The sequence below is a fragment of the Anopheles moucheti genome, chromosome 3 (assembly GCF_943734755.1).
Source record: "Anopheles moucheti chromosome 3, idAnoMoucSN_F20_07, whole genome shotgun sequence".
Lineage (NCBI taxonomy): Eukaryota > Metazoa > Arthropoda > Insecta > Diptera > Culicidae > Anopheles > Anopheles moucheti.
The window spans coordinates 89,085,634-89,229,812 of record NC_069141.1 but is presented as its reverse complement, the minus strand read 5'-3'; the positions used below and the strand labels follow the sequence as shown (position 1 = coordinate 89,229,812).

The 144,179-nt window shown below is 45.4% G+C and overlaps 3 protein-coding genes across 3 annotated transcripts; 1 reads left to right on the top strand and 2 right to left on the bottom strand.

Moving 5' to 3' along the window:
* Positions 1-1,430: 1,430 nt before the first annotated feature.
* LOC128304211 (glucose transporter type 1-like) lies at positions 1,431-48,906 on the bottom strand. The gene is given in 13 exon segments (XM_053041373.1): positions 1,431-7,336; positions 17,820-17,923; positions 26,608-26,747; positions 26,896-27,099; positions 41,821-41,943; positions 43,021-43,110; positions 43,408-43,595; positions 43,671-43,949; positions 44,044-44,168; positions 45,250-45,506; positions 45,904-46,041; positions 46,127-46,292; positions 48,815-48,906. Coding segments are annotated over 13 exon segments (5,154 nt in total). The 5' UTR covers positions 48,841-48,906; the 3' UTR covers positions 1,431-4,022.
* A 13,023-nt stretch (positions 48,907-61,929) lies between these two features.
* LOC128303110 (uncharacterized) lies at positions 61,930-65,143 on the bottom strand. The gene is made up of 2 exons (XM_053039966.1): positions 65,008-65,143; positions 61,930-62,132 (listed from the first exon to the last, which is right to left on the bottom strand). Exons 1-2 carry the CDS (start codon positions 65,141-65,143, stop codon positions 61,930-61,932), a joined length of 339 nt encoding a protein of 112 aa, XP_052895926.1.
* Positions 65,144-104,630: 39,487 nt separating this feature from the next.
* LOC128303680 (uncharacterized) lies at positions 104,631-143,485 on the top strand. The gene is made up of 6 exons (XM_053040724.1): positions 104,631-105,302; positions 117,235-117,272; positions 118,814-118,907; positions 122,285-122,536; positions 123,188-123,998; positions 143,293-143,485. Exons 1-6 carry the CDS (start codon positions 104,631-104,633, stop codon positions 143,400-143,402), a joined length of 1,977 nt encoding a protein of 658 aa, XP_052896684.1. The 3' UTR covers positions 143,403-143,485.
* Positions 143,486-144,179: the final 694 nt, after the last annotated feature.

Sequence of the window (144,179 nt, the reverse complement as noted above, 5' to 3'; positions counted from 1 at the left end):
TTCTTAATACAACTTTCATCCCTTCATCCTTCATTGTTCTCTTGTTTCATTCCTTTCTTCCTTTGTTTTATCTATGTACATTTAGAATTATCAACATGTCATTGCCATTTAAGCACATGTTGTCATTTCTCTGTTAATAATTAATATGCCATTTTCATTTTTTGCTTCTTTCTCTGTCTCTGCTTCCATACTTCGTTCGTCGTTTTGACTATTTTTACGCTGTGCACCTTCGTAAAAACTTATAAATTTTACATACGTTCTTAACATATTTGTTTTGTTCAATATTGTTTGCGATATTATTACTAATGTTAGCTGATTTTTTCTTCATTTTCCATTTCTCCTTTCGCTACCACACCACTTTCTATCCCTCTATCTCTCTCTTTCTTTTTCCCGAACCTTTTTATCGACAGCTGCGGTAAGCTGAACGATATGTTATACCATCTTACTGACACTCGTATTGTTCGAACTCGTTTTGGTTGTGTGTACGATTTTTTAAAGTGAGTTATTTGTGTATGTGTTTAATATTTGTTTCGTTTTGTATTTTTCTCTGTTTAGATGATACTCATTTTAACATGTTTTTTATGCGCAGAATTGTTTTGTTTATCTAAAACATTTCATTCTTAGTTGCTGTTTACAAATATATCGGGGTTGTCTCGTTAATTGAAAATTATTTTAAAAATATTAGCAAACAAAACATTAACAAACAGTACTAATAGTTAATTATGGTACTCAAGAGAAGAGAATAGATAGTTTAAAAGAGGCAACTTTTTTCTTCAAAACGCTTCTGGCAGTGATTTGAAAGCATTTCCGTGCGTCACACGATTCGTGTAATGGTGTGAACTTTGAATAGATTGATTCATTCCTTGTTTCGAAGGCGTACAAGTTGTAAGGCATTGATGAAAATGTGTCTGACTAACATAAAGCAATACGTGTGCAGTGGAATTTGAGAGACATATATACAAATAATCAAAACGAAACATGTAAACAAACGGTAAAACTTTGATAGCATTATTTTTAGTCATCTCTTATTATTGCTATTGATTTGAAGAATATTCATCCTGTTTTGCTGTTGTTTCTATTCGAATTTGCTAATACTTTGTTGTTGTTGCTTCTTGTTCTCTTGGTTGATTTATATTTACTTTCTCTACTGTTTCACTCTTCTCCATCAATGTAGTGAGTTTTTGATTTACAAATCCGTTTTTCCTTTCGTTTTGTTTGCTCACGTCTTTTATGCACTTTCTTTATTATTCTATTTCAAAAAGTTTAATAAGTGTTTTTTTTTGTTGTTTGCTTTTGAAACGATTGTATTTTTATGCTTTTTTATGTTTTTATTTCATTTCTTTGTGTCGCTTTCTTTTCGCTTTTTAACGGCTCTTATGGTTCCTATCGCATAAACGTTCCAGTTTACTGTTTATGTAAGTTTTTCTTAAAAACCATTTTGTTTTTGGCAGTGCATCAAAATTACTCTAACTGTTATTTTATTTCAATCCCGCCTAACCGTTCAGCAAACTGTGCCTCCTTCCGTTTTTGTTTAATTTATAATTTTTGCGTGCGGGTTGTGTAGGCTTATTGAGTTACGATTATTTCCTATAAGTGTTAGCCGGGGTTTCTTTTCTGATAGTAGCGTTTTTGGTATCCTTTCCTAGAACTGAAAGGGTATTTCTCGCACACCACCTTGTAGAGGCCAACGTTTACCGCAGACGTCATGTGCGAATTATTCCTCAGGCTACTACTAGTTACTATGCCTTATGCGGTGATAGTTATACAGTGGATTATGTTCTACTACATTGTACATGTCGCTTCGACACGCTCTACTACTTGTTTGCTGCTTCATTTATACATCTACAGACGACGGCGCTTATAGTTAAGGCTTAAACCATGTTAGTGAGTTAGATATACTTTATATATTAAAGTTAAACTCTAGCAGTATATTTTTTCACTAGTTTCTATATGTATATATGTATATACGTGTAGCTGTTTACTTTTTTTTATTAAACCGTAGTGTTACGTTGATGTTTTCTGTTTGTTGTCCAATTGCTAAGACGTAAGTACAGAAAAATCATTATCTACATGTTTTGACGCTTAAAATATGTTCCTTTTGTTTTGTTTTAATGTTGGTTTTCTTTTTTGTTTTGTTTGTTTATTTGGTTGCTTACCTATGTTCAAGTCCTTTTCAGTCCTTTGAACGTTTTTTTGTTGTGGTTTTGTTTTGCTAGAGCGTAATGTATTCCATACACTCACACATTAGCGCTCGTTTATACAGGTGAACGATTTTGAAATTAGTTTAATGGCAGGATGGCCAATGGCAAAATGGTTCAACAAAATTCGTTACTCCATAAACTCTGGTGGCGCAAATTTGTAATGTGAACTCTGGTGAACAGTTGGATGTCCTTCAATGAATTCAACTAACGGTGAGGAAGTGAAAGCACCTTACAAAAAGGGGGAATAATAACACATCATAACGATATCAACATCTAACAATTCCTTGCGCTTTAACAAGCCTTAAAAGATGACTAAAAATAACGCAATGCTTCCGCACCGATCCGATCGGTCATGCACCTTGAACGATTTAATTTCATTACATTATATCTAACCTTACCGATTATCTAACTGCAGACTGCTGGCTACGTTCCGTAAGAACCGTAAGAATTATACCGCTCGCTTATTTGTTTCAATAAGTTGCAGATAATGTGTTGGATGCTCTGCTCCATGCGTGTGCCAGTTGTTTTTTAAAGACCCGGATCTGATGTTCTGACGCTAGAAGTAAAATGTACACGGTTGTGCAAAAGACGTTTCGATCGGGAACTCCTTCCCGGGATGTTTGTTTGAGGTGGCGAATTGGAGTTGCGCGTTTAAATTCCTCATCGGCGAGGCGTGTTTCAGATTAGGTTTAGAACACCTGATCACTTCCCAAGTATAGTTAAAGAATACGACGGATTCGCTCAATTCATGTATGCCCTAGGGCCTCGGTGAAGAGTTCATAACTAACTGTTGGGTACACGAACGAGCATCTATTGCGAGCTGCAAAAACATTCACCAATCAAAAAGTTCTATTGTCATGCAAATTGCATACTTTCAAGCGCGCTGACAGAAAACGCCCACTAGTATGCAATGTGCACTGCAAACTTGATCGTTCCACCTTTCCGCGATGGTTAATGATAGCTGTCGTCGTCTAACGTTGGATTTCGAGTGCACCTTTCCTACAAAAAGGTTCGAATTCGAATTCGAATTGCTTTTACTACGTTTTCAGCTGCTCCTGCGATGTGATCAATTCAATACGTACCGGGTTGTTTAGAAATAGTTACAAATGTTGGTTGCGCTCGTTTCCTAGTTGCTCGTGGTAATGTTTGTGCAGAGTTTGTGTGACAAAGCTACCTCATGTGTCTTTTTAATGGGGGATGAATACCGATGTATACGCACTGTTCCCGTATTAATGAAACTGTTTGTAGGTGTTATTATCTAGCATGGTTATCCGTTCGTCTTTCTTGTTTTCATCCGAACGCTACCGCTTCACACTTAACTCCGAATCGCTATTATAATATTAAACGATATCAGCTGTTGTATCGTGTATCCTAACCTAACTTTCTCTCTCTTTCCCTCCTACGGTTTTGTCTTGCTCATGCACTCTCTCTCTCTCTCTTTCTCTCTCTGTCACACACGCACGCATACAAAATCACACAGAACTTTCATCTCAAACACGCGTAATTATTTCCACAATATACTATAATCGTTACGACTTTATACGTGCTGAAATAGTGGGCTTAGTTCTATCGCACATCTTCTGCTGCTGCGCTTGTGTGTAAGTGTAAGTGTATGTAACTCTCTAGCTTTCTTATTATACTAAAGCTTATTAGGTAAAACTTAACTGCTAGCGCTTCGCTGCCATAACCTCGAAATAACGCTTCGTTCCTTCGTTCAATGCTGCCCCTTTTGGATGATACGATGAACTAATGCACTGTCTCTTTAGATTGAATTCATGCGCCTCTAGGTCCATGTTGTCTCCTTGACACCACCTTGACTTCTTACTTCCGCCGTCGGAATCGATTATTGCTCTGGTGTTCCTTCTGGCGAATGTAATCGGCACACTTCCTTGCCCGGGTGCGTACCACCCGCACCAAACCGTTTATGCGCAGCGTGGTGCCTACATTGCGGCGCCAACCGCCCCGACGCAACACAACACCACCGGACCCACCCGCATTGCATTCGGCGAACTCGTTGTCTGCTTCATTCGTCGCATTCGCGTAGTACTGGGCCTGGCAACCGTAGTACTCGTAACACTGCGGACAGCTCGGTTGTGGCTGAGGCGATGGGGTCTGCGGTTGGGCCTGATGGAACTCGCAGTTCTGCTGTTGTTGTTCCTGCTCGCGGACCAGATTCGAGAACGCCTGGAAGTAGAGTTGGTTCTGCGCGGTTAGGTTGTAGTGGTAGGATTTGTTGTAGAACTGGGTGGCGGCAGCGGCTGCCGCTGTTGCTGCACTGGCGGCTGCCGTTTCACCGCCGCCGGTAATGCTGAACGCTGGAGCGGTTGGATCGCCCGGCTGTGGAGTGTGTGGATCGCGCCGTGTGTCGCTGAAGCCTAGCGACACGGTAGATAGTGTACGTCCGCCTAACGTGGATCGATCGAGTGTACTGCTCGGGTAGTTGTTGGATTGGTTGTTGAATCCACCCGAGGCCGACGGTGCAGCGGATGGTGGCCGCCCGGAGCGTTGTAGGCTGGAGGTTGCCGAGCGCGAGATCGTACTGGCCGGTGCAGTGTGGAGACGCGACCGCTGTGAGGATCCTCGCGACACGGTGGAGGTGTTGAGCAGCTTGTCGTGCTCGGACGTTTGGTGCTGTTGCTGCTGCTGGTTAATGTTGCGATAGAGCGTGGAACCATAGTTCCCGGCGAAGATCGACGATGTCGACGAGAACGACGGTGACGATGGCGGTAGGTTCTGGCTGAGATTGACCGAATTACGATTCAGGTTGGTCTGCTTCTCGAACCGCTTCAAATCCGGCGAGATGATACTGTACACGGTGGTCGTCGTCGCCGACATCGGTATGGTCGCCCCACAGGCACTGGTCATCGAGGCGCTCGTGGTGGTCGTACCGGCCAGCGTGGAGGTGAAGATATTGCGCTGCTTCAACTCGAGCTGCTTCGTCCCCACGCCGGCAACTGTCGTCGAAGGCATGATCGTGTTGTTCAATCGCTCCTCACTCTTGCACAGACTGCCGCAGGACGACGTTCGCTTCGTGCCCGTGTTGTTGTCCGTGTCGTTGCTCTTGATCAGATAATCACAGTTATCCACCCGACAGACGTCGTAGCTACTGTGGTCTAAAAAATGGTTCGTACAGCAGTTCTCCACGATCTCGCTCTCATGATGGAAGATGATCGCGTTCCCTTCGTCGCCGTTCTCAGCTCGCCAGATTGAAACCGTCTTGAAGTCGGATGCCGATGCCGACGGTGAGGACTTCTTGAGCAGTTCCTCGATCTTACAGCTGGACGAGGATGTCTGAATGCCCGCTCCGGGCGTGTGGCTTGGTTCGCCCACCGGCAACGGTTCCGGCCGTCGACGCCGGATACGGTTCGGGCTGTACTCATTGTCGCTCGCCGTCTCACTGACGTCCGCGCCACCGGATTCGGTACCGCTACGACCTCGTGTGCTACTTCCAGCATCCACTAGCGACGATACGGAACTGATGCGCGACTTGTTGGACTTGCTCTCGTCCAAGTTCGCCAGGAAACTCCACTTGATCTTCGAGGGCGACTGGAAGATCTCCGGGATATTGATGTCCAGATCGTCGAACTCGTAGTTTGCGGTACCGATCTCCGACAGCTGTCCGATATTCTCGATTGTGATCTTCGAAGGCGTTAGGACGAGCTGACTGCCGGCGCTCTTCGGCGCACCATGGACCTGTTGCAGTTGACGCTGAGTCGTGGAGGTGGTCGTACTGGTGGTGGTCGTCGTCGAGCCACCCGGTTGATCACTAGACGTAGAGCCCACGGTTGAGAGCAGCGACTCATTCAGACTTGCGATGTCCTGCTGGCTATCGTTGTCGTTGATGAGACCCTCGCCTATCGGGGCACCCGGGCCTGACAGTGGCAGTGGCTGTAAACGCTGTCTCTGCTCTTCTCGATCCAGCTGGTGCTGAATGGCAGTCTGAGCCTGGATCTGGCGAATGTTTTCGCCACTAATCGAGCAGTAAGAGTTCTCACTCTCATCCGCCGTGTAGTAACTGCACTGGAACCGTGCCGGATTGATGTTGAAGTTCGAGATGGTCGCATTGGAACCACCGCTGTCGGGTAGCGTCCGTCGACTTAGCGCGGTAGGTGATTGCGGACCATGCGAAACGGTGCCGTAGGGACCGGCCGTTGATCCCACCGGGACTGGCTGTGAGTGATGGGAGTGATGGGAGCAACAGCTACCACCACTGAGCGGTGTCGTTACGCGGCGTGATCGGGGTGTGCTTCGTGCGCTTCGATGCGAACTCGACACGGAAGGACGTCTCGAAAGGTTGCGCTGGAGGGAGGACATCTGCTGTGGTGTGTACTGCTGCTGTTGCTGCGGCGGAGGCTGATCGACCACGAAGTACTGTTGGATCTCATCGTCGTCATCCGTCGTGGTGAGATTGCCCCGGCTGCAGTGACAGTTCTCTGCGTACATCGTCGATGCGCTGTCACCGGCGTGCCGCTCGTCCTCGGTACAGATGGTCGCCGTCGTTCCGGCCACCTCTTCCTCCTCCTCCTCCTCTTCCTCCTCCTGCTGTCTTCGTCGCACTATCTCTGTTTCCTCCTCACCGCCTGTGTCCTCCTGGTGATGGTGATGGTGCTCGGACGACTGATGCTGCCGGTGGTGCGTGCACCGGGGCGACTGCTGTGACGCCGAGTGGCGCCGATGGCTGTGGCCACGGTGCGCATGGTGCGCATGATGGTGGTGGTGGTGATGGTGATGGTGGCCACCACTCGATGCGGCACCGGCAGCACCCCCGTAGCTGCTACTGCCGGTCGTTTCGCTCCGGAGACTGATGCGACTGTGGCTGAGGCCGCCGTGACGCTCCGCAACGGATCGTCGACCGGTGCCGGCCAGCGTGTGCAGGCTAACCGTGCTGCCGAGCGGGCAGCGGTGGTCGCAGCCCAACATCGGCGAACTCGGGTCGCCACCACCGTCGCTCAGCGTCGCGTCCCCGGGTGGAACCGACGGGTCGAACGAGCTATTAGGAGTCAAGGCGGTGCTCTTCAGTCAAGGCCCTGTGTTCTGGCAGACAGGTACTTGCTGCTGATGACGGTGAAGGGGCGCACAGGTGGCAGTTCGATTTTGAGTATTTCTTGCGCCTTCGGAACAACGCTCGGATGCGGCTGAGGTGTAAGAGAACAAAAAGCAGGTCAGTCGAACGGTTAAACAAGGGTGCGCCCGGAAGGTCCGGCAACATCGGCGAGCGGGAAGCGAAATGGCCGGCAGGATAAAGGAGCATGGTTCCGATGGAATGACGGAGAAGGGAGGGAGTCCGGTAGGGGATTTATCATACGATATGAGAATGGATGACAATATCTTGTAGCTAGTTTGGAAGAACATTACGCATTCGCACTATGAAAATCGGTAGCTGAACGTAAAATCGCAGCTAGATCGTCTCATACAACAAGTAGAGAACAATGAAAACAGAGGCTAAATAGAAATGCATTCCTTAAAGAGCAGCAGAATATAGAAGTTAAAAGTAGAAAAATCGAAGAGAAGTTGTTAAAAAACGGGCATGCAATGTAACATCATCCTACTGATGAGCGAATAATGACGAATGTATGAAATAGAGAAAGAGCTAACAGGAATATTAAATAAGTCTTCACATTGTTCCCAACTGCTACGATCATGCATGTTGCAAGCTTTAATAAGTAGTTCCTGTTCGATGGTTTGATTACTTATGTTTATGTGACTGGGTTCGAAGAAGTTTTAAGGAGCTATGAACAAAGTGATATGCAGAAAAGATATTTATGTTACGCGAATTCCACAGCTTATGGCGCATTCATAAGCTATGACAGTAAAGTATGCAAGTATGGTACGAATTGTTTACTGTTAGTTTGTTTATAGCCGTAAGGATTTATTTAGTAAGGATAGCAATTATTCTGTTTGTCGGCACAACAACCTCAAGGGGTCTAGGCCTGCCATTTCTGGCCTTCTTTGATTTTTTATTTACCCGTTACCAGATAGTCAGTCCTACGTACGGAGGATTGGTCCGGGTGAGATTTTGGACTGGATCTGTCGTGTGAAGACCGGTGCCGATACAAATTCACCACCGGGCCGCCGCATAGCAATTAGCTATTCCACTTAACATTATTGTTGTTTTGCTATAACATTGTAACTTAAGACACATTTTTGTATTGCGTTTTTCTTATGTACTTACTATCCCTGAATATTGCATCTTTGTATTTGATTTTTCTTCCAGTTTGTCAGTCATATTTCCTGTCTATGTGCTATTTCTATTCATCACTTCATTCTGGTTTTGCATCTTTTCCAATCACATTGTCTTAGTCTCGAAAGTTAACTTCTCATTAAAATTTATATATTTTCCTCTATCAGCAGCAACCAGCGGCAGCGTGGCTGTGTGCCACGAGTTGAGATTGAATTTTATCATATTTAGCACGCCACACCAAACACATCCCCGAGCACCGGCGATGGAGGGAAAATTTTTCCGCGTGTTTCCAAATTTCCATCATTCATTTTTGCTCGCACGCTCACTTCGAGCGGCCTCGTGGCTCGAGTGTATTATGCTGCAGCCAATTTATTATGCATGAAACATTACGACCGCTCTCGTTCTATTTCGCCGTTGGCCCTCCCCCTCACGTGTGGCCTTCCGTCCTTGACCTCAGCTCGGCACATACAGTGTCGCCCTGGTTATCTTTCCCACCACACCAGCGGACGAGGATTGGGGCGTAAAATTATGCCTACCACACCCACCAACGCACACATCCCACCGTATCTTCCACCCGGCACAGGGATAATGTAAATGTGTATGAATAAATTGCACATAAATTTTAGCACAAAATATATGTATGTATCGATAGCGCTCGGGGACACTTTTGACGGCGGGGCAACGATTAGCCTGTGGCCATCGATCGGGCAATGGTGGGGGCCGGGTGCCGCCACACGCTGAGAGCATAAAATACATTGAACTTAATAAAAAACAACGGTGGATCAACGCGTGATGCTGAGCCTAACGAGATTCAGCAATGAAGGAAGTCACTCATATGCGAACATTTCGGCCATTTATCTCCCGGGGTAATGTAGCACTTTGAAATTTAAAATCATCCCAATTTACATTCTATCGAAGTGATTACCGATACGGCCCGCAGACGAGTAAATCGGATCGTTATTTAAACGGAGAGCCACGAGCCTGTTGCATATGGTGGTTTAATATCTACTTTATCGGCCTGTTATAGTACAGGATCTCTGCAAACTTTTAAATGAAACCAAAGGGCTCGTTGCCCTGGTAACCGCCTTGCAATTATAAGTATGCAATTATATAAACAAAAGGCTAATAATATGCTAAGTGATCCATTTAGCAACTCGTTTAAGATTATTGACTCTGTGGTGATTCTGTTGGAAATTTAGCTCCAAATCAGTACTACATACAACAATTATCTTGTACTGCTCAACACAACTATTAGCTTGTCAGTTGAATCGAAAAAGAGCACCTAAAAAGTCACGGGTAACATTAATTTACATTTTCTACCTACTGGGAAATATCCATTCTGAAGAGCTCCTCGCTTGAGTTTCCCCATAATGACCGTTTGGACCACGAGGAAGAGATTGGAGGCTTTAATTTTATCGGTGCTCGATTTATCGGCAGCGGAATCGGTTTTTGATTATTTAATTTGAAGTGATTAGATCGTATCGCTTTACTGCGTCCCCTCTGTGGAAACGCAGAGCGCGTCCTTATGCCTTATCGTACCTAATTCGGAATGCCTAATTACGTTTCTTCGGAGGATTATGCTTTCCGGATAAGGTTGCCGTAGCTCGAGTCGTTCTGCCCTTGTAGCGTTGGTTTATGTGATTGTTTTTAGATTCTTATTAGATTACAATGCCACCGTAAAGGTTGACAGTGGCGAGTGGTTCAATCTGATTCTCTAACCCTGGTGTGGTGTTGGGTAGTGTTGGGGGCAAGGTTTCAATTTCAACATCTCGAGGAAAACCGAACAAAAATCCTCTAGTGCTCGAGACAACAAGACACACACGCTGCTGGGTATAGCCTCCAGGAGTCGTAATTTGTTTTTTTAGGAGGAGCGCTGTCAAACGGACAAAGCGGCATGTTATTCTCAAGTACACGACACACGAGGGGACAACTTGCCGCCAGTACGGTACACCTGAGGAACGGTTCTTGGTTCTTTGGTGTGATGCAATCACCGTCGAAATGCGATGCCCAGCGTTAACGTTTCGCGTATACAAACTTTAACAACAACCTCGCCAAGGATGGTATCGTGGCATTCGCTGTTCGGTTTGCTTTAAGAGATCGTCATGCTACCTGCTTGGGGGACCGAAAATAATCGTCACGCTGCATACCGTTTAAAGGAGCAGAGGACACGCACAAATAGTAACACAGGAGGTACACAGAGCCATACGCACATTCATAAACACACATACACGAACCTCTACGGAAACGGTTCTCAAGTGAAGAAATTCTGCAGGGCAGCCTGGTCAGTTACACACAGCAGCCCCGGAGAGTCAGTAACGAGCAAATGATATCGATTGGTTACTCTAAAGCAAAATACCTGAACAATGGTCGGGGACCGCGAACAATAAATGGCATGCAGAGAACGAAACGGTGGAACACTGCGTGTACGAGATAGCCTTAGACCCCGGTGGTGTGCCCTGAATCGTACGGAATGAAATAAAAACCGCCGAGGCCAGTATCCAAAGTCTAGCTCGCTTGTGGTGGATAGGAAGAGTACGGCAACGGAAACGTGTCACACTAGGGACCTGAAGGAAAGCAAGAAAAGAAAGAGATAGAAAGTAAGAAAGAAAACCCGTGGTGTGCGAGTGAAAGAAAGAGAGGAAGAGAGAGAAAGAGAAAAGAAACGATTTAGTAGGGCGCGGTTGACGAAATTAATGTTGCCTATACAGACGAAAAAGGGACCTTCAGAAATTCGATAGAATTGTGTGCAAGAATGATTTCTGATCGCGATATCCTGAGTAATTCTTTTGCACACTTGCATAAGTAGCCATTGGATACTGAGAGTGGCTGTCAAAGTCAAAGAGATCTTTTGCGGGTTTATATCAGGGGATCGGTAACTCTCTATCGGAGCTTCAGCCATCGAATGCCACAAAACCATCGCTTGTGGAGTGAGAAAGTGGAGTGTCTAACAGCTCAGTGTACTGGAAATAAGTATACTCAGAAAGCTGTACCTGTACACACGATCCGTCCATGTGCGGAGTGACGCCGGAAGCTGTCCCGTACCGGTATTCCTGCCGAGGTTGGGCCAGCCTGATAGCCGTACGCGGCGTTCCCGTGTGCGGCCGCCGCTGTCGTCGTTCCACGGCCACTTTGTCGGTTCGTGCGCCGCAGTGGCATCGGTGAGCAGTTGGTGCTGATGGCGACCGTTTGGCCAACCGTACCGGCCGTCGTGGTGCCGTAGTTCATCGGCACACCGCCGTAACCGGCCGAGGGTACCGCGTAGCCGAGCCCGACACCGACGTACTTGGACGTCGGGCCGAGCAGGTTACTATGGTCGCTCAGCGGGTACGGACCCATCTCGCCGTCCATCGTCTTGGAGGATGGATCGAGCAGGTTGTGATCACTCAGCGGATACGGGCCCATCTCGCCATCCAGTGTCGCCGACCCAAACACTATCGTTTCACACCGAGCGATGAGGGGATGAATGATGGATGCGCGTTCGTTCCGAACGATCAGGGAAACGTGGTTGAGTAAGATCGGAAGAAAGGTGGCGGTTTCGATGGCTTGTGCGATCGATGTACAGTACTGGTGTTGTCGCACAGTGAGCGAGCGTGGGTAGAAAGATAAGCGGGGACTACTCAACGGGGGCCCTGCATCGGACGTCTGCTGTCCATGAGGCAAGCACAAACTCACTCGCGTGATTTGAGCGTTTGGTGAGTAGCTCCAACAGTAGTCGAGCAGTTTTACGAACCGTCAGTGGTTTTAGTAATGAAGGTGGTGAGGGTGTTTTTTATTCCACCCGCTAGTGAGGTAACGCTTTTGGAACAACTAGATCAGCATTGAGAGAGGCCGCCGGTGTCGCGGTGGTGCGGTCAGAAGGCTACAAGCAGCTTTATCTGTACGGTGACTGGTGCTGGCTCAGCTTTACGCTAGGATCTATTATGCGGACCAAACCCCGTTGGAACGCGGTATGAGTCGTGAGATAAATGTGAAGTGAGGTTAAGTGACGAGCAGTTACGAGAGCGCTAAGCACTAAGGAAGGTGGAAGTGACCCAATGACGGCAGTGAGAGCTGGTGCAAATGGTGTCGAGGTGAGCAGATGGGGTTCGGCTAGATCGTCTCTATCTTTTCGTAGAGGATCCACGTTTCCGCGCCAAAGGTTCAGGCTGGTACTAGTAGTGAGTGACTTAATGATGTTAATGCTACTATAAATTTCGCTAAACGCTACGCACGCTTAAAAGCCAAGCCAAGTTGGGGAATGTGTTTTTGATTCGATTATAAACTAAGGGCACGCTTAACCTCCATTCTCTCGAAAAAGCGTAAAGCTGTATCCTACTGTATCCTATCGTTACACCTGGGTAGCGGATGTGTGCTTATCTCGTTGGGTCGTTTCAGCATTGTTCAGGACCGGGGGGGGGGAAGCTATTCGGGTCTCTTTTTTCCAACTTTTGCACAAAAAAAAGTGTTTAATGTTCCTCCGTATCCCTCCCGAGTTACAGAGTCCCGTGTATAGGAACACCGGCTTCCATTACGAGTTCTCGCAGATGGTACTCCAAACTTCTAAAGCGCTTTGGAAGAGGAAACCTTTCAACACTGCTTCGTCCTACACACACCAAACTGCGAATAAACTGCACCACCACCCACATTCAGTAGTTAGTGCTCTGCCTTTTTGTGTGTGTGTGCGAGTTGGAAAAACGAGAAGAGTGACGATTTCAAACGACACCGAGAACAAGCTACATTAATGACCCGTGAACGTGCATAACGTGTGCGGACCTCGACGCTAGCGGGTGTTTGGTGGTGTTTTTTTGGTATACACCTGCCCTGTGCCGGCTTTCGTTGCATATGGGGGTGGCTTTTTTGGTCACACTCCGCGAAAAGATGAATGATTATTACTACACAAACAGTGTTCCGCCAGTCTGCCGGCGCGACACATGGGGAGGAATAAAAACCTGCTGCCTCGTCCTAGCATTCATCTACGTTAATGATCCTCCCGGCGTGTGGCGATGTGTGCTCACCATACTGCAAAAGCGTGAGTTTAAAGTGCTCCTATAGCGAAGCCTGTTTTTTGTTGGTGATGGCACCAGCACATGCTGTCGGGGACGTGTGTTTATGGGATGGGTTTTGTTACTTAAGAGTTTAAATTTTGTCACGCGGATTTGATTTAGCGAAATTGTTTTACGCTACCTAACGTATTATTTTATAAGCTTATACGAGCATGAGAAGGGATAATTTTTAAAGCAGATTGCATATCTTTAGGCGATATTGTGCGTTTTTATTACTACCAGTATACAATTGACTTCAGACACGATTATTCCGAAATAGTATATATGGTTGTTTGAGGAATTATTTATTTTAATCCTCTTAAAAAGAAATGTTTTTTATTATTATCACTGTCAAGAAATCAAGATTGTCTAAAAGTATGCTGCATGTTATCTGTTTCTGTTCTTCAGATTTTGGAGCTCAGGGCTCTGAAACATGCTGGTCTCTTAATCATGTTTTCAGTTATAGTCTGCAAATTAGCTAAGTCGCGTGCCTTAAACAATTGCACTCTAAACTCCACGTCCTAACAGTAAACCATGGCAGTCGTATTATTGGCCCTTGGAAATGGTAACTAACTCCCTGGGACTTTGACTATTCGTGTGTGACATTAGTAGAGGTACGCATTTTGACTGGTGTAGGATATTTGGAAATATTCACAAGGCGAGCGGGACTTGAGGACATGACTAGACTAGACTGAAGTTAAAATACAATAGCGGAATAATATTTTACAAATAAAGAAAGCGTCTACCACATCTAATGCAAATATAGCTGAAAGCGTGCAACCAACAATCAACTGTGCGGGATAAAGCTCCATTAAAGGTTCCAAGAACGTCTACAACAAACAAACACACGCAACGAAACAACAAACATTCCTTGAAAGCCAACTTGCCAAAACCAATTGAGGAAAAGGATGTGTGCGCCTTGAAGGCAAAACACGATTTGTGGACAAGATGGGACGAGAATTCCGATGCAACTAATGCGGACGGGCACCCGACTGAACGATACGAACAGTGCCAGAGCTCACAAATAATATGTCATCCTTCTTCACGCTTATGGGCGAGGTTGTGCATTATGCCTTTCGTGCTATCTTTGAGGTGTGAGATTTTCCCGCAACTTGGCCACTACCCCTGCACTACCGCTGCTATGGAGTCCGTCGAAAATCCCGTCCTCTATGAAGACATCCACGTTCCCGGGCTTGATGCCTCGGCCGTGGTGTGCCGTGGCGTGATTTAATGCGGAGGAAAGTATGCCACAGCTCAAACCGCACACACAAGATAGACCGCGACGCGTCCCAGACACACACACACAGACACTCATGCACACAAGCTCACCCAACGGTATCTTTGCCTTCCCGCTCGATGATAAATGATGAAAATGTTGCGACTGCAAATGACAACCCGTTGAAGCTGTCATACTCGATTTTTGGTGTGTATGGGGGAGGAAGAGAGCCAGGGGGAGGGGGGGGGATGCAAAGGATGCAAGGAGGAATTGCCCTCCCTGGGTTCGCCAAACCCAACTCGGTTGAGATCTGAGCATTTTGCACACCGTCGCATCGTTCCAGTGTGTTTGCGTTTTTCATTTCACGCGCCCTGCAATGCGTCGCGAAGGACGATCACGTCCTATCCGTTTGTTCGGGGTGGTTTTTCCATGCTGCTGGAATGGAATGGATGGATCGGTGCGCAAACGGGGGAACGGGCGAACGAAGAGGTTGAGCCGCGGTAAAGTGTTGATTTAAATCTTCCACTTACGAACATGAAAGTCATGTTTTTCCTACGGTCGACACAAACCGTTTCGGGTGCGGCAAAGATAAGTGTTCAGGTGTTTGAGTTTCAGGAGCTTTTTGCGGGTAGAGAGCGGGAGGTGGTGTGAGTGTGTGTGATGCGGGTGATATCAGAGAGAAAAGAGCGCGAACGAGAGGAACAAAAGTTGAAGTTGGCGCTTGGTGTACGTTTAAGTACACGATTTAACACGTTGTATTTACAGACATTTGGGCAAAGAAGGCAAGAGCACCAGAAGACAGGACGATGAGGCAATGGGGTACTGGGAAGGAAAAATTTTTCGAGGACGAAAAGTGTTTTTTATCCCTCCTCGAACAGATTAAAATAGGCAAAGAGAAGGGATTGAGAGGTGAAAAAAATCGTATTCACACATATATAAAATACACACGTTCTCCACGCACACAGCAACTGGGGGGAAAAAAGGAACGGGCGACAAAACAACCCCAGAAGATGCCTTTCTTTGTAACATTTTCGTACGAATGTGTGAGCATACGTGTGTGTCTGTGTGTACATGGGTAAATGTGCTTTGTATTGTTGAATGCTGCTTAAAAGTTTGCAAAAAAAAGAACCCCATTTCCCATTCATTGGTGGAAGCTCAGTGTTTGTTCAACCGCAACGCAAATACGTGGCGGAAATGTAAGAAAAACTTTGCTTTTTCTCCTTCCCAATGGGAAACAGTGGCTTGACAAACAGTTTTCTGGCATTCATATGCTGTAGCATTTCGAAGTTATGCTTTTTTTAATCAATAAACATCAAAGCAATACGGAAAATGTGAAACAAAATGATACAAGAAAGCTCTAAAAACCCTAAAAAGTCCTTGCGAGATTTTTGTTGTACTACAAAGTTAATCAAAAGTTTCTAATAACAAGTTTTTGCACTGCAATTTGCATACTGTTAGGGGTTTTCCCGTGTTAAGTTATCGCTTTAGTAGAGTTGTTTGTGAGATTAATTTCAAAAGGTCTGTATGTAACGCCTGAAGATATGCAAATCGAGAAACAAGAGTGTCTTGTTTACGACTGTGTCCCATGTATTATCCTAAACAAATACAGGATAAAGAATAAGGAATAGTATTCAGGATGTAAACCTACGGCAAAAGGGGTTCTCCCAAACTCCCATTATGTACATTAACCAACAAGGAAGTGTTAACACTCTTTCGTGTGTTGCATCGTACAGTGAGGTGACTCACTCACTCAACACCAAAACAACTTCAAAAGTACACACAATGTGCTGTGTTATGTTCCAACTCTGTGATGGAGAAAGTTAACGAGTTCTGTAACATAATCGACACACAATGTTATACATGTGAGTGTTTTTTTCTTCCACCAAAGAAACAGTCTCAATGTGCGCGTGAAAATGGGTTTTGGGGCACGGACATGAAGCATATTTTTGGAATGTTTCTTGTTTAATTATGACAAGAGAATTTGATGTTTCTCTGAAAGACAAACTAATTGGAAAAGGAATTTAATCAGGATTGGGAATTTTGTAGACCGCTTCACTTGAATCGACGATAGAAACATTCCAGAATCTTCCAAGAAAAAAAAACACCATATTGTTGTCGGCTGTTAAGCCATGCATTCGGCATGGGAATTTTCCGAACGGCGTGAAAGATCAACGGTTTTGCCGTATTGCTGGTGGGATGAGATTAAGTTGAGTTGTTTTTACGAAATGAAGCTTTAATGGAGCATCTCGAGTGGGCGGATGGATAGAGGGCGTGGCGACTGCGGTGAGGTGAAAATTGAGAAGAAAATTTATGGCTTTCGTATCGCTGAACAACAGATAGCACGCACACATACACCTCGAGTGAAACCACAAACGGTGAAACGTCAACGTTCGTCTTTGATAAGCGCGAGGAGAAATAAAAAAGGGAAAAAGCATGGCCCAGGAGATGTGAACAATATGGCCGGGGTTGTTTTTTTCCGCTGATCCGATGCCGCGCGCGTGAGTGATGGTAACGATGGGCCAAACGTTGTGCGCACAAGTGAGCCGTGTAATGATGTGTTCCGGGACAGAGATACGCGAGACAGACACGTTTGTGGACAGCAGGCAAGGCAAAATTCGATACCGGCGCTGGAAATATGGTAGGGAAAATGGGAAAAAACGTGCGCCCCGGTGAGGAAAAGCCGTGTGGGTATGTTTTGGAAAATTGGCCAACATGCGGCACACACAGGGGGTGGACAGTGCGTGAGTGAAGGGAGAAAGAGCGACAGAGAAACAAATACAAAATAATGGCTGATTGCAGACAAGGTAAGCGTAGCGAGAGAAGATTGATAGATAGGTTTTTTTAGAGAGTTTAGGCTGATGAGTGGGGGAGACAGATGTGGAGCTTTGTCTATGCGTGCGTATGCGTTCAGGAAAAGAGCTTTCCGAAGGTGCGTGAAAGAAGAATGATCCAGGAAGGCAAAGCTAATAGTGGCACGTAGTAAATGCATGACTCTCCATCCATTCGTTCTACCGTCCCTTTTTCCCTTGACACAAACAGACCCACACACACATATACCTAATAAGCACACACATACATACATACATACATAAACACGCGTAATAAAGCTCCAGTGAGTAACAAAATGGAAACAAGAAAACACGACACGGAAAATGCCAACAAAACTGAAACAAATGGAGGGAAGAAAAAAGATGGCTTACGTGAATCGTGCTGGGTCTTTTCCTCGGAGATCATCAGCGCGGCGTGTTCGATGCCCGAGTTCATACTTTGCGGCTCCAGATTATTTACGCAGTTTAGCATACTCCTGAAATTCGCACACTCTACGATTATGTAATAAGTGAATATTATCAGATTACCGATAGCGTGATGGAAACGAGTGTGAATTTTTAACAGTTTTTTTCTTTTGTTGTTTTTTGTTTTGTTGTTTTTTATCTTTTCCATGTTTTTTTTCTGATTATTCCTTTTTGTTTTGAAGAGTGTTTTAATAATTTGGTTTCGCATTTTCCCCAATAGCGGGATTTGTTTTTGTTTCGTACTTTCCCTTTCGTTCAGCAGAGAAATTAATGGACGTTTCATTAAATCCTTTCTCTTTCTTTTCTTTTCATACGAACCGTTTGCTTGGATTGGAATACCAACAGTTTATCAAAACTTTTGCTCGGTCACTATTGACAATTGGCAGTAAAAGCAATTCTGTGCGTAAGAAGCTGCTACAAAAGTTGCTTTTTTAATTGTACAAAATGGTGGTGTGTTTGTAGTAAAAATGGCATTCTATGTGTATGATTTTTGTTTGTGGTGCAAACCGCATTACAAGCAGGCCGCGAGAGGCAGGTGTAAATGGAAATTATTTGCTGGCACTTTGGCTACAGTAGGTTCCAAAACTAAACACACACAGATGGCACAAAAAGTTGCTATAGCAAAGAAAGGCAATGCAAATCTGATGTGGATCAGCTTCAGATTTGAATGACTTCTAGCAAAGGATACATGTGATCATTAAGCTAAATACTAACTTTTATATTAACAGAAAAACCATGCATGCTCAAATTTGTTCCCTACTGTACGTCAGCAAAACAAGATCCACACAGGGTGAATGGCAAACTAGGCGTAGCGAGCAAATTACCAAGCACACGGTAATAATGCTGTGATTGTGATACCTGTGTGCTGGCGCAATAATTTAAGGTGATGACGTGCGACCGTAGTAACGCAAATCCTCATTGAATGGATCTAAGGCCCTTTGATACGTAGATTTGCTTGAGGGGCTATTTTGTCTTCCTATTTAATGTGCCATTTCGTGCCGTACGGCGGTGGATCATGATGAAAAATGGATCATTTGCGTGTGGACTTGCGGGCTGTTCCCTACGGAAAAGTGGAATGTGCGTGTGCGGTTGTGTGTGAGTGTGTGATGAGTGTATTGATCCTCTTTCCGATGGGAGCAGTCGATCGTTAAAGGGAAACGCATAAACGCACTTGCTCTATGGAAGAGTGAGCCTGGCAAGGTAAAAGAGGTAAGACAAGGTGATTGAGTAAACGACCTTTTACTATTGTGAAGTGGTGGATAACACAACACAGCGCTCGTGTGTATGGTACTATGGGATAAGAGTTCCCTTTATGACAAGGATAAATCGCAGGAAACGAGACGCAGTTTCAGCAGCGACATTTGGGAACACATTTTCCACCTCCGTTACCATCATTGGTTGTCATATTTTAAACGAACTTGGAAAGAAAAAAAGAAGAATTTTTAAACGGAAAGTAGGCTGGGGCCGTGTATGAAAAGCGCCCTGGAATCGAACACCCCCTGTCCTCAACAGTTTTGGTTTGGGCTTATTGGAAAAGTTTGCCGGATGGTGCGCCAATGTGCGCATAAAGAAAAACACAACAACTTTATCTAGCCATTTCCGAAAGCTCGTTTTCTCTCTCTCTCTCTCTCTCTCTCTCTCTCTCCCTCTCTTTACCGCTCGGTTATAAGACGGTAGCGGACTATTATTTATGAAATTATCTCGCAGCGAGCAGACGGGCTGGAATGCATGATAATGTTGCCACCGTCCACTGCCCCAAACACCACCCTTAATGTGCGTCCAGGTGGATCGATGGATGAAAAGTCCGCCGATGGTGGAAAAAAAACAGGTAGACGAGCGCTAAATTACACGGAAATTGAACTTTAGCTATCGGTTTAGCCGTCGTTATTATCTGCTTTTTTACTGTCGTTGTTTTGTTCCAATGCTGTAAAGCCAAAGGATGCACGAAGGATGTAGTAGCAGGAGGCTTTCGGCTGCCAGGCTGCCGGCATGCTGTTGAGTGAAAGTTTGTGCTGAAAGTTGTGTTTGGGCGTTTGCATTCAGTGGAGGTACTTTTAGAAAGAATTTCCATTTCCCTTAAGCGTGTGTCCTCCCCTAGTGGGAAACTGTACGGAAGTGACTTGGAAGAATGTTTTGTCGCGTTGTTTGGATTCTTATTTCGCGTGCCCGGTGCAACCACCCAACGCAAAGGGCATTGTTTATTTTAGCTTCCAGCTTCCCGGGGTTGGAAGAATAAGGAATAAGGTGGAAAGAATAAAACAACGGAATCAAACCGAAAAGAAATAAACACGAAATAAACGCACAGCGGCGTACGTATCTCATCGCGGATAACTAATAACGAAAGTTTTCAGCATAACTTACATCCGCGCATTAAGTGAAGCGGGGTTCCGATTTTGGAATCGATTTACCATCTTTTGCACGGCTGAGCCGGTACTTTCATTTAATTTATTATTATTGGACAGGCCTGATAGGTAACTAACGAGAAGGCTCTTTCAGATAGTTTTAGAATGAAATCGATTGCGATTTTTGTTTAAGCATCTTCAATATATTTAATTGAGCGATTTTCGTCAAACATTAATTCGTATTGCAACTTAATTTTACTTATGCAAAAGTACGATTTGCAGATGAAAAATACTTATCATTACATGGGTTGCATACCATCAGCCTTCGCGTTATAAAATGCCTGATAGTATGCAATTCGGTTAAAATTTATTTATTTTCAAATCCTAGATATTTTGCTGAAACCCATTTTCTTTTAATCTTTTGATCTTAAATTACACGCACAAACGAAAACATAACGGAACAACATATAATAAACATAAATTATATAAGTAAAATACTCACGTTAAAACAGACAAGCAAACAAATACCAACTTAACTGAAGTACAAACTAAAACCGCCCTAAGGAGAGACGGGGGGGATCTACTTTTTCGGGTCATCGGTTCCGCCATCTCGTTTGCCGGCAGGGGACACATTGGTTGCTGGGTGCTGCAGCTGAAGTGAATCGGAGCTGATTGAGTTGTGCTCGGTTTGGGGATCGCTTTCGCTGTAAAATAATAAACCAACGTAAAATAGGATCGTTTACGTTTCCAAAAACGAGCATTAGAGCGGGTGGTCGTGCGGGGGTTAATCGAGTGTTTCTTCTTCTTTTAATGTGAATGGATTAAATGGAATGGATTTTGTTGGAAGTTTGCTGTACACGCCGGGTGGGACTTGATCCAAAGATTAAGAGGTACCTTTTTTAATGGAAAGAAGCATCCAGTGGCATCTATCTCAAGTACGATCCGAAATTAATTCCATCCAGCTGGAACGAATCGAGCTGGCCACTGGCAGCGGCCCCGGGGGAGTTTTGCGTTCGTCAATTATTCTCCCTCTATCCCTATTGACAGTGATTTTCCGCTTAAAATGACAGAATTGCTTTGAATCGAAGTGCAAGTATCGCTATCGAAAAAGGCGACACACCGAGTGGATGGTACACCTTTCAGTGGATTTTTCCGCTGGTCGTAAAGAGGCTAGCAATTTAATTATCACAAAGCAAAATCATGCTTCCCCGAAGAGGAACGCCTAAAAATGGTAGGAAAAAGAGTTGAGCAGCAAACCGGGCCAAATATCCGATTTTTTGTAAGGACAAGACGGGGTCATGTTGTGGGGGCGGAAGCTTTCTGACTGTCGGGAGGGAGACAACAAAGAAGCCTAGAGGCGCTTTTCTGCTTGCTTCGGTTTTTTGAATGAATACTGCGCATCGAGTTAAGAAGATTGGATTATTCATTAGAGCGAAAGCCCTGACATCATCATTGCCGTCCGGGCCGGCCATATCTCTCACTCGCCGTAGTTCGGCCCAAATGGTGGGACGAAATATTATTTATCTGTCTTCCACCTTGCCCGTGTAAGGCGCAAGTCCCCTGCCAGCCAGCAAGGCGGAAGCGATGGTTCACCGATGCCCTAATCACACGGACTGAGGCTTGGCCCGCAAAAGGAAGATGACAAACCGCTCGACGAAAAGTTTGTCATCATCACGCGGACGGACCCGAACTGGTCGCCGGTCGATCTTGCGACACTCGGTTCGCCTTATCACAAGCCGTAAGGCTTTTCGGTCCATTAAAGGATGATTAATTGATTTAGGAGTAATTAGAAACGCCGGATTTCCGTCGACAAAGTCAAAAAGCGGCGGCAATGGGTTACCACCCCGGGGGTAGAGAGAGTGAGCGAGTGAACATAAAAAAACGGACGCAACACAGAAACAGGCGACCCATTCCCAAATGAATTTGAGGCCTTTTTAGGAAAACGGTGCTGTAGGGCTTTTTCTTGGAAGAGTGCGCGCAAAAGAAATGGAAGCAGCGGCGACTTTTTGAAAAGCAGGTCGTACGAGAAGGACCTTCCCATTTGCCGGCCGCAATTCAGAAGCCAGAGGATATCAATGTTGATCTGAAATTGTTGCGATTAAAGGCGATGGAGACTTGCAAAAGTCAAGGTCCCGGTTGGGCGAGCGATGGGAAAAGCTGTTACTGACCAATGGCTGGAAATGTTGAGCAGATTTTACGATTTCAAACAATCAATGACCGTTGTCGCATTACGGTTGAGTGCTTTGCCACTGCTTCGCCGCGGCCGGATTTATTGATGTTTGAGGCAGTACTCGCCCGATGCTGTTAAAAGCGGGGTCGAATATTCTTTCCGCTTAAATCACCCTGTTCGTAACCGAGTTTTGCTTCCAATTCAGGATTTTGCGAATAATCTAATCCCGACTGCCGCTGTGAAATCGGATTGAATAATTCATAATGTTTGCCTAGCGCGCGGCCATTCCAATTAATGGGCAGCTTTCGTCATGTTTTTTGCCGCCTTATGCTACGCTACCACATGGTAACATCGGAAACAGCCACCATCGTCGTTGAGTTGTTTGAGCACGCGGGACACGACAATGTTAATAGCTGCTAATGCTGCTTCACCGCACTGCTTCCGTTTGCCGGCTGTATCGAAACCGAAGATCGGTACAATTTAATTTTCCTACAATCTTCTTTTCCTATCGTGAAGTTGTTATGATGTTAGCTTTGTGTGCACGTTCGATAAGTAGCGCAAGCATTGGTTGTGCAATTTGTTTACGATAGGGCACCCTTACATGGGACCGTGAAGCTGATGATGAAAGTGTTTGGGAAGCTCGTCAAAAAGAAAAAGCTGTCAAATGACCAGGGCAGGGCACGGCGAGAGCTCTTAGTAGTGCTTGGAAGCTAAAGCAATAATATTGGAGCAAGACAAAACAAATTAAAAAAAAACGCATCAGCACAGCCTTGTACAGTCAGTCTTGAATGACGTTTGCTTGAAACAAACATGTGCTATTTTTGTTATTATTTAGCTGTTAGGCACTATGGACGACAATTTCCTTGAAAATAATTCAATATTGATTATATTTAAAGTTTTTACTTCTTTTGAAGAAATACCACTGGGTGTTACCACGTTTAAAATTGTGCATATTATAGTACAAAGTTAGTATTCTCCTTGTAAGTTCGGGAAATGATATTTATTACATTAGCATCTGCATACTTTTAGGTATTGGAAAATTTTACTCTACAAAAGGCTTTGTTCGTAATTTAAAAATAATTATCTGACAACTATCTACAATTCAAGGATGACTGTACAAACTGAAGCTAATAGTGGAGCAGTTGCTTGTTTTGCTGTCAAAAATTCTATCTTAAACAATGCAAGTAAGGTTTGTGCTTTGCAAAGCTTTAGCGTGTCTGTTTTTTTCCAAGCAATACATTTAAGTTCCATCCATCCAAACGGTTTGAAAGCATCCGAATGCCATCCGAATAATGTACACTCGCCAACGGGGAAACTGTTACAAATTCATACACGTCCTGGCACTGGATTGTGGATGGGTATGAGTGAAGTGAGATGTGTCTTTCTGCTGTTCGGTGCTGTTTGCTCCACCCTCCATTCGCACTCGGACTGACTGGGTAATCTTGCCACCGCCGAGAAGAATGTTGCCGAGGAGCGATAATAATAATCTGATAATATTGCGCTATCGGAGCATATAAACGCACGCTCACACACACATACACACATGTCGCACGTACGCAAACACGTGCCATCACTCTCCTGTTCCTGATGTCGCATTTCAACCGAGTGTTGGGGGACATTTTGTTTTTGGCTTCTCCCTCACGATCGTTTAATTCGTTTCAACCGTATTTTAACCGCTGGTGTTGCATTTTTCCGTGATTTATTTGTGGTGCGCTGGTGCGTATACAACACACACACACATACACATACGGGTGGTTGGTTTGAGTGTGCGTGTTGGTGCGTTTACTTGTTGCCCAATGGGAGGCAGGACCGCCCGGTGGTTGGTGAATGTGAAACGAAACAACAGTCGTGTTGTTGAGTGGTGCTTTTTTGTGGAAAGCGTTGGGCTTTTCCCGACCACAACAACTCTTCAGTGAGTGCGGGTGGGGGAGGGGTTTGCCCTGAGAGTGTCACGTTACCCGGTGCTCATTACAGATGCGTCAGAAGACAAAAAATTAAACACAGACAGGTGAATTAACTGGTTCGGGAGGTTGAGAACACTCGGAAACGCGCCGTGAAAGCGAAATGGATCGACCAACTATGAAGTTCTCTTGCAAAGATTGGTCTGAATTTAATTACCAACATAAACGGAAAGGGAGACGACGATGGTTGGTTCTGCTTTTTTCCGCAAGGAAGTGTAATTATTGCAATCGATCGATGCGATGGTTCCGCTAATTGACCGGTTTTGGAAGGGAATTTACAATTAAAAATAAACCAATAAAAGAAAACGAACGTAGTAGGCCATCCTCCGCAGAGGAGGTGCGATCCTTCGGGGGTGAGTATGGATTGCGCGATACAGATATAAGTTATGTGCGTGTAAGATGGATGAGCGAAGTTTTCATGAGACGAAAGGAACAAGTTTGGCAAATTTTCTCATCCGCTGTGTAATTGGATGCATAGTCTAATTAGATGTTGACCGACTTGAACAGGCTCCACATTTGGGAGTTCACTTAGTCTTTGTAGTGTGCATCTTTGTAGTAGTACTCACGAGTTTGAAAAAGGTAGTGCAGCTGCAGAAACCCGAGAAACAAAAACAAAACTTTACCAATTCATGCAATAGAAACAAAAATAAAGCAACCAAAAAGACGATAAGACCTTGTTACGCTCGCTTATTCTACGACTTTTAAAAGCGATAACGAGAGCACAGAGTACAACAAGGGATAGAAAATGTGAAACAAAAGAAAACTTTAAATGAAACCGGAAAGCAGACAGCTGTGCATCGTACGTGGATGTTTTAGGCGTGATCTGCTTTCAACGCAATGGAAACATTGACAAAACGCAACCCTAAGCTTAGCACAAACGAAGCAAAACAATGGGACCGAACCCTATGCGTGACGTTACTCTAAGTAGGTGTTGGGAGAGCAGGTGTCGAAAAGCGCGATCGAAAACGGTCAAAACAAAACGAAAGAGCTCCAGTGCTGGAGCTGCGCTCGTATTCTCGGATGAACAGTATCAGGAAGAAAGGGAATTCTGGAGCTTTTGTGTGTGTGTATGATAGTGGGGGCCATAACGGTTGTTGTTGAGCGTTATTTTTGTTTTACATTCAACAGCGAGCGAGCGAATTCTCATTGCTTGTACTGCGCAAACTGCACTTACCCGTAGAGTCTACTATCGCGAAGGTTTCTATAAATTAGGGAGGGGAAAAGTAAAGTTGTTGATATTCTGCTTCTGTGAGTTGGGTGGGGGGGGGGGTTTTGGTGTGTACGGGATGTGAGAAATAGGTTTTTACATTTGTGTGTAATTAAAGTCGACGTTGGATCGATTGTAAATTGAGAAGAAAAGAAAAGGTAGTATTAAAATTCATTATTTGTTACCAACGCTACACTCATGAAAGATGAACAGAACTGGAACCGAAATGGAGAATGAAGTATAAACAAAGAGAATTAAAAGAAAAGATAACTTTGCTGTTCTCCCCTTTCTTTTCCCCAAAGGCGTTTTTGTACTCAAACGAACATTACATCGTTCGTCGTTCGTCCGATTTGCCCCGAGCAAAGATGATTAAAACTTTTTCGTCGATATTTTTGCCAGCATCCGGATGTTTAATTATAGCGAATATGGATGCATAACCAATCAACCATAATCAGCCTTAACGGCGTCTTCACACGGAGCACTGGAGGGAACGAACATGGAATGATGCTTCGCTCAACCTCCCAGGGAGAATATTATTGGTACTTTATCAATACCACCCGGATGGAATAGTAAGATCCGGATAGAATAGTAAAAAATATCGAGCTGGGAAAATTTATTTCCGAGTGCAATTCGTGCGCTGCGGTAAGAAGTTATGCACCAGTTTTAAGTTTCGCTCGAGTAATTGTGGAGTAAATCCTTTTCTGGAACTTTCTCCACCCGAAGGACCACAATTTGAATGCCATTTAAAGGAACTTATTTTAGAAAATTTGTGTTGTTGCTGGTTCGCATAATTTTGTTGGTGCGCATAACGCTTATGTCGCCCCCGTGTATGCGTAATCCATCATCGGGCTGATGTACTCATGGTACTACCGTTGACATTGTTGTTACTGTTGTTAGTAAATGTAGATGTGTGTGTTAATGTGTTGAAGTTGTTGTGTAGAAAGCGGCAGTAGAAAGTAAAGTGAACGAGAGAAACAGGGTGGTTGGGGTCGCATGCAAAATGAAATGGTCTTACCTTCCGTTTCCGTGCCTAAACAGAGCTAAAATTTCTTCGAACGTTTTGTTTTTGGTCTCAGGAACCTTTTTATATGTAAATATCCAAAATATTGCTAAAAATACACTAAACGGTAGGAATGTATAATTTTCCAAGGCAGTCTGTTTGGGGAAAAGAGAAAAATAAAAGTATAAGAAGTGTATATAAGTATATTAATGTTGCAAGCATTTGTGACAGTTTTTCTTAAATATCTTTTAAAGTTATGTATAATTGTAGAGTGCGTAATGTATAGAAAGCGAGATAGCATACCTTTAAACTTGGGAAACCAATTCCAACAACGAAGTTCGCCATCCAGTTCACGAGTACCGCGATCGCCATCGCGCTCGGCCGCGGTCCTTGGGAGAACAGCTCGGCAGTTATCATCCACGGTATCGAACCCGGTCCGACGGCGAAAAACACGACGAAGGCCAGCGTTGACACTACCGACAGGTAGGACATCCAGTCGATCATTTCCTGCACATAACCAAAAAACTCCTAAACTATGCGTGTAACAACTTTGGGTTCCCGTATTTAAAAGGCTTTTTGATGGGGGTGTGGAAGTGATGTTTTGTTGGTGTCCGTTACAGTCGTTCGGTTGCGTCAGTGGAAGGAAGAAAGGACGCTAGAATCATTTCCGGCATTTATGGGAAATGGAACGGGATAAGGAATGAATTTGTTTCTTATGTAGAGAGAGAGATAGAGAGAGAGAGAGAAAGTGTGTCGAATAGTTGTTCTATTGCTGGACGAAAGAGTGATCATTGGTTGGAAGACATTTGCGGACATCGTAACGACCTATCCAAACATCGGTAAGAAAAACCCTTTTACAAATTTCACACATGAGCAGAAGAGCGTTAGCCACCTGTCACCTAGAACAATTCTGGACAAATTGATTGACAAGGAGAGGATCACTGAAAACAGAACGAAACAATATCGAAAGCGAGGCTCAACAAGATCAAGAACCAAACACCAGAATAAGGAAATAGAAGACAAAACTATACATCGAAAAACAGTCGAGCAGGAGCAAATTACGCTCGGTCACCTCTTGGGGCAGTCACCGAGTTGGTATTGGGCAGCTCTGGTGAGGTAGGCTGCTCTCTTCAGACTAGTAGCGTAGTATTAATAAGATTAATTAGAAGTAATAATAATAGTAGTTGTACTTGGTGGTCTAGCGAGTACATAAGTGAGATAAAGAGTGGCTGTGTACGTTACCGATACCAAGCCCCCATCGTTTTGTTAACAGTACGCTCAATAACGTTTAATGGGTGATGCACCAACAATACCACAAACTAAAGTCGCACTAAAACTCGACGGAAGATGAACGCAAGAAACACAAGACAAACAGAAACAAACGTAACACGGGTGCGGGTCATCGAGTAGTTCCTTTTTGCCTTGCACTTTCGATAAGTGTTTGTGTGTGTCGCGCGCGCAACGAGTAGCGATGCATTGCCGCACGCTACCCAAGTGCTGCTTTTTTCTTGGGTTGGGTTAAATGATTTTTAAGTAAAAGTATACGAGATAGTAGTTAATAAAAATGTGAAAGTAATAAAATGGCGGTTAGGGGTAGTAAGAGGCATTTAACGTGTTTAACTCATCGCGATCAGCTATGGCTTGACTTTAATAACTGGGTGAAGTAAACGGGTGTCTCACAATTGTCTCGCGGCACGTCCAAAAGCCCGGAGCAAATGGAGCACCCTGTATATTGCGTATATTGGAGTGTGTTTTTGATCGTGTATCTGTACGAGTGTGTCGAGAGTGTTGCGCAACTTTGATGATGCACACACACACAGTGAGTGTTTGGTATGGCTAGAAACCATCCCGGGCGAGGGATGCACTAAGAGGACTGGGAGGATCGCGCAAAGGTGAAGGTACACACGTGAGGATAAATTGTTGATCCTTAATAGCGGGGTATGTTTATTCGTGTTTTGTGGGATGGCTTTGAAGCCACGCTTCGCAATAGCATGACGGAATATGAATTGTGATAGGCAGTTGTGATATGTGTGTGCGCCATCCCGGGCGGACGGCTATTATGAGTGACAGGCGGCTGTCGGTTTTTGTTGTTGCTATGCTGTGATGTGTTGTACTGTCAAAAGCTGAGTTCAAGTAGGCGAGATGAAGGTTTCTTTAGACGCGAAAGACAGGATTATTATGCGAAGAGCAACATTAGATCATTAATGAAAAGCTATCATCATTGAAATACTTTTGTGTTATATTATTATTCATATTACCAATATTAATATTGTTACAATATTATATTATTATTGTATTAAAATATTATTCATATTACCAAAACACACCCGCTCTTCATAGTAATGTATCACTGTAACAGAAGTGAATAATTCAATTTCAAGAGACGGATCTGACCTACAAAAAAGGGCAAAATGTAATATCGAACAATGTTGCGAAAAATAATTGATTAATTACATACAGCATGGAATTGCAATCGTGACCCAATTCGTTGAACTTTCGTTTGCACATTTTACAGCGAAAGGATGCATGCATCTCCGGTATATCCGGTTGCAAATTGGTGTTCATTAATGCTGCACTAAAGTCGGAACCGAATCCCGGCACAATCGACGCATCGATGGAGGGATGGAGCACCATAATTGATGCTTTCTGGCGCCATTTTACACCAAATTGTATTTCCGAATCGATCGGTCAGACCGACAGCAAATCAGCGGCAGGCAGTTTGTTTGTTGTTCAGCCTCCACAACCGGCGTGCGGTTAATTCGAGCGTATTGATTGTTCACAATTTACACAATTGTAGTAATGAAGGGTCCCGAGGTCCTGAAGCTATTCGAATTTTACACTCCGCCCGCGGGGCTTGCGGGGGAAGGAGCGTGAATAACGAAGAAAAAAAAAAAACGGGCAACAAGATCAAACGTCAATAATGAAGTTAATTTGAGGGCACGCAAAATCAATAACACGTGACCGGGCCGCGGTTTTGGGATCGGGATCGAGCGAGAGCCTAGGTGGTATCGAATTACCGAGATTGCACCGAAGGTTTTGATTATTGGTGGAATGACCGGAATTCAATTATTGGCGAGTTCGTAAGCAGCATGTGCCGGACCAGAGCGGGGCCGAAAGGTCGAATAAATAAAGTAATCATAACCGTTATGAATGTTATGAAATAAAAACCATCATCAGTACGGGGTAGGAAACTGAAACTCACGAAAGTAAAAAAAGGGGTTGAAAAAGAATAACTTTCACAATACTCTCCTGCTGGGCAGTTCATTTGGATGGAATCGAATATTAGAGAACTTTTAATGAAAAGTTATAACTGTTTTGTAAACAATTATTTAAACGCAAATTCAAACAAATAGTTGAAAATTAATGTTGTTTCGTAAAAGAAAACAAGAAAATAAAAAAAAATAATAATAAAGAAATGTATTACTGTCCAATTGAATCACATTTCTTAGCTTCTGTTGAGTAATGTTTGTTGTTATAAGAAAAAAACTTTACTGCTCATTTGGAGGTTGTATTGATTTAACAGACAAAAACACTTTCGAGCATGTTTGGCACAGCTCGGTACATCTCTTCAGCAAACGCTTTACATCGTTAAATGATACAAAATTGCATGTCGGTGCGCTAAAGTGTGTCTGTTTGTCCTGTGTTTGTGTTCGGTGTCGACGGTTCACGCGGCGTGTACATTGGCGTGCTCTTTACAAGCGTTCACAAAACATCCTTCGCTCGGTGAGTGGCCGTGTTTGAATGTTTCGCACGCGGGTGTGTATGTGTGTGTGTGTGTGTTTATCAAGTGAGATCATGTGGTGAGCGTGAGAGTGAGGTGATCGTATTATGCATTGCTGCCGGCGTGTAATTGGTGGCCATTTCCCGCCCATCTCGGGATGGTAGTAATTGCTGAGTGTACTTTCCGTTGGTGGAAATGATGCGATGAGAAGGAATGCTGAAGGAGCTCAATCGAGTAAGGGAAGCGGTGGTGTTGGTAGCCGGTGGGTGAGGTGGATTTCCGCAGGACAGGACTTTTGGGTGACTGTCTTTTCGTATTGATCTGTATTTGTTATTTTTGTATTTTGTGAGTATTTTTTTGTGGGACGGGGTTAAAAGCCTTTAAAAATCGAGAAGTACTCCCGTACGTCCTACAAGCTACAGGGGCAAGACGGTTAAATGAACGAACCATTTCTTTTACGATTTTTTTTTGTATTTGTCCTTTCGTGGCCATCGCAACGGCTTATTTTCTATATTAATATGAAACGACAGTGCCTTCTCATTCAGCGGTGGAATGAAAAGGACACAGAGCTAAAGGCCACATGGAGGTTGCCTGGTTGTTCACTTTATGATGGAGGCGCATGGTGTTTACGACGTGAAGCTTTGTCAACTGGCAACTGTTTCGCTTTCCACTTTTTTGTGCCCTAGCTACGGAACCTTTGGTTGCGCCAATGGCAGTGATATAAATTTTCCAAGGGCCTTTTTTCATGCTAAAGTTGAAAAAAAAACAAGGAGATAACATCCGATATGGAATGCTGCGTGGGGCGGTTTGGCATGTGTTCATGTAGGGGTTACACTTTCGCTCGGTTTCCCCACTGCAAAAAAGGAGTGAAAACAATAAGCCGGAAGAGATAGAAACGGATACGCAGAAGCGCAAACACACGAAATAAATGGCCCAGGTAGCCATCCGGTCACCTGGTCACTAGGGGGAAAAACGGTTTACTGTTCTGCATTGCACGTTCGCTGCGTTTGATACGTGCCTGGGATGCAAAATTGGGTGTGCCCGGGTTTTTACAAACCCAGAAACTTCACCTTTTATGCTGATAGAGTAGCAACGATAGTGCGCTGGTGGTGCGGTTGGACAGGTAATATGACAAAAAGATTGTCCAAATAAATAAACCCTGGATGCTGTGCACGATCTGCACCGTGTGGATAGTGGGCCAGCGCAGTATATGCTTATGCTCGGGGAAATCTCATAAAATATTAAACTAGAAATTCTTGCACGATACGATTTGATTAAGGGGTGTTTATTTAAATCTGTGAACCATCCTATCCGCCTGCTTACAGTCAAGGCCCTGTTCTGCTATAGCGAAGGGATTTCAGCTACGTCTTTGGTATCCGTTGGAAAGGGTCGGTATTTATTTCCTTAGTCTAGGTTTGCCTAGTGCAGCATATTGTTGACCGATGATCCTTTAGCCCACCAAGAAAAAAAAGAACTCAAAATGAACTCAAGTGATTGCAAATTGGTTCTTGTTGGTTCTTATCTCACCGGAAAAATAATAACTCTTTCAGAAGAATGGTAACACTATGCTAGGTATTTGAAAATTTAATCTCAATTTTGATACATTGCACCAGCTTCATGATTGCACAAAATAATCAAGCAAAATCAGCAGAATTATTCAAATTGCTTAGATAGCAATGTTTCAGATGCCGTTCTTGCCCAATTTTATACATAATCAGAAATTCTTTGATTAAAACCCAACAACCAAGGAAGCAATAAACATTCCTTCAGCCAGAAAAGAACCTTACACATGCGAGCAAATTTTCTTCTTCTCGTGTGTAGGCAGAATTTTCTCCCATGGGGTCACAAGACACATTTTCGTTGTCTTAATTTTCATAAAACATTTCTCGCAAGAACGCCTAATACGCTACCGCTTCCACACACAAAAAGTGGTTGCGTGATAAAATTATAAAAGTAATATTTCCTGCTTATTTTGAAAGCTGAGACGGCTGCTGCACGGGGATGAGTGAACCGCTTCCCGGTGGAGGTGCAGACTCTAGAGTGAGAGAGAAAAAACAGTCACCTGACGAAATCAGGCGACATATCGTACGGCCCCAGTAGAATAACCTACTCAATTCCCCAAAGTAACTGTTTACCGCGTTGTCTGTTCAACCGTGAAGACTTTATGCTTAGGTTGATGCCTATCTTTCATGCGATGCTTTTCATGTTTGTGCGGTAGTGCTCTCGTACAGTAACCGAGAAAAAGAAAGAAATGAATTCAACTACACACAGTTTTATTCAAAGCAGCCACAATCCGGTGCAGCGGTAGGTGTGGGTGGTTCCACAGGAAATATGTTTATTTTCTGCTTTGCGAAAGCGAACAGTGTGGCAAAAGCAGAACCGAAAATAATAATAACGACCCGAAAAACGGTTATCGTGCTTTTACCACCTTTTTTGTACTATTTTTCTCGCTGTGTTTGGCAACCTCCATCATGCTGCCACACCTCACATCTTGTCTTTACACCCTCCACATTAGGGTGAGTACCAGGTACCAACCGGAAAGGTACGAACGACCATGCGTCTCCATGACCGGAGCTTTTTTCTAAGTAAACGACCATGCGCCTCCATCGGGAAGCTCAACATCTTGGCATAGGTTTCACTTTGTCCCTTTCTTATACCTCCACATGTGTTCTGTGACAATCACAGGGTTTCGCAAACACACTCACACAAATACACACACACACACACCATGAATGTGTGAGTTGTATGTGTGTATGTGACAATATTTTTCTTTTCCTTCACTTCACACTCTAAGTGCTTGCAACGCTAGGAAACGTTCTTCACGTGGAAATTTCTTCTTTTTTTCAACACGTTGTTATTGTTATTGCTGATAAGTCTATATGGTAGCCAGAAAGCAAACATGTACAGCACGCACTGCCCCAGCACATGGAGAGGGGGGGATGAAAGGAGCTAAAGTGCGCGTGGGGTCTGTGGCGGCTACCGTCCTATTATTCAACTCTATCGAGAAAGACTCGTTAATTCCACATTCACCGGGCCGAACGATGCTTTTGGATTGCTCTTGGAATATATTCAATCTCCTTGCGCCCTGCATGCATACATGAAGAAGCCATACTTTATGTTTCCACCTACCCCTCCAATTGGGTGGCGTTCACCGAGTGGATGGTGGATTGTTATTTTATATGGCAGAATCTTCAACATGCTCTCTTCTTTTTCTTCGTTCATCGCTGGGATGTAGTAAATCTCTTCCCGTGTTGGTCGTGTGTGAGCCTACTCAACCGAAGACCGAAGAGCAAAAGCAATCGGTTGCAACGGTTTTGCTAAATTTAACGAGCGACGCGGGCGCGGAAAAAAAGCAAGAAAAAACACATCGAAAGACGAATCCCGATAGGCGAAAGCTATCAGTTGGGAAGTGTGTTTGAAAGTGACACACTCTTAACCTTTCCACTTGCCATGCGAAAGCATCCGAAGGGGGCCAGGTGAATTTACACGCCGCACCGGTCGGAGGGACTATCGTTCTCCTTTCCGGTCGGTTGACTTTTTTCGTGCAACAAACGAACCAGGAAGGTTCCAGAGCAGCGAGCACAAGGGAACGAAGTGAAACTTGAGATGTTTGTGAATGGTTTCGTGTGCTGGCGAATGTTTGCATAGGCGCCGTCAGGAGCCGCATCTGACGTCAATACACGCGGCGACCCCGTGGTCGATCGGTTTGGTTCGCGCAAATGATTCGTTTATTTAACAAATAATTTAATGTACAAATATTTACTGCAAAAAATCGGGACGGTTGGGAACATGTTGCTCAGGAGGAGGTGGAAAGTATCGGTTTTTTTCTTCTTTTGCTCGGTTAGGACATGCGGCAGGTACTTAGTGCAAAGGGCAAAGTGCAAAGCAGTAGATTGAATCAGATTTAATAAACGTAAGCAAGAGAGGTATTAGGGTACACCAAGAAATTCAACAACTACTGGTAGTAAGCAAAGCATTCTTTAAATCTACGATACAACAAAGTAAGCAATAAAATAATTAGATTAAAATGGAAAACTACAAAGCGATTGTAACATAATGAAACTAAACCGTCTTCACGCCACCACTTCGATGCATCATCTGAACGTAAAGTGAGTTGACTGCCGAAGGCCTTACACAATGGCTAAAAATGTACTACTAACATCTATACATTTAAGTATATTATAAACAAATGCAACGGAAAATAGTTAATTTCCTTCACGCTCTTGTTCGGTTGTCCCTTCCCATTTCAATTAATATCCATCATCATACTTCTTCCATCTTCTTTCAACAATTGTAGGAATTTGAAAATCCCGACGGCATTCCGGTCGACTGCATCTCCACCAATGGCATTAACCGCAAGCGCTGAAGAAATGCTCGAATTGCTGCGATTGCAAATGGCCTTCGGGAAAAATGGAATCCACAAAAATGCCTAAAACGTCCTGTTCTTAAGGATTGCAGCATTTGCTACTTCCATCGGTTTCATGCCGATAGGAAAGCTCCCGCCCCACAAAACGATGCCAACCAGTGTGGAACGGAAAGTCTCAAACATAACTTTTCCCGGTGCTCTGGGGCATCGGGAGAAGGAGTTCCACGAGCAGTTCATCCCATCCCCTTAGCGTGGGGGGATGAGACGGAAAACGTAAGGATCCGTAACGAAATTGAAAGCGACACGAGCGATGAAAGCGAACCAAAACTATTTCCCATTGTGCTCCGTTCAAATGGATAATTCTTTTGTGCGGTGCACGGGCGGCAACATCCTTTCGGCAAACACGCTGCAGCAGCAGAAGCCTCCTGAACGTCGTCGTTAGCAAGGAGGGAAGGACTTCTACTTACAAACTATACCCCCGTTTGCATCGAGCCGTTTCAGTCTTACTTCCGCGTTTTGTGCAGCGTCTTACAGCAGAAGCTTGATCATCTTTAGCCCACTGGGGCGGCGGGTGGTGCATTACATTCCTTGCGAACTCACAGCACTCGGTGGAGCTGGAATGGCTTCTTCCAGCTACAGCACACTCCTCCGAAATGCTCCATCAGCTCTCCGGCACACACACATACACACCGGTGTAACGTCAGTCCATTACGATAATCGTTCCGAGCAGTTCAGTGCTTTAATGGGGTAATAATAATTCGCCTTCGTTCTTACAATTTCATCCCGTCTCGATGCACTCCAACGCTCGTGGGATGCATACCGTCGGGTGCGCCAGGAAAACCAAAAAGCAGTGTCGTGTTTCTGCTGTCATAGTTCGTGGAAATCCATCACCTTCACGCGCCCACTCCCACACGCGCTGCCTGGTCGAAATAGTCGAAACTTTTCCTCGAGGAAAATCAGCTAAGACAATGGAACGGTAAGGTTTTGCGCATTGTTTAGCCGTTGTTTTCCTCCGTGCTCGAGAGATGCCCGGTTCCGTTGAAGTTGGCGATGGAGAATAGGAACCGAGGAAAACAAACAAACAAACAAACACACACACACACACAATAGGCCATCTTGCAGGATTTCTGCTTTCGTCGCGTAATTAAAGCTCCATCGAAGTTGGTTGGAGAAAGCGAAAAAAAAAAGTCAAACAACAGAACGAATCACCATCGGATGACGAGCGACTTTATATTGGAGAGAGTTCTCGTCCGTAGCGAAGCAGTGCTTCCAAAGCTGCATCTCGTTTACGTGCGCCTCCCGCCCGGCTGGAATGCATCCTTCTTCAAGACGCGCGGAGAAACTAATCCTTGAACCTCCAACGGAAAAGTTTTCGGAAAACTACATGAAAAGTTGTTCCAATCCCGAGTGGGAGGGTAGTGGAGTTTGTTTCGTGTTGGCGATGAGAAATTGAATACCCCCAATATACCTGGAGCGTCCTGTCCTGATCGGACCAAATCATTGGGTATTGTTCGTGGCAGCTCACGAACGAACCGCTAGTTGTTCATAGAAGCGGGGTGCTTTTGTTTGAAATTGTTTATTGACTGGTTGATGTAATTACATCATCATTACAATGCGAGCAGAAGTCGCTACTAGACATTCGCTAGCAAAAGTTATGTATGGTTTTGCTTTTAGAGTTTCATCTCGCGCTCGGGGTATTGGTAGAATACCAAAACAAAAAACAGGGTATAACAGGTAAAATAACAACAATTGAACTTCTCACAAAAAAATGTAATCCAAAAGAGGGAGAAAGAAAAAAAACCGATAACAAACAAGACTGATCCTTCGCGGAAAGGATTCGAGAAACGGAAATTTACTTGACCCGTGTGGAAGGATTAGGCAGTTGCATGATTTTGAGCGTTACAAAAACACGAAATTCCGGGAGGCACCATTATTGGCGTGCAAAATCTAACACGCATAATGGTGGTTACGCGCAGTGAAAAAAAGGGCCACTGCAAACAAATACTGAAGGATCGATGGGATCGAGTAAGGATGCCCCCGATTATGATGAAGCAGCAGAGCAAAAAGAAAACATTGGTACACAATTTTAGGTCGGCTATGAAAGGCTTGAAAAGGTAACAATTCTATGTAATTGGAAAAAATGTGTTTTCGGAAGGATTGACGAACGGAATTCGTCAGAAAATTGGTGTTGGTGTTTGGATCTTTTGCGACAAAAAAAATCTTAGTTGAATGTTTCGAATACCATGTTCAAAGGGCATCAACATCGGAAGCAAACAGGGAGACAAATTAGTTCAAACTAATTGAAAACAGTTCTTTAACTCCGATTACTTAACTAACATAATTATGATCGAGAGGTAACTCTCCTTCCTATCGTTTGTTCCACTGTTTTTCGTGAACAACTTCCATAAGGCGCAGCGCGTTATGTACGCGCGCGCGTGTGTGTGTGTGTATATAGTTAATAAATATACACTGAAGCGTTGCGTACCAAAGGTCGGGGAAAAAAGCGCAAACGGAAACGTTAAGTATTCGTGGCAATCGCTAGAAGAAAAGGGGAAACATTGACCTTGGAAGTAGAAGCTTCCCCTAGCACTTCCGTGTGACGCTGGAAAAAGGCAAAAGGGGCCGCCAGAACGCAACAAACATATCTCCAAACAACACTTAGACTTTCCTTTTGTCCGCTTTTCCGGTGGGTGGAGAAAAATCAAAACATTAGCAAGTGGGCGAATCGCCCTCGGCCCGAAAAAAGGGAACCACCATGCACGATGATATGAACACTGGACGGCGAACAAAAAAGGGGAAGAAGAAACAGGAGTCAAGTGGGGTGGTAAAGTACCCACCTCGGGCTGGGGGGAGCTGGCAGAATGGCAGCAATTGGCTACACGCAGTTATGCTTCCCTTAACCGGAAGGTTTCCAACCGCGTCTCCTTCAAGACAACTGAACCGTGGCCATTGAAACTTTCCCAATGTGTGTGTGTGTGAGTGTGTTTTTGGTTCGGCGCCGCCTGTAGTTAACGCTAATGGATGTCATTAACACGAAAAATAGCACCGTCCGAAGTTGGCCCGGAACTCCCGTGTAGAGAAAGCAGGGGCCCCAGTCCCCATGCCGCCGGATGTTCCCAAAACACCTGCCAGCTTTTCCGTACGACGTGCGAGCGGGAAACGTAATTTGCTTCCTGCTACTCACTCGGACATCCTCGCACGCTCACAGGTGGGACTCCTTACGCTCGGTTTACACGCCAACTGCCGATGGTGGTCATCGGAATTGCGCTTTTCGAGCTGTGCGAGCATCGCCGAGCAGGTGGAATTTAGCACAAGGAGGGAAGCAAATACACACACAGTCACACATATCCAACTAAATTACATTCACTTCATTATGGCAAATATTTGTGGCACCGGATGGAGGTCAATGTGCAAAACAGAAAGAAAAGAAAAAAAACATCCCCGGTGTAACGGTTGGTTGCGTTGAGGTTTTCCACTTTCGTGTGTGTGTGTGTAAATGTATCTTTTTTAAATGGAAAACGAATTTTCCACCAGTGAGTGAGATTGGATTTTTTTCCACCTCTAATACGTTTGGCTTGGTAGCTGTAGCTGACAGGATGAATTTTCCACCGATAAGACAGGTCGTCTCGCTCTGTTTTTCAACTGCCAGCCGGGCAAGTTTGTTGGCAATCTGGAAAACTGAGCTCCCTCCTCAATCTCGTACACCCCTCCCCATGGCACCGAATGGGGACATTCGGCAAAAGGGCACAGTAATAATGTCCTAGCGTGTGTGTTTTTCCTGCCTAATCGGTTTCCAAGCTACCGGGGAGGGCAAGTTTTTGTTTCGCACCATGGTGATTAGTTTTGGCTTTCCTATCGCCTCCTTGACCGTTCGTTATCCTTACAGAATGTTCAAACCGAGGACTACGATAAAAACAAACACGCACACACACACTCATGCTTATTGCCAAACAATGGTTACAGGCACAAATTACACAATGGCGAGTGGGTAGTTTTTCATTTTATACCGGACACTGCTCTCGTCGGCGAGTAGTCCTTGAGGTCGGGCGTGATTCGTTTTTAATCGAGCCATGCCCACCTCTTGCGCCAAATACGTCGACCAACAATAATGATAACTTGTATCTCTCCAACCCGGGAAGGTGTTGGACGACATGCGAACCCATGTTAAGTCGACCGGAAAAACATGCAACAGGAACTACACAACTGGAGAGTGGTTCGGACCCACAGCCCTCATGGGACACAGTATGTGAGTTTGTGCCTATTACTTCCGTTGTTCGGTTTCGGCTTTGACTGTGAATGTTTTTCATGCACGAACTTCCAAAACCGCCTGTGCGTGGGTGAGTTAGCTTCGTTTCGTGCGGAGTAATGACAGCAACAAGGGTTTAGTGTTGTCACAGACACCAACAAGAAAAAAAAGGACAGACGAATGCAACCTCACAGCAAGTTCGGTGCAAGTTCTTTAATTAAAGTCTAATGAAAAACGTGACCACATGTGCAACACTTGCACTCGGTCCTGCTACTACGAGTAAGTTGAACAAATTGTCCATAAGGAATGAATGTGCTGCTGTATTGCTCTAGGGTTTGTGGATATTAAAAGGTATGGACAATGTGAAGGAGAAACTTTTTTTCTGTCTCTCCATGCGACACAAAACGCACTGGCTTGTTCGAGAAGGTGGCGAAACCTTTTGGTCACAATCAGTGCTGCAGTCGGACGTACTGGCGCGTTACCAGTGTGTGCCAGTGACGCAATATATTGGGATCCATGTTTTTTTCGTTGTTGGAAAGTTATTCCGGGTTGTGAAACTTTGTCCAGAGAATACCACCGGTAAAGTGTTGCGGTAAAGCCAGCATGGTGTGCGGTTTAATTTGTGTGTTTTTTTTTTGGAAATTGTTTTTGCCATGCCATGCCATCCAATCTTTCCTCTTCTTTGTATGTGTGGAAAATTGAAAGGGAATAGTTTCATGAAATATTTCATACTAAGAACTGGACTAGACACTTTGGACAATCGATACCGAGCATTGTAAAATGAACTCTTTGTAAAATGAACTCTCTTGACAAGTGAATAAACAGTATCAAACAGAACGGCGCCCGAGACACACAGTCCTTTTGAGTGAAGTAGAAAATATACAAACTTCGGTATCACAGCCAGTACTTACGTGAGAATATCTCTCACATTTTGAAGCCAAATCAGTGGTCACGTTTAGAGCGCCTTCCTCCCTCCGATGCTTTCGAAAGAAAGATCTTAGTTTTCTGCACCGCTCTTCGACGCTGATCCTTTCCAGGATACATGCCTCGATCGCCTCGATGCCATCGTCGAGTTCCTCCAACTTCGCCACCGCGGCGAAGTAATCTGCCTTGTGCTTATCCAGGTCTTCTAAGGCCTCCGGGATTTGATCGGCGTCATCTCCGGCGAATTGGGCTTGAAAGCGTTCGAGGGCACTAATATTGTCCACTGCAATCCTCCTCTTCAACTGAACGGCTTTAATTTTTTTGTCCATGGCACAGTTAGTTTACACACTCACGAAACGAACAAGCGAAGCCGATAAAAAAAAACGAAACAAACGAAGCGACGCTAGCAACAAAATTTGGGCGCAAATTTTGTATTGTAATGGCGCACTATCGTTGGCCGTTGCCCCTGATGCAGGGCTATGCGCGATGGCGGTAGAACGACGCGAACGATTGGTCTGCTAAATGCTCTTGATGCAGAGCGTTAGACCGAGCTCCTGATGCAGAGCGATGGAAGAGAAAAAAACTCCGTGAATCACGAATCCGGTTCGAAGGACCAAAATGTGAGAGATATTCTCACGTAAGTACTGGCTGTGATACCGAAGTTTGTATATTTTCTACTTCACTCAAAAGGACTGTGTGTCTCGGGCGCCGTTCTGTTTGATACTGTTTATTCACTTGTCAAGAGAGTTCATTTTACAAAGAGTTCATTTTACAATGCTCGGTATCGATTGTCCAAAGTGTCTAGTCCAGTTCTTAGTATGAAATATTTCATGAAACTATTCCCTTTCAATTTTCCACAGTATGGAATATTAGAAATCGTTGCATTTAGTTCTGAAGGTAACGTTGAGTACATAAAAAGTATTTCAGAATAACAACTAACCTAGCTTACGGCGGAACCTCATTAGAACTAAACAAATGTAATGATAAAAACGACCTCCTTATAAAACAACATCTATACAGAGGAAACAAACTTTGCATGCAATGATCTCAAGAAAGAGTAAACATATCGAAAGCATTCCAAAGCTTAAAATAATGTTTTCAAAACAGGAAAAAAACAATGCGCATGCAACAAACAAAAGTAGACAAAAAAGGGGGAAGAGAAAATATTTCAACTCAACACATAACGGCTGTCAAATAATTACTACAAACACCCAAAACCAACGAAAATATCGCCCAGCGCGGGGGAAAGAACTCATGAACGGAATGTGTATCAAGTAAACAAACAAACAACCGAAATTGGAGTAAATCGCACGTACGAAATCAACACAGAGAGAAGGAGACAAAGAGAGAAAGGGATCACTAGCAAGAAGAAAACAATATCAAAAGAACGGGTAATTATAAAACAATCAATCAATCCAAACAATCAAGAGCAAGAGAGCGAGATAATATTGGATAGAACAACAACAAGAAGAATGGGACAACAAACATGTGGATAAAAAGAGTCCATAGCAATAAGAACGTAAAACGTAAACGGGAACGGATTATCGCATTCGCAGTTTGTGATTGAGGGGTTAAATAACAGGAAGCGCGTGCCCGTGTTTCCAATGTTTGGTTTTATGTTCAATTTCCAAAGTAAAAAAAAAAACCCGTACCGAATAAAAAAAACACAAAGGAAATACGGGCAGCACGCTTTTCTATTTAAATCCTATAAAATATTTAAACGTTTAGTGGTGAATGGTTGCATAAGCATGTTTTGTTTTGTTTTCCTTGCTGTGAAATACCATTGTGCAAATATTCATCACTAAACGTTTTATTTCAGCCATATTTTTTATTATAAGCGAGAGGTGCTTTGAAGTGAGCACTTGGGGTACTTGGAGCCCTTACTTTCATGTACATCGCTTCAAAACAACCTCCCCATTTGTTGGCTGGTGGTTTTTGATAATGGAAGTAATTGTGACGTGTTGTACTTGCCTTTATTAAAAACGATATTGTTATGAATATTGAGAATATAAACATTCCACCTAATCCATACAAATGCAGCGTTCGTCGACCGGTTCTATCCATTAGCGGTATTGATACGAGTGTCATCACAACCTGCCGGAGCAAAAAGAGGAAAAAAACACCCGAATTATAAGAGAATGCATTTAGTCATATGTATGTGTGTGTGTGTGATGTCGGGGAAGAGTTAAATAAAGTACAGCTTTTTGATGCATGTTTGCGTCGCCAAAAGCTTTTCCGAAGTGCCGCGTTTTCTCGCTGCCTTTTTGCACCACCCAAAACCCCGCTTTTGAGGTCAATTTGAACGAGCCTCGAACAAGTACGAGAGGGGTTGGAACTGTTTGAACATGGCAGCTGGTCATGGGCGTGAGTGTTACGGTGTTGCGGACTTGGTTAGCCACCGTCATCCGATGGCCTTGTTTCCGTCCGTGTCAGTGGTTGTGGTTTATTGTTTTCATTCGGTTCGACGCGTTTTTTGTTTGGTTCTCTCTAGTTTTATTGGACGCATTTTCACAACCATACTTCGTGGCTGATTATTTATGCCCGGCTCGGTGTGTACCAAGCACGAGTGCAAAACAAAGAAAGAAGGCGAAAAAACCTCCAATTCTAATATCGATATTGATGCATGGGAATACGAGCCCACACATCCACAACAGGGGAATACACACAACACGAGCAGTAAAAGTGCAAAAATAGAACCTCTATTGATAAATGTTGAGTTTAAATTGAAATATGTTCGACCAGCTTTCGAGGTTATGTAAGGGCGAGCGCATCAATTTCGGCAAAAGGGTCCGGCGTTTCATTTATGGGATGCAAACACCGGAAGACCGGGGTCAATGTTGAATGTTGTTCGGGTAATTGGTAGCTAGTGGTCATGTGGGATGAATACACCATTTTTATGTTGTTGGCTTATGGCACAAAAAAAGCATCTAATCCAGTGCTTTACTAAGCGGGCAACTTTTATTGCCATATCCGCCAAAAACGAACCCAAACCACCATTGCCAATACCGGGATCAATAAAACAGGCTAATGGATCGCGTAGGGTGTGCATGTGTGTGTGTGTGGTGGCAAAAACGACGGAGTTCCGGTTTATCGGAGTGACATTTAAGCATTGCACGAAGGATTATGTGTGGTAGCGACGGTGTGTTAAGCCGTTGTTTTGCAACCATTTACCATTATTGCACCGATTCCTATTGTGGCGAATTTAGCACTTTCTTCCGTGAGACCCGAACTCATGAACAGTGACGTTGAGTAATAGAATACCTGAAAGAGAGAAAAAAAGGAAAAGAATTAAACGATGGATGTTATTGGACGGAAGAAGAAACTTTAAAACATTTATTTAAAGAGTATTTGCAGTAGAATCTACTTCAAAGACAATAATGTGTAACGCATTGCATACTATTAGGCGCTTTTCCATGCAAATCCTCTTTTGTAACTATATCAAATACGGCTAAAAGCATGCAATGCGTATAACAATCCAGGAAAAAAAGATCTCCTTTAAGAAGTGAATGTTGTCTCAGTGCTGTAAAACTGTGCCCATTCCATGTACGCAATACTTACGGCATTAATTCCACTAAACTGCTGACTAAGCTGCATCACAATTCCGATTATCAGCGGTGCCCGGAGCGTCGGCGAGCAGATGAGCTCTATCGTCGATATGCTGCTCTCGGATTGCTGGGCCCGTTCTTCGGCCCGCATCTCTTCGATGTCCTCCTCCACCTGGTTCGAAGCCCTGAGCCGGCGCAGAGCTGCAGTTAGGGAGGGGAGTCGCATCTTGTTACAAAAACCTGTCCCCTCTCTAGCGTATGTCAGGTTAACCTTACCTTTCCGTGCTTCTTCCTCCCATTGCTTGGTAATTAGTAAATATCTAGGTGATTCTGGGCAGATCGGTAGTAGTAGTAATTGCAATACAGCTGGACAGATGGCTAGCCCTAACAGCACGGGCCAGCCATCATTAGTTCCTAAAATTTGTTCTATACCCAGTACTTGCGATAATAGTAATCCTACGGTCACAGCCAATTGGTTAACGGTACCTAAACCACCTCTTAAATTTAATGGAGCAATTTCAGATATATACATTGGTACTAACGATGTGTTTAAACCTGCAACGAGAGAAGGCGGGACGGTTTAACGGTGAGCAGTGAGCCAAAGCAGGGGTAACTGACGCATCCAGTCAAGAGTTCCGCTGACACTTACCACAATTGACACCAATTATAAATCTTCCGAGGAATAGCATTTCATAGGAATGACTCATCTTCGTGAATCCCATTAGGCATGCACCGGATATTCCCAGCACGTTGTTTAGCAGGAGGCCACCCTTTCTGCGAATCCGATAGCGAGGGAGAGAAAGAAAGGAAGGCGCATTAGAGGAAGGGGGTATGGTATACCGTTGCATGATTTTGAACCTAAGCGAGAGCACTTAAGACGCCATCAGCTCAGTCTGGTGTGATAATGCTGCACTGTCTGTACAGGAACGTAACCCGGAAGTGCATAATTAATGCAAGCGGCTGTTTGATTTTCAGCTTCAAATCCACGTCAAAATCAGGCGCGCCCATGAGCAAATGTTTATCCTTATCTCGCGGTACCACTTTAAGGCTACCAATCTGATAGAAGGCAACTGAGTAAGACAGCTTAACGGTGCGGATTATCGGAAGCAACCCGAGTGCCCTTTAATTTCGCAGTTCCAGTGACCCGTTAAAGACCCATTAAAGGTTGTGCAAACAGCGCGCACATTATCGGCCCGAGGGCTTTGTTTGGTTCACGTGCTGCATTTGCATTTGCCCTGCACTGCACGTCAGCATCATCGTTGGGACGTGTCCTTCGCTCCCGATAAACAAACAAACAAACAAACGCAATTGGGCACGGTTCATCGATCGAAGATCGTCCATCACGCAATGTGGAACCGAGTGGTGGTTTGGTTGAGATAAGATTCATAAAATAGCTCAATTTATGAGTGTATACGGAGCAACCGGATAGCTATCTGGCCATCTGGACATTGGGGATAGGTTTTGCATGATCAGCAAAATGTGCCGGCGACTGCCGGCAGTAGAGAAGAACTAGGGTGTGGATGCGGCGCAGCGCATAAAATACAACATGGAAAATGGAAATGAAAGCTAAACCATGCATCCTCCCGACTGGCTCGGGCACAATCGCTGGTGGTGGAGTTGGTTTTGATAAGACAATTCAATTATGAATTATTCACAAGATGCTAATCAATCAGCTATAGCACAGTGAGGAGGATAAGGCTGAAGTTCAGTGACGACTCACTCCCCTTCGCGCCACATTCGCAAACACGCGAACAGGCATACTGAGGCCCAGTAATAGGATGGAATAATTGGGTCAACTCGAAAACCATGACCGGCAGAACCGTTAGCCATTTCGGGGGGCGTCTTTGGATCGTACCTGCCGAACCGGTTGGCCATCCAGCCACCGCTGAAACCGCCGAGCATGCCGCCGATCGCAAAGATGGACACGGCGACCGAGTACAGCTGCTGGATGAACTCCTCGCTGATGTCCTCACCGTACCGGTCCTTGTACACATCCTTCATGAAGTTCTCGATGTTCACCTCCGGCGCATTGATGACGCCGGTATTGTAGCCGAACTGGAGCATACCCAGCACGGCCGCAAAGATGGCGTACGTCAGGAAGAACGTCAAACCCTGTGTAACAAAAAGATAAAAAAAGTTGAATGTTATTTCAACTGAACTAACTAACAAAACTACTTCGATGTACGATTAGAATAAGTTTAAGATTTTGCAGCGCCTGAAGGCGTGCAAACATATTTACATTTAAAATAATGATTGTACACTTTCAGGCGTTAAAAATGCAAAAATGCTATAAAAACCACTTAAACACTAGAAAATAAAAACAAATAGATAAACCTAAAGGTATTGTAATTATAAATCATTTTTATATAAATATAAAATATAAACAAAACAAGAAGAAAGCACAAATCAAAACAAAATAAAAACACAAACAGAAGAAACGAAACATCTTTATTCATCAGAAACTGAACATAAATAGGTTTTGTTTTTGACACTGTTGGTTAACACTAACTTGCTCCAGCAATCGTAGCTTTCGCCGATGCGTATGTTCCTCCAGCCGATCAACGTATTCTCTCAGCTCTTCGATCTCTTCCTTCACCTGTTGTACTGTATCTAGTTCGTGTTTTATTGCTACCATATCACGTTTCACCTGCGAACGAGACAAGACGTAGCGCCGTGATGAGTTATCGCAATTGCAGTGGGTACGAGCGTACCGATCCTCATCGCATACTTACCTCGGAAACTTCCGTCTGGCAGCTCTCCACCGATTTGGTGAGCTCCTGAAGTTGGGTCCGTATCTCGCAGAGGGCGACCGTCGTCTCGAGATGACGGTCACCCCGCTGCAGATCGTCTAACTTTGCCGACAGATTCATACTCATCACGCTGACTTGCTTCTGCAGTCTGGCAGGAGTGCGCAGGAATGAAATGCGGGCGGGGGCGGAGAAAAATGCACATATTAGTATTTATTTCCTTTGCTTGTAAACCCCGGACAACATCCGGGCAATAGCTTCCGGTGTGAGGCGGAATATCAGGCGAAAGGGATAGAGAGAACGATAGAGAAGTATGGTGGCGTGACGGACAGAAGGCAGAACTAGATGGGTAGAGCAGCGATTTTCATTCAAACCGTGAGCGAGTGAAATGTGTGGGGACGTGTGCGAAAATGACGAGCCGGTTATGAAAAGTCATGAGCTTTCTTTTTCGCATTATTGTTATCTATCGTTACCGTACGCAGAGTGCGCACAGGGAACGACTCCGTAAAGCACACGGTGGCGCATATGAAATGGAGGTGGAAATGGCTCACAAACGGTGGTGGTGGTGGTGGTGGTGAAAATGAAGCGTATTTATGGAAAAGGCCATCAAACTATACGATGTGAAAAGTTTCCTTTTTATTCCGAAACGAAAGCTATGAATGTTGAGAAGTAGTTTGGTGAACATGAATATGAAAACTTAAAGTTTTGCCGTTGAAGAAGGAAGATGTTAATGTGAGTGATGAGTGATGAGAAGTGTGTATACCATGATGCAATGTAATGGGGGTTTGTAATAAAGAAGAAAAAAGAAAGAACCGAAATTAAGTAACGAAAGTTTCTGAAGCTGTACTTCTGCTATAGGCAAGGAAAGGAGAAACAAATATTGAAGAGTACAAAGTCAAACTTAGCTAGAAGGAGTCAACAATCACACGATACAAGAGTTCATTTCTATATGAATGTGATAATGTGTAGCATTCGAAGCATAAATTCTTTTGTCAAACTTCACGTCTTTTGTGAGTTTTGAATCATTCCCTGCTTTGAATTCCCTATTGCCCAATTTCCCGTCAGCTTTGAGGCGGTCTTTCAAACGTCGGTCGTAGTTGGGCGCAGTAGTAGCGGGAGGAGTAGTGAAAATTTATCATTTTATCCAACAATTTGTCGGTTGGTGGTGCAGTTTTAGTGTGTATTTTGTGAGCAAGATGCAGTAGCAGCAGCAGCAGCAACAGTAGCAGCAGTGACGGTGAAGAATTGTAGAATAAATGCAGCGCCGAATAATTCCGTTCTTTTAAAAACGCGTTTTACAAATGTTTACGATTGACGTACTCCAACACCGATGTGGGTAGTAATTATTCCAAGGTTAAATTATTAGCACAATTGCAGGGTACCGGGTGGGTGTGGTTCGAAAATTTACACGAAACAAATTTTCCAACAGAGCCGTGGAATGATGTTTTGATGCTGCGCTACTGATTGAACAACGGAAATCTCCTCCTTTGCTTCATCTTCCTTTATGTACAGTAACGAAACTTTGTTTTAATTGAAGGCGAAACAAGTCAAAACAATACTATTTGATACACAAACGAAGACGTTATGCAACTATATGGAAGGGAAAAAGCTCTACCGTAACCGAAATGAGTCTGCAAATAATACGCTACGCTGTGAAAACAAATCAATAAAATAATATTTACAAGGCATAAATACCAAAGAGTGTGTATGGGGAGAGTTGACCGGGTATGTATGTGTATGTGTGTGTGCAAAATGGGATGGCTAAGATAGATTAGTGAAAAGTGGTGAAGGACAAGAATCCCACTCGTACTGTGGTGATTTATGCATTCTTTCCTTCGCAAGATGCCTAAAGCTTCGGTTGCTGCTGTTCCATGTGGTCGAAGCATGCCGTAGCACCAAAGAAAAACAAAACGAATGTAAAATCCATTCATTTCTACTCTAATAGCACAGAAACACAGAATAACTTATCTACAGAAAACGGTACTAAAGCAATACGATTTATCGAAAGAATAGATACAGCCGCAATAAGAGAGGCAATGAAAGCAATCCCCCCCCCCTCCCCCCACTCGGTGCTCGACTCGGTTGTCATCCCTTAGAGCTCCAGGTCGGAAAAAAAATGATCGTAGCTACCCATGACGTGACCGACGTTACTGGGAGTGAAGTCACACACTACAGTACAATACAACCAATATGTCGCTTTCGCAAGGAACTTAAACCGCGCCATTGGAACGAGACTTTGTTTGCCGTGAGCAATGCAATATAAACAATCGAATAAAGCAAATAGTAAAACGATAGAAAGAAAAACCAAACAACCATGGACAACCGAGTGGTGTGTCAGTGTGTGTGTCGTGTTTATGGAGTGGTGCTGGTCGGGTGCAGCAGTATGACGGATGGATTTATGATCGTAACTTTTTGGATAGATGAATTGCTCCATTTTCGAACCACAACCACAACACGAGCAAGGATATTCGGACGAGGGACGATCGGTTTTGGAAACGAAGTAAGTAAAAAGAAGGAATTATTGGGCAAGAAGTGTATCGTGCGGCTTTGCATATCTGTCTACGCGGCGCGGTCGGGGCCTTGTATCGTCTCTATTGTTTTGTGTTGGAATTGGGAGGTAAACACCGAGACTCGTTCGCTCGGAAGAAGAGTTGTTGATCGCCGTTTACTTACCCGTAAGAAATATCCCCGTACGACATTTTGAATTTTGCGAATTCTTTGTGCGTTCCTCGATTTGGCTAGAGTACTATGTTTGGTTATCTTCGCTTCTCCGTTCGAATCGCGTTGGTTCAAGTTCGGGGGGAAATTTTGGGTTTTTCTATTGCACGTGTTCCGATCTTGTCTATCGATCTGCTGTGTTTCAATGTTTGCTACTGCTGCATCTGCTCACTGCCTCAACCGTCTTTCGTATCCTTTTATGGGTTTCGATTTCTGATTAAATCATATTTACAGCACCACAAAGGTACAATAATTTCTCGGGGGCAATTTTGTCAGACTTGTTGCTGTTGTAGTAATAAATCAAATTCCTTCGATTGCTTACGAATAGTCAATCTTAATTTCGATAAGCGATGTTATGATGTAAAGGAACTTTAATTTGTATCTTCCGCATTCGATTCCTGCATTCACACCAAAAACCCTTCGTGGCACGATCGTTTCCTTTTCTTTCTTTTTTTGACTGTGTCTTGCCTACTTCGGTTCAATTCATGACGTTCTGCGAAAAAAGGCCTTTTTTCAAACCTACTTCCGGGAGCATTTCACCATTTCTATCTCACAGAGATGACGAGTTGCGCATGAAGGTGTGTGTTTGTGTGTTCAATTTGGTTTCAATGAACGTTATTTGGTCGAACCCTTGGAATGGAATGCGAGAATAAGCAAATGCTGATGGTTGGTTATATTGATTCGTTTGTTTGCTCTAATCCCATGAGTGATTATGCACCCGGCAATGTCGAATGATCACCGTGTACTGTGCGGTATTTATATTAGCAAAGGTTATGTCCCTTTCTGTGCGGTCGTTTCGTGTCTTTTGCTACGTCTGGTTAGCATATCGTGTTAGTTCGCATGATTCACAACTATTGCTTGGTAAGCTTCGCGCGCTGAAGCAGCAAATATGGGCTTCCCGTAGTATCGCTGCTTAACTTTGCACACGCAAGAAGCCTTTCGCAAGTGCTACGAAGAAGAAAGAGAAAAGAACGAAAACGTAGAGATGGGCTGAATGAGAGAATGAGGTATCTTTAGTGATTTAAAAGACCAAATAATAACTGCATATTGTCTGAGTGATTCTATCACAAATGTAAAGAGTTCCAGGTTTTCATCTGCTTCAATATTTGTTTTGTGAGTAAAAAATGTTGCGCTGTTCAGTTCTAAATTTAATTTTTATCCCAAAACGCTTCAAAGTATGCAATTCGCATAGCAAAAAGCTAATAACGTACACAAAACACCACTCATCACGCAAACCTTTATCAAGGTGAATGATTTATGGTTGAACGGTTTTAAACAAACTGAAATCAACGTAAGATATTCAATCGAGAACCCGGTTATAATTCGAAACAATCGCTACATTAAAAGATGCTAAACAATTCAATCAAATCTGGTTTGCATTTGCCAGAACAACTCAATTCAATTTCCACCCGATGGTACGGGTTTTCGGGCGAAGTTTTCCTCGAAACCTCAATCAATCGAGAAGCCATGGGTTCGAGAATCGGAACCACCTCCACTGCCTCGTTCACCGAACAGCGCTGACCGGTTTTGATTTTTCGGAAAACAAAATCAATAGACTGCAAGGACAGACAGCACACACACAGAGTGCGGTAAGGCATCCGGGTCTCGGAACGCCGGGGTAATGGAAGGAAAAACTTTCTAGGCTTCCACCAAACCAAAGCCATCAATCGGGTGAATTATTGGCTTTAGGGAGTTTCAATTTTGTAACCCAACGGGCGGTTGTGTTGTGCCATTGGTAAACACAAAAGTTGTCCGGCGGTTTTGGCCACCACCGAATGAAAAATGTTTGCGGGCAAAGATCGGAGCCATTTATCTTTGCCAATGGTTTCGGTACGCTTTGCTCCACGTGTTTGCAAATGATAAGTTGCAATCAATCTACAAATTTCGGCTAAAGTAAACTTCGGGTAGCTGTATTGCAGAGATCATGGTAGAGCGCTAGACAAATATCGCAGTGGATGGACGCGCGTAACTTCTTACGCAAATGGAAACAATTCCCACAACTTTACAAAAGAAAACGTCATTGTTGTCATCCTTCGGAAGGTCTCAGAGCTCATCAACAACTCAACCCCATCCCGGGGTAAGCGGTGCTAATCAAAAGTTTTGTTAATAATTTTCCCAGCAATTTCCCTCTGACGCCCTATCCAGAGAACAGAAAGCCATCCCCTCGGAAAGGGAATGCAAAAAGTTGAACGTAGCAAATGAGCCATGCATGGAAACGCGTTGGAAGGATGGGATTATTCGCTCTCCACACCCTTGAGAGCACGCGTTGACAAGGGCGATAACGTAAGTCTTTGTCCAAGGCGTGAAAGTGTGTCCCCTTTTTCCACAAACACAGCGTGTGAGTCGAGCATCAAGTCGTTCCCCTGCCATATTCCACCTCAAACCCAAGACCGCTCTACGAAAGATTTGGCAAATCAAGACGAATCTTGCACTGGTTTTGGAAAAGTGTGAAGGGAATAAAAATTCAAACCTTCAGCCGCGGCTTCTGACAATAAAAGCTTATCATGAAAGTTTAATATAATCCTCGTCGCCTTCTCAGCCATGCCCGGGCAGGGAGCCCCAACTCCGCAAAATGATGCGCCTGTTGTGAGCGGATCTTGATAGGTCAAATGTAAATGATGAACCAGACGACAGAAGATGCACTGGACGGATGGGTGGCGGGAAGGTAAATCCGTTGATGAACCTTCGCCCTTCCCCGAAAAGGGTATCCAACCTGCCATTTGGCTGGAAGAAGCCTGAGCCGGCGAGAGTGGGGAAATACAAAAGTTTCCACATTTCCAACCCCAGAACAACTAACCTTACTCAAACAACCATTTCAAACTTATCATGCCCCATTCGGCGTGGTTATGGAGTTGGCTGGTTCTTTTGCAGGCGGTGTATAACTGTCTCTTGCACACACTGCACGTGTATGTGGGCTGTGTTCTTCTACCGGGGGCTCTACTCAGCAGGATGCCCCTTTCGAAGGGCAATACTCTGCGGGAAACGCTTCCAATTTCCACATCAATTCTTTACTTTGCTAGCAGCAGCGTCTCAGCGTCCGCGTGTGTTTATAAATGAATATTTGTCAATTTCTATTCATACGATAATCCATACGGCTTAGGACTAAAGGCAATTCGGGGAGCAGCAAGGAGGACAAAAAAGAACGATGGAGCAAGTTGATATGTTTTGGAAAGAAACCTTTCTGCGCGGGGAAGAAGAATTTAAACAGTTTTGCGGTACACACGCTCAAATACTGTCTGGTTACCATCATCCACTTAACATGCAAGTCATCAAATTGTCCCGACTTATCTGCTCCGATCTATTTCTTTTGACGAGAATGTTTTTTTCCACGGGTTTGCGGTAAATTGCTTTCCATAAGAAAAACACAATTATTTACCAGGCTGCATTGAAGCCGATTTTAAATACACGAAAATGTGTTAAACGTGTTCCACTTTAGCTAGAATTTGTATTTTTCGTCGATTATCAACGGTTTATGCAGCAAGTTCGGACGAACAAAAAGAACGCCCCAACATCTGTCTCCAGCTGGGACGCGGGATGATGCTGATGACGATCATAAATTGATATCATTCAACACCAGCGCTCGGTGCGCGAAATGGTGTCTTGGATCGATGCCAGGCGCTGGCAGCAAAAAAGACATATCGAGAAAGGCGAACCATTAATCAAGGAACGAATCCGTGGCGCGTCTTTCCAAGTGCCAAGGCGATTGTGTGCCGGCGACGATGGCGGTCCCATCATATCGGGAAACGATGGGCAAAATGAACATTTTCCCTTTTATCACGACGGCGATCTTTGGGTGAAATAATTTATCATGCCTCTTGAGAGCGGTGACGCCTCTTTGAAGGTTGATGGATGGAATGGTGGAGAGACGGCACAAGACACAGGGGAGGGACGACAAGATTACCCCAGGGAAGTGGAAATGTGGGCGAGATTTATCTCAATAAAAATTTGCAATTAAAACAATTAAAAGATGATTTGAAATTTCCACTACCACAGTTCAATTTTGCATAAGAAGATATATTACAGTTACTTTCAAGTTGGGATAATATTATTTAGAAGTACATTGGGAAAACTTATCTCATTATAGCTTGCTGCATAACCTTTCGGTGGTTGCCTTTGGAAAAGTACAACAACGCAGTAATATCAAATTCCAAGATCTGCTTCACTCCGAAGGTGTTGATGATCTCTCGTAAAATGAGATTATAATATGTATTGCTTCTGGGCGATTTTTCATTAGATTTGATGGCAATATTGACACAAGTTTACAGCAAAAATTAGCAAATATATTGCATCTAACCTTCTAAACATTGCGAGAGTGACAATACACATTCAGCCCCAGCACTCCATCCAAAACCAATCTGTTAGAAGGATCGTAAAGGCGAGCCAGGCAAGCGTATAAAAGCAACGGTCATCATCACTTTGCAAGCACCGAAACTCAAAACACAACACAAAGGGACGAAACATTCATTACTTTCCAACATGCTGTGAACATCCGAGATAGTCTAGGTCTGCAAATACATTTCGGCTTGAGAGCGAAAGAGCAAACCAAAAAATAAAAAAAAGATAGTTGTGCCACACAGTTTCACCGACTGTTACGAACACTGCTGGGACGCCTCACAGTGCGCCGAACGGTGCCGAAAATGGAAGCACACCCTACCGAGTGTTGCGAAAAATGCACTTTCATATTCATCTGTCATCAAATCAGCACACTGCACAGCGGAGCGAACGCCGTGGACTGGATGGCAGTGGAGTGGAGCCAGCTAGAACAACAACAAAAAATGGGGTGTTGAAAAATACAAATGAAGCTGGCAGAGCGCCCCAGACCCATTTATGTCCGATGGCAAAAGGCGTCGGAACTGCGGTCCCAAAAGCGGGTGTCCGAAAATGCTTTCAATGTGACACGGCTCGTAGGGTTCGGGCACGGCAGGCAGCGGGACACACCCACACCGGACAAACAAACAAACGAGAGCAAAGCAGGAACAAATGGTGAAATGATGGATGGCGTGCTTTCCCAACTGTTCGGCTCTCGTAACAAGAAGCCGTAAGAAGCAATGCACCCGCCGGAAAGACTTGCAGCAAGAAGAAGCAGAAGCTTTTTAGGGTTTGCTTGGTTCATTGATGAAATGGAGGCAAATTTTGCCACCACTCTCGGGGTGCAGAACGAAGATGCAAACACGCAACCCCCCCGGCCAATGCTGCGCTCAGCATGAGATGAATCCCGCTCCCGTCCACGTAGAAAGCAACGTTGGTTTGTTGTAAAGCAAGATAAATGAAGCACGATTCATTGTGCTCACGTGCTGCAGATGATGAAAGCGAAGAATGAGCGAAATAGTGAATCGGGAAGGAAAGCTCTCCTTGTTTCCCTCCTCGGTGTCACTCTGTACGATTTCTCCGCTAAAATGGTTTGTCACACTGGCAAACAAACATAAAAATCCGGAACCACAATTCCCATCACGGCTAACAGGACTCGCAGGAGTGGATACGCCCGGGACGAAGAAATTCGTTTCCGACGACAAATATGCACCACGTGCGGTGAGTGAAATGGAATCTTTCAAACTGTCAGAGTAAAGTTTGTCCAACGTGCCGCACGAAATGTTGTTTCTTCAACAAGCTTATAAGGTTTTTGGTATAAATTGTGTCCGGAGTACTCTTTAAACGTCTTATAAACGTCTTTTAAACTTTCACAGTAGAGTAAACATGTAAATGAGCTAGTAATATACACCACACTTGGTGCATTTGGTAGCGGTTCCGGTCTTCACACGAACGGACCAGTCCAAAATCCCCCTTACGCGGAGCTGATTATCCAGCTACGGGTAAATAAATTCCAAAGAAAGCCAGAAATGGCAGGCCTAGGCCTCATGAGGTTGTTGAGCCACTCAAAATGCTGCAAACGAGAAATCAAATGGCCGCATTCCTGACAGTGTGCAATCGTTCGCCTAAATTCGCCTAAAGTTATGCAACACGTTGACAAAATTGCTTAGTAATGCGAAAATAAATCGCTACACTATATCCTATATTGAATTTAAAATGGTCTAACGCAAAACGCCCGGCACAAGAAGTACAGAAAAATCTCTTTTCAATCAGCAATCATAATTAACAAACATCAAAGTTAAACATGTCCAGCTGGAAACATGTTCCGGAACCGTCAACAACCGAGACAGATTGCCTTCCAGGAGCTAGATATGAGCGGCAGCCTGTGATGTGGAACATTTCCCACCACTGACCTGCTATCGATAGATTGATTGCATTTCTCCCGGTTGTCCCATTTGCTGCCAGAAGGGGCTCAGAAATATTTGCTTTAATTTTAGCATTGCTTGCCCCCCCGGCACTACACAACGTGTGCCCGCCAAGGTCCATCTGCAAGTCTAGAGACCGGACCTCTGGTACCAGTTTGAGGTCAATTCAATTACATTTGCATTTAGATAACGGGAACCAATATATGGGAAGGAAAATGGAGTTCCGAACCGAACCCGGCACGTACTGATGTTGAAGGATTTTTTGTAACTTTCCCATCCCCCCACCCGTTCGTTTTACTTCTTATTTTCCGTTTGTTGCACGTTAGATGCAACGTGTGCATAAAAATAGTGCATCATTCGTTTGCCAATGCTGCACCGTCCGGCTGCTAGCGAGCTCCGAACAGTTTAACCGAAAATTAAATTATCAAAGTCCATCTTGCTGCTGTCGGTGGTGTGTGTGTGTGGAGTTCCAGTTTGCTGACCACTGACCGCCCAAGCCTTCCGATACTTCCCGGATGACTTCTTGTGACATCACGCGGTACATGAACAGCATGGGGTGCTGACCCGGACCGAGGCTACGGTTTAGAAGCTGGACACCGGTGTTTACCAACTGCAAGGGGAAATGTGCGGACCTGGGTGTGGTCATCCCATCCCGATGGACTGCCGTGTTTCGGTACTATATTCCATCCCGTGTTTGATCCCGTGTGCCATGTTGACCGTACAGATTTTCCCATAATGTTCCAAAAATTTTCCCAGTTCCGCATCGTGTTCTCTGCTGGTTCTCCATCCAGTGTATGGTTGCGGTTTGGCTGCAGCTCTACGGGATATTTGGGTCCGAGCTTGGCAGGACGTCTGTCCGCACAAGGTAGTGCTGGCCATGCGGCAACTCTCGGATCCCGACCCGTTGTTTAGCTGCAGCATCTCGGTTTTACAGAGACAACCTGCAGGCTGTGAGATGCGGGAAAAAATCCAATATCCTTTCATTAGCCTGATGTCCGCCCGGTCATGAGGCAGTGGCTGGGTTTGCAAAGGACCCAATGTTTCGTGTGCAAAGTTTGATAGGCCGCGTCGCTCATCGGCATGAGCAGATGGATTAAAAACTATCGGCCAAACTAACGGACGCATCCCGTAACGAGAAAGATCCATTAAAACCAACCGAACTGATATCATTCGATCAAACGAACCACATGTGAGCTTCGAATCACGGTTGAGTTGGGGCGTGTGTTTCATGGAGGTGTTTTTTAGCTTCTTCTTTCGCTTCACCGTAAGCATACGCAAGAGGCTGGCTTAATCGACCATGATCTCAGTATCACATGGCAGGACCACTTAAAATTGACTCCCCAAACGAATCGTCCCCTCAGCTGCTCAGTACGTTTCAGGACGAGGTGATGAACCGAACTCAAATTCGGCTCATTTCCTGCAAATATCCTGTGCGAGATGACGCACGGCACCATTGGTATGCCTCTTGGTATACGTATCGAGTAAAAAGACGTTTATTGGGCTACTAGACTAGTTTTTAGCAGACTTTGCACACTCCATCGAGCTCGCTGTTTACGAGTTGTGAACTTTTACTGACGTAACCCAATGCCTGCTAGGATTGTGCAACGAGTGACGTTGGTTGGCCACCATGGCCAACCAAAAAAAAAAAGGGATCACTCCATCACACGGAATCAGTTTATTTCCCTTGTTAATTCTGGAGACCGCATTCGGGGGAAAAGGGATTCTGGGATTCTGGCGAAATTTTAACTGACACTGGGCATGATTGAGTTGCCGTCGTCCGTAGGGGTTTACTTGCGAAACACCACCGCAGAGATCGTTGGAAGGTGTCCAACATTGTGGTTTCGAATCGGGCTCATCGTGCGCTTTGTTGCTCTGCGTTAATACATCCAGACAATTTGTTTGCCTCTATGAGCGTGTGTGTGCCTGTTTGCTTGCCTGGCAAGAAATTGTTTCTACGAAAGTGTTTGAGTTTGAGTCCGAATTTGCAACGTACAAAATTTGTGCCGAAACACCACCCCGAGACACAACACAAAGGCTGCGTTTTAAATTATCGTTAATGAAATTGTGTGGGTTTGTGGGTAAATGTGGGACATTGTTTAACTTTGGAATGGTTTGTGTAGCTTGGGAAGATAATTTCCAAATGAGATATCAACACTCGTCGTCGGGGCGCGTTCGGTGAGCTTTCATTAGGGAATTAGAACACTGCACACCGCTGCGCTGTACAATCTTCGTCCCGTCTTCGGGACATCTCCCGAAAGCGATCTCCCGATGGAGATAATGATGGTCCGCAAGGGGGAGGGTTTTGAAAACAAACTGCTTAATTTCCTGCCTCGCTTCGGTGCTGGTGCCAGCCTTAACCAGGGCATCCATACACTCATCTAATCATACTTGAGTGCTCGATGCGTCCTTGCATCGCCAGGACGTACTTTTGGGTGGTGAATTCGCCCCACCGTTCGCCGAAAGTGATCCTTCAGAATCCCTCCATTTCCCACCCACGGTTAAGGATCATACACACTACATCCTCTTAATTCTCATCATCGTCGCACCGCTCGTCTACCTGGAGCACGGGATGACTTCATCCATTACCCAAAAACCACCGGACAAACGGTTTCCATCAGCGAGGGACGCCGTCTTCCTTCATCTTAATGGACTAAGGTTTCGGGTAAGTGGCATCCAACACAAGTAGTGATCGCATTTTCCTCCTCGTTGTGCCGCTTCAAGGTAAGCTACTCCCGACCGAGCGGCTGCAGTACGTTGATTGCGTTCTAATTCTATCCGCTTCCTCTTTTCGTACGGAGTCGAGCGATGGCAACAATTCACCAGCGCCACTGAAGAATTCCATTTGCATGATGCACTTCGCTACCGGCGAGCGTATGAATCTTGCATCAGTCTAATTCATGACTTCCGACCCGAACCCGGTGTCCCGTCCGAATCTGAATGTCTGTCTCGACTTGTTCCAGCCCCAACAAAAAAAAACAACCTAGGAGCACCTTTACTCTCGGAATTGAATTCCTGCTCGGTGAGGTTGTGGTATACGAGCAGCTCGCCTAGTTGCCAGTGCTTGTTGGTACGCACATTTGCATTTTAAAGGATACTTTATACCCAGCTGGGCTTAGGGTCAGAGTAGCACACGGTACAGAAATTGAGAGTTGGTATGAATTTGACCACAAAATATCCCAGCATAGCCTTTGGGTGTGGAGCTGCTGCTGTGTGCCAGCTCCTCACAAATACAATTGGACAATTGTTCCTCGTCTACAGCCCCCAAAAAGGCACATCGACTCGAGAGGTTTCCAGTGGCAAACTCAGTGCACTTTGCAGTACGCTGCATGTGCTCCACCTCTCGAAGAATGTCCAGCATCTCCAATGCTTCGCAATAACGAGATGCATATGGGACCCAGCACTGCATGGCTGCTGCTGCCGCCCAGTAAAGCTATGGTTTGCTTTTCTCTGCTGTGTCAACAGCCGGACCAACGCTGCCGCCTATCTCAGGGCGAAAGGCGTGATTCCCCCACAAATGCGACCACCACGGTGTCGGAATCGGTCGGTTGAGTTGGATTTAATTTCATTAATTTTTCAATCGCCATGATATACGCCTTTTGCGCCCGGTGCTGTACGTTTAACTTTCAATTCTCCGTATAATAAACCTGCCTTTCGTCCTTCCTGACTTGCTTGGTCATCCCTTAAGCCGGGATCTGGCCACAACTATGGGTTACTTTTGCCGAACCGCCACCCACCCGGATGAGGTTCGGACGTAATTTTATTTTTGTGCAATGAACCAAGGCTTATCGCTACTTTTCCGAGGTGGGAGTTGGGTGGGATTTACCATTATTTTTTTCCCCCCGTCTGCCTCGTACTGAGATGAGGATTAACCGAAACATAAGCCAATGCATTGGCAAGTGCATTGGAAGGAGTGACCGGGGAGTGGGACAGCAAAAGTTAATACGGAAAGCTTTCGTTCCAGCGGGTATTTTTGAAAGAGGGAAAGCACAAGAGAGCATAACCTCGGGCACTTTGAAGAAGAATTGTGCATTTTAGCCCAAACAGGACTTGAAGAGCAAAACGTACTGTGGTTTTGTTACTTTGCTTCTCGTTATTGCTGCAGTACTGAACAGTTTTCGCATTCCTGATGAGTTTAAAAGGTTCAATGTAAGTTGTAGAACAAAGAATTCCACTTTGAAAGGATTTTCTGCAATAAAGCGAAATAACAGTAGGAATTTTCACTGAAGAGAACGTTGGTAGTTAAAAGTGTATCGAAAAATCCTCATTTCCAACTCCTTTTTGAAGTGAAAGATTCCTCTCATTTCTCGCGAGCTTTGTAAGTTATAATTACAAGTTTTACTGACTTAAACCATCTATTCATTAGTGTCTTAAAACCCAATAAATCGTACATCAATTCGAAACGAACGCAACCGACTGATGAAGTCCTCTTAATCTTGAACCACTCGTCGATTCCGTTCGAGTTCGACCTTTGCAGTCTGCCAGCCATTACGAACCGGAGAGGAACCTCAAATGGGACACAAAGCTGCTTTGTTTCTGAGTTTTATGGTTATCGATTTGTCGGTCGTCTAAGTACCGACCCAGCAGGGGCGATCGAGCGGGCGTGTGGTTCGAATTTTGAGTCAAGTAAGAACGTAGCACCCGCGCGGTACTTGTTGGCCGGTTTTGCAAATGTTTGTCAATTTCGTAAAACGGCAAAAGCAATCAACGAAAAATGTTCCATGGTGGATGGCACAGTCGTGTCTCGGCCACGTTGGACGTTTCATTAATGAAAACATAAAAAATGCATACATTTTCCCGCTCCATTCCCTGGGCAGAGTTCCACCCGGGGTTTGGATGTAATCGATTTCCGTTCCAGGGAAGCTGCTGGCAAAACGTGCTTAGGCGAAGGTGGAAATGGATGAGTGAGCAGTGTGGAAGAATAGAAGAAAAAACCCGCCCAGAGAAGATAGATGAAACTTGCCGATGACGTGACTGGGAAATGAAATCGAAATGTTCCCGTTAGCAAGTTTTCCCCAACAACCCCACAACCCCCTGGGGGTGAACTGGGGCGGTTGAATGGGATGGGACGAGGTTGGGGCTTCTCGTGATTATCGAGCTTAAACCAGTTCCGATTGGAAATTGGCTCGCGAGACCGGACGAACGAATTTAATTATATTTATTTGCATTTACTTTTAGATTTTTGTGTCGTTTTGAAAACATCCACGTTTGCGATGCTGTTGCGATACGGTAGTAAAAGTATTTGTCCTCTATTTGTTACACTTTTGGGTCGACATGAACGTGTCAAGGTAACGTGCAGGTGAGAATTAAAATTCTTCGAAAAGATTGTGATTTTGCTTTGTCATTAAATTCCCCCTTTTGGTTGTAGTTTTGGCATATTAACAATGTGTAAAAAAGGTAATGAAACATCAATGTAAACAGTAACAGCACAGTAATATTAACAGAAAAGTCAACTAACAACAACATTCAACGCAAGACAGGAAAGGAAGAGAGTGAAAATAGTAAGGATAACATAGAGCTGAGCAACTGGAGGACAGAGTGCATCTTCGCTAGTCAAAGAGATAGAGTGAGAGAAAGAAAGATGAACGACATATCAAATGAAAAAGAAAAATACGAAATGAAATTTTGACTGGAGCACGGGAGTTCCCTCCCGAAAGACAGCAAGACCAACAGAAACACATGAAAGATACACCTACTCGTGAGGCTAGTAGCGAACGGGCGATGAAGTATGTGTTTCATGAGCGAAATGGTATCACGACGGCAATAAAATGGAAGCGATGGAGAACCAAAACAAAACAAAAAGGCAAAATCCAAAGCAAAAAGGGCTGACAAAACGATGACAAAACGAACGGTCAAGTGACGCAATCGCGCCATTCTTGGGCCGGGTTTTCCACGCGAATGGCACGAAATAGATGTCGATGGATGATAAAAGATGAACGGAAGACCCGTTCCGTGCGGTGACGGCAACGTGTTTAAAAAATGTACAGAAACGAGCCAAACAGAAACGAAGAGAAACAATGAAAACATACATAACGGGCCAAAAATTTTGAACAATAACGATAGCGCCCTAAAACCCCCATACACAAAGAGTGTGGCAAAGAGTGTCATCGAATGCGATGCGAACGATGAGATATATAGGTTATTGGTGAGGCTGAAAAGGTCCTTCGAACGTGGCGAACTTTTGTGTTCCCACCGGTTTGCCAGAATGGTCGAAAGAGAGAGAGAGAAAGAGAGATAGCGAAAGAGTGTGTGTAGCCAAATCGTGATGTGTTTTTTCCGTTTTGTTAAATTTTGTGGCTGTTGTTTTGAGCACAACAAATTTTGTACGAGCCTCTTTTCGAGGTACCATTTCAGAGCTCGGTGAAGGTGAAGTGTGGTCAAGAATGTGGAACATTTTAACGGACAATTCCCGTCGGAAAGATTGAGAATGGTATTTTACCGCTGGTGTGTAAATATGAAACCGAACTGTCACTGTCAAAATTGCTGCCTTTTTTGACAGCAAATTCTAGTACAGTTTGAGCATCATATTTACTGACACATTTTTGTTTAACGACAATGTTCACTTAATTTGTATGATGATCTATTATATGAATGCAGTTAAAGGTTCAAAGATTATACCCCAGCTAAAGGGGGGGCAGGAAAAAAAGAGAAAATAAAATTCCTTCCTCCCTACAAATGAAATCGAAAATGACGAACAAAATATGATCTAATAACGTTTCCCCATTAAAAGAGATCCCATTTACATACCTAAAACTAAAAACAGCACAAAAGAATGGGAAAAGCTACGGTGATTGTACCCGAGAAGAGCTACCAAAAGTACACACACGCACACGAAAGTACTCACTCGATAAGCAATTGACGTAATGATTCCGCATCCTCCCCATCGCAGCGATCGCTCTTCCGTGAGCCGAGAGAACCGGTACCGTCTCCTATGTACCTTGGCCGCTTAAGTCCACTGCCGGGCGAATGACGCGTCCCGGTTGACGAACGCCCATCGTCTACGCCACTGCTCCGTTGCGAATCGATCGACTGGGAACGGTAGACTGGTGGGCCGGCATGGCGGAAAGGAAGATACACTTTTAGGTATCAGGTTAGATGATGTTAGACTAATGGTATCCAGTGCTGTGAGTAGAATGTAGCATTATAGTGGCGATGTTCAGGCGGAAAGACGGCTGTTCGGGTCTATAATCCGCTTGTCCATCTAAGCTTCGGGCGTAGCCAGGTGTGTTCGGGATGAGATACCGTGAATCGACATTTTATAATGGTTGCGATATAAAAATAAAACGGTTTCGAACCGAAGCGGGAGGGGAAAAGGATCGCTGCAGCGGTCAGTATGACTAAAGCTAAAGATTAAAATGAAACAAAAAGAACGCACGGAATAAAAGGTACGCCAAACCAAACCTACGTCCAGCAAAGTATCTACCTCGAAAGGCAGCAAAAAAAAAAACAAAACTGGATACAAAACGAGTAACGAGTCCATAAAAATGAATGAACGCGGAACAGCGCGTCTCGTAAACGGCCAGTCTCGTAAAGTTGTTGACGCCGTTGTGGTCGTAACAATAAAATCGAATGTGATAAGAGATGGACCTTTTTCTAATCGCCGGGTGAAGACGTTTCAATTTACTTTGACGTTTGTAAATGTGTCGGAGAGTTTTTTTTTGCCAAGCTATTGAAACCGAATAGCTTAAAACGGACAACATGCTTCATAATCCTAATACCAATTCTTTGTTATCGGTTGTTGTTTTCAGTCTGAAGACCCTCATCGTGCCTCGTGCTTTCTCTGTGTACTCATCTCGTGGAGTACGCACCAAACTCTCCGTTCCAAACTAGAAACTTCCAGAAGGCAATAAATATTGCAAAAAATTGTTTTGAGAGATCTATTTTGATACCGTCAATAAGAAATGAGCCTAAAAGTATGCAATTCGTATTGCAAAAAGCTTCCTATGTTTTTCGTTTGTTGCAACAAATGTTACACGGTGAAGTTCAAAACTGCTCGAGACGATGCATTTACGGTTCAATTATCGCATCAAGGAAATTGTATCGAAATGATAATGTCGCAAAAATATCACCAACCTTCAATGGGGCGTGTTACGATGCCCTGGTACAGCGACACTGGTGACCCGTAGGAAGCAGGTTCGAATTGTGCCGGACGTATAATATTAATGGAAAATCAACTTCTAAAACCCTCTCTCCGTCCATGGACGAGAAGTGTCATTTTTTAATGTTTCTGTTCTTGTTACCTGGACAAGCACTAGGTACCTCTCAACCGAACTACCTTCCGAAGTACCTTTACAGCAACAAAAAAAAAAGGAAATACATACAAAGCTTGAACGAAGTGGTTCATTTCCGAGTTGCCTCACCCTCGGTCCAAAGTTCTATTTCCGTCAGATGTATCTTCTTCGAATCAATTCGAATCGAATTGCCAATGGTGATGGTGTCAATTCCCACGAATTCGATTTCATTCCTGTATTCCTGTCTTCCCCGGTCTGTGGTCCCTTCCCATTGCAGACCCATCGTTTGATGAGTGAAGAAATGTATTCCTTACCCCACACGACACCTTCTACATCCGCTCCCAGCATGTGCGGAAGGAGCGCTTGCGAGTTTCATTTCCCATCAAAGGTTCAATGCGAGGGCTCTAATCAATCTGCACATTCGATCCGATTACCACCGCATGATGCGATGCCGGAAAGCTTCTTACTCATTCTTACCGTCACCGATCCTCGCTTCCGATTTCTTGCAACTTTACACTTCCAATTCGAATCTCAACCTAAGCTGCTTTTGACGGTACACACCCCGTGGTGCACGGCCGGGAAGGGGGGAACGGGAAGGCAAAGGGTCGCTCCGTACTAGAAGGACGATGTGAAAGGTAAACCGGAAGGAATTTCCCCGGGAAGAGAATTTTAATTTAAATTAGTTAACGGACTGCCAGCGTCCGACAATGAAATATTCAGTGCAACATACTACACAACCCTGGGAAAAGTCTGCCCAGGTCTCAGGATTTGCGCTCCGTTCGAGGTATCGATCGGACTTTTTCGACTTTTCCCTACTGCAGGCCACTTTCTATCGGCCATCGTACGAGTATCATGTGCAAAAGATGCTGATACTTTAGGAGTTTCAAAGAGGCAATCTTCGTGAAGAGAAATGATAGAATTAAACAGAACTATCGATGGTTCATTACATACCTTGGGAATGAGTTCCTGAGTATATTTAACTCTTCTATGGAATTGATTTGGTCCGAACAAATGAAGCAGGATACATGCTCTGGTACCTTTTGACCTTCCTTTCTGCGGGATTTAGCGGAAAGTTTCATCTAGCACAACTTCATTCCCTTGAAAGAACGGACATTGAATCTACAGCGCATAGAGCCATATGAGGTACTCGGACGTCTTGTTCGGATGAACATTTTCTTCCAAGAAGATTGAATCTCCCGCGTGTAGAGTACGACGAATGGCAGGAAGAAGTGAAATGGCCAGATCGAGAATAATCTTTTACCTTCACCAATGAACTTGGAAACTGGCTGCTAAAGTACGATTGATTCTGTTTCTGTACCCTTAAGTCCAAACATACCATGGACGGACCATAATAAATTTCAATTCGGTGGACTTTGCCCAAGGAAGGAGCGATGTGGGATTAGATTTTTTTTTTGCTGGTAAAGAGGTAACTTTATCCTCTAGTCCTCCTCAATTAGATGGAACAAATCAACATCAAACACACAAACACATGTCAAGATCACCGTAGGACCATTTGGGCACAAATGAGAGCTGTGACTCGTCAACGAGCTGGCAGGCATGGGAAGAAAAATAAAATGGTCGAACTAAATTGGGAACCGTTTGGGCAAGCGATGGATGGGTTGGTATTACTCGTTCGTTCATTCGCTCGTTATCGATGTCGATAACGAGACGCCATTTGCTTACTTACCGTCCGGGCGTACTCGAACTGGAGGTGAGGTCAGCTTGAGCGTTGATGACAGGGCCTGTGAATCCAGGGGCCCACTAAAGACATAATCATACGTTCCTTCCTGGCCCAATGTTGATACTGCCGGTGGGTGTGACATTGGACGACATCATGTAGTTTTATTTACGTATTATTCGTTCATTTAGTGCCAAGCGGGAAAGACATGAAACCGGGCAGGCAGAAAGTAATAAATGTTTGATTAGTACGATTATCGTGACGAGCTGTGTAACGATTACTTACGTGAAACGTAACCGATTGATTAACGGGCAAATAAAGAAGGAACCGAAATCACCGAAATCACATATTCAAAGCACAATAAACGAAAGATTGGGAAGTGTCAAACGTGACATGCGGGGCAACGGAAGTGATAAAGGAAACAAAGTGAAAGCAACACAAGCAACCGATAGCTTCAAAATGCAGGAGTGCACTGATCTACACGGGGCACGCACGGACAAAAAAACGAACCTGGATACACGGACAGTGGTTGCAGCACTTGCGTTGATCTTAATGGTGGTGGTAATGGTGGCAGTTGAGGCTCGGGGCCGTTCGAAATGGAAGACGGAGGAGAGATCATCGAAGGGTCGCCGTTTGTCGCCATAACATGGAGACGGCCGGCTATCGAACCGATTTTACGACCAGGGCCGGATTTTTGTGACCGAATTAACCGTGTGTGCGTGCGTGTGAGCATATACATAGATTAAGTCATAACGCGTCGACATTTGGTTTGTGTAGCGTTAGCAGCATGTTAGTATGGAAGAGAGAGAGAAAGAGAGAGAGAGAAAATATTAAATGTTATGGTTAGTGCAAATATTACAAGACGAAGGACATTCATATTCCGGTGAAACGATATTCATTTATTTTTATATCACTACACATGTTACGACACTGTCCTTTTTACGTAAAACCATGATTGGATCCAGCCAGGGTGTGCTGTGTGCGTGTCCACTACTCTGTTTACTACTGCAATTTCGCAATAACGACTGTATGCGACATACCGGTCCGGTGCCGCACCGGATCGAACGGCAGGATTCTAGGATTTTCACCTGACACGACAAACGACTTGAAATGAAGTGATACGAAACCGCAAATCCTAGTCATCTATTGGCACGGAAATGATGGTCTAACCCTTCGGTAAATATAAGTTACGGCCATCTTCTGTGGCAAGCGTAATTCCCAAACCGTGCCTGGTCGGCCAATAAGAAATGGTAATAAACAAAACAAACATCTTCAGGGCGAAAAAGGAAGGAAGTTCGAGTGTGCTTTGGCTCCCCAGTTCTCCATCGCTGGGTGCTTCTCCCAATCGCACTTAGATCCTTCGGCCGCCCTCCAGCATTATTTCACAATCGCTCAGAGTGTAAGTAACGGAACAGTGCTTTGATTCCGTTGTTTTTGCTCGTCCCTTTTGCTCGTATCGGTCGTAACAGTTTTGTTTCGTCCTTTCCTGTTCACCACAACCGAAAGTTTCCATCCAATTGAGCACCGCACAAAGGCACAAACACAGCCACAACACCGAGCCAACCCCCGGCTAATATGCTTCAACTTCCTGTTCCTGTTTCCTGTTCCTTCCGGACAGTTTCTGTCGCTTCGCAGCGAAGTGGGAGTGCAGGAATTGAAGGATTGCGGTGGCACTACCATGGCCACTCTCACATTTTGATGAAGTCACGTGAAGCGCCATGTCATGCAGTGGCAGAAGTTAGCTGCACAGGCACGAATCTGCCCACAAGCACGGGCTGTGCCCACGTCCACTGTTTGCTTCGAGGCGCAAGGTTTGCATACCTTTGGCAACCCGAACGTCTCTTGCTGTTTGCCGTTGTCCGTCGCTCAGCTCGATGCCACGTTCACCAATGTCTTCGAGAGAGCTCGCGTCATGCCCCCCCGCACAAAGAATGCCACCGAAGTGCTTCGTCTTCGTCGGGCATAACTGTGTGTGGCCGTGTGTATGCAAATAATGCTTTCCAGAGACCGAAACTTCCTGCCAAAGGACAAAGGGGGCCAGCCAGGGAAGGGGAAGGGGAGGCCCGGGCGCATCCCCCGCTTGTGGTGTGAGCATTATTTCCTTCAGGTGGATAAATTCTGTTGCCATACGTGATACGTGAGCCGTTCGTTCTTCTTCATCATCATCTCCCCGGTGTATGAGGGCCATTCAGATATTTACACACACACACACACATACTCATTGACCAAGCATTCCGGCAACGGCATAGGAATGGAAAACGTGAATAAGTAAATATGCACGATCTAAATAATATTTCACGGCTGGTTGCACCAAAACACATGCGGGGTAGGTAGTTGGGGAGCGGTAGTTGGTGTGCTGGCACACATACTCATCCCCTGGTACTGCTCGATTACATCGTGCAAGCACGCCCAGGTTTGCATGATCCGTACCGGCGAAGAGCCTTTCCCGTACGGTACGGTCCTAATGCGTGTGTGGATGGTCTACTGGTACGGCTAGGTTCCGACAGAGGGCCGAGGAACCGAGGTGGTATCAAAGCCCCAGGACGCCACCTTCCCCACCTGTGTGGCCAAATCCCACCAACAAGTTGATTCCAATGGAAGGACGTAGCTCGTTAGGTACAAACGGATGATGAGCATCCCACCAGGGGAATCAGGCTCAGTTGCAAGTCAGCAGATGCAGGGCGTTGTAAACGGTGGCGCGCGGCTCCGGAAGCACACAACCAGGAGATATATTTTTACCCCCCGAACTGAAAGTATTTCGCTCCGGCCCCTTTTGTGTCGAATCAGTAGTTTATGAAATTATGGTTTCTGCGATAATCTTTGAACCGGATGCGCCTGAATCTACCGCAGAAACCCCCCCCCCAATCCCAATCTACCTCTTGTGGCCGATCGCTTCGGCTGACGACATAACGGAGAGTTGATTGGGGGAAAGGGAGGGGACTAACAAACAACCACCACAATATGGCTACTTTCAGTAGCTAGCTCATGCCATTGCTGAAGTTTGGATTGGCAGTCTGCCCCGGGGATGCCAAAGCCGTTCCGAGGCGAACGAATTAGTTTACCGGAAGATTGTGCGAACTCGGTACGATTTCGACGCGATTGAGTGAACCGTTGATTCATGCGTGATCTGCCAACATGATGATGATGATGATGATGATGAGAAGAAGATCCTCAAGGAATGGGGAGAATCAATTGTTATGAACGATGAGCCGAGGCGTGTAAGATGTGCAATCTCGGCTAATGGTCAGTCTAAAGGTCAGCCTGTCATCGTGTGCTGCGTGTCAGAACCGGGCCGGGCGTCTTAAATCATCGCCCAACGGCTGCTGGAAATGATCGACAGGATGGTGGTTGGTTGGGCTTCACGTGAAATAGAACCAAACGCATAATCGGAATTGCGCTGTTAGACGATGATATTCCGTCCGCATTGTGTGGAGGACGTCCACCATTCGCACAACCGGCGGGGTAAACATTATTGTTCGCGTAAGCCGAGGGAAAAGGAAACTGGGAACTGCCACTAATTTGAACGTTTGAATGATATGTACTATGTCGTTGTTAACGGTTCGGACGGGAAATGATCGGAAAATCTGTTGGGATCGTTGAAATAATTATTTTTGGAAGCTACATACTTGAGTTAATCGCATCGATCCGAAAGCACTTCAGATGAGCCAAAGAGAGCTCGTTCTGATAATTCGGAACTATCGATTTGCCTTCATTTGTTATAGTCGTTTGATATCATATTAGATAAAAACGAATCTGTACCACATTTACGTGGAATTAAACATAATTTACTGAAAGTTATTTCCTATTTTGGTCAATTTCAAATGCATATACAATCGAACCATACCTTCGAGCATTCTCACTTGTTTTTGCATGTGTTTTTTGAAAGCCTAAATGTATGCAATTCGTTTTACAAAATCTTATTTTTATGTCTAACAGCAACGAATTTGTCGGTCGGTTTGATGTTGCCGAAGTCAAAATTCGCATAATATAAAAGCAAATATTTATTTCACTAGCGGTCAGCAGGAAAGGTTCGCATTTTCATAACGCCATTCATTGGATTCCTTACAAAACATCAAAGGGACACCAATAGCCCGTACCATGTCTGTATATTGATCCAAGAACGTCCAGGCACACCCCTTTCTAACATGTTTCCCAGCTTTTCCGTATCCACTCAAACTGATTGTGCATTCCAATTGCGAACGCAACAATTCCTTGCGCATGCAAAGAATGTTACAGCCATACTACGGGTGTACGGGGCTGTAGGGGGCGGTCCAGCGGATGGGGTGAATTACGAACAAACGAACGATATTTGCCATTTCCGGGCAGCATGCCCAACAAAACCCACTGCTCCACACTGTGGTTAGCTTCTAAGCTTTGGGGAACTTTCGGGAACCTTTTACCGCATGTAACGGCGCTATTATTTGCAATTATTCTCCATCCTGACAGGTACACCTTTGCCGGGTTTCCCTACAGCACCCAACGATATGGCCAATGATGCACCTCTGCACCTGCATGCAGAAACCCGGGGCTCCACATTCCGGCAGCCACTTTTTGCTGTGCCCTCCGTGCGACTTACGGTGGCAAGGGTTGCAGCAAACAATCACAGTCAGAAACGCACCCTAAATGCCACTTTCAATTGCGTTTTACAAGCCAATCGGGCGCCGGTGCCGTGTACGGTGCGTCCGGAAGGTCACGAAGGGTTGTTGGAATGCTGGCAAACGTTTCAAAGACATTCATTTGAATTGTTTTGTGAAAATTGCACACCTCCGAAGAACAGGGAACAAAAGCACGAGGGAACGAGGGTTTGGAAAATTGGATTTCGGAACGGTACCCCGGGAGGACGTGCGACTGGGAGGGTGTTATTTTTCCTTCCACTATTATGAACACATAACCCCGTTTCTTCGGCCACTTTTCGGAAAACAAAGCAATAAAATGCGTGCCTCGAAAAAGCACAACGGTCCCGCCCAGCCCCAGTCGTTTGCTGTGGGGAAATGGGTTCACAGACACACACACACATACTATCCACACGTTCGAGAGTTTGAGAGCGGCCAAATGGCAAGGAAGCAGGGGATGAAGGGAGCAGGGAAAATGTAAATTAATCTAAACCAACTAACACGCAAACCATGACCATTCTCTCTGAAATGGACGATGTGGGTTTCCATGTCGATGTGCCGATGGTATGTGCGGCACGAAAAGTCCTCAAGAAAACTCATAAAGACTCAATAATCCATCAAGTGAGTCCGTGGGCGTGACATGTTGCTCCAACACTAGAGTCCACCGTCGTCGTCTCCCGCTGGAATGGGAACGAAAGTAATCAGCTTCATCAGGCTGGGGGATGGCTTTGGCTTGCCGAAAGCACAAACAAACCCTAAACTCGCAGACGGAAAGGGTTTGACTTCCATCTTCCATCCACGGCTTCTGGTGTCTGCTGATGTCCTTTCGTACAATGGTGTACCTCATGCCATCGGTCCATTTGGCAGACGGCAATCGATAATTTATGAGCCAAATCTAGGTTAACTTTTGTTTTCCACGAAAACTCATTTAAAACCACTCCACTCCGTCGGCACTGCTCCGGCCATACCTCCCCGAAGAGGTTATGCATCTTTCTGTATGTTTGTGTGTGTGTGAGACGGTTGCTTTCTTTGGTGTACACCGTAGGAAAATAAAATCCCTTTTTCTTAAATGGAAGGACATTTGTGGCAAATTGTCGTCCCTTCACATCCAGAAGGGAAGTTTCGATTGCTCGGCAAATAGCTGCCGGGCTTGGACCCGGGTGGAACCTGTTTACAGACCACCACCATCATCATCCCCAGCCTGCCGTGGAACCTGATTTCTACACCGCCTTTGAGCGTAGGGCAGGTCGCCATCATAAATCGACCGTTTTTAAAGCCCTCGAAGGAATTTATTCTGGTTGCCAAATAATAACACATAAATAAAGAATGCCCCGGGACCGGACGCGGTTTTTTGGGGAAGGTTCTGAAGTTTGCGAAACCCATTATGATATTCTGTGCCAACGTGCCCTTCCCCTCCTGTCCTCGCTTCCTTCTCTTCCACTGCGTCCGGCTGAACCAGTGTCTCTCACGAGTGCCGAGAGAGGTTTTGTGTGACAAAGCTCCGACACGGAAACGTCGACTTTACCGTCAATGAAGGACAAAACGAAATACTTCAGGAAAAAAAAGAAACAAACCGACGCGACACACACTGAGCAAGGGGAGAGCAAGAAAGGTGGCAGAGGGCATCAACAGAGAGGGGAAAAAATACATCCCAAATGTCATAAATATTATGGCTGCCGAAGTTGGACGAACGGACAGAACGGCTAACTGGGCAGGAAGATGAAAAGGATCTCCGCATCATGCCATTCTCGTCCACATCGGATCGGTTGGCGACGTCTGAGAAATATGTTTCCAGAACATTCATGGCATAACCTTGCGGAAACGTTGCCACAGCAAATGGGGTGGGGGGGTTTCTGGGGCATGAAAATGTGAACTTCTCCAGGGCCAACCGGGCCAACCATCTCAGTTGTGGTGCCATCTCGCAGTGATCAGCATTCCGGATGTGCACAATAAAACATACATACATTTATAACGACCCTTCAGAAAGCCATTAAGGACATTAAATGGAAATAAACTGTTGGACACCTCATAAATCACGACCACCAAAGCACAGTAATGAACGGAAACCGGAGCAACCGGAGATCCGGGGATCGAAAGCATGGGAGGTAGGTATCATGGGTAACACCTCCCGTGCTCATGCAAGCGTAGCTATTTTCGGCAGGCCAGCCCCATTTCAATGCGCAGGGCGAGCATGCACCACTGGAGGCGTTTGCAGAGAACTCGGGCTTCACAAACTAATGATCCGCCTTCGTGTGCCGGTCTGGGTCAAAAGGGTTGATGTGAGGGATTTCTCTCTCAGAATTTGTGACTAACCTTGTGGAAATGAGTGTGATGAGCACGGTGAATGCTTCGGAATAGTTTCGGTACAATTTTACCTTTTGAAAGCGCTTTCGAACAGATCAAACATTTGTCATGATACGGAGCAGAAATAGAATGTTGCTCTAATGCTGTTTTTTATCCAAGTTGTATAATTAATTTCATAGCACAGCAATATTTATCCTAACAGCAATTGAAGCCGTTACTTAGTGGCATCCCGATAACAAGGTATTGACAGGGTCTTTAAACAGTCGTTCAATTGTTCAAATAATTGAACAGTTGCTCAACACATTTTTGCGAAGATTTACGAATGCGGACGGGATATTTGTCAATATCAATCACAAAATCCGTTTCGAAGAGGGCCGACGAGGGTTGCCCAATGATGCATTCCGGAAGAGGCGAGCGATACATTTTGCATTCCACTTCGTTGTGCCGTTGCTGTACTTCCCCATCAGAATCGGAAAATCCGTTCAAAGAGATTAACTGTTTACACTACTCGTGCTGTGAGTTTGGGCCTCCAACTACTTCCAAGCGCCATTGTATTTTTCTTTATCGTTTCCCCTTTTGCAGCGGTGGAAAAATTCTTTCCAAGTACCGGGCGCCTCCATCGGCGGGAGGACGCTTTGGTTTTAGGGGCAACATAGGCAACATAAATTATGTATTGTGCAGTGTGTAAGTAGCGTAGTATCGGCCAGAAACCAGATGAGAAAACAACCCCAAAACTTGCCCCGGTACGCGTCAAACTGATAAAGTGATAAATGATTCATAAATTCAGCCGGTCCGAACGGTCGGGACGGGGATGGGTGAAACTTTTCGAGCCTCTGTGTTCAAGTACCGTTGAAGAATGTGTGCGTGTTGGATAGTTTCACTCTGCTTTTTGCTGCTTCCTTCACCAAGCTGCCGGAATGTAACGGGCGTTCTTATCGAATATCCCCCGAACCGTCGGGGGAAAGAGGTAGCGCCTATTTGTGACCATTTACCATTTAGGTTATCCTTTCAGCACCCGACAATACAACACGACACTGCGAACGAACGAGAACGAAAAGCCCTGCTGCTACGAGGGCCCCGTCACTTGCCGGGCACAAAGAGGTCAATATGTTGCAAACAATGCTACGCACGCCCAGCACCAAAAACCCCATCCAGTGCGTTCCAGAGGTTAACAACAGTTGCGCCACCTTCTTGATTGATAGCGTGGGAATCCTCACACCATCGGGACGTGCTTCCCGATCGGAAAGGTGTGACCTTTTGCGGTGGTACACGTCGGTACGTTACTGCCTCACAAGGCACCGTCTCTCTATGATTGATAGCACCTGATTGGACGCGCCGAACGAATCGTACGGGAACGGAACGCACTTCCAAAACGGATAAAAGGTAATCATTCACTCACATTTCCATTATGGGCACACGGTATGCTTACATGCCCCGCGAAGTGGGTCCTTCTGCACCGTGGACGTCAGGTTGAGGCAGGCGAGCTCATTTTCTCACCAACACCACCCGGCCCCCGGATAACGAACTGGGAACGGTAGTAAAAAATACTCGACAATGGAAGAAAGAACTAAGGACACCTTCTCGCCCTCACAACAACAACGTGTTTGTATCTGCGGTAATGGTAACGAATCGACCTCGGGGATGCCACGCACTATTCCGTACCGTTCGCGTGTCGAGTGACAGTCAAATTAACGAACGTCGGATGAGTGTCTATCGATACGATTATTATTTGTGATCGTTCCTGTCCGGTCCGGGTATCATTTATCAAAATCCAATATTGAACAAAGCGGTCGACAGTAGGCGGGGCAATGGTACAAAAGTGCCCGCACGCATTGGGAAGGTTTGGAAAATGACAAGAAATCACTCAATTATCCTTTTTGCAGGACACGCGCACCGCACAAAAGCCGAGCCGAGAATAAATGATCTGCACCGAGCGATTGAAAGGTGTGTGACGTGATAGGGGGAAAAGTATCACTTGCGCCACGGGTAGGTACACGGCCATTCGGGGTACTCTGCTACTGATCACGATAATAGGGCGAAAGGCAGTAAAAACCTGTCAATATAAATGATCACTTTATCCGGGGTACGGGGTGCAGAATAGTGGCGAATACTTCTGTCGCTGACAGTTTCAAGGACGTGCTGCTTGCTTTGGGCAAATACTTATGGAAAGGAAACAATCGAAGATAAATGATCGTTGAGAGTAAGATATTTGTTTATGGCACATCATAAAAAACTGTTGTCGAGATCTACGATTTTGTAAATTCTAAATTACATTTCGAATGATGAAAATGTTCAACTGACAGCAAACGAAACTCAGCTGGTTTCGCTGGCTATTAATGAATCTCATACTTGAATGAGTACTCATAATGTACAACACACTTGAAATAACACATGCAATAGCTCAGGATTTAAGACTTTAAAGAGCTTTTGAGTAAAATTCATCATGTCTTCTCCTGCGTTGGCCTCACTTCACACAACTTGGAGCACGTCCATGTCCAAGAGTTAACTCCATCAATCCCGATTGCTCAACTCACGACCAGTTAGAGCTTCACGGTCCATAGACACTCCCTGGACTAGTCGTTTCCTAACGGTTCCAGGCGATCAACGTTCCAATGAAATCACACAGACGCAATCCTTCCCACGAACACACACACACATGCACACGTGCGCATGAGAAATACCCCAGAATACTACTTCCAGCATTCGATCCCAGGTGGTAGCACTCCTCGGTACCGGATTGCGCGCGTTGAGGTGGAAAATGAGATTTTGAATTTTTCAACAGTCAGTGTCCTCTCAATCTGCCCGGTCCAAGGGAGCTGTCGTTGTCGGCAAGTTGGTGAAGAGTTAGTTTTAACTGGCTGTACCATCATCGTCTTGCAGGATGCTCCGTTTATCATGCCGCACCGAAAGGGTTCCAGTAGTGTCCATGATTGATAAGCGGACGTAATAGATATCGTTGTTATATTCGAACCTCAACCTGAAATGCTCCGGAAATGTTTCTCAGAAAATGTTTGTTTGATCACTGCTGAAGTCACTTTACATCGATGAGACATTTTTCGCGTAAAGTATGCACCATTCCCTGCACTTATCAACGCTTGGGGCCCCACTTCATATCGACAGCCATATTTTCCCGCAGTATGCTCCTAACAGCGGAAGGTTTTTATAGCTTTATGAATTATTTGCAAGTATTTTGTTTACGACCCGTACCCAAAACCCCCAAACCTCATCACGGCGGTCCCCGAACCGGGTTCCCATCGGTACAAACGTCGGTTTTCGGGTCCGGGCATGATCCCTTCCGTACCGCGGCAGGAGCAATACAGCAACCCGATGGGTTTTTAGTCTCACCCCTTTGGCACACCCCCCCCCCCCCCCCCCTCCATGTTGCCAAAATGACGCTCCAAAGTAGCATCAACAGCAATCGTCACAGCCGCATCCGGTCGCACACCATCGGTTGACTTTGGCGACGGTGTACGACGGTGAATCCTTACACCCACACGGGCGGGATTCATCCCTGTTCGAAGGTGGTCTGGTTTGGTCGGGTGATGAAAGCGTGACGGAAGCGGACCCCCGCCCGAGAGAGCACCCGAGAGCAGTGGAATGAATAATTTAGTTTTAAAACAGTTGTCAACAAGGGCTTAAATATTGGATGATGAAATTTTTGGAGTACCGTCGCTACCCGGCCGGTCCTGGTGATGATGTGTTGGGTCGTGGTTGTTCAATGCGAGCATCGCGAGAAGCTTTTCCCGAAAATTTTACCCCATTAACGGTACCAGCAGATTGTTCGAGGGGGACGAGGACCACGGAGTTCCACGATTCCACCCAAAAAGGGATGCATCCGGTGAAATGGCGTGTAAAATGGTGAAATCCGGTTGGGAGTTATTTTGCGCTTCACATAAGCCGTCGTGTGACATTTTTCTTCCACAAGCAGCGCCCACACAGGATTGGAGGATTTTCTCACTAACAGCACACATAGAAGCCTTCATCGAAGCCGGTATCGAATGCACTCAACTCGTGGATAGAATTGTTTTCAATTTTCACACAAATCGAAGGCAGTGCGAATTGGGACGAGAAGGAAGGTTTTTTCGCACTCGTTTGGAAAAGTTGCATTTGCAAATGAAAATTGCATGAGTGTGTGTCTGTGTGTGCATTACCAAAAAAAAAAGCCCCGCCGGCAGCTTACAAAAGCTATCCGAACAAGGGATTTCGCGTTAAAATATTCAACCACATCGATATCCGTTGCCGATAGGGCCACAGGCAAACGTTCCTAGTTTTTGTCCATTATCGAAAGTACTTTGTAATGGAACACGCGTGAGCGTCGTGGTGCAATGTTTGCAGTGTGACGTTTGCTAAGCTTGCATTCGGTCTCGGGGACCGTCCCGAAAAGAGAAAACAATCGAAAACAAAATACCCAATCCTGATGTTTTAAGAGCTCTCTTTGAAGTGACAAAAAACGCGGAATGTTGGGTTAAAATGCGAGACTACCAAGCGCAACAAGATATAATGACATCGTTTCGGCATCGTTTCCGAGAGTTTGCATGGAAGGAACAACAACAACGAAAAAGGCCCCCCCCCCCCCGTCCAATGAAACATCATCTCCCAGCGCACAACAAGCTCTACGTTGATTCGGAAAAACGAGTTTTCCTTTTACGCACAACACACGCTCTTCCCACTCCCTTCCCACTGCCCTGCCAATAGATGGAAAATGCGACATCGGTAGTCGAATTGCAAAGTATCTCCGCACAACAATAAACATTCAGGCAGATAGCGATCGTTAGACTTTCGTGCGAACACGAAACCGTCGGTTTGGTGCGCACTGAGACGCTAGTTAAAATTGAACATTGGTTTCCGTTTGGTGTTGTTTTGTCGCTTTTTCCGCTCTTTTTTCCTCGTGCCGTCCTTCCAAACCCCACCAACCCCTTTTGTTCCGTTCGCTTCCCGTGTGGTGGGTATGGGGCACACAAAACAACCCAATTGTGAAATGTGTAAATTGAAAAACGAGATGCGAGAAATTGCAGCCAAAACGGTATACGAAACGGCCACACACGCTCGCAGCAACGCTGGCGCTGGCTGGGAATGTGTTCCGAATAACACATACCGAAACACCCTTTACGGCAACCCACCCACTCTACCAGGGGCGGGCTGGGTGATAAAATGAAGCGGATGTAATTGGGTATTGCTAACTTTACAACCAACTATCAATTTCATTTCACATTTTGCTTGAACTCCGTTTCTTCGAACTCTCTTACGGGCTCGAAATTGTTGCTGCAAACATTGGGAGGGCAGAGAAAGAAAATCCTTCTCACGAATGTAAATTTACCCAATTCCAATGGGAAAATACTTGCATCTCGGTGGAAACACGTTGGGAGCATCATATGAGCTACTTACACACTTTGTTTCATGATAATGTTATGTAGTGTAGAGATGGCCGAAGTGAACTTGGGGGATGTGAAAAATCAAAACGTATGGCTTTATGACCTTATACCCTTTTTGTTACGGCCCTTACGGTCCTGTAGCGTTCAAAAGTCCTTGTAAATTACTTTCTGTTTTACTAGGCGACCAACCAGTCAACTGGGTACGTTTAACAAGGCATGCTATGATTTGTTGAATTTGATGTGTAAACTCCTGAAGGTATGCAATGGAGCTTACTGCCTAGAAATGAAATCCGGATTGCATTCTTTCAGGCGCAACTTTGAGTTGTAGTTATTAATTTTGTAATAACAATTAGGCAGCGCTGGACTTCATAATGCTGCCGAATATTTCGTCTATAATAGTCTGCTAACAAACGATTACATCACTACAAAGGTCGTGTATCTTAGGAGTCTCAAAAAACACATTTTGATTACACTATTGTTTATGGGTCATCTGCTGTGTTGAATTCTTTCCCAAACAAGATCAATCTGTGTGGTTCTTTTCCCATCAATTCCACGGGACATTTGGTGTGATGACTCACAATTTCATTTTACAATTCTCAAATAACAAAACTCGATCAAGACCGGAATACGTACTAGGACTTGGAATGGATCGTTTTTTTTTTCTCTCTCTTCCTTACACCAGAAAAGCCTTCAGACACACCGCAACCAGCCACAAGGAACACAATGTTGCACAACCTATCATGGAACCAGTCCACCCAATTCGATTTTATTATCCGCTCGGCACAGGACACCGCACGGAACGGGTTTCGTGATGACGCGCAGTTAGCACGGACACAGTGCGCCTCGTCCGTAGGGGCTGTGGCTTTGGGAAAATTGGAAAACCCCCTCTCCTTCCTCTTCCTTCTTTGATTCCCACGCTCTTACCATCCATCCCCATCCCCGGTTTCGTCATCGATGTCAGCGTTGCGTTTGTGGCTGTTAGAAGAATTTGAAAGTGCACACACAAAGCCAACACCGCCGCCGACCGTCTTACGTCCATCACCATCCAGCCGAAGTTCGACACGAAGTTCGATTTATTTGGCTCCGATTTAGCCGGTCGGCAAAGCTCACGGGAAATTATTTGGGGATTGTTGCGGTGAGAACCCATCGCTTCTTCCTTTGAAAAGGGGTGTTACCCATAAGGGACGTAGTAAAGGAACCGGAAGATCGGAAAAAAAGAATCGAATACACGACATCAGCAATGGCAAAACTGAAAACTGAAAACTGTTTCCAAACGGTTGGTTCTTGTCTTACGCCATCAAGCTCTGCTGTCGTTTACCGCTGTCCGCTCTGTGTGCCCCCACAACGAAGCCAGCACGTAGCTACCGCCGATGCACGTAGCCGGGAATCAAGGATGTTTCGTTTTTATAGTCTTACCTCCGCCTCGGAACGGAGTATTTCGTTCGAATGCGGAAGTCATCGTTACGAATTCTCCAAGGAGACTGTATCGGAGCCAAGCCCCGCGCAGTGCGATGGGATCGGAGCGTCTAGAGGTGAAACCCCATGGGGAACGGGGTTGACGTTGGAAAATTGAAATCGACTGCGATGGCGTCCCTGCACCCCGGCTGTCGAACTTGATTACACTTCCGGATTTCTTACCATGAAAGGAGTTTTGCGTCCGCTCAGTCCCCCCCCACATCTGGCCGATTTGCTCGCTTGGTGCACAGTAAAATTGATAAGATATGTTATACTGTCGGTTCTATTGACATCATGCAGCACCGGCGTTCTGTCAACGTTCAGCGATTTGCGGCCATGAACATCAACCGACGGGCAATCAATAGAACGTAGCCAAAACTTCGCAACAATGGAAATCTACAAACAAAACCGATCGATGGTAGAGATAAATAATTAAATGAACGCTCGGAACATCCGGCGCGATTGGCGCACGGATGGCTATGATGGGGTCGATTGTGGCAGGATCGAAAAGATTTAATTATGATAAGTGACAGGTCTGGTGCTAGCGGGCCGAATTATCGCGGAGTTTCGATCGGCGGTATGTTCCTTACAAGACACATCTCAGGCGATCAGACAGACACCGACACAACGAGATGCGTATGTTCCGACGGACGTCAACTTGGGCGGTGAACTTACTTTAAATGCTAACTCGATTACACCGCCAGTCCTCGGTGGTAGAGTTGAATAATTATTAAAGTCTTTTCGGGGGATATAACAGGCTGACCGACAGTTAAAGCCCAGAGTTCCCGGGGTTCGAGATCTCATTAATTTAAATTGAATTCAACTCGAACCACTCTGATTCAATTACACTTCATGTCGCTCTAATGAGAGACTTCAGGCAGCTAGGTATTTTTTCCCCCCGCGTAAGGAAATAAATTAAAACGACACTTGAAACGCAAAGAAAACGCCACTCACGTATTAAATATTCATGCACCGTGAAGAAGTGTATCTTTTCGTCTTCAAACCACCAACAATCACTGCTTAAGTACCCGACACATCAACGAACCGTGCACTGTAAAGTGCTGCTCAAATTGGCCTCCCTCCCCCCACTAATGATGGCCCTTCCGGTGGAACCACACCAGTGCCACTGACCTCGGGGAAAGTTTGCAAAAGGGAGTGCGCACACCGCAAACACCACAAAGCACATTCCGTGCGCCCATAATCGAGACCGATTGCGCTAACCTAGCGCAGCACATTGAGATATATTAGCAATTCAAAACAAAGTATCCGCAACGAAAGTGCGGATTGAACCTCGGAAAACACATAGCTGACCGCATGGATGCCGTAGCTTTTTTGTGTCCTCCTCTTATGTGTGTGGTGTGTGTGTATAGCACTTTGGTCTAATAAAATGATTGAGAAAAATGAGTCTCAACCGAGCAATTCATAAGGGTACCAATTGTGAGACAAGCACACTGGATGAAGCTTTCCCCGTTTTGAGCGGCCTTTGCAGGGCTTCAATTCCCTGGGGCAACTCTCGAGGTGGCCGAAACAAACAAACGAACAAACACATAAAAAAAGGGAGAAGAAGGACAATTCCTAACCAACTAACACCAGACATTAAGCCTCTTCGGGGAGGGGGAAAGGAAGAAATATACCAACAATCCGATGATTAATTCGTCCCGTAAGTACAGTTTAAGTCGGTAATTATGTGCTAATGTAGGTTTTCCGGCTCAGCTCAGCATTTGCTCATATGCCTCAGCAACGACCAACGAGCAGATTGCAACCGAAACGATCCAATTTCTTCGTTCTCGGTCCCGAAAAAAAAACCCGACCACCACCAGCACCCGACGGCGGTGGCGATGAATTTAGATTAGTGAGCGAAATGAGCAAGCAAACAGCCGAATCCGTGCTTGACACAACTTCATCTCCGCCCATTGTCCCCCAGACAAGGAAGCACGGGAAAGAAATGCTCGAAAAGCACAACACAAATGGATGGATACGGGATAATAAAAGCACCACATCACCGAGGATTGCGATGCGCGCACACATTTTGAATGAAAAGCAAAAATAAATAATGCAACCCGGAGCTGGGGCTCATTTCGGAACCCGGCCGAGGTCCGTTTCTCTGCTGTGTGTTGTTTGTCACTCTGGGGGGACGGAGGGGGGCGTATGAGTTTCCTCGCTTTGTTTTTCCGGGTTTTAGTCCGGGCAAGGTTTATCGGGAACTAAAGTTCGAACTAAGAAAAATAACGTCTGCCCGGTTTGGCCGGTAAACAAGCAGCAAAATGCCCCAAAAGCCCATCGTTCCGAGTGGCCAACGATCGATAAGACGGTACTACGAAAACTTTGTGTGTTGTTTGTCGAGGCATCGAGCGAGATATGCCATCGGCATGTGCGAGCGCGTTTATACGACGAGGTATAGCTGATAATCCTCTCCAGGTAAAGTGCCTACCGGTTTGTGGGCCCAAAATGGAGCCATTATTGTTCTGGTGTTGTTCGTGTGCCAAAAGAACCCCTTTTTTCGTTGGGTTTGGGCATGGAGGTGTTAGGGGGCGGTCGGTACATGGCGATTTAAGACTTATTGTGGTTGGATACTGCAAAAACCCCGCGGAAATAAACTGCTTTGTGCAGGTCGAAAAAGTAGTTGTAGTCTTTATTAACGGCATTTCATTGCACCTTAAAACCTGGCTATGAATTTTGTAGACAGTTCGTGCGAATTATTTATTGGGCATGACTCGTTTCATCAGCAAGTTTATCTCTGCACTCATGGATGGTCATTTGTAGTGCCTTTTTTGTGCCGCACTTGTGGTGCAGGGTTAAGTGGAAGTAAAACAATATTTACGACACCGTTAATAAATTTAATGCGTTAAGCAAATTGCATGCATTTAGGCGTTTTATAATGAGCTTTTAAAGCTTAGAAAAATAATATTATTCCACTGACACAGAAGATGTAATGAATTCTTTGTTTCAAATGAAGCACCTTCAAGTACACAGTATACTGAACAAATCAATGTCCTAAGAGATTCTATAGTGTACTCCAAACTTTTTTGGAACAGAAAGCTTTCTAAGGTAGATTGCATTACTTTCCAGCTGGCAACTTCGCCCAACGCCATCAATTACAAACGGTTGCAGCACCGACCGAAAAAAAGAGCTTTACGAAACAAACAAACAAATAACAGCAAAACACAATGCAGAAAATTACAATCTCGCAAATGAAATTTGCACCCAAAAGTGAAACATGAGGTTTTGATCACGACCGGCTGACAGATACAAGAGGAATTGGCAACAAAACAACAGTTAAACAAAAAACACACCACCCAAGAGCTGTTTCAAAGCGAAAGATAGAACAAACAAACAGCCAAGAGCAGCAGCAACAACCAAAAAAATGCAATGAAAAACATCATCTACAAAATGTAACGCCGAAAGGGCGAGTTTCACCCGCAAGTCCGCGTGTCGGCGAAATGCAGGGCAACTAAAGCACAAACGCTAAAGGAACGGTGGTCGATGAAGGGAAAAAAAAACCCACTCGCCCAGTACGGTAACCGCTCAAATTCCAACATCTACTTTAGATGATAGCGGACCGTTGCACAAGGACGACCAGATACGACCCAAAAGAGGCCAGCAGCAGCAAAACCGTGGTAAAACAACGGAGAAAAACATCAAACCCCGTAGCAAGGCAAGGACCAGCGCTACACACGCCGCCCGAACATTGGCCAACATTAGCTGGAGCACTCGTTTCATAGCCAGCACAGCTGGGCAGGCCAATGATCGGGTAGTCGGGTATGAAAGGTGACCGGGGGAGGCGGGTGACAAGGGCAGCAATGTCCTGGTTGTAAAAACGAAGACAGACCGAGCCGATATGCCGGGAATGTTACGGCCATTGTGAACCAAAATGGATGGCAAACGACGATGGGGAGATGGAGGAAGGAAAAAAAAGAGGAATACTTGAGTCGCCCCCTTGCTAATGTCCCTTTCCGATGGCACAGTTCCGCTGATCAGTCGGCGCTGCCTGCTGCTGCCTCTCTATTGTGCCTTGTGCATGATGGCACGATTTTCCAACAGGACGACTACGACATAACGTGACCGTTTCGCAGCGAACTCACGGGGGCGCTCTACCGAACAAAAAAGGAAAAAACACACACAGGACCCCCGAAAATGTCGTGAAAGCGTGCGGAGCGCGGCAGATGGAGGTGGGGGCAGAACGAAGTGCGGCATGGAAGTGAGTAAATCCCTGGCAGTAAATCCAGGTCAGCACGCCGTTATGCATCGTCCGTTTTTTGGGTTTCGGGCTGCTACGGGCTGCAGAGAAGAGCGATTGAGCAAGAACCAGGCAAGGGCCAGCATAATGCTTCCCCGAAACACAGGCCCTACATGCAGCGATGTGCGATGTGGAATGCGTTTTGCGACTGTTCGACCCTATCAACACACACACTCATACTCACACACACTCACAGACACACACACGCATGCTTCGTCAAGAGGGGTTCTTGTCTGGGGGAAAGCTTCATGGAGGCGCCTGGTGCCTGGTCGATCGAGTAAAGCGGAAAGATAAACCCAAAAATCCTACAGCACGGTCGTACACGCGGGATTGTCCGGGGCTTGTGGGCTCCCCTTGCTCATCGTCCTGTCCGGCCAATCCCCTGCCATCATGGGGTGTGGGTGTGAAGCGTAAACAGTGTACAGCGAGCCTTTGCAACGTTTCAGATTTACGAGAGCAACGCGCAGAGGACCCGCCTTGCGGATGGTTTGTACGGTCGGTTTGATAAACGGCATTGTCTTGCAATGCGACAGTTTGTAGCCACTGCATCCGTTCGCTTTTGTGGCTTGGTGAAAGGTACACGGGACGGATGCGCGTTTATTCGCCAACCAAGCGACCTTTGTCCGTAGCTGGTTCTTCCCTCGCATACACACACCGACACATGCAGTGGACCATAATGAGGAAAGTGGCCCCACGGTCTGTTGCGGTGTTGTTTACACTTCGCTGCTCCTTTCAATCTTCACAAATCACGAATTGTGGCCACCGTTGCAAACGTTGTGTCAAATTGTTTTGCTGAGCCTTTTTCCTGAACACCGAGTGACAAGCCATTTTATCCATGCCACCCAGTCGGTTGGGTTCCCTCGTTTTCCCTGCTTTATTACCGCCCACGTTCATCCTAATCTTAATCGTCTGACTTTACAATCCACCGCAAAAACTCGGAGTGCAAGCGACGCCGTGGTACGAAGCGTGAAGCGGCGGTCCGATCCGATAAGAAGCTTTTGGGTGGAAGCGCGACGGGCAGGATACTTATTTGACCTAAGCTCTTGACTCGTGCTCGACCTCGTTGGATGATTTGCACACACAAATTTTCCGGCACCGGCAAATGCAACGGGCTGTGGGACGACATTTTGTAATTCAAATTACGGCCAAAGACGATGCTCGCGACCAAACGAACTAACCATCATGGTGGTAAAACATGCTCATAACTTGGCTTGTACCTTCAGATATCAAAGGAATCTTTCTTTTTGTGGTGATGTTCAGCTTGTTGGCGTGGTTTCTTTGAGCCCCGAAAGGCAGTAACAGCCGTGGGGTACATTTTTATTAAGCATTGCCTTGTGGTTTAATGGAGGATTTGTGCTGCAATATCTTTAAAGTTATTTAGACTTTTTTTCCTCATTCTCCACAGTTTATTCTAAAACAGGTCCAAATTTTGGACAATAAGGGTCAAAGAGACTCGAGAGTTAAAAACCAATTACCAGTTACCCCAATGACCTATTATTTGGTTGCTTAATTGACAGTGGCCAGTACATCTTTGACTGGATTTAAACCATTCTTCAGCTAAATAAAGCAGGAAGAATTTATTGAATGTTATGATTCCCTGCTGAGGAAGAGATATTAGCAAATAGATGATCTAATATGTTGTAGAAAAAGCTTACCTTAATAGTCAGTCCAGCCATTTCGGGCATCCACTAGTAGGTTGAAATTTTGTTTCCGCGCTCGTTCGGAAATGCCCACACCGCTACAATGATGTTCTTTCTACCTCCGGCGATTCAACTACAGCTCCTTCAAATACACACGATCTGACGCACTATCTAGCCGCGGACAATCTTCAACACTAACCATTCACAAACGGACACACGCACTACGCACACGAACCACTTCAATCCGTTGAATTATTAAACACAAATACTTTGTTCTTCCCTTGCTGGCGTCATTTACTTAAGAACCCTCAATCCTTTCTCACGACAACACACTCAAACACCTTCACGAACACTTTAAATTAGTAAATCGAATTCAAAATTTGGAGAACCAATCATTTGGCGGCTTACAGAGGGAGACCTTTACGGGGGAGCATATGGGACAACAAGGAAACGTCCCGCTTTTTACACCCGACGACACGCATAAACACTGGGACTATTTTTTCGGCGGGAGGCTTTCCAAAGCTACAGCACCGCTATTGTACTTCTTCTGTCACTCTACACCGAACACGATCAATCTATTTCCTAATGTTTTCGGGACACAAAGCGGTCCGAGTCATACAATTATCATCGCACTTTGTTTCACTATATTCCACCACACACTCCTCATACGCGTTTCATTGCGAAGAAGCAAAAGACGACTTATAACGGCTCACACCTGCAATTAGGGTTCGGAGAGAAAGAAATGCATATAACAAAACATACCCAGACAGTGTAAATTCCAACTGGAGATAACAGCAGTACTCGGCCAGTAGCACCGAAAACGCTTTAAGAAGAAAAGCAGCGAATGTCACCGTGCTTGAGAACCGTTGTCGGTTCGATTGTTCCATACACCACCGTTGGACCAACAGTGCCAGACACCCTGTGGGTCACCACAGCAGCGCTGTCACGTTGTCGTCCAACTGTGAAAAGCGTCCCACTTTGGTCAGCCACGCCGAGTGACAAGTGGAAAAACTATTTATCACCCCAATCCGGTCACCATCCCCCCTCCCAGCACAACTCCACTTCCCCCACCACAACCGTCCGATATTCCCCGTTTGAAAGTTTTATTTCAACTGTTTGCACTTTTCGCCTTTTTTTCCCCGTCCTTTGTGTTGTAGCACTCGTTCACTGACTCGTTTGATCATTGTTACATTGTCACACTGCCACTTTGACTTGATCATTCCTCCAGCTGGCTAGCGTGCTTCCTTCGCCCTCGCTGGATGACGTTTCTTAAGGGCGTATTTGTGCAGCTTCACGACCCGTACGACAATTGGATGTTGCTGCATGCCTTCCCTCCCCTGTTGCGGGCGACGCAAGAAAGGCCAACGGATAAAAGGAACATCAAATTTTGTTCCCGATTCCGGTACTGCTTCTTAACAGCCCGCTTGAGTGATGACGATAGGAATCTCCCATGGCGAAAGCACGTCGGTTTATGCTCCTTCCTTTCCCTTCATTGCATTGGACTGGCGTTGGCAGCAGAGAGAAATCTAAAACGGAGGGCAAAAAAAAACCCCCAGTACTACAGCTGCGCGATCGATGCCATTCATTTCCGTCCGTTGAACGGTCCCGCAGCTGTCAGTTTGGAGCTGGCAGCACTTCCGGCTCCGGGCCACCGGACAATGCCGATTGCAGCTGGCTGGCCCTTTGCTTTCGAGGGGTTTGATCTTTTTACTTTTGCTCCACTGTGGACTGTGTCGAGTTAACAGCATCACCCGAAGGGCAAATGGACCAACTAGAGACGACAACTTGGACGACGTCGACGACGAATCGTATCGCCGTTATCGGAGCCTTATCTTCTTATCGTTCGAGCGGAATGGGTTGAAAATGGAAAATCCTTCCGGCCGGAGGATTGTGCCAAAGCTTTCTATCCCTTTCGCCGTGCTGCGCTGTGTTATTGTTTCGCATTTTATTATCCTCCCGTCGCTTGGCTTGCTGCTGCTTCGCTCGACCTCCACACGTAGAGGGTCCTCGTTCGTGTTTTTTTTTCTCGTCTTCAGCAGGATAAGGTTTCTTATCCCGCGTCCGTGCCTGCAAGCGGTCCGTTCTGGTTCGTTTGTTTGAAGTGTTTTCTTATGTCGGTATTGTTGTGGATGCGGCCAGCAAAACCAGGCGTAGCACAATCACGCTGCCAGATTGCGTGGGGCCGTGACCAGGAAAAAATAGTTTTTTTTTTATTCCTGGAAGCGATGGATTCAACTGTCGGATTGAATTGTACGAGAAAGGGATTTTGTACTCTCGCCTTGGAATGTCCTCCTTAAGTACGTTTAATCATGTCTCACTATCGGGGATAGAGCCTGGTGCGCCATTTGCCAACGACTTTCTGTCAACGGGAGAAAAGCAAAAGAAAGGAGATTGTTAGTAAATGCCCGTACAATAAGCTCTCACTTCCGCTCGTCTGCTCTCTCGTCAAAGATGAAATGATTGTACGAAGAAAATAGAAAATTAATATACTACACTGCACACAAGGGAAACGATAATGCTAGTTCCCATCCCGTTTGATGTTAAATGGTCGCTTTGAGTGATATTTCCGTCACTGAATAGCGCCGATAAGAAAATATCCGTAACGACACGATCCGTTGGCATCGCCGCTTCCGGGGCTAGTTAGACGAACTGCGGAAAACAATGGCACAAAATTGGATTGCGAAATAATGATCGATGCATAAATGCAATTACATTGATGGAATTTGAGCTTCTCATTCGTCGTGGGACGATCTATACTCCAACGATGTACACAGAAGCCGATGGAAGATAGTTCGAACGACATTCGCAAAACAAAAGAGCGATTGTGTGAAATTGAAACAGATGAAGCGATTGAAATCGACGCTAAAAAGCATTCACAGAGACTATTACCGATTTCTTCACGTGGAAACAGCAACGTGTCATGCCAAGGCTTTGAAGTGGTATTGCAATTTCTGCAGAAATGTTTACAAGCTTCAGGTCTAGCTAGATCGCTGTTAAATCATTCGTAATGTGCTCTAGCTCGGAAGCAAACTTTTTCTTCATACAACATTTTCTTTTAATAGCTCTGCTGCATTATTACAGTACAATCACAGCTTCGCCCACGTCCATTTAGGCAACTTTGCCAACAAAGACCCACTCAAGAATGAAAATTACTCCGGCTAACTTTTACAACGAGGCCAACACAACAGGGCTACCTCATCAGTGCCGGAAATCATTCGAAGCGAATGGTGAAACAAGTTTCGAATACCTCTGAACCGGTCGCTAGCGCTTTGGTCAGTGCTGTTAAAATAGCATTGCTTAAATAATTCGTTATCAGCAGCACCTATTTTCACCGTGGTGCACCACCTCCACCTCAGCGAAAAAGTTACACTGCCAGCACGTGGGGCTCTCATCCGTGGGTCAAATCTCAAACCGCCGAACAGATAATACACCAATCCCCCTTCCCCATTCACTATCCCCCGAAAAAGCGAACGGATGCGCCCACCGGATGCCGGGGGTTTCAGGAGCGAAATATTTCTGCGCGCTCTGTAAATTGTGCATCGCACTGTTAATGATAAGTTATTTATGGACGGTATTTGCACTGTGTGTTGTTTTATTTTATTTTCTATCCTCTTGATGCTGATGCTGGTGTATGGGGCAGGCTGAAGGAGCAGGGCGGTTTAGGTGCTTTGTTTATTTGGCTAAACACTGACACCGGTTTCAGGGGGGGCCAAATCGTGTGCCAAAGCGCCCAGTGTATAATGCCAATTCTGGTGGAAACATGATCTCTGCCTGCGGGTAAGAGCTCAGCTTCCGGAAGACAGCAGTACCGGAGGCACATTCCACTGTGCAGGGAGAAGATTAAGTGTCCGGTTCAGTGAGTTTTCGGGTGTGAATGATGGCGTGTAAAATTTTGCCCACTCAGTAATGTGCATTCAGATGTGTTGAATTTTTGGGCGAGCGGTGTGTCTACACACCGAGAGAATTAAGGTAGGAAAAATAAAATGCCTCAATTTGAGCAAAGTTTATGAAAGTTTGGAAAACATTTTAAAAATGTTTTAAATAAAATAAACCTAACGTAAAGCAACTTGTAAAGCGCTTTGCATAAATTGAGGCTGATTTGTAAAGTTCACAGGACTAAAACGCCTACATTTATGCAATTAATAAAACATTCCCCCTACAGTTATGCAATTGATGTAGCAACATAACATTATGATTTTATCTAATCTTAAGCATAATCAGCCTTTTTTACACAACAACCTTTTAGAGGATGTTTGAATGTGCTCGTTTACCCCGTACAAACCATTAGCTGTCCGTGACACGTTGCTGTTGTTTGGTTCCAGCCACGCATGATCGTCTGTTAAAAGGTTTTCCTATCTCAGCACAGAGTTGAGCATGAAACTCTTCTTCTGTACACGTGTCAAAACAAGTTTCCAATCAGTTGCCCAATTCATGATTTGTATTGACAAATTTCAGTACCAAATTTGTGACTTTCCGGACAACAAAAACCGCTTTCCCTCAGCCGAATTCTTCAGCTTGGATTTCCTTCACGCCCAAAGTAAAAATGTTCCCAAACACACAACTTGAATAGAGGGCATCGATTAAAATGAAAGAAAATCTTCGCATCTCGCTGATGGGGGACCAAAGTCACGCCGGAGCTTGCCAAATAAAGCGACCCGGCTATAAAAAAATCTTTTCGAATGGAGCGACATGACCGAGAACAGGAAAGTGAGCGACAAAAAAGAAACACGCCTATCGGTTCGACAAATTACTCGACACAAAGTCAACGCACGTTCCGTTCATCACTCACTCCCGGGGCGTAAGGTTAGGGGGTTCCGTTACAAGCGCCGGTGCCTTGTTTTCGCGCCGCATCGCCAAAACCTAAGCGTGTAATCCACCGTATTTCCATGCTGGAATGCCAAGCGCACTAACTAACTTCATTGAAGCTTGAAGAAAGTTGGTCCACAAGGCACTATCGTTGCAGTACGGTTAGAGGCCAACACAGGGAAGCAGACAGAGGCAAAGTTTCCGCCCTTATCCGCGTAGATAATTGCTCGATCGAGAACGAGGAAGGAAAGCGCGTGACAACGAACGAGATGTCCTTTGGGCGCGATGGCCGTTGGGGAATTGGACCATTCGCATGCGTTCCGTGTAGGTCACGTACTGGAAATCCCCAACCCAGGGCCCTTCGAGAGGTAGGAGAAATGACTTAAAAAAGAAGAGAAAAAAACCCAATCGCGACATACAATCACTATCCTCTAGCAAACCGACAAAAGCTCCACATAACACCACTACGTGATATTCTTCACGGTTAGGTCCAGAAGAGGGAAAAAAGAACCGAATTTCTAAATGGCACAATCAATTCTTCCGTGTATTCGGTTGCGGGAACACCTAGCACTATCTTGTTCCACAAACAAAAACCACCGAATAGATCGTGCCGAAAACGAATCACTACCACCGCTCGAACGGAGGAAGACCCAATAAATCGCCCAGGTTGCAGGGGGCCATTATATTTAAGCCCATAATCACCGACCGAACTGTTGTCGTTTTATTCTCTTCTTGCTTTTTACCAGATTGTCCCCCTGAAAGTTCCTCTGATTTAGATAATTCTTCTCCGCTCAATATTCGCGATTGGAAGATTGGTTTCGTGTTTATCTAGAGTTAACATTGTTCCGCCCCCGTCCGCGTTAGGGGGAGCAAACGCGTCCAATTATTCTTGAGCTTAATTGTGAAAAATGTCCCACCCAGGGTGCTCTGGTGGGTGCTCCAAAAGGTTTGCCCTGTCTGTGTGTGTGTCCCGGCATTGGATGCAATGGTGGAAAGAAATATTGTAGCACTCATTACGGCTACGAGTGGTGCCCGAGGTGCCCGTTTTTCTATATAAGCCATCGCTTGTTTACTTCCCTGAACGTAGCAAGGCCAACGAAGGGACGATTGCCGTGCCGCACTAATTGGCCACCGGCGGTCAGGGTTTTGGGAAAGCTCGGAACAACCCGCGATTCGGTTGGCATGATTTTTCGACGATAATTTGCGATAAGCAGCACGTAGACGGTCATGAATTAGAACACAGAACCCCACGTGCCCTTCGGAGCCATTTTCCAGAGACCGGGAATCCAGCACAGGAATCCTAATTGGGTGTTGCTACATGGTAACACTGCAAATAACCTTGGGCGTTGGTGACCAAACAGGGGGCTCTAGCGTGTGATGGCAACATTTTCCACTCATAATTACAGCTTCGAACTGAGCTGAGCCAGAGCACTCGGAAAGGTCGGATCGGGTGGCATTTGATTGAAAATTATAATTGGGGATGATTGATTTCGACATTTACTGAAACAATCACCCGATTGAATGATAATCAAACAGTTCCAAGTACGGTTTTAATTTCGTAAAGATCACTGTTTCAATAACAGCCAAACCAACACACAAGCTCACACACGTCGAAAAACAAGCCGGCCGAAAGAAGGCTCTTTAAAAATGGATTCAGTTTTAAAATGCATTTCGCACACATCATCCCCAGTTTGTTTGCACCGCTTTGTTTAACGCACAATCAATCACGACAATGGACGTGTAGGATCCACTTTAAATGAGCCGCATTTTAAATGCTGCAATGCGTTATTTAACTGACCGGCCCTCCGGTTCAGCCCTGTGACGTGGTAAGGTGTACGCATCATCGCGAGATGTCGCGATGCACCGCGTCAGCCGAGTCCTGCCTGCGCTGAATGTGAATGACACATTTTTATGCTCATTAAAAAATGCACAACTCATTTCGCTCACGCACCGCGGCCAGGGTAGATCAATTACTATTCTATGCATAATGCAACAGCTCCATCTCTCTGGTGCGGCGGCCCCTTCTGATGCTTGCTGTTGCCACCCTTCGGTGCTTCCGGGTTGGGTCTGTCTTGTTGCAGTGCCGGTTTATGATTGAAGCGGTGCATATTACCTTTTTTTGCGGTGCGAAACATGAGATTCGACGTGATATACCAACGGCAAACCGTTGTGACCAGGTGGAATGAGTCGCACCAGTCAACGATGGCATCGATACCGAAACAATAACGCAAAGAAATCGATCTGTTTGAATTGTCGGATTGAGATGAAAGAAAAATAAAGTGTTTGTTAATTGTTGCCATTATCTTTCTGTGGGGAGGGGGCATATCTCTCCATTTCACACAGACACCGGCTCATATTGCAGGGTACACAGATTGGCATATTTAAAACCTGCATTAGGTATTCAAGCACGTTCAGTTATCATATTTTACATTTTTATTTTATCCTTTTTAGCACTGTGACACAGTTAAGTTGCTTGCATTTAACTGAGTATGAAACAAAGAAAAATCTCCTAATGAGTAAATTATGTCCCGGTAATTGCATACCTTTGGGCTTTTCATCAATCTGCAGCACAAACCGCCTACAAGTAGGCAATCATGCAGAGTGAAATCATCACTTTTTACGAAACCGTATACCCCGAGTAAGCTCAAACAACCGATTTTGTGCACCCAAAGCAAACGAAAAAGCACTGCCGGTATACATTCCCGCAGGTTTGCACAAACATTGGTCACAGAACGCAGAACATCGGGATTTATGACAATTTGTGAACCGCCGGCACAGGCAAAGGTGCAGTCCCGTGTACCTTCCCCGGGAGTGTGATTCAACTCTTTGCGCCTATTTATTTATTCGTGCTTCGAGCAGCTGCACTGAAACAAATAAATAAATAAACACCACCGGTCCCACAACAATCGTCTCCCGGTGCCGGTACACTGCTGATCATTATTGCGATGATGTTGTGAGTTTAAATTTCATTCCGTTTTAATGTTGTTTGTCGCATTCACCACAATTTCCAGCCGATTGCATGCGAGTGTGTCTGTTGTGAAAAGTGTTTTTTTTTATTTATTATTCTACTATGTTTGTCCCTAAAATGATATCCCAGTTCCCCGCCCCTGGTGGGATGTTATCAGACAAGAACTCATCAATGTTGACCAGTTGGTTCGGTTATTCCGCAACTTTTGTTAAGCAAACAAGGTTTCACACTAATGAAAATAGAACTACCATCAAATACAAATCCCCACGAGTGACATTTCGCCCAAAAAAAAAAAACAAGCAACCACCGTATTTGTGGTGCTTATGTCCACCGTTTAAAAAGCAATATTGGAACTTTAGAATCAACAAACCTTGGGTCGCCCATGGATGCGGTTGCAGAAGACACGGTAGCTTTTCCATCATCAAGCTCTGGTAGTTGAGGAAACAATTTTATACCATCGTGTCTTACCTCATCTTACACCACTTGCAGCGTTCGACTGAATCGACAACCCTGTCGCGCCAGGAGCATGCCAAGCGCGGGAAAGCTCATCCCTGCCGCGGTGGAAACTATTTCAATTATTTCTGCTTTGAATGGTCCGAAACCGACGGAAAATGGTTCATCGTGTCATCCTCAGCCTGTGGTTCATCATGGAACCCCACCGTGTACATCCTCAGCCTGTCGATTGTTCATTGGAACGGAAATTGTGTTAATAAGTGTACCTTTGCGGAGTAGAATCGCTCCAGCAGGTGGTAAACTATCATCCCGAACGTCCAGTTTTCCGCCAGCAGCAACCATTGCCTTATCGGTGTATTATTTGCTCCATTCTTGCCCCGGGGCAGCTTCATTTACGTCGTGATCGAACGTGATCGAAACGAGGAAATAACTTCGATGACCGGCCACAACTTTGTTTGAGCGTGAATTTATCGGACCATTTGTTGACCACCATTTGAAGACGGTACCTGAGTTCGTGCCATATTTCTCACAGTGTCCATTAGACGTTTCGGACTATTGGGGAGGGGGATTTGCATCTTCATTGTTTGATTTGCCTTAAGCGAACTAGCATTTTGTTCGCTGAAATATCCATAAAATCAAAGGTGGAAACAAAGAAAAATGCTTGTTGAACGAGACGAAACATATTGAATGTAATTTTTCTGTTCAAATATGTGCATCAAACAAGCAAAACTTTATTGCTAAAAAGAGTAATGAAAATGGGAAAAAAACGCCTGAAGTTATACTATCAACAAAACAAAAGCGTCTTACTTCTAACCAATTAGAGTTGTCTAGCGATCATCCTGTCTGTTTGTTTCCAGAATCGTAAATCATTATTGATACTTAGTCTAATTTTCCTAATTGCCAGAACAGTCGCTAAGTAACGAGAATTGATTATTCCTAAAAATCTTCCCGAAGCGCTGTTGTTATCGCTGCACGTAATCATTATTTGTGAGATGACCATTAGGGATGATTTGTTTATCATTGCCTTCCTTGAAGGATGAATATTACTAGCCAAACAAAGAATTACAAAATCAACCAACACCAAATGCTATCGCCACCCTGCGCTAACTATCCGACAGTATAAATCATGTCAAACGATCGGCATAAACACTTCCCCGGATTAGACGGACCAATAAAGTAGCATCGAGAGAAGCCGGGGAACCGGGGATCGTTGTCCGTATGTCTCAATTTATTTAATCGTGCGGATTAATCCCAAAACGGTCGCTTAATGGTTCCTCAAATTTGCCAAAACCCATCGAACAACCGTCGTGCGGATCGGATGCATGCGGAAAAAGAACACACCATATCCCATCGACATACACAATTTGTCTGCACCGGGCATCCAATTGACGTGCCCAATGGTACGGTGTTGGAGTTTGTTTGGACAGCAACAGCGAACAAACGAGCACAGCCATAAATCATCAAATAAATGCATAACCACAGCAGCGCCGGACCAAGATGAAATGCGATCGTTTTTAAGCACTTTGGCAGATCAAGAAGAAGCTCACCATATTCATCCATATTTTATTTACAATCCACTCTCTTGTGGAGTCAGTGGAGCGGTGCCGATTGGGAAGGGAGACTGGTAGCGCTGTGTATATTTTATCACCCATGTTTTGTACCACAAGGACATCGAGTGGAGGGACGAGAGCGTTGACTGGTGCCATTGCATCAGTCACTTGGTTGCAAAAGGACTGCCGTCCTGTGGAGTAAACATCATTCCGAGAGCTCATAACTCTACCATCATCTTCAGTTCCAGTGATCGTCATATACCGGAATATCGCACTCAAGGCAACGGCTTGGTCCCGGTAACTGGCGTGTCACCATCCAACACGCGAACGCGAACTGGAAGAATGGGTGCAAAAAGCAAATGGTTCTCACTTTTAAAGAAACCATCATGTCCGTCGTAGTGGAACGGGCCATTGCAACAACAGCACACACACACAAGAAAAAACTCTTCCCAAAAGGACTGACTTCCTTCCGTTTGGTACGAGGTTCGATTTAAAACATTTCATCTTAATGCTTTTCCCCGTCACCGACTGGCTTGGGACAGTTTTCCCGCGGTAGAGTTCTTATATAGCCCATATATGGATGAGAACGAGCAGCCCATTCTTATGGCTTTTAGTGGCAGACCCACTCATGCTCTTGTGCTTGCCTGGGAATGAATTCCTTGAGCGACATTTTTTTTTTGCACCCTCGTGCTTTCCACACATCCGGAATTCTCTGTTATGATCATTATGGTTGCTATTGCTAGAGCTTCCACTGTCTGTGGGACGGGACTTCCCACAGGGGCAGCATCCGAACGGAAAGGGGTTGGCATGGCCATTAGCATCATTTTGATGATATGAAGCAATTGCTTTCGGTTGGCGAAGAAGACAGGCACAGGAGGGCATTAAAATGGCCGCTTGTCAGACGCCGGTTGTGGCTAATGTCATCGCGGTGTATCGTCGTCCATAGAGAGCGTCAAGTTCCCTCGCCGGTAGGTGCACACACATTTATCTTCTTGACTTTCCCGTGGACGTTTTCTGGTCTTCCTGTTCCGGGGGGGCTCTAGCAGCCAACCACCGGTATGCGCCCCACCTACCCCAGCCGTGCCCTCTAATGCAGTTACCGTTTCGTGCGAAATTCGCCCCGCTGACTACGGGCAAGTAATTGAGCAGAAATTGAGAACGTTTCCCATCCGTACCAGAACCGATATGAAGTACTTTGGACGCAAGTGTACCGTAAACGCCGTGGTGTGCAACACCACTCGTCTGCTGGCGCGTTCTTCCATGTCCAAGACACTCAACTATTCCGCCAGTCAGTTGCAGAGCTTTCCCCGGGCTGGAAGGATTGCCATTTCCAGAACACCGGCACTGCCATCGACCCATGACTTGCCTCCGACGCTATGATGAAGCTGAACCCTAGAATAAACTGCCCCAAACAGGGGCCTGGCGGTTGAACGGCGGGTTGGACGCGGATGTTCACTTCAATTTCACTAATTTATGGCCATTTCTGCCCCATGCTTTCGGTGGTGCTTCCGACCATCCGACGGGCCAATCGATCGCCTCCCGGGCACGCTCACTGGAACCGACACACGGCCAGCACGGGAGAAGGTTTCTTCACTTCAGCCCAACCGGCTGGGCGTAACAAATATATCTTATTTTAATCAGTTTTGCTCCTCGCGCGCGAACTCATTGATTCTCGCTTCTGGGTGTGTGGTGAGTGTGCTGTTCTGCTGGGGGCATCCGTATCCTTCGCTTCGCACCGAAGGACGGCGAGGGCACGTGGCAGCGCTGGAGTTGGAAACAACATTTCCAATATTGTTTTCGACATTTCCCTTCCAATATATCAATTGGCCGTTTCGGGTGCGGGACGTGAGCTGTCCCGGGGCTTTTATTTTCGGACGGCTCAACTCGTCCGAATCCGGAGTGTGGAAAGCATGCCTTCCCGGGCATTGTGCCGTGAACCATTTCCCAGACGAATACTTTAGCTCTTCCGGAGGTCATTTATGTTCTGACGAGAGTTTATGTGTGTGTGTGTGCGTGGAGGTTGAAAGGATACGTTGGGGGAAAACGGATAGAAATGTTAATCGAAGTGATTGTCTGAACTCACCAGACTTTCAATAGACACTTAATGATTGTGTGATTTTATTCTTTACGGTGAAAGCACTAAAATTGCATAACAAGTTACGGGTAGCACACTAACTTTACTTTAATTCGTCGTTGTGAGCAAGAATTTGGAATCGGATGAATCAGCTTGAAGTTTATTGTGCTCGTAATCCAATGGCTGCTTGGTATACATGGAGCATTCTGCGCTGGTATGGAGTAAGTTGTGAGTTCAAGTCTTAATCTTCCCCCAAATTCCAAAGAAATCTTTTTCAACTCCTACAGCTATATAAAATTCACTTCAATAACAGTGCTAAGCAGATAGAAGCTATTTTAGTATTACCAACCTATCGTTGTCATACCAAAACTCGTGACAATCGAAAATAGATTTAAATTCGCAAACTCTTTCTCTCCAGTAAAATACACACTTTCACACATACACTTAGAACTGATCGGTTTTATTATACGTGAGAAAGCGTCCGGAAATCTTGCAGAACGCCGCGAGCACACTTGTGTGTGTCATTCTTATAAAAAGAGGTTGATGCTGCAGCCAGCATGGTGTGGTCTTGGCCGGCAAAATCTTGTTCCAAATTCAGCTCACTCGCGCTGTGCTAAATTTCCTGCCCGACTTCCGGTCAATGTGAAAATCACAGAATAAAATGGAGCTCCGAATGGGGAGGGGGCAAACGTTTTTCGCGAGAACCAACCCACCAGCTTCATTGTTCGCATTTTGGTGTGCTGCAAGCTCTTGCCCTAGCTTCATTTGGTATTCATAAAGGCAAACTCCGGACCCGGGTTGTCCTCGGCGAGAAAACCGTCCGATAATAAGCTTTCCAACTGCTATTTCAAAGGCCTGGCAGACATTCGGGTAGAATCTTCGCGATTGCATCTGAACGTTCCGCGGTCGTGCTGAAGCGAACCGTTGCGCTCAGATGGACCAACGGAAGAGCCCGGATCCTAGGAATTGCTCCGTGGAGCATTTGTGTACGATTGTGCTAAGAGTGCGGTTTCGCAAGCGGACGCCCCGGAAAGAATGCGGATCCTATTTCAATCTTTCGGCCATATTCCGGTCAACTTATGAACGGGCACTGGTTCAAATGGGAGCATAAGCAGCGAAGGAAGCATAATCATAGCAAAACCCGAAATGCTCACAAGGAAACGCTTCTTACGCGTACGCGAGCTTTTGTGCGAGAAATGATTTCCTCCCCGACCGAAGGTTTTTACGCTTTTGCTTTTCGTGTACAAAAAGCTATGGAAATGAAGGGAGGGAGATTTTTTTTTGTTGATTTCCTCTTCGGGAGTGTACTCTTTTTCCACAGACTTTACCTTTAAGTCTTCAAAGACTTCTTCGGGTCGGCTTTCCGCCCACCCACTTCCGGTGCGCGGTTGTTTGTATAGGCCAACCAAAGTCGAGCATTACTAACCTTCTTGGAGTGTTGAATCCTTCGTAGGACCCAACCAAACTCTTCTAGACGGTGAGCAGGTCCACCTGACCGCTGAAACTAGCAACAGCAAAAGCTGCTCTTCATCATAGAGCAACGGAGCCCGCTCGCAGCCTACAATAAAATAATAATGTATGTAATCCCCGAAAAAAGGGGTTTTGTTCGGTGCCATCTGATAAACAAAGTGGCCAAAATAGAACCGCCTGGCGTCCTATGGCTGGCAGCTCCACGGTAACAGCTTGTGACGATACTGCTGGACGAAAGTTTTATCGTCTGCGGGCTAGGAATAAACAAACACCACCGCCAGGACGAGTTGCGAACGGGGGGAGGGGATATCGTTTGTATGCGCACACGGCTTCCCAACACTAGCCACTCTCCGTTTAATAAAGATATCCGACCAAGGCGGACTGCAATTATACTGAAAGGGTACTAAAATTTCCGCTTCGTTTCGTTTACCCCTGATTGAGGGCGAGGGCAACAGCGTGTATTGAAATGTTATCAATTACGCTAATAGGCTAGCGCATCTCTTCACCCCCGAATACAAGGCTGCCATTCGGCATGGCATCGTGTACACCACCACGATTGAAGTGAATTTTCTATTACCCTTTTTTGTATTTTATTTTTATCCACCAAACCTCGAGTGGCCCTTAACTGGTGGGCTAAATGTAACCATAAACAACAGACCGTCCATGCTTAAAATGCCAGATAAGAAACTTTACACCGTGCTTTGGGGAGCTGTGGTAAGCACTATTTTTGCTACCTATTTATTACGAGCCATTAGCGCCGCGAGCCCTTTTTTAGGGATGGGCCAACATTCGTAACCGATCATCGGTAAACGATTTCAACGGGCGCTTCGAAGAAGTCGTTAGTGGAGTCGTAAACACTAGAAGCGTTTGCCTGGCTGGCGAAGCACTGGCGTGGCAATTGGCAGACGGCAGCCATCGTACCTTTCGGCAGATGGTAGAGTGAGCATAAAATTTAAAAGCGGCATTATTGACAGTGAAAACAAAAATGGCAGTGTCGTTGAACTTGTAAAGTGTCCGGGTAATGAGCGGGAGGATTTATTTTCGCCATTGAAAGCTCTGAGCCGGAAGAGTTGAATGCAGTTTATTCTGTTGACTTTCCTTTAACGGCGGTGGTGTTGGAAACAGTCATCGAAAATAATTTTTAAAAAAGTGAGGAAGTCATTTGCTTAGTACATTTTACACACACAATCATCGATACTTTACTAAGGACTATTGAGCAATATTTAACTATAAAAGTCAAGCAAAAGATTTTGCAATTCATTTTCAGGATACATTTAGGTGTTCTAAACGTTTATACGCTGTATGAAAGTAACTCCATATTTATGCTTTTTCATTAAGACTAATTGACTAATATAACAAATTTCACATCAATGTAGATGTATAAATATCAGATTCAGATTCCTGAAAAAATGAAATTGACACAGTTCCGCACACAAACTGAAACCATGCGTGTAAACGACTTAGTCGTTACAAAGTTTATCGAAGTGTATGCAAAACAATTAGTGTGAGCTGCATTCATCGTACCTCCCTTAAACATCAATTACAAAATTCTTGCAATTCTAACACAATCACTGACTTTCCGGTATGTTCTGATTTGATGGGAAAACAATTAATGTGATCAACTTTCATTCCGCTTGGAAGTTTGAAATGTATTTTGCATACAGTCTGGAATTTGTAATTCCCATTTCCAATTTTCCAAAAAAATATGCAGCATTTTCCGGTTGTGTTAGTTTTAGCATTCTTTTATTTTACCAAGCTGCACACTGTACGTATCATGTAAGCCTAAATGTATGCAATCAAAATTTTGCAGAAATTCCAGTGGCAGATCCAAATCAATAAACGTTCTCTAGTGGATTTGGCAAAACAAAACCAAAAACTGAATGCATTACCACAAAATCCACTGGGCAAAATTCGCTTACTATCGAGATAACTCACTTTTGCATCGATTCACACGAAACCGAAACGCCGGCAATCCGGTTTTCCATCTACCCCAATCACACACACACGCGCGCGGGCGCTAGTGCAGCACGGTAATTGGAAGTGATCTGAGTGGTAATTGGGCCAAGTGGCAACGAGAAGATACTTAATTCAAAAGTCATTATCGTATGCACATAAAATTTCCCAATAGTGGGGTTTGTAGTGCACGGGCGGAGGTTTGGCGAAAACAGGGGCGAAGGAACAGGTGTTTCTGTAATGAGGCTCCCATCGGAAGTTCCTAAGCACTTCCGGCAGCAGCTCAGTAGTTGGTCTGATCGGAGGCTGGATGCCGAAATCCTGCCGAAACTCGTCGATGGAAACGCTGGAAGGAAAGGAGGTATGCACACATACACAAAACCGCGCACATACAGTGTCACAAATGCCGTGGGAAATTAACCACACGCTAGTGGCTCAATCCCCTTACGAGCGAAAGGCTCGCATGCAGCACAACTCCCCATCCGAAGCAATAAATTAGTGAATTCGAAGTAAATAAAGCTTAAATGAAATCATTTTTACCCATTGCGTTTCTAGCGACCGGCTACATGGCTACCATTTTCCACTGCCTTCTCCCCCTCACAAAGCGTGTCACTATCTACATACACTAACTAACTACCGAATTAGTTCCCTTCGTAGCCCTTCGCTTTCGTGCTGTAATGACGCGAACAAATAAAATTTATTCCAACACAATTTATTTGCTAAAAACTTTGTCAAGCTTTGCCGCATCGTGCTTCCGGCGCCCCGAGCAAAGCGGTGCGTAAAGCAACGAAGCATACAGGCGTTACGGCTGTTAGCTCGAGGCTTACAACGGCGGGCCCACCTGAATATGCTGAATGTCCCATTGATGCGCGGCACGCTCCTAATCTCCTTACCGTGCCGAGCAAACGCTAATCAATAATTTTACCGGCGTTGCTGTAAGCTGCATGAAGGTGGTCTAGGCAATTCACGTTGGAGCTTCACCTCGTTTGCAGGGAATCCCGTAGCATGGTGTGTACCGCACACCAGAGAACGACCGAAGCGGTCTCTTTTTCGAAAAACCCGCCCGGAAGCCGCATAATTTTAATTCAATCTAGAACCCAGCTTGAGCGAGCACTCTTCCGGGTGGAGAAGGGATTGGAATATTCCCATCCGCCCCCGATGGCCATAGACTAAGGCAGCGAGGTGGTGACAGGCTCGACGGCTTGCACAATTTAGCGACTACCTCGATAAATAATTAAACATGCTAATAAACTTTTCCAATAATTCGTCAGCAACAACAGCTTCCAGCGAAGGGTGGCGCCGCTACGCCTCGGGGAATGGTAGACCAGCCTCCACCTAATATCGACCACCTGTTTTCCGGGAACCGTTCGTCACACTCGGCGTTCGATCGAGTTCGGGCTAATCGAAGGACTGATGATGGAAAAGTTATTACCGGTTGTTAAAGCATCCACAAGGCGCATGGCCAGGCGTGACTTCATTTTATTTGCTGTGCCCGAAACAACGGAGTCCAACATTTTATGAAGCAATTCGAATATTTGCATCCCAAAGCGGAGGGCGCTGGGAAAATGGAAATAAAATAAATATTGCACACCCCCGGGATTTCGTCCCCCGACTTCCCAGTTCAAACGCTCAAAATGCAAAATTAACGGCCGCTAAACAGCACCAACCAAATGGTTCGATAATGAACGGCACAATTTGTCGATTTATTAGCGTGGACAGAGCGCATTAAAATGTTGCACGCGATGCATTTATGCACAGTTTTTTTCCTTCTTTCATTGTACAGTAAGTGCATCAATTAATGAACCTTAATTAAAGATTGTCCGCTGATGATAAATTAGCGCGTCGCTCTGTGTGAATCAGCAGAGACATACACGCGTACATGCGCAATACAATAGACGGGCAATAAGTGTCATTTACGCTCATTAAGATGGCAATCGTAGATTGTCAGCGTTTTAATTAAATTTACTTAAATCGACTCCATTTGTCGGCTTCTACCGCTGTGTTTTATTTATTAAGAATGAGGTTAGGGAATTGTCTCGTTATCATTTACAAGTTCACGGATTGGTGATATGCGGGTTTTTAACCGTTCCACATCGACCGAGGGCGGAGGTTTGCATCTTGACACAATCTTGTCTATTGTTTGTAAATGTTCTGTTGGAGAGGTTTTGCCCCAGACACGTGCTCGCGAAACGATGTAGTAATCGCATCCGTCATTATCGTTGTCTGTGGGTGATAATTTCAAGTGTCTCTTTTTACTATTTGTCCTTATATCACTAGATTAGATACTTCAAAAGGGAATGATCTCTTCGTAAAGCTGGATGTTGGTGAGTACTTTGCCGTTATCACACAACCGTTGCATTACACATTCAATTCCGAAAACGAGGTGTATGTCATGGGGACCGAAGCGTTCATTATTGTTGTTTTTCATGACAACAAACAGCAAGAGTCATGCGAATTGATCGGTGCCAGTGGGAATCGTTTACCTTATTGTGGAATAATTCCCAATTTATGTTCTAGCAAATGAAACTGAGTGATCGAAACTCGTCTAAATCGTTAACTCACATATAAACCAGTAGACAGAAAACCATGTTATTACAATATAGCCTAATTCTTGTTCATTTAAATCATGAGTCGACTCTCAGCTTATTTATGAATCAGGCTCGCTCATTCTCACTTTATCTCACTTCGTTTTCTCCCCGTCTATAGATAACGCGATAATGAGCTGTCTATTGCTGTGTTTAGTGATGTTCTTATATGAGCTGTGATTTTGATAAGGTACCGGTAACTAGCAGCAAGAATGTGTATTGTCCCACACCCACGTGTTTTGAGATGAATTCTATTATCTACATACCAGTGAGGGAAAAAAATACTCCATTCGACCGTAATGCCATGCCGACCGGTTTAGTAATGTGATGCAACAATGCACATTTCGTAGTGCATCATTGGAGCTACGGCAACAACAACTCAAACACAAACACAATTTGAAAGCATATGATCGTCACACACCAATGCACACAGCACGCAAAAAATGCACACCTCGATCGTCGTCGCAAACCGGTCATGCGCCGTCACGCACACACTTACACAACACGCAGCGTCTATCAAACAATCGATCAAAGCACAACACGCACGCATTCGGAGGTCGCTCTAACAAGCGCGCCACGCATTCACGATATGACCTACAAAGCTTCACGAAAGTAATCGAAATATCACGCACGGAATTCACTTCTTTACACTGGAAAAGAAATGCTTCCAAATTTGATGCTTCTGTTACCTCGGACCGATCAATCGAAGATGGCGACAAATCAACCATCCAAGTAACGCGGATGCTGATCGTAGAGTGACAGCTGGGCACCTAGGTGAGATTCTCGCTCCACCAAACCAGAGCGTGACAAGAGAAAACACCGTACCGCTCTGTCGCTCTCACGATTGCACAATCTGCTTCAGTGCTTCTCAAGCTGTAACTCTGTGCTTTAAATCTGTAGCATTCCCCAGCGCTAGCGAAACTATAGGAACATTTTCAAAATGACTGGCTTTTAATAGAAATTGCGGCTGCTTGATGAGTGCGACAAAAACAGTGGACGGAAAACCTCGTAAGTAAAACTCATCTCACCACGGAATGAGATGCGCGAGTCGTAATGATTACATGGATGTGCGTTTACGAACCGTAAGCAGCGTAAGGAAGATTCTGCCGCGTTATCACCCACCATTGCGCTCCGTAATAAATGTGTTTCATTATTCTGGTTACGTTTTTATGGTCGCGAAAACGAGGCAACAAAATCTTGCTGCTCCGACCGAATTCCGCCCGCCAGACGACATTAACTCCGATGCCATCGGGCTGGTTGTTAGTTTTCTTTTTACGACGCTACGAAAATAGACACCGTATCCCGTCTTCCCGGTTCTGATTACGAAAACACTCAAAAATTTGTTGCTCATGAATTACCAGCAACAGAAAATGCTGCTGAAGGAGTTGTGTAAATAAGCACCCATATCGCGAAGGAAACCAGCAACACCACGCTGCCAACTAGTCGAACATTTCGAAACGCCCCATCCCCATCCAAGACGCCTTTGCTATAGTTACCGTGGCTCGCTAGTAACGCTTGTCTCGGGTTGACAGGATGCGTCAAACGTTAGTTTACTCCAAAATCAATTTTCAGTTATTTCTGCCTCTTTCAGCAAAGTCTGTGCGGATTATTTTAGTGGACCGTGTTGATTGAAGCACTTCAAACAATCCCATCCATTCTGGTAACACGATTAAGTGCTGTATTTTTATGTCTTGAAAAAACCGAGGGATCCATTCGCGGATTGTGCGTCCCTAGGTCACTCAAATTGCGTACCAATAAATGTGACGAAGAACAGGCGAAGAAAAAAAACAGAAAACATCGCAGTGAGGACGGCCTGTACGCAATCAAAACAAAACCCAACTGGTCGGCTGCAGGCAGGTTTGATTTTAATCTAATAAAATTGCTGCCTGCCTGAACGTATACTGGTCAGCGGTGTATCGGTGAGACACGGGTTTGGGCTACCATTTCGACAGCGGGCGAAACGTATTTATTCTTCCTTTTTGTTTTTGTCACCAAAACTGTCATCCACAGCAGCAAATGCGCACCGACTAAGTGCAAACGGAAGGACGAATATAGTTTATTGGAGAGGAAAGGAGACGGAGTGTGTGTATCAGGAGCGGCTTCACATTCCCGTACCCTCACACCGTTCACACCTTAACCAACGAGCGGCATAATGAACTCGAACTATGTAAAAAAGTGTACCGAGGTTTTGCTGAACATACCGGCCCACAAGCCGGCCGCAACCAATATTGCTGCTGCCGGTGTTGTGGTTGCTCATACCGATCCTTCCTACTCCATCCCACCACCGCAACAACCGCAATCGAAGACCGACCCGAACGACAACAGAGCGAGCAAAAAAGCTCCCCAAAGGGGTCGAACTGCTGCTGGCGGAGGTGTCGGTGCAGGAAAGCGTCCCATTTGGCGCCACCCTGGTGCCGGTCCTGTTACCGGTTTCGCCCGCTCTGTGGAACGTACCACGAATGAGCACAAGTTCGTCAGACCTTGCTGTCCTGCACGCCGTGCAGACACATCACATCCCGGACGTGATCGGGTCGATTGCCGGTGGGAAGAGCAGGTCGGGCAGTCCCCTCCAACGAACGTTCCACTCACACCGGCCACCGGTGACATGATTGCGGACCCGATACAGGAAGGTCGAGGAGACGCAGATAACGTCAATCATCCGGATGGAATTGGGCAGACGAACGTGGAGACACCGTCAACGAGGGTGGGTGGCGCACCGGCGGGACGCAATCGTCCACCGGAGGAATGTCAGGACCGTCAACCGGTGTCCTGGTCGGGGATACTGTCCAAAGCTAGTTCTCGTCCAGCTGTCAGCGAACGAAAGGTAAAAATCTCACTTTCATACTCTTGCTTTCCACTGTCCAATCGTCAAAAATCTGAAAAGGCGGCAACGATACACGAAAAATGTCTCCCAGCACTGTAACGAGATAACGATGATTTCGTTAACTGCTATTTCGGAAACCGTCACCGGGTGGTTACGCAGAGGGATATGAAGGATTTTGTTCTCCTAACCCTCTCCAGCAGCAAACTCCGGTGTTATTTTCGGTGTGTCAAATATCCGGTACCGTACAATCTCCGTCCCCGCCACGGATGGGTTTCCAATTTTCAGATGGTCTGCTGCCCGCTACCTGGAAGTAGTGGCACAACAGCAAAACCCTGCCGGAACCAAAATCAATGTCCTGCAAAAGGACTTTAGCCGAAAGGGATTAGCAGTGTTTGCTTGGGGATGAGCTGATGTTTTAGTACACTTTTCGGCCTTGCCCTTTCACACACATACACACACATTCATACCTATATTTTTGTAAAAAAAAAATCCTCCAAACTGCTGCTGTTAATTTACGCCAGCATCCGTTCTGTTTGTTTTGATTACGATGCCATTTTTTGACCACAGAAGAATTGATTTATTCGAAATTTATTCACCATTCTTGTCGGTCTGAAATCACGTGAACACTGGGATGAATTTTTATCTTTACAGAACCATCTAGCATACTTCGGGGGATCATGCGCCAGGTTGGGTAAACTATGTGACAAACTATTTATATCGCTTTTTCGTTTTAGTGGCCATCGTCGTTGTTTAATGATCATCAAACCCATCCCCCGATGTGTCACGATAAACAGGAGTTAAAAAAGAACTCTGCCAACCATCATCCATCGTCAAAACCGGTGTTAGTTTCGCCCGGTTCCATTCCAGCCTTTTTTTTTGTCCCGAACCGCTTGACAGGTGACATTAATCGATGTCAATATCTGTCTTACCGTTAAAAACTAATCAGGGCCCTTCTTGGGCCGCCTTCTATTCCCCACCTCACTCGCCCTTCCGTTTCCCTTGATGTGGAAAGATGTTCTCCCTTGATGTGTTGTGCCGTTGATGAACCCGCTGGTGGAAAATGTGCCCAGAACAGCAGCGCAAAACGCCACGATTAAGCGATGCAACAATCAGCAACGCTGATAGCGTTATTCATAATAATAATAATGAAAAATATTTACGCTCACCTTCACTGACAAGCGACCCTTGCCGTGTCGGCTAATGTGCCAAGGGGGTTTGATAAAACCAGAACCCAACGAATCCCGGGGTGGTGGGGTAGGGTGACGTTCCGGGGCAGATGATGATGGCTTCATTTTGGCCGGTTTCCACAATTAACATCGGTCACGGTCGGAAGGTTAATAATAATGCCTACTTAGTCCGGTTGCGTTCGTTCGTTCGGAAAAACATCGAACCCGGTGGCTTAACCGTGCTTAAACTTCACAAAAAGCTAAGGACGGGCCCAACATGATGGCGGCCAGCAAACGGGAAGTTCAATTTCCCGGAATTGCGTGAAAGTTAGAGGCAAGCAGTGAATGTGCAAACCACTCCTCGAACGCGATCATTAATTTTGTGATGTTTCGACTTTTTTGTGTGCTTGGTTGTTCTTTATTATTTTTAGGTGTCATTATTGTTAAAAACAATGGCCCTCTGAATGGTTGTGCGGGTAAACCTCAGGAAAAAGTAGTCACCTAATCGTCATGCAGTAAACCCCGTGCCATGGACCCGGTGTATCCTTGGGTTGACATCGACAAATAGTTTTCCAACCGACGTTGCTCAACAGTTTACTGTCCTATCGGGCGCTTTGATCAATAGAAGGCCATCAAAATAAAAGGGAAAAGCTTGCGGTAGTTTGTAGGTTTGTGGGTAACGAAAGGGTCGCTTAAGCATAACTATTAATTTTCCTTTCATTGCATGTTTCATTGCAAATGGAGAATGGTGGTTTTTGTTTATTTGTTTGGGCACCCTGCTGCAGCGTTCTCAGATTTCAATTAACCTTTTGTATATATTAAATTTAGTTTTTACTCTGCCACAATTCCAGTTTGATAATTCCGTATTTGTTGTTGCTTAAATATGATTTAAATTTTGCGGAAAACGTTTCATGGTGGATTAGGTGAAGCCTATTAGATCCTGAGTGGGTCGGTTGCGAAAGCGGAAACATTAACATCCCTTTTCCTGCATCACAAATAACCCTCCACGGGGACATCCGTAGGAAAACCGTGGCGAACAAATTGTGCTTACGAAAAGCGATTCTTTACCGATCAGCACCTCCCGAGCGCGTGCATCCCCTTGCCCGAAACGTCCACACAGCCACACAGTGCTGTCGTGTTGGCACCAGCCGACCCGGTGCTGGCGAGATGGCAAAATGGCAGTGTGCAAAATAATGAAAAAATAATTATATTGATTTCAATTTTCATTATAATATGCAAATCGCCCGCATCCGGTGTTGGGTCGCACGGGTCGCACGGCTTTTGGGGTCGTTCGATCGGGCCGAGTGTGTCCAATGCTGCTGCTCTCCGCATATGAGTTTGTGACCGGCGAGCGGCTACCGTACCTACAGACACTCAACTTAAACAATGTGCGTCCTGGTGGAGTTGCGGACACTATTGCTGGGGATATGTTGTTAGACTTCCTACTCGAACGTCCGAAAAAACGCACTTCGATGCGAAGGATGAAGCATCCGTCTGCTCTCCGGTCCGGTAAACCACATCTAACTCCCCGACTCCACGACCCTTTGGCAACCTCCCGGCACACCCCTGTCTAATGAGCGATGGATAATGCTGCGAGCCTTTAATTAGAGTTTAATGCAAGAATAACATCCATTGCTGGAGTGGAGTGGACCTCGACTTCACCGTACGCGGAACTGTGCAGAAAGCACTCAGTGAGACAGAAGCACACCGGACAGAAGTGGTCTATTCTGTGGCCGTTAGCACCACGGAGCTTCGGTTATATTTTCCAGCCATTACCGAGCTCCGTTCCCACACCTGTGCCCCAGCCTGTTCCATGCGACCGGCGAAAGACGACACACCACCTCCGGATGAAACGAGCGAGAAAATTAGTTCCTCTCCGGTAAGGAGAGCGAGAAGGAAAAAAAGTAGCCAGGAAACCCATTTTCGAGAACAATTTACTCGCGACACTTACGTCGGGGGTAACCTTTTAGCGTCATGATGGGTTTTCCTGTTGCATTAGAAACGAGACAAACATGACATCCGACAGCAACCCGACGGTGTGGTGTGGATATAATTTCACTCTTTCCGATATTTAAATGCAACGTGATTAACGCTGCTTCACACCTGGTTCATGGTGAGTGGTACCGTGGAGCATTTTCTTTTTTGTTTTCATTCTGCGAATTGTTTTTCTTTGGCAGAACATCGGAGCCGATTGTGGTGCGGTTCTTATTCGTAACAAGCTCAAATTATCCCACAATGACGGATGTGGTAAGTGAATGTTTTTAATGCTTATTTAAGGACATACCTTCTCCTCTCTATCGGGATGGTCTTTGAAAATATTTTTCAACTAGCTACGGTGGTTTTTATTAAAGTAGGGAATTAATATTTCAAAAACAACATTTTAATTGCAATATCTCTTTTTGATCTATTTCAGATCGTCTATGATCGTAGCGCATAATAATATTATCAAGCTTCAAAATGTACTTCACGTGTGCCACCAAGATTCACTTTCAGTGCATGGTGAACACAGCTGATATGTGCAATTATCATTCCTGTTTTTGTGAGGCCACATTTATGAGACGGCATTAAACTAAACGTGACCGCCTTCCCTGTTCGGGCACCGATTTATCGCATTCCGAAAGGGAAAGAAGCAAACCTTTAAAATGCTACGCACTTCCGCATAGCTCGATACAGGTTGAAATTTATCATCGTAAATGGTTGATTCTTGCTTTATGGGAAAAGTTTCCCATTGCGTTCGTTTCGGCAATCGATCGTTACATTTGCAAGCGTACAACGGTAAGCAGCATAATTAAAAGCTTAAGCAGCATTTAAAAATGGCTCACGAGGTCATTAAATTTTCCGTAGGAATTTTGCTCCCCCGGCCCCGGTTTGGTGTTCATAAAATTGGTGAAACATTTGCCCGTACAGTTGCCCGACCCGTTGGATTGGTGGCGGCGCGGGACACGGATGAATTGTTCGGCCACGAAACACGTCTGCCTTCACAAACCTTGGAGAGCTTATGCCAAGTAACTGCTGATTGTGCTTCCGTGCATCGGCACGCACCTTCCACCCGGTTCGCTTGACACGCTGATGGAAGAATGTAAAAATACATAAAACAAACCACTAACTAACACCGTATGACACGCGGGAATGGTAAAGGGGACCCATGGTTGAAACTGTAGCTGTGCGATCGGGAATGCAGATTAGCAGTCCCCGGGAGTGGTGGCGGAAGAAGGGGAGAGATAGGAGGGTGGCAAGGGGTCGCTCGCTAAATCGCTAAACTTTCTCCGCACCATTTTGCGCCAGTCAAGGCGTGGCACATAAACCGAAACCCGCCCTACGCAAAACTTCCGTGTGCAATCCAAGGACTGCGAGAGCCAGAGAGCAAAAGTCAATTCTAATTAATTTTATGATTTTATTAAGCCCCTCGGTTAACTTCTGCACCATTAACGGGCGAATGGGGAAGCAAGTGGGTGGATGGAGAGGGGAGAAAGTTTTTACTGTGTCAACCCCTTGTGCTTGCAGTCCGGTTATATGGAGCAAAATTTAGCATCTTGCCTTCCTGCCTTTGCAGTATTATTGGCGGTTATAGAGACAACCTTTTCCGTCCGTTCCGTGCGCTGGAGTGAGTCAGAGATGCGTGAGCTTCTTTCACTCATTAAATAGTGGTCTGGTTTTATCACCTTCAAGTATTATGGTTACAAATGCCATCAGCAGCAACGCCATCTGCTCTTTGTAACGCGTACGTACTTATATGGGTGTTCTAAGTATGTATTGCATTAATTGCCCCTTATTTTGTAGACTAAAAAGATGTACTTGTCGTGCTGGTTGCCTACTTTCAGGCGCATTTATTCAGTGAGAAAATTTGCTCGAAGCTTTAGCATATTTGGTAGCGCATTTTTTAAAGGTTGCCGAAAGACATAAACTGCAACAAGGAAATTGAAAATCGGTTAATCATTGTTACTGTCAGAAGTGAATAATAATGCTTTTCATTATTAAAGTTTAGACAGAGAAAGAAAAAGTATGCAGAATTGCAGAAAAATAAAATATTTCAAAATACATTAAAATGTAATTACTCCACATGGATTTAACTCGTTTCGTTCTGTGCCTTTACGATTTACCGTGCACAAAAAGCGAGTACAAAAGAAATAAACTATAAATTAAATGAGCAAAACTTATGTTGGGCGCTCGCAGAAGGCGCACGAGTAATGATGCGAAAAAAGCAACGGAAAACGCCCAGCAATGGGGAGAATCTTACGCGAAGAATGCGCACCAGCACAAGCGAAAGCAAAAATACAATGAAATATTAATTATGTAAAGTAGCTTTCAGAAGAATAAATTATTTGTACTTAATCAACGACGCTACGGAATGACTCGCCAAACTGACTGACCAGTGGTCGGTTTGGTAAAAAAAAGAAATACAATAACGGAAAAAACAGCACGTCCTGTCCTTCGACGGCGGTAAAAATCCCCAATGAGAGGTCGAGGAAGAGGAGAAAACAATGAAACTCGGACCAGTGACAAAAATGTATGACCACGACGTCCCGGCAAATGACGAAACGGATGTTAAGGAAGCGTCCGTCGACGATGTTACCGGGACCGATTTTTGTTTCCGTGTGTATTTTTTTTTATCAATTGCTTTGTTCCAATGACGGTGAGCGGTAGTGACCAAACACCGGTGCGATGATAATGAGTAAATGAATTATTAGCCGTTGATGCTCGCGCTATTTTTTTAAAGCTCCTTTTTTTGTCGATCGTCAGATGGCACCCAATGGGGTGGGGGGGCGTACCATTATACCGCAGCTTCAGATTTTAAAGCACCACAGCGTACCGTCCTTTGCATGCTGACCCACGCTGACCTCGCTCGCCAACTGGACAGGCGGACAGTGCGCTGACGTTTGTGGCTATTAACGTGTCAGCGTAAAAATATGGCTCATGGGCGTTCCAAGCCCGCTTTTTCCCCGCTTGGCCGGGTATGGGTTGATTTCCGAGGACGCGCACGAAATGATTGGGTTTCGAGTTTCTTCGGGCACGGGTGCTCAAGTGTGCGGAATGGAACTTGATTTGGTAGTTAAAATATTTAAAAATAATTGATTTATCGATTTATCGGTTCACTGCTGCCCGGCACCATCGACGACGATGGTTGCGCGGCACAGGAAGTAGCGGAACTCGGACAGGGAGGGAACTCGCGTCGATGGTTCACTGATTGCACCGCTCAAAGCTGCCAAACCATTCTTTCGTGGTGCGGAAAAGCGAAATAGAGACGAAATATAAAACTTTATAAAACAATATTGAAGGCCGGGAGGGATTGGCGCATTCCCTCTCTCTCTCTCTCTCTCTCCATCTCTCAGCTCCATTTCGTAAACTTTTCCGACGCAAAACGATGCAAGTTTATCGAGCTGCGTTGGACAGTTACTGCCATCAGTGTGCCAAAGTGGAGGCGTGTGTATGAGTGTGTCTGTGCGTGTGAGGTAATTTGGTCTTTTAGGACAAGTTTTGCCCATTGGCACCCACGAAAGTACCTGAGATAATATATTTCCAAAGTTTCGGTGGATGGTTAGCACACTTGCGCGTTGTTTACGTTTATTGGAGCTCTAGTGCCGGTGCGATCGTTCAAGAGTGGAGCATGTTTTATTAAGGATTTAGAACATATTCTGCCAGAAAGTGGCGCCAGACTATGAATCACAGTTGTGTATCTGTTCCGCAAATCGCTTCAAACCTCAAAGTTCTGGCATTATTTTACACCACAGGTTTGAATGGACAGACAAAAAAATATGGAGCAGTTATTTTGTCATGCAAATTGCATTACTTTAGGCGTATTCTATAAAGCTACCAAAAGGTTCACCTAAATCCACGTGGTTCGTTTGAAAAAATGGCTAAATATGTGTTTGATGCTAATATTGCTTACACAAATCTTGTTTGAAATTAGACCGATCTCTGGAAAATCTGAGTGAATACTTTATAAAATCTAATATAAGTTTATCCATTCCTTCATATCACCAACAAGACCTCAGGCAATGGATTTGCGGTTATACTGTGCGAAATACGACGTCCTCTGAAATCTCTCTGCTGTGCCCTTTAATACACAACAATTTCCGTAGTGTACAATGATTAAGTACCTGCCAAGCTCAACAGCCAATCGATCGAACGCAAATACAGAGCACCAAAGAAGGAGCGTTGCCCGATTCGCATACACCGTCAAACACACATACCCCGGGGATGTTGTTTCATGTTGATGCAGTTCTTCCGGGCGGAGGAGAACACGTGCGTGTGCTTTGGATGTGGAATCGATATAGAGCATTAGGCCTAGGGCGGGGAGTCCCTACTGCGCAAAGCCTTGCGAAACTCTCCGGGTGCTTTGGCCCAGGACTGTGCCGGGTACTAAATTATGTAAACGACTTCAGGAAAACTATTACCATTCCAAAATATGAAACATCCTACTTTTCGGGGAGGGTTAGAACGTAACGTTTGCCCTTGCTTCGGGTTTTGGGTAAACCTCCGGACCACTGTGAACCGAACTTGAAACCGTCGGCAATACCGTGGCGCTGGTACGGCATCGGTATGGAGGAAGTTGGCCTCGTATGCCGGCAATCGATAAACATTTATCATCCCTTCGACCGTGTTCCGGTGGCAAACTTTGGTTGCCGTTCGGTTCTGCCTCTCAACAATCAACAACAACAACAAATCCAATACACGCACCCCAATTCCGCTGGAAACCTTGAAGAACTTGAAGCAAACCCGAGGGATATAGCCCCATCGGTGTGTGTGGATCACTTCCCCCGTGCCTAGAGCCGGGACCGGAGTGAGTTCTAAATCAGTCCGCTTCTTTCTTCCACTCAACCGGAAGCAAGCATCAACAAGCGCTACATTTACTCCACCGAGGCATCCGTTTTTCGGAGCGTGGAGTCCAACAAATCCTTCTCGGATCTGCCGAACGATCCGCTCCCGAACAACACAGCTCACTCCTGTGCGGATCGAGAAGAGGATGTTGGTGTTTTGGGGCCGGCACAAGTTCGAAGCTGTTTTCCACACGTGGCACCCGTGTGAGGGGCATCAGGCTTGGCGAAAGTTTCTGCGAAAAAGTTATCACTTTGTGTCAATATTCGAAGCTGTCGGTGGGATGTGACTGTGTGGGGAAGGGATAAGGATACCTCCGACTCTGCTGAGTTTGGCCGTGCATCGGCTACTCGTGATTGCACGTGTGTCACGATGGTACTTTACCCCGGAAACCCATCACTGTGCGGCACCCTAATCTACGACGCTCGAGGACCTTCTACAAAGAAGCGTAGTAGTAGCGGGCATGTTTGAACAAAAACACTACGAGTTGTTGAGAGAGGCCTCAGCGCCCAGCCCAGCCCAGGGAGGTAAAGTCTCTGACAAGGTTGTTTACCAGCAGGTGCTCCACAGCCAAGGGGTTGAAGATGGCATCTTACCACGGAACATGGGGTGGAAAAAGCCCCCTCCCTCCTCCCCCTGTCCGCACACACACACATTGAAAGCCTTGGACGACAAGTGCTGTCGCGTACGGATAATGGCATCGATGGCGATTGGTGAAGTTAACAACCTAAATAATGGCAGTAACAGCAAACACCATTTCGCAGGCTACAAAACAATTGATCGATAAATACGTGTGCAGGAAAACTTTATGTGCACTGTGCTTGGAAAGAAAGAATTACTCCGGCGGTGCTTCTACCTTCAAGGACCGCTTGCTACTCGAGCGGGTCTTACTTTTGTCGGATGGTTCTTCACCGAACGAGTGCAATTGATGGCGATTGGGAAGGGGGGGCTATGGAGGGTGGCCGCGGTGTACCCTCAGACATAGTCTACATGTTCGGCTGGAATATGTTTCATGAAATGTAAAGTTTTGTACGTGCAGAGGGCAGACGAACACACTGTTCGTCAAACCCACAGCTTCGATACGAACCTCGCTCATATGTTCCCGGGAATTTCCAACCTTGGAACTCCCTCTATCTGGCGTGTAATGCATTGGGTGGTTTGTACGGGATGAATTCAACGAGAATTTTCATAGTTTTCCGCGCCCACAAAACAGGTAAAATCCCGTCATGGGCCATTCCGTCGATGGAAGTTGTGCCATGGCCAAACTTATGAAACTCACGGCGGTGGAGAGAAACAAGAGCACTCCAGCGGGAATGAATGAGTACGTAGTAAGCGAAACGCTTGCCTACAAGAAAGCCTTCGACCCATCGGAAGGACCCTTCTGGTTGGTGGCTTTGTGCTTGAGTGGACTAAAACGCCAACATCAATAGTGTGATGGCGAGTAATCGGTAAGCTTCCCGGAGCTTTATAGCTCAACATGTAAGAGCTCTCGCGCCCTACAGCGGCGGTGTACGCCAGGTGCACCACCCACGGGACGGATCAACCCCGGGCCGGGCCCGAAAGGTGAATTGGGCCGCAGTGCGTTTGGGGCACCAATATATTAACGGAGGCATATTTTATCCTTCCCGTCCGTCGTGTACCTTCGGATCGATCGTGTTTCGTGCCGCCATTGCGCGCCATTGTTAGCGAGAGGAAAATGTGTCCATTTGAACTTTTGAAGAAGATGTACACCGCATCCGAAATGATCCGCAAAGCGAAAGGGACGCATAAATTCAATACTTACCTTTTAGCGGCTGTGTGCGCTGTGTGCTTCTGAAAAGGGTCGATGTTGGGGATATTCATGAGCATGTGAGAATATTCCGTAATCTCTGCAGAAAAAAAAAACACACACACCCTTTTTCTACCCTTCCGAGCACTACATGGGCACAGGAAGCGCGCTACCGTTCTCGATGATGAGTTTTTATTTTCCACGATCGTGGCGTCAGAGCGAGCGAGAGCGTACGGTTGTTCCGGCAGTGGGTTTTGCAGAATGGTATTTACCGTCCGTGCTTTGAAGTGCCAGACCACTTACGCTTCTTGCGATTATTGTTCCTCGCCGTGCTGAGCACTGGAAAAAGGCTTTAAGGATTTGGAACAACGTATGGGCCACATTGGAAAGAAGCACACACAAAAAAAGGTACGCCCACTCCTGGCGCTAAGTATTGGATTCGGTCGAAGCACGGATTAGACTCCTAACGAGGCCCAAATCGGTCTCGAACAACATTTGGGCGCGTAAGCAAATCAAGCTGCCATAAATCTTTCACTCATTCTGGCATCAATTTCCGACAGCGTTTTCAAACACACACCCCTTCTTCAACCGCGGTTTTGAAGGCGCTTTCTCCATCGGGTTCGAAATAATCAAACGCCGGGTGTTGTAAGAAAGAAAGCACAACCACCAACTCTCATTACACTCCCGCGCCTGATACATCAATCAAACGTGAAATTGTTTTGAAATCAGCTGTCGAACGTATCTTGATGTTGTGCCCCAACCAAACATCGGCCAGGATGTTTTCGCCCAAGCTCTAGGACACAGCCAACAACAGCCAACCCCAAGTACGTGTGATGGGCGTACCGTGGTGCTTAAGCCCCCCGGAGACATATGAACCGCGTCCATTACGTGGTTTTACACAGGGAAGGGTAGTAAACCGCAAGAAGAACCACCCGACCAGGGGCTGTTGTGTTCCAGAAGTTTTTCGTAGATTTATGGCTCTCACCTTTCCCGCTTTCCTTCCACCCTGAGGACCTCGCTGACGGCCAAAGGGGACTCATTATTTTTCGCATAACAAAACATCTCACTCGTTGCGGGGTGCCTGTTTTTGGGTTAGGTTTGCAAACCCTGGCCTGGCCGTACGGTAGGATATTCGATACACACAACAACGCAGCAGAGTATGGGCCGGTTCTGGGGGCCAGGGACCCGGAGTTACCAATACCTTGTTCGACTCACGGCGTAACTCATGTTTCATGAAGGTACGATATGAAACGGCACACACTCACTCCAACGAACCACTCTCTCCCTCTCATCCCGGACAAGGATATATTTCAAAGACGTGCCTCAATCTATCCGCTTTTGGGTTTCCCGTTCACCTTTCTGATCTGTGCGGTTCATAAATGGTCTGAAAAAGGGGGGGTGGGCAAGATTGTTACAATAGCTTTGCTACAACAACAGAAAAATCTCCATGGCACCAAGAATCAAGCGACTCTGCTTACAGCATCCGGAACCGTCGAGTTGGAGTTGCAAAAGCAACCGAAGAACCGGGCATATATTATCGTATATATTTTGTCACAGCAATGATCGATGGGACTTTCCTTTCTACTCGCGATGGCCTGTGGGGGCCTGCACGGATTGGAACCGGGGAACGGCTCGAAATGGGGAACGGCAATCAAGTCGTTTTCCGTAAAGCCCAAATAAAACCGAACCACCCCCCCTGTTCAGGGAGGGGGTGGGTCACGTGTGGTGTGATTGTACAATAAATCATGGTGTTCCCCGGTGCTTCCATTCTTCAACGAGCGCACCTGCTAGCCAGAACCACACAGGGACAGGGATCAAAGCCGACGTTAGCAGAACTCACCTTTTATATCGGTGTGTACTGTTACTGGCTGGCTGCAGAACCTTACAAATGTTGCTCCCACTGAAGAAAAGCGACCGAAATTTCATTCCCGGTTATTACCTGTTACGACGGTGCACGTGGCCCTATAATATCTTTTGACGAGACTGTTGAGCCGATTTTATTCTGCTGCAAGCTTTCTAAAGTCGCAAAAACGCTCTTTTGCAATGGGCGCTTTTAATTGCCTACATTCGGGCGTGTAGCGTTCAAATCAACACCAGATTGTATCCAATTGATCCAATTCATCCGTGCTAAATAAATAATTTACGCTTGTTTTCCTTCTTATCTCTTCCCGGGTTTCCGTAGGACGATACAAATTGTGTGCGCGACAGCCCCGAATGCCCGTAAGTATAATTACCATCAGCTTTCCATCGATTCCCCAACCGTTTGACCGTTTCGTCCATAATTGTAGTTTTTTATTGTTCTTCCAACTTGCACCTAAGACCGTTCTGTCTTGTGCTTCTGTCGGTCACCGCCACCATGAGACTATGGCTCATTAGAGAAAGAGAACGTACCGGCGTACCGCCATTATTATCCCAGCACCAACTTGTTTCCCATCGGCGAGAAGGAAATTCGTACCGTCCAGTTCCGGGTTCTGGTATAAAATGCTGGTATTGTGCGATGTGGGGCCCCTCTCTGATGGGGTGAAACAAATCGAGAATAAACGAGAGCTGAAGAAAGCATCGAACTCAGCCCAGCGAAATGGTGGACGAAAAAAAAGGGGAGAACAATATTAGCAAACAATCCACCGTCCAGCGTGATTGTCTGGTGATGGGATGGTGGTGCTGGTGGTTGTTGTCCCTGGGATATTTCATCCGATCATTAAACGGTTCTGTTTGCCACCGTACCTCCTCTCTTTACCCAAGCAGAGAGCGTCTCAGAATAACAAAAAAAAAGGGGGCGAAAGCTCAGCGTTTAGATGATAGAATGAAAAATCTTTTCCAGCGTCTTTTCGCCGTTTTCTCTCGGGAGCTTTCCCAAGCACGGTACAAATAAGACCGACTGAAACCATTTTCTTCATGGCTCCCTTTCCCCGTACCCGCGCGAATGGGGCGGAAAGAGACCGGGTTGGGAACGCGTGAATGTGAAGGTTTCAAATTAATCGCCAGCATTAAATCATCGTCCATCGTTTTCGTTCGGTGAAGCGTAGCTAAATGAATCCTCATTAGATACATCGAAATATCTTATTTACGTTCGCCATTTTCTTTACCATTCCCCGCTGTTTGCTGTTATCCTTTTCCCCTGAAGTATCGCCCTTCTCGGGGTTTTTTTTTCTTCCTGCCGGCTTCCCAGGTTTTTTGTTTTGTTTCACGATAACGGGGTGTATTTATAATATTTCTGTAAAGCAGTAGAAGACCCAGAACAACACCAACTCTGGGACAGAATGTGTATAACAATTGTGTGTATGTATGCGTGCATTGGGAGAGAACGGTTCTAGACAGTCGTGTTTGCCGTCTTCCACTCCAGCACGGTGGTACTGTCCCATTCCCTTAGGTCCCATTTTGTCGTTTTAGCAATGTGCAATGGAGTTTTTCTTTCGTTCGCAACTGACTGTGTTTGTACTATTTGTCAAAACTCGCCCGGTCGACTCGTATCCCACCCGGAAACTCCAACTCCCTGGCAGTATTTTATCCATCCACTGTTCCCTTTTATTTATTTTTTTCTTTGGTTCGTTCTGCTTTTTGCCATCGTTGCGCCCTAACCGCTGTGGACTAATTCTTCGGTTGAAACTGGCGCCACCGTGCTGTGTTTGGTGGGCCCCGTTTGGGTTCGGCGGGGGTCGAAAACTTTTTCGTCACAATCATAATAATTATTTCTTCCGTACCACCTCTCTTTGTTTCTCGTTTCATGCTACCGCTTTTTTCTGCTTCTTCCTTGCCTCCAGGAACTGTCAGCTGCTGCAGCGTAACTGGCAGGACGAGCGGCACCGGCACGCCCAGGAAAGCGCCCAGTTAACGGAGCAGATTAATTATCTGCAGGTAATTAGTTTCTTTTAAGGCTCATCGTTTCGCGTTTCTTTTTGTTGCTGCTTGGCCCGGGTGCTTTGTTCCGCCATAAGACCCCCACCCAATCTTCCGCTCCGGGCCGAGGGTATATTTGTTCTTTTTTATAGAACGGAGCGACTCGTGTTGTTTTTGCACAATTTTTGCCCACCCCAGGAGAGAGAACGCTCGCTGGTACGATTTTAGGTTAGAAAAATTTATCATTTTTCTTTCCATTATCTTGACCAACGTCTCCTGGACCAACGGCTAGCGTTCTGATAATGTTAAGCTTGAGAAGCGCAAAGGAAAGCGCTTGCTTACTCGGGGCAATACTTTCTTAGCTCTGCTTTGCACCGCGGCAAGTACTTCCTTTCGCCGGAGCTTTGAACGCATTCGTAAAGCTTCACCCGGCCGGAACAGTCCAACACGGAATGGACACGCTGTTCGGTATGCTGCACGAGATTATGGTGCGGATTTTAACACGATACTATAAAATTTTATTTCTCCCTGGCTTTGCCACGTTCGGGCGCGCCGGAAGGTCGGAAGGCCGTGCGCCCGAAACGGCTTTCGCACCTTTCCACTCACCCCCCCAGATACACGGGGTACCGGTAACGAAGGCGAACGCTTAAGTTAGTACAATTTATTCATTGTCCGATTATCTGCATCGCGATGGCTTATCTAAAGCCATGGGTTGAATCGAGCGAAGCCGACCAGTGCCGATGCATCGGGAGTTTCGTTGCGATGCAGCCGGGAAGCAATCACTGTCGTCGCCGCCGGTTGCTTGCAGGCAACCAGTTAGCAACAGTCAGGACGGACCGAACGGCTACACGACGGGCTCTAGCGCAACTTTCAAGCTCATTTGTGCACGGGCTAGCTAGGGCACGTTGCATTAAAATGGGCATGGGGCTATAAATTAAACTAGCAAACCATTAATGAAGTTTTGTGCCGCTTACCTTTTACACCTTTTTGCATAGTTTGGATGGTGCATCGTTAGCGTGCTTGGTATGGAGGAATGGTTCTAAAGCGATCGTTCGAGCAACGAAAGAAGCTTTAGCCTTGAAGCTAGCAGAAGATTATTCTTGTCTTCGTTCAGAAATCTCACTTCTTCATGCCGTATCATCTTTGTGCAATCGCCATGCTTACCTAAAAAGATACAAATTGTAAAAAAAATATGTTAATTTTTGTAGGTGGTGGTTTAAAATCAATTAATGTAGTATTTATTAAATATACACGTAAGCATGTTTAAGCTTCTACAATGATGGCCAGCTTACGCCGATTGTAGTGTTTCATACGTAGCTCTGAAAAACTTTTAACATTATTGAACTCTAAGCATTTGTTCTTCATCAACACTAAAAATTAACCCACACGCTCGTGATGCTGTAGCTAGTATAACACCCGCCGCCTGTCGATCGGGACCGCAACTCAGCTCAGCGTTAGACGGAAGCAAGTTCATCATCCGCGTGAACTTCAACCCCATCAGAAACTCGTGAAGGAAATTAATTAATCAATGTTTCCCATGTTGTTTCCCAACCGTAGTTAGTCCCCGGGCAAAATATCCTTCCTAGCGACCCCTTTTTTAACGGAGACCCTTTCCCGATGTACGATGGTGGGAGTTGTGATGAATATGTGTTTTTCTGTTGTTTTTTCCCTCACCCCGTGTCCGCTTTTCACGCGAAAGAGTTGAGGGTAAGAGTGTTTTTTTTGCGTTCCTCTCACACTTTGTGCTTTTTATCGCGCCTTTCATAAGGAAATTGGAAAAGTTTTATCGAACTCGCTTCCGAAACCTGAGCGGTTAATAAACGGTAGCAAGTTATGGATGGCTAGAGGTCCACAGGGAAGAGGGAGAGGGTGCAAAGGAAACAACAAACATTTTCCGTAGCAATGTGTTTTTCGTGCTGTTTACGTTGCAATTTTCTAGGGAAACCCACTGTTTCCGGTTGTGGTATGGTAACGGTCTCTTGTATCCAAAATCTAACTGACGGTGCAGTACTCATTACAGATCGACAATAGGAACCTGTTCGACAATGCGACCTCATGGTTGTTCAATCGCTCTAACCACCACCCTCTGGTTACAGAGCGCCAACACTTGCTTTTTCCGTAGATGCGGAAATGTCGATGCCATACGCAGCCAACCCAGAGCACACATTGATCATTTTGCAGTTGTGCAGCAATTGTCTTGCGGTATGTTCTCTTCCGGACCATTTCTTCCTACAGCACACCACCTTTACCAGCTGGGTAGACTGATAGCATTCAGTACAACCTCTAAGAAAACAACAGCCAGGAGACAATTTGTTCACACACACGCACATACATGGCACTTGTTAGTGCGCTCGTTGACATCGACCACATTCGACGGTAACGCGCACCGGTAACCCCTGCGGTTCACGTTCGACTGATAAAACACACATTGATTGATTGTAGTAATTACTCAGCCACAGCCCGTAACACTTTCCATCGGCCACCTGCCACGTGCTACGGGCCGGATACGGAGAGGACACGTGCCGAAAGGCCGACGGTCACGCAATTACGTTGTCAAATAAGAAAGATCAGCAACCGGACCCGGACGATCCAGAGACTTCCCAAACATTCCAGCCTCATTGCTTTTCATTGATACGCGCCGACATACAACACAGTGACGCAGTGCGCGCTTTATCGAGGGTGAGAAGGTGAGGTAATTCTGTTTGTGGATACATTTCGCACATACACCCTTTTCCCGGGTTAATCCCGATCCTGGTGGCGATGGCGGGGAGATGCTGAGTCAGTAACATATTTCCGGGGCCGCCATGGCGCTGTTGTCAATAAGACGCCAGATGGCGATAAATTTCTTGCACACGATAGGCCTAAGCGCACTAATCTCCCCCTTTTGCGTATGGCAAACCTTCCATGTGTGGGTCGTAATGAAGATACGTGCGTGTGTGTGTGTGTGTGAGTGGTGGTGATTATGGTGGTGGTAATGCGTACGTGCGGAATGAGCCTTCCCGGAACTGTTTCATTTCCACACGTTAATCACCCCCTATCAGGCACATTTCTCAAATCCCTTTTGGGCACAGCAAAGCGCCCTGACCCATGGTCGGATCCCATTCGCCCATCTGCCGACAGTATTGTCGATCGTTCTCGGGTTCGTTATCGTTCGGCATTTGTACGACTGTGTGTGTCGGATAAACGGGGGGCAAACGGAAACGCGTAGAATAATTATCACTTCCTTTTAATTACTAACCTATCGCTCGGTTGTCAAAGCTTGACGTTTGTGTGTATATTTTTATTTCGCCTTCGCCTTGGACACGAGAGGCAAAGAAAACACCTACTGGGAGGAGGTTGAGAAACTGAGCCATTTCATCGGAAAGCTTGCTTTGTTCTTATTTCCTCTCCGGCAGAATCAGCTGCGGGTGGATGCGCACCGTGAGCAACGGATGGGCGAAACGATAAAAGCACGGTACGATAGCATGGAGCAAGATATTACGAAATTAAAGCTCGCGGTCGATGAGAAAAACGTCGAGCTGGTGCTGATTAACGACCTGAAACGTAACCTCAAGGAAACGCAAAGCAAGTTGAAGCGGGTGGAACAACAGCGGAGCGAACTGGAAAAGCAACTAATGGTGGCCCAGCTGGAAAATAAGAAACTGGAGGTAAGCATGGCAGTTGCTCTGGGAACGTGTTCGCTTTATAAAGAGTAATTTTCAAATTGCACTTCAATTTTGCTGAGCTCTTATTGTGAAAATTATAGATTTATATTATAAAAAAAAAACATTAAAACGGCACAACGGTGGTAACGGCTGCATACTTCACGGCGAATTGCTTTTCAAAAATGGCTAAATTCTTGCAAAGCTTTTTGCAACAACACACCGTTTTCAAAGCTTTGTTACGTACTAGTTTTCCAGGTTTCAACAACGCTGTCATCTAAGCACCATTTCCTCAATAGTAATGATGGATACAACTTTTGTGACAGGCGAGATTGTCATCTTCTTCGTTAGGGGAATTTGGAACTTTCTTGGAATGGCAATATTTCTAGTGTCAAGTTTTTCGGAGAACGACGACAATCATTCTCGACAAGTATTCTGTTCAGCCGAGTCTTTTCGTCGCAAGTGTCTTTGTGGTTTTCAATCGTACTGAAGTTAACACCTGAGATAATGACAAATACGAATGAATAAAGCTTTGATTTTCTTTTTGCTCGAAGTAGCATTACTTTGGAGCGCTGGTGAAAAGCTGTAACGAAATCCTCTTAATTTTGTTCAACATTTATAAAAACGCTTTTCATCAATTTGATTTTATATTTTCAGCTGTTCTTGGACACTCAGACCTTGCACTTGCGGAAGGTGAAAAACGAGCTCAGCCACATTCACACTCTTTCGGTCAAGCAGATAGAATATCTGGACGAACCATCCGATGCGCTGATAGTGGACGATACCAGCAGCGCACGTCGTCACCGTCATCCATCGCTGCATAATTATGCATCAACCGTGCAGTCTTCAGAGTGCGATACTAGCGCCACGAATGCTAGCGTTGCAAGTCCCATCCAATCACTACTCTCCCTTGGGACACTCTCGAAAGATCATCACACCGGTCGACGAACCGTCGATCCCAAGCAGTCATCTTCGAAAACTCCCAGAATCGTACTCGAGGCGGCCACGAAACGAAAATCTCATTCCCGATCCGGCAGCACCAGCACCGCCACCTTCACCATGGAGGAATCAATACCTTCGTTAGCGTCGGATTCGGATCGAGATAATGCGGCTCGTGTGCGACGGCAGGCGTCCACATCGTCCTGCACCGTCGCATCGTACGATGACAATGGAAAACATAACGAATGTGCGGACCACCGCCCAGCACCAGAAATCAATCGTGCCGATCACGATGACAACCGCATCCGTCACCATGCGAGTGCAAGCGTTTCGGATTACAACGCCGGTTGCCGGAAGTTGACCGCGGCCAGGCAACCGGACGACGCCGTGAAATGGCAGCGCGATGATAAAGAACACCATCTCACCACAGCGGATGAAGGCGATAAATATGACCATCGAGTGGAATGGTTCGGTCAACGCACGGCAACACACCACGATGACCATCAGCAATTCGTCGCCGAGCTGTACGGTGAGTGAGTAGTATAGAGACACCACAATCTTGCACTAGCTGCTGCCATTTTTTTCGTGTTTTTGTTTTCACTCTGTAAGCCTTACTTCCGTCGCGATGCACACGGAAGTGGTTTTAAGGAGTGTTGTTTTTTCGTTGCGCTGCTCATCGTGTCAGTCAAAACTGCTCACAAGCGTGGAAGAATCAAGGAGGATGCTTTTTTTTCGGTTCTGTTTTACGCGAAATGAATCACTCGCTAGCAGTCATCTGCTTTTGACGAGTGGAAACGTTCGTTTTGATGGCTGGTTTTTAATTTCGATAGCACTTCTTTGTTGGGGACACAATTTTTCATTGCGCTGTAATGTTGATAATGGTAGAATTTAATGAAGGGTTGACTACCTTGCTGGAAGCTTTGGACAAATATGCTTTACTATATTTCCTACCTGTTCATTGGGATTTTTGTATTGGAGTGGGATTGGGTGCAGAACATGTTAAGCAGTACAACTCGATGTTGTTATGAAGCTTAACTTTGCACCCATCGCCACCACATTCGCCCAACGCTGGAAGCTCGTATCCTGAGTCTCTCATTAAAACCACTACAGCTGAGCATTCCAACATTGGCGTCAGCTGCAACAAATCGTACCCACTGCAAGGCCGGCCTGAGTTATAGGAATGTGTACTACATGTCGCGCGGCCTGTTGACGCATACGTGACCAGCTTGACACGACTTCCTGTCACTTCTACCAGATGGCTAACACCGCACCGCCCCACACCGTAAGGGTGCCATTTTAACAACATAAACAAAACCAATTCACATCAGCTCATCATCGAACGACCAAACAGTAGCATGCGGTCGATTGTTTGTGCCGTGTTTGGCAAAAACTCATCAAACAAATTTACTTTATTTATGAAATTAGCTGCCAAACTCGTTGGCTCACGTTCGTGCATGGTGCAACAATTTGAACTGCTCCCTCGATCTCCCGTTGCCCGTGGCCCCCGTGAGAGCGAGCAGAGTAATGTGGCTGAGTCGTGGGCCAACACCCACCAGTGCCTTAACGGCCGAACCATCGGGTGTGGGTGTGGAATTCGTGAATAATTCCCCGTTGTATCGAGGTCGATCGATTGCAGTCGTTGTGCGCTCGGAGCACGATAAACAGCAGCAACAGTAGTAACAGAAATGCAACTTTGTAGTTTGCAGCCAGGCGCTTTTAATGGCATCAATAAATAATAGCACAAACGCACCCATGTGACATCACATGGCAAGTTTTGTTTGGCTTTTAGTTAGCGTCCACACGCACCCCCATCCCTGCCCATTTGCCTGCCATTTGTTTCCTCGCTCGTGCAACTAATAGTTGGGTGGAAAAGTCATACGTGCGCATAACGGGCTGTGTGACACATATTGGGCAAGCAGTGCACATGTACGTGATTCGGGCACGGAATCACGACCCTGACCGTACCACCTCGCGACCGTGCTCGCGCGTGGTTGGTTTTGCTGTATAAATCATTGAGCACACAAATTTATCGTTTTCGAGCACTAATGTTTCATTAATTATGCTTCTTTGGAAAGCTTTCCAGTGGTTGTACCGCCCCTTGCTTCGGACGTTTTGTTCGCGCGCTTCAATTAATGAGCGCCGGAGTGTTTTCTTTTATTGGCAATACGTTTGTCGCATGTGCTAATTGATAGTGGGCGCGAGCTGAACAGCAAGCGTTTGGGTTTGATTATCGATTGGGTTCATGAGCAAAATGCTTTTACGGTTATCCTGGTCATGGCACCAATCGCATTTGAGCAATAGAGCTGGTTTTAGGGGAGTGTGAACATTGAAAAGGAACATTTTGGTGTATTTATCTAATACCTTCCCTACCTTTTCTCTCAAATAATTATTTACGATAATATTGCGGCCATGTTTTATGATAAACATGATCGTGCATTATAAAACACCAGGCGTCTCCATCGGACATGGCCAAACTTTCCATCCCTAATAATTGAATTAATTTGCCTCGTATATTTTCCACGAACTGTTTGAAAGTCAAACCATGCGCTTCAACCATGTATACCTCCTGGTGCTTGCCCAGACGTAGATAGATGGATTATTTAATTTGCAGCGTAACCACTCACCTGTACACCCTACGATCATGTTTTTACATTGGATCAACGCACACCGGAGGCTCACCTCGCTGTTAGCATTATTTTGTCGAACAATGGACGCTGGCTGCTACACATGGTTCAACATGTTCCCAACCGAACCTGCCAAAGTTGCCTACTGTTCTTCCCGTGCTCATGTTTGCGTGCTTAATCGAAATGCTTCGCTAACCTTTTGGAACGAACCCGCTGCTGGGAGTATAGTTTCTTATTTTTCCGGGGTTTTCTCTCGCAGCTCACATCGACACACACACACACACATCGACGCACGCACAAAGCCACACAAACAAACAAAATAGCAACTTTGTTCGTGTGAACACGCCCGTTATGGGTGTACGCGTACCATCACACACGCGTAGCAGATTGTAGAGCTGGATGGGTAGATGGAGGTCGGAAAGCTCTCAGAGCTTTCCATCGAGTTTTCGCTCGTGTGGAAGAACCTCAAAAAAAAACCATACACCTCACCCATTTGATGTGCCTCAAGGCGAACACACATTTTGTGCAAAATCCTCATGGCTGTGTTTGGTTGCAGGTTCCCCCGGTACACATCACCCACACATTTACACTTTCTCGGCGAACGAAACAACGAAACAATGATCGATCAAATAATCTCCGTTCCGAATCGCTCATGAATATTCAGTACCGTCGCTTCCGATATGATTTCCTACCCAACCCGTGTGCCCTTTCGTGGTCGTGTTCTTCGGTCGGCGTGGCAGACTCACGCTGTAGGGAAGGTTGAAGCCTAAGCCGTGGCAACCCGCAACCAGGAACGCATCGATGAAATCGTCGTCATCGATCGAGCAATGTAGTAGTTAAAGATTCGTTCTACCCACCCTAAGCCGGCGGCCCTAAAGGTACAAAATGCTGCTGAAGGCTGATCCAACATGAACGTAATCGGAAATGACCATGTCGTTCGCAGATCGCCTGCCTGCTAATTACGATTGACAAACAATTGGGAGAAAGGAATTGTTTGAACCCTGCCGTGTATGTGTCGTTTTTTTTTGTCAAAAGTTTCAAGAAACATACCTACCCTATTAAAGGAAACGCCGTTTAAAAGTGGATTCGACCGAATGGACATGGTCAAACCCTTAAATTCTGCACGTTTTCCTCCCCCTCCCCCACGAAACGCCACGGAAACAGATCCTTTGTTGCGAATCGATTGTGTGTGCATTCGGACGTTTCTTTGTCCGTCGTTTGTTTTCTCTCTCGGTCACTCGCACGCTCTCGCCGGCGCCATTCCACTAGCGACTGGGCGAAATGTGCGAAACAGCGAACAATGAAGCGATGAAACTGCACAACGAGTGCCTGCCAAACCGGTTGTGAATATTCGATAAATGGGCATGGCCATGTGGAGGTGGCGGCACTCCTTTCTATGCTCGTGTGATGGTCGTTTGTACCGGCAGTTTTGTTTTGTACCGTTTGGGGTGGGACGGGAGTTCAAACACTCGACCACACCACTTCGTACGCCATCGTGAACCGATAATGGAGGTAATGTGCATCGAGCGCTGTTCAACAACGGCAAACGCAACGCATATGCAGCATGAATGGCATGGGGTGGAGCATAAATTTCCAACCGGAGCGGAAGAACTGGGACGGACAGTGGGAAATCGTTTGCTGGAAATTTTCCACCCAATGATAGATCCCTTTTTTACTCGGAATATTTAACTTTCGAGCAGTTGCATTACGCTCACACACACACAAAACGGTCCAATGCTCGACAGTGGGCAATGCAATATTAAGCTCTTTCTTTAGCTTGCTTTCGTTGGTACGTACGGTACACAATTCACAGTGCGTAACGAAATATGTCATTACCATGTTTATGGTATGTGAGTTGATCCTAACACAGTTTATACGCCTGCATGTATGCAACCAATAGCGCCTACATGTATGCAACCAACAGCGCGTTGAAGTTTCCGTTGACGTTTTTTAATGTTTTACTTAAATTACAACCCATGCAATATTATCGTTATACTATCCCTACAAACCAATCATCCCTATTTTTCGACCGCACTGTAACAAAACCGTACGATAACGGTTCGGTTGTCTGGAGCGCAAAACCGGATGCACACAACCCGAAAAAGCATTCTTTGTTAGCAAACCGTGCGTGCAACTGCGCTTCGGACTCTCGTTGTATTTATTCATGTATTTTTGTAAGCATAAATGTATGGCATAGCTCCCGTGTAAGCACCGAGCCATATCGCTTTGTTTTCTCCTGCTGGGTATGTGATTACATTTTCGCGTTGATTAGTCTGCTCTCAATGCCTTGTGCTCTTACCTCCTCCCTCAGCAGTGGTCGAGAAAATCCACTCCCACGGCTGCAATATGGCTGCAAATACATATTGATTTCGAATGCAATCTGGTGTACAGTTTTGGACTGCAAATACGTTGCAGCGCTCATGTAACCGAGCAGACCATACCATCCACCAATCAATCTCAGCTCGGATCATCAAATTGGGCATTCTAGGGCTCCGTGCTTTCCATGGCACGTAATTATTGACATTCCACATTCAACCGAACGGCTCAACGTTAATCTCGACCCGGAGCCAATCCTTCAAAATGCCTCAATCTCTTGAAGCTTTTAGTCGACGATCCTACCATTGCTCTAATCACCTGCCCTGAGGCTCGCCATGGCCATATCCCTGGAGCCCGGGGGGAAAACGTTACGGAAAAGCCCATTTTCCGACCGACCTAACGATGACGACGACCACACCAAACGTTGGCGATCGTATCGTTTTCCCCGGGAATCAAATTCCAATCCCGCCACACCAATGTCCCGGCAATTTCTGTTCATTTTGCCATCCGAAAACACACTGCTCCTTTTTTTTTCTGGCACCTCCACTCGCTCTGAGAGCCCAAGATTCGGAAATGGCTGGAAACATGCCGCCCGAGAGGGAGGAACCGCAATAATGTCGGGGAACCGGCCACTCCATCAGTGCGACTTAAAGACCGAAAGTCTTGGCAAGCCTTCAAACCGATAATAAAGCAATCTTACCAGCCCGCAATCAGCACCGAAAGGGTGGGCCATTTTCCGGCCATCTTTCCATTAGTGCTCCGCTTGTTGCGACCACCGCTGTCTGCTGCCGTCGGGTCTCCAAAACAGGAAGCGAACGCGACACTTCGAACATCGAGATCGAGATCGGACACGCGCAACCAAACGACTGCAGGGAAATGTGCCCTTTAATGCGAAACGACAGTACGCCGCGACGTCGTCAGCAAGGGCCCTTGACACGGGGCTGTGGCTGTCACCGGGTGCAACCCGCGTCGCTTATATGAGCGGCCATGATTTGCATACGAAACCCATTTGCCAGACCAGGTCGTTTTCGATGGGCGATAATCATCAACCCTGCCCAACCCCATTTTCACTATCATGCGCGCAGGGGGCAGGGTGGGAAAAAGCGATAGAAACGGTTTGAGTGAAACGAGGAAATGATAATGATAAAGATAAAGCGTGTGGTGCAGCAGCTGAGGAATCGTTCAATTGGGCAAGACAAATGGGAGAACGTGGGCGGAAGGAACGCTCATGCGGTTTGATACAACATGCGGCTGAAAATGATTTTTTCCTTCTCGAAATGGCCCATTTCTTCCGGTGACTTAGGGGTCCTTTTGGTATATTATCGATATCGAATTTAAATATTATTTTTCCTATTTTTGCTGTGTAATCTTCGACATGACCGATCGACAACATGGAGTGTCTCTACGTCTTGTTATTGAAATTTACATTTTCCGAGTTTTATATGACTGATGACCTAATTCGTTAAGAATTAGGAGATTTTTTTATTTTGATGTTTATTACGACGAAGTACTTTTTGCAAAAAAAAAACCACAAAATGATAAAATAAGTCATTTATAATTAATTGCAAAATCTAGTACAACAGCCAAAGTGATTCTGTTTTATAGTGGCTATCAAAATTTGAATGAGAAATATAAATTAGCAAAGTATCGGATGGCTGCAGAACGATAGAGTGTGCTGCCGAAAAATGTGCTGATCCTTTCGAGGTTTATTACTTTTGGCCTTTCATAAATCTTAAACTTTTCTTACTGATTCAACGGATCCAATTTCGTACATAAGCAGGATGAAATAAAATAATACGCACACACACACACTCACATCGAATGAGCTTGCGGAAGCGAAAACGAAGGCTTAAAACCATCCGTTTCATCGTTAAAGGAGAAACAATTTGCACATTTTTACTGCGAAACAACTTCCGGCTGTGTATTACTTCCACAAAAAGCCACAGGAAACACGACCATACCCCGTACCACTCGCTACCACCCTCTTAAGACACGGCGCCACCATGTATCTGAGCTCTAAAAACGATCTCCCACTTCCTGCTTGTTGGTCGGTGTCCCAATGGTTCGCGCATTTCGTTTCGCAAATGGATGGCAACTGCCAGGATCAATCCTTCCACTCCTTCCGGCACTCGGTAAGGACACGCATCGGGCTCTTCAAGGATTTCGATTCGCCGAAAAGGTAATTTCCTCGATTGATGCCAAGAGCTGCAAATCTTCATTTTTCACAAAGGCCCAAACTCAAAGGCAAATCCCGCACGGTGTGTGGCTGCCGCCGCGCAAAGCACACACAGTCACAGCTCACCCAGCATTCATCCGGCATCATTATCATTATCATCGAAGGATGTTTTCTTGTGCCATGCTCTCCAAAAATCCTACGCTTCGCTTCCTTGCCTCTCCACCAGCAGAGGTCGGGCTAAAGGGGCCAAATATCATCTGCATAAAATATGCTCAGTAATCAGCGGGGATACTAAGAGCGAGCGAGCGAGAGAGAGAAAGAGCTCGATAGAAAGAGTTAGATTGATAATGAAAAAGAGAGAGAGAGAGAGAGAGAGAGAGAGAGAGAGAGAGATGTAAAAAAACAAATAGGTGGGAAGGGAATCGTAAAGTAATGCTGAAAAATCCTACTTGTCGATGTAAAGCCACGGGTTTTTGGGAGGAAGCAATTTTTCTTCCGAGACAACCGAGGGGGGATCTTTGATGGTGGTGGGCTGAAGGGCAGCGGAAATGACGAACCAGTTTCCGTTCGATGGTGGATGAATGTAAACGGTGTGGGGGCGGCAGGTGTTGGTGGCCAAAAGGGGTAGACAAGATATTCGTTACTCTAATTTATTCATCCGAACGTGTACTACACAGACAGTTTACAACGAGCTACTCTTTTGTGGCAATTTACCTCGCATTTCGCATTTCCACCCATCGCATCTTCCAGTTGGGTGGTATTTTTTCCCTCTGTTTTTTTTCTTCGTTGGAGCCAAATTGTTCACCCCCAACTCCACACTCCGGTGATTTGGAAAACGTTCATTTGGAAAATGAAAGCAAAATGTGTGCGAAACGATTCTCGGCCTTACGCCCGTGTCACGCACTCACACATACATGGTCCATCAATGAGCTGCTGCTTTGGTGGTGCTTTGGCATGGGAGAGAGAAAAAAAATGGAGCATAGATTGGGGTGCCCTTCTTCACTCCTTATACTCGCGCAATGATGACAGGGAGCGCAAATAGGAACGCGTGTGTGTGTGTGTAACAGCATAAGCTCGCGAATCGGAAAAAAGTTACAATCGAGTGACACAGCACTTTCAACCCTCCGGGACAGAGAGTCAGAATCCACCACGCGAGATGTGGAAGCCAATTTATGCGTTCGGGAAAAATTACAAAAAAAAAAACAAAACCAGGCCAATTCGCTTGCTTCCAATCCTACCTCGGTTTCGGTTTCGCTGCCGTTTCTTCGCGATCTGCTAGGGAGGGCTCGATTGGAGCGAATGGCGACCGAAATGTCTGACGGGGAAATGTGAAGTTTGTTCAACATTTTATTGTCCCATCTTTCCCATTTACTGGCAGCAAATTGCGGAATGAGTTTAATTTCGCTTCACTTAAAGGTAATTGAGATAAATGATTGGCATGTCGTGGAGTTTGGGCGCTGGCGAAACGGTGCGAAAGGGTAATTGGGAGTGCGAGGCATGAAGGATGCAGTTGGAGTCATAAAATAAAAACTGAGATTTAAGACTGAGACGCTGATGGAATTATGCTCGTAAAGCAACAAACTAACGCCACATTGACTGGCTTCAATTAACCGCCAAATCGTTTTATTGAAGTTCTTAAAAAAGTCACAAAAGGAGCAAAAAAGACTTTCCACGCTTTAGTTGCTCGTTTTGTAATGCATATTTCGCATGCTTTGTTAGTATTGACAAAACGCCTAAATGTATGCAATCTGCATTTGAAATTTTTCTTATTTATCTGCTGTAACAAGATCGTCTGTTCAAATGGAATTTTGTATGAAAATCGTGGAACTAGTTGTTAAACAAAAAGTGGTCTTTCCTTTCACAAAATCTTATGTTCCCGGCAAACACAGACACACACACTGTTACCAACTGTAGCTTCAAGGTTGGAAAAATTTAATTTAAACCATAAACTTATGCAAACCAATAGCGACGATTGGAGTGGGCGGTGGCAGCGTGCATAACCTTATCTCTCTGCGCACAGTACTCTGCATATCGTGAAAAGCGCACCCCGAAGCCGTAGGGCATCAGGCGAAAGGCATTAACTAATCTTCCTGCCCGCCCAACCCAACCGGGCAACCGGGTGGGATGCGACTGGAAGCGGAAACCAAGATAACCGAATCAGGGGCTGGCACAATGTGCACAGCCATGGTCCGGTGCTCGGTGTGGCGGCGTTGGGAAGTAATTGTGGTTTAATTTCGCTGCAACGATCAATTTTGGTGCGTTTGCCGCTGATGATGCCGGCCGGGTTGGTGCCGTACCATTGAATAATATTCAACCTTCTCGGTCTCGGTCAGACGATTGGAAATATTTAGCCCCAAATCTAAGCGCAGTCGAGCAGAGTGTTGGGGGGCTGGAAAATGTGGACGGAAAATTCATTCGAAATTATTTGTACGCTCACTTGACGGTCGTTTTTCTTCTCTTTTTCGCCATTTTTTCACCGGAGGCACCGTAGATCGATGCAAACGGTTTGAGCGAAAGGAAGGTTCTTTGTGAGAATCGCTGACTTGGTCCAATGGAAATTTATTCTAACTCTCGCACCAACACACATACACACACACACCACCGAGCCCTGCTTGAGGCACGAGTTAACGATCGAGAGTGGATGGTTGAGGGAGCAGGTTGCTGCTCGCCAGGATAAAAATGAGGCACAGCGACCAACAACAACGAGGTCCTGTGAGCGGGCAACAGATGAAAATAAAACGTGGCACGTAAAATACGCATTTGTGCTTCGGTGGTAAAAATCAATGTCAGGGAAAAGGCTTGTGGGGGTGTAGAAAACGAGACAATGTCGAACGATGGTCGTTGGCGTCTTCGTCCTCGTTCCTCGTCGGCGGCGTCATGGTTGTGAGTAGCGCAAGCACAAATTGAATTTTAAATATTCAATTGAAGGAACATTAATCGTGGCACACGCAGCGATGCGAGGCTGAGCTTAGAAAAGCTCATGCGCGGACGAAGGGGAGGGGAATCGGTGGGGATGGGGGTGATGGTGAAGGTACAACAATGGGATGGAACGATTGCGTTCTCCGGATGAGAATTTTTGACTTTCGGGGCGTACCTGGCGAAAACCACCGTACACAACATCGATGGCCAACATCCTCCTCAAGGAAAGGAAATTTCCCTTTTTGTGTGCAAATGGATGTTGTTGGAAAAGAGCGGAAAGGGATTACATGCCAAAATCGAGGAAATATTCGCATTCACACATATCCACTCGGTGGGGGAAGAGTTTTTTTTTTTGCATGCAAAATGTCGAAAAATGTCAGTCCAATGAATTGTTCGTTGCTACGGTTCGGATAGTGGGTGGGTACATGGCGAGAGGGAAGGAAATGGAATCTGAGGAGAATTGAAAACCTTTGGTGGATGTAGCACAAATTTCTCGTTCGTCGGTTAAAGCACACAAAAGAATGCTCACAATGAACAGCATAAGTCTCAGTCGAATAATATAAATTTCAATAAATGAACCAAAACCAACGAACGAAACGGAACGGAACGGAACGGGTAATATTGGGTAAGTTTCCACTGGGGTGAGCCAAAAGCACTGCTCCCCGTTTTGCTCCCTTTATGGAATGGCAACAATTCGCAGCTCGGAACAAAACTGCCAAAGCAAAAATCCCATTCAACAGCGATAGCAAATGGATGGATGGCGGCATGGGATTGTGTTGGATTCTTTTGTGCTGGCGGACTACTGCACAAGGAAAACTCGTTACGAGCCCGCTGTATGGAAAATGAGTGCGTTTGCTTTGCTTTTACCCCGCTGAGGCGTGCTGATGCTGATGGTTTTGGATCAGATTTCTTTAGATTTGCGTTTTTTGAGTGATGGAATTAATGAAATGGCAAAAAAAAACACTGCCTAAAGGAGAAAGCGTATTTGGGACAATAATAATAGGCAAGGGTCAGTGAAATTATAGCCTTGAATTTCTGTTTTGCAAATGCACACAAATCACAGTGTTTGATCACTGATATATGCTCAATACTGTTAACGCTATAAATACGCCTAAAAGTATGCAATGAACGTGGCAAAGGGGATTTCTTACTATATTTACTCGACGTACGATTTGCTTGACGAAATGTACTTTTTAGGTTTTAAATTAGAAGATTTTCTGTTGTGAAAAAAAAACTTATGCAATGGAGCTTTTTTTTTCTCTGATAAAGAATTGTTTCTATGCCACTAAAAGAAGGCTAAAAACAATCTTCGGTCGAACAATCTGTTACCCCTGTTGAAGCAGAAAAAAACGTATTTATATATATTGCAACAGCTTAGGAAAATAAGCTCGTGATAATACCGCGATAAGCAAAAACCAGATTTTGGAACCTTTGTTTAAAACTACGTGGGAAAATGGGGAAAAAATTGAATCCGGTAGAAAAAATCATCCTCCGTTGGATTAACTGTGTATTTTAGAAGCGCTCTGCTGTTTTTTTTCTGTATTCTGCTAATACCACCTCGTTCTTTCTTTTTAAAATTTTATCGTTCAAACGGTAGAGTTGGGACCACTTGTCCTCACCTCTTTCGGTGCTCCGTTCGCCAATTCTGGCGCAACACACAAATTCACCAGCATTCGTTGGCGATAAATTAAATAATAAATCCTTTCGTTTCGTTCGTGTAATCCGTTCCCGTGGGTGGATCCTATTCGCGGTTCCACAGATGCAACCAATTTCCTTTTTTTAAGCATTCCCTTTCGATCGCCGGGCAATTCTCGGGAGATTGAGAAAGAAGTGTGTGTGTGTCTTTTTTTTTGTAATAATTCTTCTTTTTCTGCCTTGTTGTCTGTTGCTTTGCGCTAAGAACGGTGAAAAGGTGAATGAGAATAAAACGAACAAAAAAAGGGGCACTTGCGCCACGTGGGAGGCAAAGACCACAAATAAATACTGCATATAAATACTTTCGAAGCTTTTGGGTGAAAACAAAAATACCCACAAACAAAAAAGCCGTGCTTCGCCGGTATTAAGGGGATAAGGGATGCGAATGGATTCATAAAAAAGCGGCACACACAATAAACAAAATGGCAACGTTTCCCCCCGTCGGATATCGTCTGATACTGAAGGATGAAGGATATTGAAAAACGAGGTGCACTGTTGATTAATTTCATTTTCCCTCTCTCCTGCATGTTCCCTTCCTACCGTGGGTTATATTTTCCAAAACGTTTCCCATCACCTGTCGATGGCATCGAGAGCGACTGAATGAACGAGCGAAGGTACGAAAGAACGACCGAATGGATGGATGAATGTTATTTGCAGCGTACGCAATCCGTCATCAAAGAGCAGCTTTGCTTGGGCTTTGATTTCTTTTTTACCTCGGTTTTGTGTATTGTCTGCTGTTCGAAAGCAGTAAAAAACGTAAAAAAAAAATACGCACACACATAATTACCTCATTTTGTTTCGACCGTGGCGTAGCACGATTACATGGATTGATTTCGATTATATTACGGTGGAAAATTAGCAACAGTAGCTCGGTAGTCGATGCGTAAGCACTTCAATCAGTATGGCCTGTAAAAGGAGAGAGAAAGATGGAGGAAAATACACTATTTAATCTCCATTCAAAAGCTTAAATTTAAAACGATCAGAAAGCAGTAAGCATTTTTGCATTTTGCAAATTGCATATATTTAGCCGCCTTTTCCGGACTTTTCATTTAACTTGCTTTCAATCATACTGCCACCAAGGTATCATAATTAACACACATAAAACACTAACACTACTGATACTTTTCTCTACGTAGAACAGCAAGAAAAAGAAGCGTTAATTAGAAAAGAACTTTTATGCAAGCTTTTTTGTAAAAGAAATAAAAATTAATCTTCCACTTGGTAAACATGAATTACGTCTAGTTTTGCTCATTATTCCTTTGCGAACGATACGCTTCAAAGGTACATTTTAGTAACATAAAAGAACCTGCAGCATTCCCATACCCCGAAAAGGTTTCTGGGTGGCCCCGTCGGGCATGAGCTTTTCCGGTGGTGAATGCGAATGAAGATTTTCCACCAAAACAAGAAGCCCCCCTCGGGGCGGTTTGAGCCTTCCCATACATTGGTACGGTTAAGTGGGAGGGCTTTCTCGAGTCAATCATGATGTTGTCGGGAACAGTTTTTCACACATACATACATCCGTACGTAGACATGCTCGCAATACACACATCCACGTACCTGCTGGGAGGGAAATTTTAATTAAATTTACAACCATTATCACGATACTGCTCGGGTACTGCTGCTCGAGAATGTGCTCGGGTCGGGTTTTTGGGGAGGTCGCCCTCGGGAAGTGGAAACATACGGCCGCCCGTAATGCATGCATATCCGTTACAACCGGTGCCTTCCCATAGCAGGGTTGTTTTGCTCATTACAGGATAGGTGCAGAAAATTATGACGAAAATAATAACGTGTCCTTGAGCAGAACGGAGGGAAGATGACGTATCTTCATTACATTTACAGCGAGGCACAGGACTAATCAGTGCTTTCTCTGGCAGTACAAACTTTGTCCGACACGCATGACGCCAAAGACACTTTGTGAAAGATAAATTCGATAGAAACATATTTTTCGTCGAAGAATTTTAATTAAGTTTAAATTTTTACGTGTTCATACGTGTGCGAAGAAAAAAAAATCGCACTCGTGTGCGGAGTTTGGAAAATTACTCTCCCAACACGTTGTAATACTGGTAAACCTTTTTCCCGGTTTTTTTTCTTCAACCATCCCGAATCGTTGCACCATTTTCTTTCATCAACGCAAAAACTTCCCCCGACCGACGAGGGGAACGTTGTAAAATGGTTCCGGGCGCTATAGTCGGTCTCCAAACTCCAAATAAACATCTCAACTGCGGATGAAATTTTGTGCTACCGTGTAATTCGGCTCGGTGCTTGAAGCTGAAGCGAAACTGAAGCGCTTTCCGTCCTTAATTCTAACCGGAAAACTTTCATCCAGCAGACAAGGGAGCAGGTACAAGGATTTACCTTTCCGACGAGCGGCGAAAATGCGCGCACCCAACTTATCGTAGCTTTCCGTAGGGCTTTTCACCCGTCTGCTCGGTCGGGCGCACGGCAATCGTTCTAATTACCTTCTTTCTTGTGGTGAGGCTTTAGCTTCCCCCGGATCCTGCCGGCGCCTCGCAGCAGAAAAGGTGTTGAAGATACGGGAATCTTTGGGAAACTATGCTTCGTTGAGGTTTCGTCGTCCGGGATGGCTGGCGACACTACCCCTTCTTTCAATGGAAACTATTTTCGATGTCAGATTATTCTGCATCCCCACCTTCAAAAGCCCGGGTTCCGGTTTTTGAAGGGCGATAAGGGTATACGGTAGCAGCTCTGCGTGCTTAAATAAATACATTTAGGTTGATGCTGCTTCCACACGTAATCTCTTGTACGAGCAGGGTTCAACAAGCATCGAGATTTCGGCGAGCAAAACCGAACGATCAATAACGTCCAATGGGTAAACATCGCTCCAAATGGACCGATTGAATGGAAGCACTCGGCAACAAAGCCATTAAGAGGCAAATTTTGCTATGCAAATAGTATATCTTCAGGCGTTTTTCTTTACCGCTTCATTAATTCATTATTTCCGAAATCATAAGGGATTATTTGTAAAATAAACAAACTTTAACAAATATAACGTCCAGATGTATGCAATTTTCTTCTCGAAAATAACGTGATTTAATTTTTTATACGCAAAATGGGAAAGTTTTTAATAAAACGTAATGGTATTTTACTATCATTATACACTTCCTTATAGTTGCCGATCCCTGGATCTAGATGCCAACCATTTCCATCGTGTCCGCATGACTTCTCATCGCGATTCGCAAAATTGGGTTCACACGTTTGACGTGGTTAAAAGTTTGCCTTAGAATCGTCGTTTTGTCACCACGGCAAGTCTTCTACCATGGCCAACGCAAAGATTGTTCCCCAACGCCGACGAAACTTGAGTGAGTGATTGCAGTGAGATAAACTTTCAGCCACCACACAAAAGCGGAACGTACGTGTCCTTGCTGTGTGTGCACGGTTTGAGGTTTCTTCGTGCTGCGTGCGTTCTTCCGGCAAAAGGGATGATAGTTGATTGTTAGCTAAGCACACACATACACGGTGTGTGGGATATGTGTAAGGAAGCACATCTTAAACCCGGTTGCATGCACCGATGCATCAAACCGATGGAAGCGAGTCAAATCTCAAGTTTTCCACCCGGCAAAAACGGTGCCGAAGATAGGTTGATTATTGATTCTGGTGCGAAAATATGTTTGCCGAGCATGGGAAAACCGCAGCTTCTTTGAACACAGCCTGCAGCCATGGTTTAACGTTTGAAATATTCCATTTCACACATAAACTCACAGCGCCACACAGCACACATTATCCTTTTGTCATCATGTGACGTTAGATTGAAATCCTTCTCGTCAGACGCGCAGTAGAGGATTATTTGCTTTTCCTGCCTTTTCCTTCCCCGCTTCGTGTGCATGATCGTGTGTTTCGTACAGACGCTTTTCGGAATTGGAAAATAAGCTGTTTCGCTCGATACAAAATGGTGCACCATTCGGCAATGCCAATCAAATTCACACCCCGCTTTACAATGTGTGCGGCGTGTAATCAGAGAAAGAATGCACGACACACACACGCGAAGTAAAATATTTTTTAAATTAAAATGTGTGGCACACCCTTGCCTGGCGCAGCTTTGCCCCGAAAGGTTTCACAGCGCGATAGCGCGCACACACGTGATCCACCCGTCCATCAGTTGCGTTGGAGTGGATAATGGCCAATCAGTGTTTAATTATTCCACTTAATACACTGCACGTGGGCGCAGTGCTTCATTTACGTGAAGCCGTCGAAGCCCAACGGTAAATGGCATTATTTGGTGGAAGATCTGTTTGCTGTTTTATGTGTGTTTTTTTCCAATGGGGAAGCGCGCGAGAACCGGCGAGAGTGTCAATGGGGGGTTTTATTTAAACCTTTATGGGTTTTTTTTGTCCACAAAAGAACGAAATTTAAATTACCACTCAGGATTCAATTGCATTTTTGGACAATTAACGCAATGGCTTTGTTTGTTTTTTCCTTTTGGTGTGGGTACAGTGTTGCCCCCTGACGTGTGCATTGTGATTTTGTGTACTGTTCCTGAAACCGATCAATTGTGCTGTGAGTGATGGAAAAGTGTAATTTTAATATATTTCTCCACACTGCGCTATATTTTATTTGGAAAAATATACTTCATTGATGTAAGTAATAACTAAAGCAATATTGCAAAATTCGGAGAACAAAACTCTACACTGAAACAGTAATTAGTTTCACTATCGCATACAAAAGGATACTTAATTGTGACCCACCCAAATCATTGATATGAGGTGATGAACATATACGTAGTTAATCTGTGATTTGTCTATACACCAGGAAGTTATTGAAGTATCGATCTCTGAGGTCTGCCCAAGTCTCGAGGAAGACATCGAGGATACTCAAGCATAAAGTGTAATAAAAAATCAATATTAGCATATTGCATTGCAATAATGTTAACGCAGCTTGGTTCTCGATATAAACTTGTTATATTACAAGGTTTGTTATGGGATGCTAGTTTTACTAAAACAAAACATCATAAATGTTCGACTTCTGTTATGAAAACATCAGATTGATGAGATATATTTCAGTTGACAATATTTGCAATTCATTCACCAACGAAAAAAAAACACAAGAAACACTACGCGTGCTTTGCAAAATTAAATCGGAACATCCAATCTCTGCAAAGCGAACTGTGGCCGCACAGCAAAAAAAATGCATTGCAACACAGTGATTTCATTTCTTGCAGTGCACAACCACATTCATCATACGTCACCCGGTTACAAAATCCCATTCAGGTAATGGAAATCTCCATCCAACGCAGCAGCGAACAGAACCAACAGAAGACTCCACAAACCAACCACGTTTTTTTCGCCTCTGCCTCTGCTCTACGTTGCGCTCCGGAGCGGGTGTCCCACATCCAAACGGTCAAACGCGATGTGCTGTGTCGCCGAAAGGTTTGCGACTTAATCTCCACCTTTAGTCATCTTCCCGGGACTTCGGGACAGCAGGGACAGATGCAAATAGCATTTACTCTCCCACCCAGCGTGACCGTGTGCGATGCATGGGATGAGCGGTACGGGGTAAAAATCATCATAATTTTCCATATCTATCCTTCGCCGCCCATCCTTGGCCCTAACCGTCCACCCACCTTAACCTAATCTGGGCTAAGAAAGCACACGCAAATTTTATGCTTCTGTCCTATTCTCGCACCATCTTGGCGGGGCTCAGTGCAGTGAGGACGTGAAGTGATGGCACAAGCATAAAGCACTTTGGTTCCTGTTTCCCCGAATGGAACGATGTGTATTCAAAGCTTGCAGTGTGTGTACTTCAGCTCCATGCCCACGTTTTTCCTCCGGCGCGTAAAGTGAACTATTACCGTGGGCAAAGTGGGCCGCTGGATACACACCGAGCGAGCAACCTCATCCTCGTAGTCGTCGTCATCGTCCCGTTCCTTTCGGCACCTCTTTTCCCGGGCGCTGTCCCAGGCTGACGAAGCATGCGGAGATGGTGAATTGAATCTTTTCTCATTTTTATACACACCTCTTCTACGTGCGTTCCTGCATACTGCATGGGTCTCGAATCTCGTTGCCTCGCGGCCGGCTGAAAAACGCCCTGCCGTAGTACTCCAAACCGAACCCCAAATGTGCCGTACCGTAGGGCGCGGATCTTCATCGCACTAAAATAAAGTCATCAGAATTTTTATCTCCTTGCCACCGCTTCCTCTTCACAACAGTCCCTTCCCTTTGCATCTCCACACACCCTTTTTCCCATTCAGAGTGGAATAGTACAATCCCCCGCATTGCTAAAGGATATTCCGGTCGTTCCTTTGCTTTCTCTTTTGCTGCTGTCCCCCTTTTGTTCGTAAAGACCACCCTCCACCATGTGTCGGTGTATGGTGGTGGGAGCGCGAAGAAAAGGTCGCGAAAAAATAATCCTCCGTTGATATCGTTACGTTTTCGTTTTCATTTCCCGACCCCGATCAGCACGACGCTCTTCGTATTCCCTTTTTTTTGTTGGTTGTTGTCTGCCCACAGCAGTGGAAGACTTGGAAAAGCTCGCCTTCTTCACACTATTTGCAGTTGACTTCGGGACTTACGGGTGTCTCGCAGTCGCGATCCTGCCAACGGCAGTCTTCCTCCCGACAGGGCACGGGGTAGAATTATGTTCGAAGAAAATGTGGGCAAGGAAGAGCGAGCGAGAGAATGTGCAAGCGACGAAAAAGGTGGATCATTTCATATCTAGTGTTGTCGCATGTGTTTCACCCCGTGAAACCTCCCGAGACGCCCTGCAGGTCTCTCGCGCTCGTTCGCAGCTGTTTGTCAATTTTAAATTGAATTTTCTTTAATTTAAAATATTTTTTCGTTCACTTTCGCATTTGAACCCCACTTTCGGGAGGATGAAACGGATGGAACGGATGAGGGGGGAAGTGAAGGAAGGGAGGGTCTGGAAAAACATGATAGCATGCGCGGGTCGAGGTGCGATGCGTGCTCGGTGCGAGGCAAATAAAAACAGCGCACCAAAAAGCCCGAACTTCGCGCGCAAATCCCTGTCTCCGGGGGGTGGTTTTCCATGATTGGCCGCTTTTGGGGGGTACCAACCAAAACAACTACAAACAAAAAAACTCCCCGAGAGAAGAGATTTGAAGCCCACAGTACCGCGCACAGTTTGTGACTGTGGTGTTCGGTTGCTTGTGTCAAGTTACGCTGAGCAGCTTACAACAGAACGTCATCTGTCGTGTGAAGGTTCCCTTTTTTCTCTGGTTTTCGCCTGCTGCCCAAGTGCTCTTCGGCAAGCTTGCGAGTCATGCAGGTCACGACGATGTGTCCCGTTTCGTTGCTTTACTGCTTGGTGGCGTCGTCCACACGTATAACTCTGCTTGAGGGTACTTCGTGACACTTTCAGCGCTTCAGCCAGCGCCAATGCCCCACAGCCCCGTGACGGGGCTGGGAAATTGTTTTAAGAAAGTATGAAGAACAAAAAAAAACACGCACCACTGCCCACCACTGCCTGACTTGTGACTGGAATATTTAGAGGATTTCTTGGAATTGAGCTTATCTCTTGGAGTGGATGCTTATGCGCGTTTAAACCAACCCGTAAAGCAGTTGAAGTTGTTTGACGTTATTGAAATTAAGTGAAAACAACACATTCCGGCCCGGTGGTTGTCGACCAAACCCGCCGGTTTACATTGAGGGAAATTAAGCTGAACCATAATTCCGTCACGTCAACCGCGCGTCATGCAGCGTTTTGGTACGTGCAGCTACGGACCCAGTGATGACTGCAGTGTGAGCGATGTTACCGGAATAGAATAAAAATACTTATCCCGTACGTATGTGTGAACCCCACTCCCCCCACACCCGACGGACGGATACCAACACGCTCGTCGTCGTGCAGATCTTGAGCAGGGACAGCGTGGAGAAGGACACGCCACGCCACACACTGGTTGGTTGGGTCAAATGAACAAGTAAAATGTAAATTACCTCCAACGGGCATGAATGTTTCCTTCACAGATGAGCTTTCACCATCCCTTTTTTCCTTCTGCCGTTTTGCTCTCTTTCGCCGTATTTCTTTCCCGTCCGAACGTCAATGCTGCTCACTAGGTCGGCAATGTCTCTATGGTTGCATTTATTTTTGTATTCATTACCAATTCCTTTCATGCATTGCAGGCAACATAACACTCCCAGTGTCACCGCGCCCATTCCAGCACAATCTGTCCATCGCGCAACTGTCGGAGGACGACCCTGACGGCTCGTTGACGTCGGCAGCACTATCGTAATGTCGGAGTTTACCGCTGCAGCAGCTGCCCTGCCCGAGAGTAGCAGAAAATTTACCAAGCAATTACAAACCAAATAAAAGAGGAATGCTACACCGTTTGCGGATTAACTTTGATGTACGGTTGGTGGCCAGTGTGCCAGTAAAGGGGCAGGTAAGTGTTTGTGTGAGTTGTTCATGGCACAAATTAAATTGTTCTCCGTCGTTTGACCGATGTACTTTCCGTATGAAGTACTCCAAAAGGCATCGAATCGTGTGCTAATTAATTTCACATTTTCCAAAGGGCCTCTTCTTCGTTGGAATAACGAATTGAGTAACGAGTAACGAAGACGGGTTTGCTTCGCAGTGTGGATCTGGCCGCTAATAGGAACAGACACAGGACGCTCATTTAAAGAACTTCGTGTGCTTTTACTCGATGATTATCACTGCAAGAATTGGTGACTCCTACTCAATCCTTTGATGCAATGATGAATGTACTTCGCGGAACTTTACTGAAGTTGGTTTCGTTGTTGGTTCTGTGTCTCCAGAAACCTTTGGTGATCCCTCATTATGTGAATGTTTTATTCACCTACACGGCGTTCTAAATGTGAGAACATATTTGCTCGATATGTTTTAACCTCAGCGAGCACTCAAACACTAAAGGGCGATTTCTTGGAACTCCTTAAGCTCATTCCTTGAAACTATTTCCTTTCTATCTCAACGACGTTTATACGACCGAAATCTCATTTTCCTCCCTTACAAATCGATAGTCATTATCAGATGATGGAGCTGAACGGTTTAC

Coding starts and splice junctions, on each gene's coding strand:
- LOC128303110 (XM_053039966.1), bottom strand. CDS start 65,143: ATGTCACACCCACCGGCAGTATCAACATTGGGCCAGGAAGGAACGTAT. Junction 62,133..65,007: donor AGTTCGAGTACGCCCGGACG/GTAAGTAAGCAA, acceptor CCGGCCCACCAG/TCTACCGTTCCCAGTCGATC.
- LOC128303680 (XM_053040724.1), top strand. CDS start 104,631: ATGAACTCGAACTATGTAAAAAAGTGTACCGAGGTTTTGCTGAACATA. Junction 105,303..117,234: donor CAGCTGTCAGCGAACGAAAG/GTAAAAATCTCA, acceptor GGGTTTCCGTAG/GACGATACAAATTGTGTGCG. Junction 122,537..123,187: donor TGGAAAATAAGAAACTGGAG/GTAAGCATGGCA, acceptor TTATATTTTCAG/CTGTTCTTGGACACTCAGAC.